This window comes from Bos mutus, chromosome 14 (assembly GCF_027580195.1).
Source record: "Bos mutus isolate GX-2022 chromosome 14, NWIPB_WYAK_1.1, whole genome shotgun sequence".
NCBI lineage: Eukaryota > Metazoa > Chordata > Mammalia > Artiodactyla > Bovidae > Bos > Bos mutus.
In genome coordinates, this window is record NC_091630.1 from 18,480,185 (window position 1) to 18,615,803 (window position 135,619).

General features: G+C 43.5%; 1 pseudogene; it reads left to right on the forward strand.

Moving 5' to 3' along the window:
- Positions 1–9,051: 9,051 nt before the first annotated feature.
- Positions 9,052–93,976, forward strand: LOC102286227 (cytochrome b-c1 complex subunit 7 pseudogene; annotated as a pseudogene).
- Positions 93,977–135,619: the final 41,643 nt, after the last annotated feature.

Genomic DNA, 135,619 nt, shown 5'->3' on the forward strand with positions numbered 1-135,619 from the left:
GTTTCATTTTGCACTGGTTATCTTTTCTATACCTATAACCTGGCCCAAATGGGACTGCTCTAAAGTAAAACCAGACCCTCCTCATCTCTGCCTCTTTCTTTCACTTGTGGCCAGTATAGTTGCTTTCTCTTTAAGTTCCTGTTTTAGACGTCAGTGATACTGAGAAAAATGCCCCTTCTCTCAACTCCTAGATTGAAGGCTAAAGAACTGAAAGGTACATTTAGGGTATTTATAAGCTCTGAATTTTCTGGAGTCAGTCTCAAAGGGAAGTTGGATCAGGAGGCTGTAATACAGAAATGCTTATTTTTCAGGCCCAACTAGTGAGTGAGATTCTCCAAATCGGCAAGCTTTTACCCTAAAAGTAACTTTTAATTTTACTTCCTTAAAAAACACAGAAAATATATCAAAGACATTACATCCCTGTCTTTCTCAGAAATGGCCTCACTGGTTTGATGCTACCACAGGAACAATACCAAGAATGTAGAGGTTTGTTCACTAAGCTGTGAATGGTACCATGAGCCTCCCAGGAACTACCGTAGAATGTTGGGCAAAATGTCTCCATTGTAGACTTCTCTGGTGGCCCAGTGGTTAAGAATCCACCTGTCAGTGTAGGACACGGGCTTGATCCCTGCTCCAGGAAGATTCCACATACACCACGGGGCAACTAAGCCCAGGAGCCACAACTACTGAGCCCACGTGCTGCAACTACTGAAGCCCACATGCCCTAGAGAGCAAGAGAAGCCACTGCAACGAAAGCCCACGCACCACACACAACCAGAGAAAACCGTAGAGCAGCAACGAAGACCCAAGAGAGCCAAGAAATTCTCCACTGTGCCTCTTCTAGAACTTTCTGAACATTTTATACATGTATATATAAAATCCTGTTTTACACTTGTGGGTTTGTTAAGTGCCATCCCTGACTCTTGTAATGAGCCTGCCTTTGAAAATACATGTTTTCCTTCAAGTTATTCCTTCTCTGTGTTTATGGGCTAGAAAACCAAAGAATGAGTTTTCTTTGGATTGTGTATAAAATAAGAGCTAATCAACTCTGAATGAGGCCTCAAAGACTTCTGATGAATAAAGTACGTTAAATAAGGTGACAACACTTTTGTCATCTAACTGGATTATGTAGAGTCATTTTATATACTTTTAGATTCTTGGGTAGTTGAGTTCTATGGAAAAGCAATTTCTGGATAAAATGTTGCAATTTAAAAATAATTTAGAAGTGGTTTGAAAATTAAATTGGGGGGGAACTTTTCTTAGAAAATTTCAGATATATTTCTTAAAAATTTTAATGGCAGTTCAAGTTTTGTAGCCTATTTAAGTGAACTCTACAATGATTCTTTTCCTAAAGCACAGGAGACTTAAAAAACACGTGCTTGCTTTTCCTATGGTAACTTGTTTACAGAAGATCATGTTGGGTTTTTGTTTCTAAGTGTGCAGTTCAGTTAAGCCTAGAAAGATGAGAGGACTTGCATTTCCAAGAATAAGGCAGGATGAGGATCAGACCAGTCTCCTACTAGAAACAACCAAAAACACTCACTAAAAAAAAAATAAAATTTATAACTTCTTAAAAGCATCAAAGATCAGACAAGATAGTAAGAGGTTAAAGCCCCAGATCAAAGGAAAGCACGGTATCTGAAAGTTAAGTGGTACCCTAAAGCTGTTTTTGAACTAAGGACATTTGCCAATTAGGCCAGTTTGGTTCTTAGGGCTTCTTAGGACAAGGAGCACAGAGTCAAAACCTAGGGCCTGCTCTTCTCCTTACTAAAACAGGAAAAACCCTCAGAGCAACGGGGAAACAAAAGTAAATGTGCCGCCTCCCTCAGGTCCTTACACTGGGCAGAGCAGGACAGATGGGAAAGGTAGGGAACTGCCCTACAAGATACAACTGCAGGTTAGCACTCTCACAGCTTGAAAGCCACATTCATTTGATGACGAAAAATAAATAAATGAAAACAAAGAGAAAAGGAAACCATAAAACCATAAAACTCTCTCAAACTAAAGTGAATTTAGTTTAAAGTGACTTAAAATGTTCCTGTGTGCCTCCTTCTTTTTCAGACACTAAGTTGTGTCTGACTCTGTGACCCCATCAACTGCAGCACGCCAGGCTTCCCTGTCCGTCACTATCTCCTGGAGTTTGCTCAAATTCATGTCCATTGACTCAGTGATGCTATCTAACTATCTCACTCTCTGTCGCTCCCTTCTCCTCCTGCCCTCAATCTTTCCCAGCACCAGGGTCTTTTCCAGTGAGTTGGCTCTTCGCATGAGGTGGCCAAAGTATCGAGCTTCAACTTCAGCATCAGCTCTTCCAATGAATATTCAAGGACCAATTTCCTATAGGATTGACTGGTTTGATCTCCTTGCAGTTCAAGGGACTCTCAAGAGTCTTCTTCAGCACTACAATTTGAAAGCATCAGTTCTGTGCTCAGCCTTCTTTATGGTCCAACTTTCCCATCCATACATGAATACTGGAAAAACCATAGCTTTGACCATCTGGACCTTTGTCAGCAAAGTGTGCCTGTGTGCCTAGCAAAGGCAAATGAAAGCTCTTTCTGAAGGAAATTAGTGTCATCTTAGTCTTTAAAGACTAGATTCTTTACCATCTGAGTCATATTTGCAAAGCTATGTTTTTTCCAGTTGTGTTTCTATATTATACTCTGGATAATTTCTCCTGATCTATATTTTGTTTTCTAATTTTCTCTTCAGTGTGTTTAAATTGCTTAAGCATTTCTGTTGAGTTTTTAACTTGGTTTATTGTATTTTTTACGTTGAGACATTCTATTTGGTTCTTTTTTAAATTGGCTAAATCACTTTATATCATCTCCTGTTTTGCATATATTTTCTACTTTTTTCTCTGAATTTAGTAAGCATAGTTGCTTGTATATATTGTGCAGTAATTTCAAAATTTCTTTGGAGGTCTCTTTCTTCTAGTTTTCATTCTTGTTAGCATATGTCCTTGTAGGCATTTTTGACCGTACACTGTTTATTGTCCTAGAGAACTTGGAATACATACCTGTATCTCTCTCTCTCTAGCCTATCAATGTGGCAAAACAACTAATAAAAGCAATGAAATGATTATCACAGAAGTCAGGATGGTGATGTCTCCAGTGCTCAGGAAGAAAGACAAGAGGAGAAGGGTCTGAGGCCCTGGCAATTCTATTTCTTGGCATGAGTGGAGGTCACTGTTATTTAATCACTCAGTCATGTCTGACCCCATGGACTGCAGCCCGCCAGGCTCCTCTGTCCGTGGAATTCTCCAGGCAAGAATACTGGTGTGGGTTGCCATTTCCTTCTCCACTGGATCCTCCTGACCCAAGGACCAAACCTGCATCTCCTGCATTGGAGGCAGACTCTTTACCACTGAGCCTCCAGGAAAGCCCAGGGTGGAGGTGACACACACTAATTACTTTTAAACCATACATATATTTCATGTCCCTTTCCGTAATATCAAATGCTGCATAATAATAGAAAATGTCAAAAGTGGAACTTTCTTGGTGATTCAGGGTTAGGATTCCATGCTTCCATGCTAGGACCTAGGTTCCATCTCTGGTCTGGGAACTAAGTTCCCATAAGCCATGAAGCATAGCCAAAAAAAAAAGTAAAAATCAAGATCAAGAAGCCTGGAATTTAAGTGGTATTCACAGAATATTTACTTAATGAGTAATGAGTTTTTAACAACTGAGAAACAGATTTTCCAATCTGTAGAATATCCTGCCCCCTTACAGCCTGCTGACATTTGACCTCTTCTCTGCTCATCAATGGACTTCCCAGGTAGCACTAATGGTAAAGCATCTGCTTGTCAATGCAGGAGATGTCTTGTGGTTTGATGCCGGTTCAATTTCTGGGTTGGGAAGATACCCTGGAAAAGGAGGTGGCAACCTACTCCAGTATTCTTGCCACATCATTCCACCATGATAATGATGATGGTGGATATTAATACCATTAATCAAGTTCGAAGAGGCCAACAGAGCAGGTTGTGGGGTGAAGGGAACAGGCACTGCATTTTTTAAAAAATTGAAGTATAGTTTATTTACAATGTTGTATTTATTCCACTTTATTTTACATTTACTGAGTTTGAGGTATCTGTGGGAGAAGGCAATGGCACCCCACTCCAGTATTCTTGCCTGGAGGATCCCATGGATGGGGGAGCCTGGTGGGCTACAGTCCATGTGGTCGCTAGGAGTCAGACACGACTGAGTGACTTCACTTTCACTTTTCACTTTCATGCATTGGAGAAGGAAATGGCAACCCACTCCAGTGTTCTTGCCTGGAGAATCCCAGGGATGGGGGAGCCTGGTGGGCTGCCGTCTATGGGGTCGCAGAGTCGGACACGACTGACGTGACTTAGCAGCAGCAGCAGCAGCAGTCGGACATTTAGGTGGTGATTTATATTAGGGAGTTAGAAATTTGGTTTGAAACTGAGGAGAAAAATGAAATGTGAACATGGAAATTTGGGCGCCATAAACATTTATAAAATGAGTTTAAAACCAGAAGAGTATACGGGATAGTCCAGTGGGATAGTCAATATGTTTGTTGAATCTACTTGAAAAGTATGCTCACCTAAGTCTAAGTGCTTTTTCCTTAGCATGTATTTTAGATCTTGAGTAAGAACATCTTCATAAAATATCTTCCTTTATCCAAGATCATACTGGTCTCTCCTTAGAGTAACTACTAATGGCTCAAGTTCAGGATACAGCTTTAATTTAGAATGCTGAAGTTTACTAGGCTTCCTGGTGGTTCCGTGGTTAAGAATCCACCTTGCAATGCAGGGAACTCTAGTTCGATCCCTGGTCCAAGAAGGTTCCAGATTCCAAGGAGAAGCTAAGCCCTGTGCCACAACTACTGAAGCCCATGTGCCTAGAGCCCATGCTCCGCAAGGGAAACCACCACAGCAAGGAGCCTACACACGGCAACCAGAGAGCAGCCCTCACTCACCACAGCCAGAGAAAAGCCCACACACAGCAACGAAGACCCAGTGCGGCCTAAAATAAAAATACATAATTTTTTAAAAAAGAATGTTGGAATTTAATAAAGTCATTTAAGAATGATAGACATGGGGACTTCCCTGGCTAAGACTCTGAGTTCCCAATGCAGGGGACCCAGGTTCAATCCCTGGTCAGGGAACTAGATCCCAAGTGCAACAACAAAGTTCAAAGATCTGAAGATCCTGAGTGCTGAAACGAAGACCTGGCACAACCAAATAAATAAATATTAAAAAAAAAAAAGAATGATAGACTGGAAAATTCTATTAAGAGTATTCTAACAGGTGAATCTTGTACCTGAATACTAATTATGTAAAAAGTTTTCACAAAGTATTTAATGTAGTAACAAGAGTTCTGAGGAGGTCAAGATGTACTCTTCTAATTGATGCTTTTGAACTGTGGCATTGGAGAAGACTCTTGAGAGTCACTTGGACAGCAAGGAGATCTAACCAGTCCATCCTAAAGGAGATCAGTCCTGAATATTCATTGGAAGGACTGATGCTGAAGCTGAAACTCCAATACTTTGGCCACCTGATGAGAAGAACTGACTCATATGAAAAGACCCTGATGCTGGGAAAGACTGAAGGTGGGAGGAGAAGGGGACGACAGAAGATGAGATGGCTGGATGGCATCACCAACTCAATGGACATGAGTTTGAGTAAACTCCAGGGAGTTGGTGATGGACAGGGAGGCCTGCTGTGGTCTATGGGGTCGCAAAGAGTCTGACATGACTGAGCGACTGAACTGAACTGAACAGATAGAAAATTGGTAAGCAACTTTAAAAAATTCAGCATAAAAAATTCCTGATGTTTAAACTTTTTAAATCTAATACTGTGACTTTCAGTTACATATGTCTTAAGTTTTGGCTTCCCTGATAGCTCAGTTGGTAAAGAATCCACCTGCAATGCAGGAGACCTGGTTCTATTCCTGGTTTGGGAAGATCCCCTGGAAAAGGGAAAGGCTACCCACTTCAGTATTCTGGCCTGGAGAATTCCATGGACTGTATAGTCTGTGGGGTCCCAAAGAGTTGGACACGACTGAGCGACTTTCACAGCCACAGCCAGCCATGTCATAAGTTTCAGACTTTTTTAAGCCAGAACCATAGAATTATTAGCCCTGGAATGGATCTTAGAATTTATTTAATTGACTCCTTTAAGTTCTCAAACAGAGACTAAAGAGAGAGTGCTATGCCGTGAGCACGCCACATCATGGCCGCTTGGCCTGGGATGAGCGGCCAGGTTCCTCCATCCCTAGATCATTCTTTCCTCTTTACACCATCCTTCCTCTCAGTGGAATCCAATGTTGCTAAAGTTTTAGGATAGAAATGAATCAAACTTCAAATGAGAGGTTTTAATTTATTTATGAATTTAATGCGTATCTGTGACACTCGGAGCTAGATAAGAACAAAAAGCCAAGAGTGATTAAGATTCTTCCTTTGCCTCATTCTGTCTCAGGCTTCTTGGCGGAATGAATTATCGGAGTCCCACAAGGACAGACCCAGAGGACAGGACAATGACAAGAGTCTGATCTTGAGTAGGATTGCCAGATTTAGCAAATAAAAATAAGAGGCTGCCCATTTGCATTTCCCTGGGTTGGGAAGATCCCCTGGAGAAGGAAATGGCTCCCCACTCCAGTCTTCTTGCCTGGAGAATACCGTGGACAGAGGAGCCTGGAGGGCTATAGTCCATGGGGTCACAAAGAGTCAGACACAACTGAAAGTGACTTGGCACAGCCCAGTTACATCTGAATTTCAGACAAATTATGAATACTGTTTTTTAGTGTATGTCCCAGGTGTTGCATGGGACATACTTACACTGAAAAAATGTTTTCACTGTTTATCTGCAATTGGAATTTAACTGGGAGTTGTGTGTTTTATCTGGAAACCCAAATCTGGAAGTCAAGGACACAGACTTTCAAGCTCTGAGACAGGAGGGAAGCAGATCAAGTTGGCCCCACTAGAGGTAGCTGATGTTTTACAAAATTGCCAACTTCACAACGAGGATCTGCTACTCTCTGTGCAACAGTGGAGTTGTCCTGCTGTGGCACTGCCACCCGCCACATTGTAGTATAACGTGGGCCTGATCTTTCAGGAGGTTAGCAAGGATGGTGGCGGAGGCAGTGGGTCATACGGACACGGTCTCCATCTCCGTGTGTTCTAAAGCAGCTGTGTCTTTAACAGTGCAGACCAATTTTGCCAGCAGAGAACCAGAACTCATTATATAATCAGTGATTACAAAACCAAAGCTAAAATGTGGAACAATACAGTGTTCCCTTACAGAAAAACATAAAAAAGAAATATTCTGCAAGACAGTGTCTCATCCTGGCATTCAAGGTCCGGACCCTGCACACAATCCTCATTGAACAGAAGGCTGAGCGTGAAGTCTCAGGAGACAGCAGGGAGCCTTGTCACAAAACCGGGGCTGAGATATGGGAGGTGAAACGCCAGCCGTGTGGCAGCATCTTGGCAGTGTGTGACCACACACTCAGCAGCAGCAAGATGCCGTACAACACTAACAGTGACTTTCAAGTTCAGCTACAGTGGTCCTAGCAATGCCAACCCTAGACTGTGAGCCTAGGTGTGAAATGATCACCGTGGGCGGCTCAGGGTCCTCAGCTGGAGGCGGTGGGAGTGATGGTAGCAGTGGCAGTGCTGGTGGGAAGAACGTGAGGAGTGACTGGGTAAGCCTGGGGAGGAACACTAATTCATCAACAGTGTTGGGCTATATGGGCTTCCCTGGTGGCACAGACAGTAAAGAGTCCACCTACAATGCAGGAGGCCGGGTTTGATCCCTGGGTCAGGAAGATGCCCGGGAGAAGGGAATAGCTACCTACTCCAGTATTCTGGCCTAGAGAATCCCTGGCAGGTTACTATCCATTGGGTTGCAAAGAGTTGGACACGACTGAGCCACAAACATTTTGAGTTTTCGCTTTTAAAGGAGAAACACTTGGAGACTATGCAAATACTGTTTCTCCTCAAACTTTTGCCTGCTAATTTTAGCAGGATCTTGCCTGCCGCAGTTATTCCTGTGGTTTCTAACGGTGAATTTCTATTTTCTTCATTCTTTCTACATTTATTAAGTGGAATTCTTTTGTAAGGAAGAGCTGTCCTTTCTCCTACATTTATGTATTGACTTACTTTTAAAATATTTATTTTTATTTATTTTATTATTTATTCGCTGCACCCGGTCTTAGTTGCGGCATTCAAGATCTTTGATCTTTGCTGTGGCATGCAAACTCTGAGTTGCGACCTGTGGGATCTAGTTCCCCCGTAAGGGAACGAACCCAGATTCCCTGCACTGTGAGCACGGAGTCTTAGCCACTGGAAAACCAGGGATGTCCCCATCTATTTATTTATTCAGCTATTTATTTATACCAGGATTGGCCCATGGATATTTCTTTTATACTTTGATGCTTTAAGAAATTAATCAAATGTCAGATTATTTCTTAAAAAAGTTCCCTCTTCTCACTCTCATGTTCAATTGTCTATGCCTTTCTCTGGTGTTCCAGCTCTGTTGGTACTGTCAACTACAAATTGGCACTTGCCAAGGGCATTTGCCAGCAACTGAGCAACAGCAACACGGGCTTTTGCCACGTGCCCGTGCTACTGCAGCTGCTGGCCTTCGACACTCCCTGAAGGGGTTTCAGGGTGGAGAGTGAGGCACTCTGTGCTCCAGGGAAACTGGTGAAACAGGTCTTTAGATATTGATATTTTCAGGAACTGCTTTCATGATCCCAGTCCTTGCATTTCCTCCCTGATATCTAGAAAAGCACTAAATCCTTTCATGGTGACATGGCTCCTCATGACTAGCAGAAAGCCTTTTGTAAAACAAGTTCTTGATTGCCCTGAACTCCCCCTTCACCAAAATCTTATATATTGACCTTCCCCTACTGCCTCTTTGGAGCAGTCTCTCAGAGCTCTCTGAGGTGCTGTCTCCCAGGCTGCAGTCCTCATCTGGCCCCAAATAAAATGTAACTCGCAATGCTCATGTTGTGCATCTTTTTAGTTGACAGGACCCTAACCCTGAGATTGGTCTGGCTGTTGAGCCGCTGCTCTGAACAAACGGGAATGAGTGCACGGGGAGCCACCGTTCAAAGGAAGCCTCTTCATGCCGGGCTTGGCGGCAGGTACTGCGAAGGTGTGTAATGCTGCCCTGACTCTCCCGGAATGAGGGGGCTGAAGCCCTGAGGTTCAGGAGGGCGGGAAAGAGGGGGATCCTCACCTCCAGCCATGATGGGCAGGAAAGAGGAAAGGAGTGCTGAGGAAAGCCCGGAGGTTACGAATGTCTTAACAGCTGGCATGTCTCAAGTCGTGTGGCTCAGGTCTGGAGAGAACATGATTACTCAGGTCAAAGTCTCTGTAGAAAACCAGGCATTGGCTGGGGTTAATCTCAAGGCCGCCTCTATAATGGGTATCTGTTTATTCTCTGTGTTGGCCCTGATCTGGACATGCGAGGACAAGGTGATTATTTGGGTGAAAGGTCTCCTTCATGAAACGATCCACTTTGAATGGCAGAAAACAACCCTCTTTTCTTCCAAGTACCCTTGACAATTGTTCCTTTTATAAGGGGTCACACTGGGACTTGGTCATCCAGCCAAAATTGGATTCAAGGGGTGAATAAGTCTGATTGACCATCCGTGTGTCCACAGATCACCTTTACAGTTTAGAACTTGACCTTGTGCATGACTGTCCTTCTGAGTCAGAAGTCCCCCAAGGAGCACCGGTGACTGTCTCGTCAAAAGAGAAGAACCGCTCACTACAGGCTTAGAGTTCCTCATAGATGGAATGCCCCCTCCGTGTGGCCTCTTAGTTTCACTTTTGCAGGAAACATAAGGCTTTTCCTCTGGAGAGGAATTCAGGGCAAGGCAGAATTATACTCTGTAGAAACTTTGGTTTTCTTAGCACCCAGTATAATGGTGTCTGTGTGTTTTCGCCTGTTCCTTGCTGAATCTCATCTATGTACCAGGCCCCCATGAAGAATGCTTTTCCATCACAGTGAAGCTTTCAGAAGTACTGTTAGCCCACTTTCCACATGAAGAAACTGAGATCCAGCAGTTCCCATCACGAGGGAGGGCAGGACGAGGAATGAGATCTCTCTGATCTCCTGTCCTTGTAATCCTCAAATGTTGTGCATTTGGAATTTCTTTCTTGGCTTTAGGTCTTGGGTCTCAACTCCACAGTGCCTGCAGGAATGTACACACGGCCTTCCAGGGAGGTTTTTTCCTCAAAAAGTCCAGACTCTTCAGTGATACAGTTGGTGGATGGGGAGTCAGAACCTCAGAGTTCAATGTTTCCCCTGGGTGAACTCCAGAGTAACAGGATCGGGGCAGAGCACTCCCAATCTGCATTATAATAATAAATTCTAGTTTGTATTTCTTGAGCAGTTACAAACTGCCAGGCATTGGTGTGGGCTTTCCTGGTGGCTCAGTGGTAAAGAATCTGCCTGCCAATGCAGGAGATGCAGGTTTGAGCCTGGGGTCAGTAAGATCCCCTGGAGCAGAAAATCGTAATCCACTCCAGTATCCTTGCCTGGAGAATCCCATGGACAGAGGAGCTTGGTGGGCTACAGTCTTTGGGGTTGCAAAGATTCAAACACAACTTAGTGACTAAGTATCAGCAGCAACAAGGCATTGTTAGAATCACCTGATACACGTTATTTTCCCTTAGTACTTCCTACAACCCCAAAGAACAGGTCCCCAGTCTCTTATTCAGATTCCACACAGGCCCCTGGTATGCTTCAGAATTCAAAATGGTTCATATTTGTGAGCGACAAATCAGTGCATATACTGGATTATTGATAACAGCCCCATAATACCCATCTGTTATCAAACACACTGATGTTCCTGCACCACACTTGCAGATAATCATGTTTAATGGGATAAACGAAAACTAAGTCTTACATTAGTAGTTCAGATCAGGTTTTGCCATCAAATGAATTTTGTACAAGTTTACAAAAAAATCTGTTTTTTTGGAGCCCTTTGGATTTCAGAATTGCTACAAAGGGATTGTGGATCTGGAATGTTATAATTCATACTATACAGGTGAGAAAATGGAGGTTTAGCTCTATGAAAAGCCTATCCAATGTCACACCGAGAGTGACAGGGCCAGCGTTTGGACTCAGTCTGCTTCTGCTTAGCCCATTGCATGTGATCACCTCAGCTTGACAGCAAACCTTCATGTGGCAGGAAATAAAGTACTCAAACCTGCCCTACTTCCCTGCCACTCGAGAAACTAGTCATGGGTGACATTCACATTCCTTTTTAATGGGAGTGATGAATACATGTTCTTGTAAATCGGTAGGCCGGAGCACATAGGGGAACACCTCCTCAAAGAGATGAGTGAAACCAAACTCCACGCGTGTTTGGGGAGAGGAGAAGGGTGAGTGGCTTTCTCATTCTTGCTAAGGAAATATGCTGTGCTTTCTGTTTTTCCAGCTTTGGGTGCGTTCTTCTTTGGCTCCCCTTCTGCTCTGGTGAATGGGCTCCCTGACCTTGGCTTTCTGTTCTCACAGGCTCCAGGAGCGCTTGGCATTTCCGCTGCTGCTTCCCCTGCCGCTTGCTCATTCGGGCCTCTTCCTCTTTCCTGAGGTCGGGTCTCTCTTGACCATGTTATTGGCTCCACTGGTCAAGGGCCTCCCCAATCCTCTCATCTGCTGGTGCGAACCCAGGCACACAGCCACCTCTAACTGAACAGCAGAGAAATAGTGTAATTTCCCAGGTAGTGGTAGAGTCCACTTGCCAATGCAGGAGATGCAAGAGATGAGGGTTTGATACCTGGGTTGGAAAGATTGCCTGGAGGAGGACATGGCGACCCATTCCAGTATACTTGCCTGGAAAATTCCATGGATAGCGGAGCCTGGCAGGCTACATGGGGTCACAGAGAGTTGGACACGACTGAACAACCGAGCACACACAGAGAATAATTTCACATAAACACCCTCAGTCTCATTCTAGAACTGAAGGTTTGACATTCTTACTGTTTGAGGGGACTATAGAGGACAAGAAGTGAGGTGTCTCGGTGTGTGTTACTGCTGCTTTGCCAAGGCTCCCGCCTCCTCCAAGTCACCAAGAATGCGAATACTTAGCCAGCTGCTTAGCAAGACATCAGCTTCCAGGGAGCAGAGGAGAAAAGCAGAGACACACTGACTTTTTGGCACTTGAATCTCTGCATTTTGGATTAACTTGGCCTTAACTAAATTATCATCATGGGCCATCCCCTCTGGATAATGAGGAGAGGTTGTGGTGAATTTACACGCACTTGGTTAACTTAATCTTTATATTTTTTCAAAAAAGCATATTGTCCTTCTTTGGAGATGTTGGAAGCATGTCCAAATTTTGGTGGGGCACAGCAATTGCTAGTATTTATTCAGGTTACTTTGCAGAAGGGAAAGGCTACCCATTCCAGTATTCTGGCCTGTAGAATTCCATGGACGGTACAGTCCATGCAGTTGCAAAGTGTCAGACATGACTGAACAACTTTCACATTCAGGTTGTTTGGTGGAGTCTGACATGGGCAGTATGCAGGTCAGGAGGCAACAGTTAGAACTGGACATGGAACAACAGACTGGTTCCAAATAGGGTAAGGAGTACGTCAAGGCTATATACTGTCACCCTGCTTATTTAACTTACATGCAGAGTATATCATGAGAAACACCAGGCTGGATGAAGCACGAGCTAGAATCAAGATTGCTGAGAGAAATATCAATAACCTCAGATATGCAGATGACACCACCTTTATGGCAGAAAGCGAAGAAGAACTAAAGAGCCTCCTGATGAAATTGAAAGAGGAGAGTAAAAAAGCCGGCTTAAAACTCAGCATTCAAAAAATGAAGATCATGGTATCTGATCTCATCATTTTATGACAAATAGATGGGGAAACCATGGAAATAGTGACAGACTTTATTTTTGCAGGCTCCAAAATCACTGCAGATGGTAACTACAGCCATGAAATTAAAAGATGCTTGCTCCCTGGAAGAAAAGCTATGACCAAACCTAGACAGCACATTAAAAAGCAGAGACATTACTTTGCCAACAAAGGTCCACCTAAGGTCCATCTAGTCAAGGCTGTGGTTTTTCCAGTGGTCATGTATGGACGTGAGAGTTGGACTGTAAAGAAAGCTGAGCATCGAAGAATTGATGCTTTTGAAATGTGGTGTTAGAGAAGACTTTTTGAGAGTCCCTTGGACTGCAAGGAGATCCAACCAGTGCATCCTAAAGGAAATCAGTCCTGAATATTCATTGGAAGGACTCATGCTGAAGTTGAAACTCCAATACTTTGGCCACCTGATGTGAAGAACTGACTCATTTGAAAAGACCCTGATGCTGGGAAAGATTGAAGGTGGGAGGAGAAGGGAATAACAGAGGATGAGATGGCTGGATGGCATCACCAATTCAATGGACAAGAGTTTGAGTAAACTCCAGGAGTTGGTGATGGACAGGGAGGCCTGACGTGCTGCAGTCAATGGGGTCACAAGGAGTTGGACACGACTGAGTGACTGAACTAAACTGAACTGACATGGGCAAAGGAAAACTAAATTAAAAATGGATCAGCCCTGTTTAAAAATTTTTATTATTCCACAGTGATCTCTCTCCTTGTGACATCCTATTTTACCCTTGATGATATTATGAAAGATACTCTTTTGTTCTTCAACTTATGAGAAAACAAACCATGGAAAGTAACAGGAATACCACTGATTTTCATTAGGGCTGATGAATACTTGGGTCAAATCTATTAATTATAGAGATCAAAGGAGAATCATACATTTTTACTCTAAGTTCTTTTTTTTTTTTCCCTCAGAAGAATAGAACCCAGTGAAACCAAGTATTTCCTAACCCAGTAAAGAAATCTGTGACAATCTGTCCTACGAGCTAATTTACTTAGAGTTTTGTGTTTAAATTACACATGGTCTGGTGGGTCTTGCCCTCCCTAGACTTTTTTTTTTTTTTTACCAATTCAAGCCAGTGAAGTCAATACCAGCAAATATTTTCATGGGAACAGTTTCTTCTGACCATGAAGCTCATTTCTTTGTTTACTTTCTGTGGTCACTACACATTCCCAGATTCACTGGTTCCCATCAAAGCCTCTCTTCTCCCACCTTTGATTCCAGTTCATGTTTTCTGCCCTCAACATGGCAAACTTTTGGTGACTCATGGTTTTATATTCAGCTTCCTTGTTTTCTTACTCTGTACACCATCCCTCTGTGATTATCCAACGCTAAGACTTGATTGGTCACCTAGGAGTTAGAGAATCCAATGTGTATCCATCCCTGTTAAGCTCTAGAGCTCAGAACTCAAGAGCCTCCTCTTGGATTCTGTTAGGATGTTCCACAAGCATCTCAAACTCAATATGCCCCAAAGTGTACTTGTCATTCACAGCTGCCCTTCTCTCCATCACTGCCAACACCCTCCTCCTCCTCAAACCTGTTCTTCTTAAACTTCAAGGTCAATGGAAGGTCTCATCATTTTTCCATCTCCTAAACCAGAGTCATCTTCAGGTCATCCTTCATGACTTTGTCATCCTTCATATTCAACCAAATCTTCTTTCCAGCCATGCTCTTCAGTCCCTCTACTTCCCAACTAGCTTTGGGAGCCAATCCCTTCTCTTTTCCACTGACATTGTCTTGGTGTAGACCCTCCTCCCTCACTGTACTCCGAGACCACGAGGCACTAATTCCTACAGCCCTGGGTTAGCCTCACTGCCATCCATCCTAACCCTCACCTCAAAGTAGCCTTCACACATGCTTTCCACTGGAGCTAATTTTCTCAAACACAAATCTGTCTTTTTCTTTTTCACTTCCTTAAAGCTCTTCAAGTATCCTTCTTCATTTACAAAATACAGTCTTATCTCCCTAGCACCATATTCCAGGCCTCCCATGTTCTGGCCCCATCGTCTCCCTCTTCTCTTGCCATATCTTGCCTTGTATGTTTAGATAATCTGACACTTCTCACTGATCCTTGAACATAGCAAGTGGCTTTAAATCTTTGGGTCTCTGGGAACTTCCCTGGCAGTCCAGTGGTTAAGACTCCACACTTTCAATGCAGGGGCTGCAGGTTTGATCCCTTCTTGGGGAACTAAGATCCCACATGCCATATGACAAGGCAATAAAATAAATAAAAATAATACAAATAGAAACAAATGCTTATTAAAAAAAAAAAAAAAAACAACAACTCTTTGGGTCTCAGTACATGAGATTCACTCTCCTAGAATTCTCTTTCCCCTCCTCCACTAGAAGACACCTACAAGGTCATTCAATAAACACCAACAGGGGTCTGTTATGTACCTTAAGACTGTCCCAGACAGTGAAGACAAAAATGTGAAGGCATGGTTCTTTTCCTAACCATCCAGTTGAAATATCACTTCTTGAAACTTCCTTTAAATATCCCCTCAGCAGCCCCACCACCTGTGCATAGTAGATCACTTCTTCTTTCTGTATACGTTTTTCACAGCGCGTATGTGATATCATTTTTGTTTGTCTGCCTGGGCTCAGAACCAACGCCCATGGCTTCAGAGAGAGGAAGCGAGTAGTTTAAAGACTACGTAGGCACTGACATCTGTGCAGTAGGCAGAATTCTAAAATGGTCTCTCAAGATTCCTGACCCTTGACAAATTCTATGATGCTGATGAATCTTAGATAATTTTCTGGAAACACAAAGTTGCAAAAATATTAGTATTTTTAGAGAGTTCTCCAAAAGAGTTGTTTGTTAGTAAGGTATTCTCCTCTCCTGATCACTCTCCTGAGCTAGTCACTGTCTCTCACCATAATGAAGTGTTAATATACAGATGTCTGTGTTTCGGGTTGATAGTATTAGTCCAGATCATAGTTACGGCATGAGGATTCTCTAGTTGAGGTGCACAGGCTCAGTTGCTCTGCGGCATGTGGAATCCTAGTTCCTCAACCAGGGATGAAACTCACGTCCCCTCCACTGCAAGGTGGATTCTTAACCACTGGAGCACAAGGGAACTCTCTGCAAAATATTTTTTGACTGAATGATAAAGATAAATTGGAAATTCTTGCTTTAGTTATTTAATCAACCATATTAGAATTTCTCATAATAGGAGGGATATTATGACCTATAAGTAAAAATAAAGAAAGTACATACATGTAACGTGATGAGATTTTGTTTTATTTATGTTTTGCTCTGAAATTGTATGGGAGGCTCAGTTACTAATAGTTGGCAGAGGGAGATTAAAAAGAATCCTGCTGTAACTGTTGCTGCTATAGTTTGTACTTACATAATGTATTTAATTATAAATATGATCATCAATCAGAGAAGGCAATGGCAACCCACTCCAGTACTCTTGCCTGGAAAATCCCATGGGGGGAAGAGCCTGGTAGGCTGCAGTCCACGGGGTGGCTAAGAGTCAGACATGACTGAGCGACTTCACTTTCACTTTTCACTTTCATGCATTGGAGAAAGAAATGGCAACCCACTCCAGTGTTCTTGCCTGGAGAATCCCAGGGATGGGGGAACCTGGTGGGCTGCCATCTATGGGGTCACACAGACTCAGACATGACTGAAGCGACTTAGCAGCAGCAGCAGCATGATCATCAATATTGACTTGTCACTGGGACATTTGGCAACTGTCTTTAGACAAAGGTTCCAGAGGGATCTTTGGTTAGTATCCAGGGATCTAATAGAATGTTAATTCTCCGAGCTACGTTTCAACCTCAAGAGATGTCCCTGGCTGATCTTGCCTTTTAACAAGAGAAAATAGGAGAAAACTTACTTTCAGGAACAAACCTCCAGTGGAAAGTGATAAGGAATTCCATATGATACACAGCACTAGCTCTATTCTGAGTCATAAGTCTTACATTAAACTTTTTTCTTCAAGTTTTATTGAGATATAATTGACCGATAGCTCTGTATAACTTTAAGGCATATAGCATAATGACTTGGCTTATGCATCATGAAATGATTACCACAGTAAGTTTAGTGAACATTCATCATCTCATATAGATACAAAATTAAAGTAATAAAAAATATATATAGTTTTCCTTGCGATGAGGACTCAGGATTTACTTGCAACAATTTTTATATTAAATATATAGCAGCATTAATTATATGTATCATGTTGTATTGGTATTTATTTATCTTATAATGGGAAGTCTGTGACTGCCTTCATCCAGTTCTCTTACCCACACCTCCTGCCCCCAATAACCATAAATATGATCTCTTTTTCTGTAAGTTTGTTCCTTTGTTTTTGAACTATAATGGATGTATAACATTATGTTACTTCTTGGGACACAACATAGTGATTTGATATTTCTATGCACTTTAAAATAATCACCATGATAAATCTAGGTATGATATGTTTCCAAAGATACCACATAATTATCGACTGTGTTCCCACATTGTACATTTCATATCCACGATTCATTTATTTTGCAACCGAAGTCTGTAGTTCTTAGTTTCCCTCATTTAATTCTCTCCTCCCCCTTCTCCTTTCCTCTCTGGCAACCACCTGTTTGTTCTCTGCATCTGTAACTCTGTACTGTTATGTTGGTTCATTTGCTTTATTTTTGAGATTTCACATATAAGTGAAACCATACAGGATTTGTCTTTCTTTGATTTCTTTTACTTAGAATAACTCCCTCTAGGTCTGTCCATGTTGTTACAAGTGACAAGACATAATTCTTTTTTATGGCTGAGTAGTATTTCATTTTATGTGTATGTATCTGTGTATGTGTATATATATGTGTGTGTGTGTGTATGTATATATGTATATCATATCTTCTTTATCCATTCCTCTCTGGATAGGCACTTAGATTGCTTCTACATCTTGGCTATTATACATAATGCTGTTATAAACCTAAGGGTACATGTATTTTTTCTAAATAGAGATTTCATTTTCTTCAGATAAATATCCAGGAGTGGACTGCTGGATTATGTGATATTTTCTTTTAAAATTTTTTTGAGGAATCTCTATTCTCTTTTCCATAATGGCTGTACCAATGTATATTCCCATCTACAGTGTACAAGGGTTCTGTTTTCTCCATATCCTCACCAACAGATGCTATTTTTTTGTCTTTTTGATAATATCCATTTTGACAGATTTGAAATATCTCATTGTGGTTTTGATTTGCACTTCTCTAACGATTAGTAATGTTGAGCATCTTTTAATGTGCCTGCTGGCCATCTGTATGTCCTCTTTGGAAAAATGTCTATTCAGATCTTTTGCACATTTTTAATCACACTGTATAGCTTTTTTTTTTTGAAGTTGAGTTGTATGAGTTCTTTGTATATTTTGAACATTAGTCCTGTCAGATCTATCATTTGCAAATATCTTACCCCATTTAGTAGATGGTGTTTTTGTTTTGTTGAGCGTTTCCTCCACCATGTGAAATTTTTAGTTCGATGTAGTCCTGTTTGTTTACTTTTCTTTTCCTTGCCTAAGGAGACATATACAAAAAATATTACTAAGACTGATGTCAAAGAGTATAATGCTTACGTTTTCTTCCAAGTCTAATGGTTTCAAGTCTTACATTTAAGTTTTTAACTCATTTTTATTTTGGTATAAGAGAATAGTCTAGATTGATTCCTTTGCACATAGCTGTCCAATTTTCCCAACACCATTTACTAAAGAGGCTGTCTTTTTCCACTTATATATTCTTGCCTACTCTGTGGTATGTTAACTGCCCACACAAAAGTGAGTTTACTTCTGGTCTCTCTGTTCTGTTCCATTGATCTGTGTGTCTGCTTTTGTGCCAGTATCACATTGTTTTTATTACTGTAGCTTTGCAGTATACTTTGAAGTCAGGGTGGGTGTTTCCACCAGTTTTATTCTTTCTTAAGATTGTTTTGGCTATTTCGAGTCTTTTGTGTTTCCATACAATTATTAGAATTACTTTTTCTAGTTCTGTGAAAATGGAGAAGGCAATGGCAACCCACTCTGGTACTCTTGCCTGGAAAATCCCATGGATGGAGGAGTCTTGTGGGCTGCAGTCCATGCGGTCGCTAAGAGTCAGACATGACTGAGTGACTTTCCTTTTTTCACTTTCGTGCATTGGAGAAGGAAATGGCAACCCACTCCAGTGTTCTTGCCTGAAGAATCCCAGGGACGGGGGAGCCTGATGGGCTGCCGTCTCTGGGGTCGCACTGAGTTGGACACGACTGAAGCGACTTAGCAGCAGCAGCAGCAGCAGTTCTGTGAAAAATGTCATTGGTATTTTGATAGAATGCATTGAATCTTCAGATTGCTTTGAATAGTATGGTCACTAGAATAAAATTAATTCTTCCAATCCATGATATATCTCCCATCTGTTTGTGTCATCTTCAATTTTTCTTATCAGTGTCTTACAGTTTTTTGAAAACACTCTTCTACTTCATTCATTAGATTTATTCCTAAATGTTTCATTCTTTTTGATGCAATTTTAAATGAGATTGTTTTCTTAATTTCTTCATTATCTACGTTTATTTATTTATTTTATTTTTGGCTGTGATGGGTCTTCATTGCTGTGCTGGCTTTTCTCTAGTGGCAAGCGAGGGCTACTTTCTTGTTGCAGCATGTGTGTTTCTCACTGTGGTGGCTTCTCTTGTTGCAGAGCACGGGCTCTTGGTCATGGAGGCATCAGCAGTTGTGGCACGCAGGCTCAGTAGTTGTGGTTCCGAGGCTCAAGAGCTCAGGCTCAATAGCTGTGGTGCGTGGGCATAGTTGCTCCACGGCATGTGGGGTCATCCTGGATCAGGGGTCAGACTCATTGTCTCCTTCATTGGCAGGCAGATTCTTTACCACTGAGCCACCAGCAAAGTCCCTTAATTTCTTCTTCTGATAGTTTGTTGTTAATATATAGAAATGCAACATATTCTGTATATTAATTTTGTATCCTGAAACTCTCAAATACATTGATGAGTTCTAGTAAGCTTTTGGTAACATCTTTAGGATTTTCTATGAATATATATAAATTAATATTAAAATCACCCCAAAAAGATGTCCTTTTCATTATAGGGGACTGGAATGCAAAAGTAGGAAGTCAAGAAACACCTGGAGTAACAGGCAAATTTGGCCTTGGAATATGGAATGAAGCAGGGCAAAGACTAATAGAGTTTTGCCAAGAAAATGCACTGGTCATAACAAACACCCTCTTCCAACAACACAAGAGAAGACTCTACACATGGACATCACCAGATGGTCAACTCTGAAATCAGATTGATTATATTCTTTGCAGCCAACGATGGAGAAGCTCTATACAGTTAACAAAAACAAGACCAGGAGCTGACTGTGGCTCAGATCATGAACTCCTTACTGACAAATTCAGACTGAAATTGAAGAAAGTAGGGAAAACCACTAGACTATTCAGGTATGACCTAAATCAAATCCCTTATGATTATACAGTGGAAGTGAGAAATAGATTTAAGGGCCTAGATCTGATAGATAGAGTGCCTGATGAACTATGGAATGAGCTTAGTGACATTGTACAGGAGACAGGGATCAAGACCATCCCCATGGAAAAGAAATGCAAAAAAGCAAAATGGCTGTCTGGGGAGGCCTTACAAATAGCTGTGAAAAGAAGAGAAGCAAAAAGCAAAGGAGAAAAGGAAAGATATAAGCATCTGAATGCAGAGTCCCAAAGAATAGCAAGAAGAGATAAGAAAGCCTTCTTCAGTGATCATTGCAAAGAAATAGAGGAAAACAGCAGAATGGGAAAGACTAGAGATCTCTTCAGAAAAATTAGAGATACCAAGGAACATTTCATACAAAGATGGGCTCGATAAAGGACAGAAATGGTATGGACCTAACAGAAGCAGAAGATATTAAGAAGAGGTGGCAAGAATACACAGAAGAACTATACAAAAAAGATCTTCATCACCCAGATGATCACGATGGTGTGATCACTGACCTAGAGCCAGACATCCTGGAATGTGAAGTCAAGTGGGCCTTAGAAAGTATCATTACTAGCAAAGCTAGTGGAGGTGATGGAATTCCAGTTGAGCTCTTTCAACTGGAAAGAGCTGTGAAAGTGCTGCCCTCAATATGCCAGCAAATTTGGAAAACTCAGCAGTGGCCACAGGACTGGAAAAGGTCAGTTTTCATTCCAATCCCAAAGAAAGGCAATGCCAAAGAATGCCCAAACTACTGCACAATTGCACTCATCTCACACGCTACTAAAGTAATGTTCAAAATTCTCCAAGCCAGGCTTCAGCAATATGTGAACCATGAACTTCCTGATGTTCAAGCTGGGTTTAGAAAAGGCAGAGGAACCAGAGATCAAATTGCCAACATCCACTGGATCATGGAAAAAGCAAGAGAGTTCCAGAAAAACATCTATTTCTGCTTTATTGACTATGCCAAAGCCTTTGACTGTGTGGATCACGATAAACTGTGGAAAATTTTGAAAGAGATGGGAATACCAGACCACCTGACCTGCCTCTTGAGAAATCTGTATGCAGGTCAGGAAGCAACAGTTAGAACTGGACATGGAACAACAGACTGGTTCCAAATAGGAAAAGGAGTACGTCAAGGCTGTATATTGTCACCCTGCTTATTTAACTTCTATGCAGAGTACATCATGAGAAACGCTGGACTGGAAGAAACACAAGCTGGAATCAAGATTGCCGGGAGAAATATCAATAACCTCAGATATGCAGATGACACCACCCTTATGGCAGAAAGTGAAGAGGAACTCAAAAGCCTCTTGATGAAAGTGAAAGTGGAGAGTGAAAAAGTGGGCTTAAAGCTCAACATTCAGAAAATGAAGATCATGGCATCCGGTCCCATCACTTCATGGGAAATAGATGGGGAAAAAGTGCAAACAGTGTCAGACTTTATTTTGGGGGGCTCCAAAATCACTGCAGATGGTAACTTCAGCCATGAAATTAAAAGAAGTTTACTCCTTGGAAGGAAAGTTATGACCAACCTAGATAGCATATTCAAAAGCAGAGACATTACTTTGCCAACAAAGGTCCATCTAGTCAAGGCAATGGTTTTTCCTGTGGTCATGTATGGATGTGAGAGTCGGACTGTGAAGAAGACTGAGTGCCAAAGAAGTGATGCTTTTGAACTGTGGTGTTGGAAAAGACTCTTGAGAGTCCCTTGGACTGCAAGGAGATCCAACCAGTCCATTCTGAAGGAGATCAGCTCTGGGATTTCTTTGGAAGGAATGATCCTAAAGCTGAAACTCCAGTACTTTGGCCACCTCATGCGAAGAGTTGACTCATTAGAAAAGACTCTGATGCTGGAAGGGATTGGGAACAGGAGGAGAAGGGGACGACAGAGGATGAGATGGCTGGATGGCATCACTGACTCGATGGACGTGAGTCTGGGTGAACTCCAGGAGTTGGTGATGGACAGGTAGGCCTGGAGTGCTGCAATTCATGGGGTCGCAAAGAGTCGGACACAACTGAGTGACTGAACTGACTGAACTGACTGACTGATTCTTGAATAAAAGTGGAAATATCCTCATCTTGTTCCTGATCTTAGAGGAAATGCTTCCAGTTTTTCACCATTGTGTGTGATGTTAGCTTTGGGCTTATCATATGTAGCTTTTATGATGTTGAGAGTTTTTATCATAAATGGATGTTGAATTTTGTCAAAAGCTTTTTCTTTATCTATTCAGATGATCATATGATTTTTATTTTTCAGTTTGTTAGCATAGTGTATCACACTGATTGATTTATGTGTGTTGAAACATCCTTGCATCCCTGGGATAAATTCCACTCAATCATGGTGTATGATCTTTTGAAAGCGAAAGTGTTAGTCACTCAGTTGTATCCAACTCTTTTCAACTCCATGGACTATAGCCAGTCAGACTCATGAAATCCTCCAGGCAAGAATACTGGTGTGGGTAGCCTTTTCTTTCTCCACAGGATCTCCCTGACCTGGAGAAGATCTCCTTTTATATACTGTTAAATTCTGTTTGGTAATATTTTGATCTATTTCTGCTTTATTGACTATGCCAAAGCTTTTGACTGTGTGGATCACAATAAACTGTGGAAAATTTTGAAAGAGATGGAAATACCAGACCACCTGACCTGCCTCTTGAGAAATGTGTATGCAGGTCAGGAAGCAACAGTTAGAACTGGACATGGAACAACAGACTGGTTCCAAATAGGAAAAGGAGTACGTCAAGGCTGTATATTTTCACCCTGCTTATTTAACTTCTATGCAGGTATATCATGAGAAATGCTGGACTGGAAGAAACACAAGCTGGAATCAAGATTGCCGGGAGAAATACCAATAACCTCAGATATGCAGATGACACCACCCTTATGGCAGAAAGTGAAGAGGAACTCAAAAGCCTCTTGATGAAAGTGAAAGTGGAGAGTGAAAAAGTGGGCTTAAAGCTCAACATTCAGAAAATGAAGATCATGGCATCCGGTCCCATCACTTCATGGGAAATAGATGGGGAAAAAGTGCAAACAGTGTCAGACTTTATTTTTGGGGCTCCAAAATCACTGCAGATGGTGCCTGCAGCCATGAAATTAAAAGACACTTACTCCTTGGAAGGAAAGTTATGACCAACCTAGATAGCATATTCAAAAGCAGAGACATTACTTTGCCAACAAAGGTCCATCTAGTCAAGGCTATGGTTTTTCCTGTGGTCAAGTATGGATGTGAGAGTTGGACTGTGAAGAAGGCTGAGAGCCAAAGAATTGATGCTTTTGAACTGTGGTGTTGGAGAAGACTCTTCAAAGTCCCTTGGACTGCAAGGAGATCCAACCAGTCTGAATTCTGAAGGAGATCAGCCCTGGGATTGCTTTGGAGGGAATGATACTAAGGCTGAAACTCTAGTACTTTGGCCACCTCATGTGAAGAGTTGACTCATTGGAAAAGACTCTGATGCTGGGAGGAATTGGGGGCAGGAGGAGAAGGGGATGACAGAGGATGAAATGGCTGGATGGCATCACTGACTCGATGGACGTGAGTCTGGGTGAACTCCAGGAGTTGGTGATGGACAGGGAGGCCTGGCGTGCTGCGATTCATGGGGTCACAAAGAGTCAGACATGACTGAGCAGCTGAACTGAACTGAACTGAATATATTGATAAGGATTTTTGTGTCTATCATCAGTGATATGGGTCAGTAATTTTCCTTTTTTGTGTTATCTTTGTCTAGTTTTGGTGTCAGGTGATGCTGGCCTTGTATTAATAGAATGAGTTTGGAAGAATTTCTTCCTCTGCTATTTTTTGGTATAATTTGAGAAGGATAGGTATCGATTCTTCTCTGAATGTTTGCTGGATTCTACCTATGAAACCATCTGATTCTGGATTTTTTTGTTTGGGGAATTTTTCTTTTTTATAACTAAATTTCATTACTAGTAATTGCTCTGTTTTGTTTTGTTTTGTTTTCTTCTTGATTTAGTCCTAGAGGGTTATATATTTCTAGGCATTTCTTCTAAGTTGTCCATTTTATTGGCATACAATCATTCATAGGGGTATCATGACATCCTTTGAATTTCGGTTGTGTTGACTGTGAAGTTTGCATTTCTGACTTTATCTTTTTTCCTTGATAAAAAGAAAACCTTCTGGTAAAGGTTTGTCCATTTTGTTTACCCATTCAAAGAATCAGCTTAGCTTCATTGGTCTTTTTTTTTTTTTTTTTGGTCTCTATCTCATTTATTCCTGCTCTGATCTTTATGATTTCTTTTCTTCTGCAGATTTTGGTTGTTCATTCTTTCTCTGGTTCCTCTAAGTGTAAGGTTAGGGGTTTTTTTTTTGGATTTTTTTTTTTTTTTTTTTTTTCCTTTCTAATTTTATTTTATTTTTAAACTTTACATAATTGTATTAGTTTTGCCAAATATCAAAATGAATCCGACACAGGTATACATGTGTTCCCCATCCCGAACCCTCCTCCCTCCTCCCTCCCCATACCATCCCTCTGGGTCATCCCAGTGCACTAGCCCCAAGCATCCAGTATCATGCATCGAACCCGGACTGGCAACTCGTTTCTTACATGATATTTTACATGTTTCAATGCCATTCTCCCAAATCTTCCCACCCTCTCCCTCTCCCACAGAGTCCATAAGACTGTTCTATACATCAGTGTCTCTTTTGCTGTCTCGTACACAGGGTTATTGTTACCATCTTTCTAAATTCCATATATATGCGTTAGTATACTGTATTTATGGGCATACACACTGAGGAAACCAGACGGGAAAGAGACACGTGTACCCCAATGTTCATCGCAGCACTGTTTATAATAGCCAGGACATGGAAGCAACCTAGATGTCCATCAGCAGATGAATGGATAAGAAAGCTGTGGTACATATACACAATGGAGTATTACTCAGCCATTAAAAAGAATACATTTGAATCAGTTCTAATGAGGTGGATGAAACTGGAGCCTATTATACAGAGTGAAGTAAGCCAGAAGGAAAAACATAAGGTTAGGTTTTTAATTTGAGATTCTTCTTATTTCCTGAGGTAGGCTTGTATCACTATAAACTTCACTCTTAGAACTGCTTTTGCTGTGTCCCCAGAGTTTGGATCATTGCATTTCATTTTCACTGGTCTCTAGGTATTTTGTTTGTTTGTTTGATTTCTTCAGTGTTCCACTGGTTATTTAGTAGCATACTGTTTAGCCTCCATGTGTTCCTGTTCTGCAGTTTTTCCCCTCTGTGGTTGAATTCTAGTCTCAAAGCATTGTGGTCAAAAAAGTTGTTAAATATGACTTCAGTTTCTTAAATTTACTGAGAATTGTTCTGTGGCCAAGCATGTGCTCTATCCTAAAGAATCTGCCATGTACATTTGAGAACAATGTGTATTCTGCTGCTTTGGGATGGAATGTTTTATATTTATGAAGCTATTCTGGCTTTCTTTTCACTTCCATTTACATGGAATGCCTTTGTCCATCCCCTCACTTTCTACCTGTGTGTCTTTAGATTTAAAGTGAGTCTTTTGTGGGTAGTTTATTTGTGGGTCGTTCTTTTGTATCTATTCAGCCACTCTAGGTTTCTTATTGGAATATTTAGCCCGTTTACTTTAAGAGTTAACTACTGATGGGAAATGTACTTATTGCTATTTTGGTAATAGATTTGAGGTTGTTTTTGTAGTGCTTTCTTGTTCCTTTCTTCTTTTGCTCTCTTCTCTCATGATTTGATGACAATCTTTATGTTACATTTGGATTCTTCACTCTTTTTCCTGTGTGTATGTATTACAGAATTTTGGTTTGTGATTAGCATGAAGTCTATATATAGCTATATATATACATACATACATATATATAATGTGTATAATGTATGTATATAATTATAAATTGCTGATCTCTTAATGTTTAATGTATTTTCACGACCTTGAATTTTTACTCTTTCCCTCCCCTTTTACTGTTCTTAACATCATATTTTACATCTTTTTGTTTTGTATCTCTTTTAACTACCTATTGTGGATATAGATGACTTTACTACTTTAGTCTTTTAACGTTCCTACTAGGTTTATACCTGGTTGATTTACCTTCTTTACTGTATATTTGCCTTTACCAGCAAGATTTTTCCTTTCATAATTTTTATATTTCTCATTTCTTTTCTGCTCAGAGCAGTTCCTTTAACATTTCTTATATAGCTGGTTTGGTGGTGCTGAACTCTCTTAGCTTTTCCTTTTCTGTAAAGCTCTCTCTCTCCATCATTTCTGAATGAAAGCCTTGCTGGGTAGAGTATTCTTGCTTGTAGTTTTTTCCCTTTTATCACTTTAAACATACTGGGCCACTCCCTTCTGGCCTGCAGAGTTTCTACTGAAAAAATCAGCTGATAGCTTTATGGACATTCCCTTGTACATAACTTGTTGCTTTTTCCTGTGCTGCTTTTAAGATTCTCTCTTTATATTTAATTTTTGTTATTTTTATTACAATGTGTTTTGGTGTGGCCCTCTTTGGATTGATACTGTTTGGGGTTTTCCAAAGTCTCCTGTGTTGCAGGCAGATTCTTTACTACTGAGCCATCTGTTTGGGATTTTCTATGCTTCTTGGACCTGGATGTCTGTTCCCTTTCCTAAGTTAAGAAACTTTTCAGTTATTATGTCTGCAAATGTGTTCTCTGCCCCTTTCTCTCTCTCTTCTCCTTCTGAGACTCCTATGATATGAATGTTAGTACACTTGATGTTGTGGGTCCTGGGGTCCCTGAAGGCAGGGCCTAGGGTCTGGGAGCTGGTGTTGGTCTTCTGTTGAGTGGGGCCAAGTCCTGGGTCCTTTGGTGGATGGCACTGTGTCCCAGGGCAGCTGGTTTGCTGGTGAGTGGGGCTGTATCCCCACCTAACTAGCTGCTTGACCTGAAGTGTTCCAGTACTGGTGTTGACAACCTGGTGGGTGGGGCCATGACCTAGCGCTAAGTTAGAGAGGGGATTCCAAAATAGTGCTTGGAAGCTCCAGAGTCCTCTTGGTAGAATAAGTTTCTCCAAGTGACTGCTGCCCATGTCTGTGTCCCCAGGGTGAGCTCCAATTGCCTCTGTTTCTCTGGGAAGCTCTCCAAGATCAGAAGGTGTGTCTGATCCAAAATTCTTTCAACTTAGAGCTTCTTCTCTGAGTATCAGAGTGTGTGAGATTTTGTGTGTGCTCTTTAAGAGTAGAGTTTCTATTTCTCACAGTTCTCTGGCTCTTCTGAAAGTAAGCCCCACTGGTCTTCAAGGCCAAACATTCTGGGGGTTTGTCTTCCTGGTATAGAGCCACAAGGCTGGGGAGCCTGCTGTGGGGCTTGTACCCTTTGATTCTTAGGAGAACCTATGCAATTGTAATTATCCTCCCATTTGTAGACCACCTACCTGGGGATGTGGGTCTTGATTATACCATGTCTCCAGACCTATTACTTATCTTGTTGTGGTTTCTTCTTTATATCTTTAGTTGTAGGAAATCTCTTCCACTAGGCTTCAGGTCTTTGTTCTCAATAATTTTGCTGTAAATACTTGTGATTTTGATGTGACTGTGGGAGGAGGTGAGCTCAGGGTCTTCATACTCCACCATCTTGGCCTCTCTGTCTAAGTTAAGCTTTTCAGTTCAGAGCAGAACACTGTTCCCCAAGCAGTCTCTGATAACCATACTCTTTTAGCAACAGTTTGTGAAGAATGAAGTGCAAGAAGAGTGACTAGTTAACTTGTGTGTGTGTGTGCTGTGTTGTGTTGTGTAGTTTCTGTGCTTCTGGGTGGATAGGAATGTAGATTAAGGGGTTAAACAATCCTACTCACCCACACCTGCTCCCAGAAGACACTGGCTGTCCCAGGGTGGAGTAGCAACAACAGAGGGTCTTGGCATGATTATTAGTGTCCTGAGGGAGAAAAAAGCCCCATATCACTTACAATGGTTCAGCCTTACCTTCTACAGGAGGAGAGAAACTAGTAGGCTTATGCAGGGAGTAGAGAGGTGTCAGTGATCACCAAGGGAGAGAAAGGAGAGGCTAAATTTTCTAGGTTTCTAAAGATGTAAGGACCTCAGATCGGAGAAGGCAATGGCACCCCACTCCAGTACTCTTGCCTGGAAAATCCCATGGATGGAGGAGCCTGGTAGGCTGCAGTCCATGAGGTCGCTGAGTCGGACACGACTGAGCGACTTCACTTTCACTTTTCACTTTCATGCATTGGAGAAGGAAATGGCAACCCACTCCAGTGTTCTTGCCTGGAGAATCCCAGGGATGGGGGAGCCTGGTGGGCTGCCGTCTATGGGGTCGCACAGAGTCGGACATGACTGAAGTGACTTAGCAGTAGCAGCAGCAAGGACCTCAGATAGGCCTCGAACCCCACTCCTCCACAGGGATGACCACAGCCAGAAGCTATAGCTTCTGAGAAGCTAAGCTCCTTCACTGCCTACTCTTCCAGATGCTGGGGTCAGAAACCAGACACGGGCAAAATACCAGGTCCTGGGAAATCCTTGCTTCGTGAAAGGTGTTCCCGTCCCCTTATGAATAGGTGCAGGGTAGAGTAGAAATAACCTCTGTCCTGGGCTCTGGGAACTGAGTCACTTGTAGACTGCATCCCAGTTACAAAGAACCTTCCTCTGCCCAGTCTCACTGAGTTATCATAATAGCCCCAAGAGATAGAAATTGTTATTCTTAATCTGATTATTATGCAATAGAGAAGGAAACAGAGTCTTGGTGAAGATAATGATCTTTCCCAGGATGACACGGCCAGCCTGGCTCCAGGTCTCTGTAGCTGGACCTTCTTTTAATCCTGTGCTCCATCCATCTGATGCCCAAGGGTCGGAAAGAGAAGCCAGAGCAAGGATCATGTCCATTCCCAAGCAGGGACCTCAAGACCCTCCTTTCCTCAAGACCCTGACTTTCCTGGGCCACACTGCATGTCTTTCAGGCAGCAGCACTTGGGCTTGTCCTCTGTCTGATTCTCCAGCTTAGCTGATTCTGTGAGGTCATGAACTGCAGTCTAGGGGAAGCTTTAAACATCTTCAGTTCTGCACCCTTAGAGAAGGCATCTGGAGGAGGTAAGGGCCTATCCTGTGCAAGGGATGTGAGGCGCTTAGTGGGAGCATCAGCAACGGTGCCTGCCTAGAGAGGCGGGTGTGTGGAGGAAGCCCCTCCCCTACTCCTCTCAGGAAGGACAGTCCGGGTGTAGAGCATGAACTGCACAGGCCTAGCCCAAGCCCCACCTCTACACTTGTTAGTTATTTGATCTTGCACAAAGTTATTTTTTTCTATGTCTCTGGTTCCTCAACAATAAAAACAGAGAAAAAAATTGCCCCTCCCTTATGTTGTTATGAAGATTACATGAAATAAAGAATGCAAAGTACTTAGCACAGTGCCAGGCCCACTGAGAGAATGCTTTAATGACGTACAACACACTGGATGGAATGCTCATTCATTCATTTATTCATTTGGCAAGAATGTATTAAATGCCCAGTCTATGTCTGCCTTCCCAAGTGGTGCTAGTGGTAAAGAACCTGTTTGCAATGCAGGAGACATAAGGGATACAGGTTCGATCTCTGGGTTGGGAAGATCCCCTGGAGGGGGACATGGCAACCCACTCCAGTATTCCTGCCTAGAGAATCCCATGGACAGAGGAGCCTGGTGAGCTATGGTCCATGGGGTCACAAAGAGTTGGACACGACTGAAACAACTTAGCACTATGTCTAAGGAGCAGTATGCTAAAAACTCAGTCCCTGGGACTTTACCAACACTCATCTCTGTAGAATCTAATCACACAAAAGCTCTTTTCTTCATAAATGTTACAGTATGAACTGCTTTTATAATCATGGGAAATGATTTTTGTTGCTTACTTCTGCCCTTTATTCCTCCTTTATTTCCTACATAAGAACATAGTTGGAATCAGATGAGATCTGGAGTGAAGCAGACCATGTACTTGTCGTGAACATTTGAGCAAGTGCCTTTCTCCTGTAACTCTCAGCTTCTCATCTGCAAAATGGGGAGAGTCACATCTTCCACAGAGGACTATTAAAAGGAAAAAATGAAATAGTGGATCAGGTAAAGCACCTGATTTAGGGCAGGTGCTCAATACATATCAGTAGGGCAGGTGCTCAATACATATCAGCTGTCCTTCTACTTTTCAAAACATATGGATAGAACTTCTGGTTTCTGGCCTGGCATTGTAAGAAGTTTGAGAGTCACCACTCCATCCTAGCAACAAGTAAAAGGCTGAACACACTGCAAAGTTAGCAACTCTTTTTAGATCCATATGGAAGTGAGGTCACAGGACAAATCACTGTCCCCTAAACTGGAAAGAGTGACAGGCGAATACAGAGAATCACAACTTACCAAGGAAGAACCCTTCATGGGGACCAGCACCACGTTAGGGAAACCTGAACTTAACCGATGAATTACTGGAGGCTCAGTGCGGGCAAGTCAAAAATTCCAGAGGGATCCAGTCATCAGGACACCTGAAACTTTTGTGAGTTTTACTTCCTGGAGCTCTACTGGATTCTTACAGTGAATACTGGAGAAAAATTCCCCCATGCTTCTGGTAAGGGGAGGGGAAGAGGAACCATTTTGAAACTTCTGAGCATTCTGTTCTTAACAAGATCCACTCTAAAGAGAAACTATTTAACCAGAGCCTCACATGCTGGAGCTTTATCAGATCCAAACTGACTTCAGCTGGCTGTGGCCTTCCACATAGGAGAAAGGAAGTCCCCAACTCCAGCTCCCTCCAGCCATCCTGCCCACCTAAAGAGAGGGGAGTGCTGAGAAGTACCTGTGAAGTTCACAGTTCAGAGCCATAGCCTCACTAAAAGACTGAGCCCTAATCTTAGGACTATAAAATGCTTCCCCTTGCCCTGCAATTCCCACATCACCAAAGGAACAGCAGTTCCTCTTAGCCAATTCATTATATCTGGCTATCAAGAAAAAAAAGTTTTTTAATTTAAAATTAAAAACACACTTTGAAGGGTCAGAGCAAGCAAGCATCAGAACCAGACTCAGTTATGGCAGAGATGTTAGAATGATCAGACTGGGAATTTGAAGCCACTTATAATTGATATGCTAAGGGCACTAATGGACAGAGAAGTCAGCATGCAAGAATAGATGCAAAGGTAAGCAGAGAGGCGCTTCCCTAGCGGCTCAGCAGTGAGCAATCTGCCAGTAATGTAGGAGCACAAGACACATAGGTTCAGTCCCTGGGTCTGGAAGATCCCCTGGAGAACATGGCAACCCATTCCAGTATTCCTGCCTGGAGAATCCCATGAACAGAAAAGCCTGGTGGGCTACAGTCCATAGGGTCACAAAGAATCAGACACAACTGAAATAACTTAGTATGAACATATACACGCATGGAAGCAGAAAGATGGAATTCTAAGAAAGAATAAAGAAATGCTAGAGATCTACAACACTATATCAGGAAACAAAACAGAAGCACAGGAGAAATTACCAATGCCTTTGATGGACTTATTAATAGACGTGGCTGAGGAATTTGAAACAATGATGATTGAGAAGTTAATGTTAGACACCAAAACACAGATCCAAGAAGCTCAGACAACACCAAGCAGAATAACAGCAGAAAAAAAAAAAAAAACCCTACATCTAAACTTATAATTTTCAAGCTAGAGAAAATAGAAGATTAAAAAAAATCCTGAAAAAGGTCAGAGGGGAAAAATCTTACCAATAGAGAGGAGCAAAGATAAGAATTATATCTGACTTCTCCTCAGAACCCAGGCAAGCAAGAAGAGAATGTAGTGAAACATTTAAAATGATGAGAGAAAAAAAACAACAGTTCTGTTTGTGAAATTAACCCTCAATAGTAAACGAGGAATAATTAGACAAACAAAAATTGATTGAGGGAATTTTTTTGCCGATGGATCTGCATTGCAAGAAATGTTAAGTTCTTTAGAGAGAAGGAACATGATGTAGGTTAGAAACTTGGAGCTACATAAAAGAGGCACATAGAAGGAATAAGTGAAGGTAAAACCAAACCTTTCTTTTTTTTTTTTCATTCTTAATTGATATAATAGATAATAATTTTTTCATAATTGTATTAGCAACAATTATTTGAAAGTGAGTGAACGGATCAATAAACTGTGGTACATTCAGACAAGGGAATATGATTCAGTGCTAAAAAGAAATGAACTATCAAGATAAGAAAGACACAGAGGAACCATAAATGTGTATTACTAAGAATGAGCACCAAAGAATTGATGCTTTCAAACTGTAGTGATGGAAAGACTCTTGAGAGTCTCTTGGACAACAAGGAGATCAAACCAGTCAATCCTAAAGGAAACCAACCCTGAATATTCATTGGACAGACTGATGCTGAAGCTTCATTACTTTGGCCACCTGATGCAAAGAGCTGACTCATTGTAAAAGACCCTGATGCTGGGAAAGGTTCAAGGCAAGAGGAGAAGGGGGTGACAGAGGATGAGATGGTTGGATGGCATCACCGACTCAGTGGACAGGAGTCTGAGCAAGCTCTGGGAGATAGCGGAGGACAGAGGAGACTGTCATGCTACAGACCATGGAGTTGCAGAGACTCAGACATGACTTAGTGACTGAACATCAGCAAGTGAAAAAAAATGATGTGAAAAGTTATATAATGTCTAATTCCAATTATATGACATTCTGTGGAAAAAGCAAAACTATGGAGACAGTAAAAGGTCAGTGGTTGCCAAGGGCTAGGCATAGAGGGATGGTGAACAGAAAGCACCTTTCAGGGCCATGAAACTACTCTGTGTGATGTTATAATGGTGGATACATGTTACTATACATTTGTCCAAACCATAGATTGTACAAGGCCAAGAAAGAAGCCTGTGGACTTTAGGTGATTATGATGTGTCAATGTAGATTCATCAATTGTAACAAAAGTACTGTTACCCAAAAAACTGTGTTTGCCTCTTGGTGGGTGTTGATCCAAAAGACACAACCAAGCCAAAGACTGGGAGAAGGAAGAACTTATTACTTTCAACAAGTAAGGAAAACACCGAGGATCTTTCCCTGAACAGTAAAATCGGGAAAGTTTTAATCTAAGCGTACATGTATATTAATGAAAGGGCTTTGGCAGAGAATTCAGCATAGAACTGGGGCAAAGGTCAACAGAGTCCGAGCTTTAGTTGAAGTCACAAAGGCCAGAAATAAACAATATCATGGTTGTCTTCAGGCTAATCTTTACTACTAGAAATCTTTACTTCCCTGGGAGAAATATCAATAACCTCAGATATACAGATGACACCATCCTTATGGCAGAAAGCGAAGAAGAACTAAAAGAGCCTCTTGATGAGAGTGAAAGAGGAGAATGAAAAAGCTGGCTTAAAATTCAACATTCAAAAGACGAAGATTATGGCATCTAGTATCATCACTTCATGTGAAATAGATGGGGAAACAAGGAAACTGTGAGAAACTTTGTTTTTTTGGGCTCCAAATTCACTGCAGATGGTGACTGCAGCCATGAAATTAAAAGATGCTTGCTCCTTGAAAGAAAAGCTATGACCAACCTAGACAGCATATTAAAAAGCAGAGACATTACTTTGCCAACAAAGGTCCATCTAGTCAAGGCTATGGTTTTTCCAGTAGTCATGTATGGATGTGAGAGTTGGACCATAAAAAAAGCTGAGTGCTGAAGAGTTGATGCTTTTGAACTGTGGTGTTGTAGAAGGCTCTTGAGAGAGTCCCTTGGACTGCAAGGAGATCAAACCAGTCACTCCTAAAGGAAATAAGTCTTGAATATTCATTGGAAGGATTGATGCTGAAGCTGAAACTCCAATACTTTGGCCATCTGATGTGAAGAATTGATTCCTTAGAAAAGACCCTGACACTGAGATTGAAGACAGGAAGAGAAGGGGATGACAGAGGATGAGAGGGTTGGATGGCATCACCAACTCTATGGACATGAGTTTGAGCAAGCTCCGGGAGTTGGTGATGGACAGGGAGGCCTGGCGTGCTGCAGTCCTTGGGGTCACAAAGAGTTGGACACGACTGAGTGACTGAACTGAACTGAGGAATCTTTACAACTGATACATTATTTTTACTATTGTTACTTGTCTTGCCTAATAGCAGTTATTTGTTCCTGTATTCTTTTGTTCTCTTAAGATCAGTAATCACTGAGACCCATTTAGGCCCATGTATTGATGAAAGTGAAAGTGGAGAGTGAAAAAGTTGGCTTAAAGCTCAACATTCAGAAAACGAAGATCATGGCATCTGGTCCCACCACTTCATGGGAAATAGATGGGGAAACAGCGGAAACAGTGACAGACTTTATTTTTCTGGGCTCCAAAATCACTACAGATGGTGACTGCAGCCATGAAATTAAAAGACGCTTACACCTTGGAAGGAAAGTTATGACCAACCTAGATAGCATATTGAAAAGCAGAGACATTACTTTGCCAACAAAGGTCCATCTAGTCAAGGCTATGGTCTTTCCTGTGGTCATGTATGGATGTGAGAGTTGGACTGTGAAGAAGGCTGAGCGCCAAAGAATTGATGCTTTTGAACTGTGGTGTTGGAAAAGACTCTTGAGAGTCCTTGGACTGCAAGGAGATCCAACCAGTCCATTCTGAAGGAGATCAGCTCTGGGATTTCTTTGGAAGGAATGATGCTAAAGCTGAAACTCCAGTACTTTGGCCACCTTATGTGAAGAGTTGACTCATTAGAAAAGACTCTGATGCTGGGAGGGATTGGGGGCAGGAGGAGAAGGGGACGACAGAGGATGAGATGGCTGGATGGCATCACTCACTCTATGGACATGAGTCTGAGTGAACTCAGGGAGTTGGTGATGGAAGGGAGGCCTGGCGTGCTGCGATTCATGGGGTCGCAAAGAGTCAGACACGACTGAATGACTGATCTGATCTGATTTTGGCCAGGCTTAGATCACAAAATGGCTTAGACCAAAATGGCTTCTCCTATGTCAAGAAAGTCATGCCTGGTTCTCTTTCCCTGTGGACCCTCTTTCCTGGTTCTCTTTCCTATGGACCCCCTATCATATCTACTCAGAGCACCATTCTGGTGGAGGATGTTGATCATGTGTGTACAGGATCCTGTTTTGATGAGATTAAGATTCGTTGTTGTTGTTGTTGTTGTTATTGCTGCTGCTGCTGCTAAGTCCCTTCAGTCGTGTCCAACTCTGTGCAACACCATAGACGGCAGCCTACCAGGCTCCTCTGTCCCTGGGATTCTCCAGGCAAGAACGCTGGAGTGGGTTGCCATTTCCTTCTCCGATGCATGAAAGTGAAAAGTGAATAAGATGTGTTAGCCTATGGTTATTCTTCAGTCCACCAATAAGAACTCCAGCCAGGTTCTGCTTAGTTCCCCATCTTCCCTGAGGCCTTGCCAAAGCCAATGTGGCTTCCCTGATGGAGATTTCAGAGAGGAAGTAGAAAGAAGTGTGATAAGAGGCTGAGGCCCCAGAAGCCTGTTAGAGATACTGGATTGTTTTGGGACGAGAACCATGAGCCACTCAAGAGCAGGGGTGCAGGTGGGGACATTGGCCACCTATCCCTCTTTCACGGCATTTGAGAAATCTGGGTACAGATGAGCTTTTTTATAAAACAGAAACAGACTCACAGACATAGACAACAAACTTACTGTTATCAAAGGGGAAAGGAGTAGGGGAGGAATAAATTAGGAGATTGGGGTCAGCGGATACAAGCTACTGTATATGAAATAGATACACAAGGACTTACTGTATCACAAAGTATATTCAGTATCTTGTAATAACCTATAATGGAAAAGAATCTGGAAAAGAGTATAAATAACTGAATCACTTGGCAGTACGCCTTAAACTAGCACAACACTATAAATCAACTGCACTTCAATTAAAAAGAAAGAAAAGGATCTGAAAAATTTTGAAATTACCTTCATTTGCATGGTCTGTTTTCTCATTTTTGTTTCTGGCTATTACCTGATCCCAGAAGCAGTTCAGAGCATAGCATTCTGGGTCATGGCTGCACATCCATTTATACCTACCTTCCCCTGGGTCTGGTGGGAAATATGAAGACAGGTTTCTGCTTTTCCTGTTGCTAGATATCAGTGAGGAACACAATGAACAGCCATCTGGAAATGCAGGCTTCAGGTTCTCTGGGTTCTCCTTGCACAAGTAGCGTCCAGACCTGTCGGCTAACCTTGGACACACCCTTTCCTTTTTTCACTCCCTCTCCACCTCCTACCAGATCCTGACAGTGGCCTTCAATGCATCTTCTCGCCTCCACTCTCTTTGTTGCCAGCCCATCCTACACACAGCTCCTGGACTGGTTTTCCTAGAGCACAGCTGGTAAACTTTCTCCAAAAAGCTCGATGATGATAAATATGGCTTTGAGGGCTATTTGGTTCATGTTATGATGGCTCAGGGGCTTCCCTGGTGGCTCAGACAGTAAAGAATCTGCCTGCAATGCCAGAGACCCGGTTTTGATCCCTGGGTTAGGAAGATCCCCTGGAGAAGGGAGGGCTTCCCAGGTGATTCAGCAGGTAAAGAATCTGTCTGCAGTGCAGAACCACAGAATACTTGGGTTCTAACTCTGGGATGGGAAGATCCCCTGGAGAAGGACATGGCAACCCATCCCAGTATTCCTGCCTGGAAAATCCCGTGGACAGAGGAGCCTGGCGGACTACAGTCCATGGGGTCACAAGAGTCTGAGCACAACACTTGTATGTATGATGGCCCTGTCCTTCCCTGGCAGAGCAAATGTAGCTATATTTGGGGATAACCTGTGATGTAGCAATACTGACCAGAACCATTTTTATCGAGGTTCTCGAGAAAGAAGTCTTAGCCTGGTTGATTTTGTTCTACAGGTTACTAGCCAGTCTACTGCCTGCATTTGGGTCCAGTGCCTACCCCAACGCCCTCACCTATGTCTTTGTATCCTGGTCCCGAAAAACAGACCTGGGGGCTTAGAGGAGGCTCTGGATAGGAGGCTGAGTAAACACATGAGGCCCGTGCCCCTTAACTGCCTCCAACCCCTTTCCAAACCATTTTCCTTGACACTCGAAGCCAAGCACGGCTTCTGCTGCTTTCTCCACTCTGTGGAGTCTCCTCCTCTGCCTTCTACCCTAAATGTTCTCATCCCCACTCCTACCTCCAACCATGTCCAAAAGCTGCCCAGCTGTCAAGGCCCAGCTGAAAATTCTTTTCCTCTCCTGGAAGCCACTGTGTTCTTTCTTCTTTTTTATTTTTTGGCCACCCCAAACATCTTAGTTTTTGGATCTTAGTTTCCTGACCAGGGATCAAACCTGCACCCCCTGCACTGGGAGTGTGGAATCTTAACCACTGGACCACCAGCAGAGTCCCCACTGTGTTCTCTCCTCTGAGTGTTCATATCACACTTTATTCCTATCTCTTTTAAGACACTTTCTGTTTCTTACACTTTGGTCACTCCTAGTATAAGTTGTCTGAAAGCAGGACTCAGGTCAGATTCAGATTCATACATGTATCCTACAGTTTGTGCCTAACACCTGACTTAACAAACCATAGATCCTCAGGAATGGTTACTGAAAGAATGGGTGGTTGAATCAATGTACCTGTGATGGAGGCTCAGAAGCATGGGTAGGAGACCATTTGGCAGGAATCATGGAATACAATAATCTAACCATTGTAGAATACTTACTATGTTCCAGGCATTGCACTAAGAGGCTTTACATGGATTTTCTTCCCTAGTTCTCACAACAGCTTGACAAGTTTGGCTGGCCTGCATCCCACAGGCCTGCAGGCCCTGTATCTGCCCAGCCTCAAGCTGGAAGAAAGAGCCCAGCATCACTGACCAGGACCTCAGTGGCTTAGTGGACAGAGGATCTTACATGTCTGAAGCAAGATCCTTGGGTGATAGTCCACTGTGGGCAGCAGATGGCAGGCAGACCATGGAAGCAGTCTTTACTCTGGGGGAAGGTGGAGGATACCAGGATGTCAGTTGGCTCACTGGTTACCAGGGAAACCAGGAGAAGAGCATGCCCTTCACAGCCCCTTTGATAAGCTATGGTAATAGAGACTTTCTGATCTAAAGATTAAAACAATCGCTAGCTGGGGCTGGGAGCTCTATGATTAAGAGGGAAGATCAGCCATGTGAGTAGGTGTAGGTGAAGAAAGGGCTGATTGGACTTCCCTGGTGGCATAGTGGATAAGGATCCACCTGCCAAGGCAGGCGACACGGGTTTGATCTCTGGTCCAGGAAGATTCCACATCCCATGGAGCAACTAAGCCCATGTGCCACAACTACTGAGCCAGTGCTCTAGAGTCTGGGAGGACAACTATCGAGCCTGTGTGCTACAGCCACTGAAGCCCATGTGCCTAGAGCCTGTGGTCAGAAACAAGAGGAGCCATAGCAATGAAAAGCCCGTGTACTGCAATGAAGAGTAGACCCCACTCACCGCAACTAGAGAAAGTCCATGCAAAGCAATGAAGACCCAGTGCAGCAAAAAATAAATAAAAGTAAAAAAAAAAAAAAAAAGAAGGGTCTGATTGAGTAGGGGACATAAGAGAGCAGAAGAACAGGCATCTTGGGTGGCCTGATCATACAGGTCCGTGCAATAATTAAACCCATTTACAAGAACACGCAGCTAGTGGTAGAGCTGGGATGCAAACCCAAGCTCCAAACCACCTCACTCGGCTGTCTGGGAAGCTCACTTGGGATTTACCAGGGACGTGGGGATATATCATCAGGCTGTCCTTCCTACGTGACACTGAGTCTTCCGTTGTTGCCCTGTTATTCCAGGCAGGCATGGAATGACTTGGGAAATTTAGCTTTGGCCCTTCCAGGGCATCAGAGTCAGGATAATTCCCAGTTGTGTAGTACCAACATCCATTTTCCAAGAGGTTAGAGGCTCCAGGCAGGTGAGGCAGGCAAAATGAAAGAGGAGAGACAGAAAGCCAGGCAGGAAGGGAGTCTCTGCTCTGTAGAACCTCTCCCTGCTGCCTTCCATCTGCTGATCAGTCATGGACTTAACCCTCACTAGGCTGCTTCACTGTCTATTTCTGAAAAGTTTAAATGCTATTTTTCATTCAATCACTGAATATCAGTTGGACAGCTACTCTGTACCAGGCATCTAAAACATCAATTTAATCACCTAAGTCAACAAAAATGTGAGGAAATAAGAGGTTTGAGGGAGTGGGGGAGGGCGAGAGCAAGTTCTGATATGTTTCTTATGCTCATGCCCATAATTAAATCTCTCTTAAGAAGTGCCTTCCTTAGTTCTGCACTCCAGACGAAAATAGAATAGAAACCTTACCATTTTACTTGGCTAAAGCTGAACATTTGGCTTCCCCGTGCACCAATAAGTTCCACATACGTCTATCAAAGTGTCCTGTGATAACAGACAATGGGGTCACACACCCCATTTTGGTGTTTATTCCTGAACCTGCCTCTCTGCCATGCCCCAGTCATCTCTTATGGGTTAGGAGGATATTAACATTACTGAAATGCTGCCCCAGCCAACATTTTTGCTCCTGCTTCTTCCCAACTAAAGGGATTCCTTGACCCATCCTTTCAGAATATGCCACAGTTTCTGTGCTCAATGCTTCCCATTTCAGTCTAGTAGAGCTAAAGGCTGGCCACCACCAAGTTTATAACACAGAGACACGCATCATCCTAGAACTGACTTAGTGGGGTCGTCTAGGCTACATGTTTACACTTACTTAAAAACTTTTTTTTTATTAATTAATTCAGCTGCATTGGGTCTTAGTTGTGGCACGCGGGATCTTCACTGAGTCGCGAGGGATACTTCATTGTGGTGCACAGACTCTCTAGTTGTGGTGTGGAGGTTTAGTTCCTCTACAGCATGTGGGATCTTAGTTCCCTGACCAGGGATCGAACCTGCATCCCCTGCATTGCAAGGTGGATCCTTAACAACTGGACCACCAGGGAAGTCCCCTTATTTTTATATTTTTAAAGGTACATTCAGATTTGGCAAGAAGATGCCTGGATGTGCACACACGTGCATACTTGCCTGCACATCACTTCAGTATAAACTGGATTTTGGACCAGCCTCCTAGATCAACCAGAACCCACCTTCCTCTAGAGCTGCCTTGGGCTGGTCACACTGAGAAGCAGGGCTCTTGGAGGAAGGAAAATCTTTGCTGAAAGCCCATGCACAGGGGCTATTTGGTCCTGGGGAGGACTGAGTCTCAGCTTTCCTGAATGTATGTCCTATCAAAGAATTCTGCTAAGCTTCCCGTAGATCGTTATATGGCCCCATTTATATTGTTGTAAACAAACCTATGACATTGTGACCGTATTCCAGACCCTGTTTATAGCAACCTCACACTGGATAGCTAAGGGTTAATTTTACTATCTTGCCCTTTTGAAGAACCTTTCAGCAAAAGATTTCAGAGAATTTTACCAAACTATCCCACACCCTTCCCCTCCCATTTGACAGGCAGAGGAGCTGAGGCACAAGGAAGCCAGAAAAGCATAGTCCAAATGTAAGTCAGAGATGGGGCCGGCTGGGCTGGTTACACCTCCTTGCTCACCTATGCTTACGCTGTTGTCACAGACTTCCTGGAAAGGGGTAGCTTCTTCTTGGCTTATCTGGTGAGTAAGCATTGCTGTGGGCTTTCAGTGTTTCCCCAGGTCGGAGGAAGCTGTGTCCCTGAGAAGGAAATGAGAAGGAGAGGGCCCCCTTGGTCAACACGTTTCCCTGTGCGGGTTTATCTGCAGTCCTCAGAATCCCGCCTCCTCCTATTGTGATGTGTTGCAATACCTTTCAGCAATTCCTTAACAAATTATCTCTTAGAAGTCCTCGGGGTCACATTGCTTTCCCTGCCCCAAATCCTACCCCAGTGTGTAGGAACAAAACTCTTTGGGATGGTAGGGTCATCTGTTTCACGTGCTGTTATATGGTCCCATTTCCATGAAGGTGAGCTTTGCTAAACTTTCTGCCCCTCCACTGTCTACGTTGCCACCAGCTCCACGTCTGGTCTCTTTCCCAGGGAAGCTCTTCACTCTGTGAAGGGAGAATTCAGAGCAATGGCATTTCTGCCTCTACCACAAATGAGACTTATACCTTATAATGAGACTTACACCTATCAAGATCTCACAGAATTTAGGGTTGATTGAGTTAGGAGCGGAGAAAAAATGCTCCCAAGGATTAAAAAAAAACCAGAGTGAACTCTGATTCCATCAAAACAACCATGACACTAGATTCCAAAACAAACCTCCTCTGTTGCCAACTGGCAATCATTCTTTTCCCTTTTCATAATAAGAAAATGTGTGAATGTGTTTTTGAAAGGTAGGTGTTAGTGAAAGCAGGTTCGGTTCCATTTTTTCCTTGGATAGATAATAAGCTATGAATGCCTTCTTTAAGAATATTTGTAAATGTGCCCAGAGGTTAGTGAAAAATAAGAACATTCGATATAGCAAATAATGCCAGCTTTGTGTGCTCTCCCGGAAGTTCTCTAAGCTTGGATCCTAAGCTAGAATCATTTTCTCCAATATCTTAAGACTACATGAAATAAAACTTGGTATAACCCAGGAAAGTAATGTTTACAAACAAATCAAAGAATTTCTCAATTTTCTGTAGATAAGTGTAACTTTAGAGGGGGAAAAATCACATTCAGGGGAAAAAAAAAAAAACAAAACCAACTTTGACAGTTAAAATAGCTGTGACAAAGCCCAAGCACTTACTAAGAGGGAGACCCCCTCCATCCTTCTTCAGGGCTTCTAACTATCTCTTAGTTTGCACACATTCCTACAGGGTATAGTGTCTGACTTGCATGGACCATTTGAAAAAGAGCCATTGAGGCAAGCAGGGCTCACATAACAGGAGTGACAGCTAGGAGTGACAGCTAGAGAAGAGACAAAAGCTATTTGTTGAAGCTTAATTTAAGAATTACTGATCCTAATTCTAAGAATCATCAGCATGATTCATTAAGAAAAAGTTAGATCATGTTCATCATCCTCCTACGTAATCCCTTTTAGGTTATTGGTCAAAAAAGTGGTTACAAGGGTGAGCTGCAAGCATGTGAAACATTCCTTAGGTGGACAGTGACCTCGCTCTACAAGGAAGGCTTCCCGGGCTTCCGCCTCCTGCGGGTGGAGTTGGCTTCCTGCCTGACTCACCGGCTGTTTATAGGCAGCTGCTGGCTTCTCAGGCCGCTTTGCCTCCAGTAAAAAGGGGGAAGAAGCTCACGAGTACTTGGTAGGGAGCCCCGGAGACCTTTGATGGCAAGTTCTAAAGGAAGGCCGGGCTTCACAATAGGGCAATTACGCTTTAGGCTAATTGGCGCCGAGACGCTGTAAAAGCACTTATTTGGAACGCCGCACAGAATAGCACGAGGGTGCTGGCGTTTGGCAGTAATGCTGTTAACACCTCGAGACACAGGGGAAGCCCACTAGAAGCCTGGAGATGCGCCTGCCACTCTGCACGGCCAGCCCTCCATACCACCTGGGCCAGGACCAAGTGGAACCACGGAGGGGGCGGCCTCCACTTGACTCTTTGTGAGCTTTCGGTGGGGATTGGTACCTCCCTTCCAACTCCCCAGCACGGCCCAAGCAGCCTGCCAGACACCCCAAGGGAAGAGGTAGTCAGGGATCCAAGACAGGCGGGCATGGCCAATTCCTTCCGCCCCTGCCACCCATCCCCCACTTCCTTCCCCTTCAGTTGGATGCACCATGTATACTGGAGATGCCACCGTGAGGGTCGGAGGGGACATCTTAAAATACCGATGGAGGTTTTTTCTCCCCATTTTTTCCTTGCTCCAAACTGCGAAGCCACCTACCACGTGTGGTCACTGAACACCTGAAATGTGGTTCAGAAAGAGAAAGACAAATACTCTATATTAATGCATATATATGGAATTGAGAAAGACGGTACCTACGATCCTACATGCAGGGCAGCAAAGGAGACACAGACGGGTAAAGAACAAGACTTCTGAGAACAGCACTGAAACATGTACATTACCATATGTAAAACAGAAGATCTGTGCAAGTTGGATGCATGAAGCAGGGTACACAAAGCAGGTGCTCTGGGACAACCTCGAGGGATAAGGTGCGGAGGGAGTTGGAGGGGGGTCCAGGATGGGGCAGGACACATGTATACCTGTGGCCAGTTCATGTTGATGTATGGTAGAAACCATCACAATATTGTAAAGTAATTATCCTCCAATGAAAATAAATAAAATTTTAAAAAAGAAAAAGGTCCTTGGGGAAAGGGAATCCTCTTCACCAATGTCCTCTTCAAGAATAAAATGTATTATCTGGAATCCTCTCAGGGATTACATATAGATGTAACACTTTAAAATGCTTGTTGGTGTTCACTTGTGAAAATTCATCAGGTTGTATACATTAGATTTGTGCACTTTTCTATTCGTGTTGTATTTCAATAAGAGTTTACAGAAAATATTCTTTAGAAATAAAAAGAAATGTGGTTAGTGCAAACCTACGGTAGTGCTGTGAGCATAAAATATACATGGAAATTCAAAGACAGGACAATAAAAGAGAAATTATCTCATTAATAACTCTCATACTGATTGCATAGTGACATGATAATGTTTTGGATATATTAAGTAAAATAGGGTAGTAGTAATAAAATTAGTTTTCATGTTTTTAATATTTTTTAATAAGACTACTAGAAAATCAAAAATTACATAGATATATGACTTGCATCAGTGGCTTGATGAACTTTTTTTACTGGTTGGCGCTGCTGCAGGTGACTCTGGTCTCTTAGCCTGGCGGTCCTTGGCTCACTGCCTTAGGAAGGGAGGGGCTCAGAGGCAAAGGCTTTCATCAATTCAATAATTTGGGCCTATGGGGCAGAGGAAGCACTCTGGCAAAGCCAGATCTGGAAGAATCGTGGAAAATGATATGGGGCAAGGCTCCCCAGCCCCGCTCTAACACATCTCAGATCTAGTGAGGACTCCTCTGCTTGGAGAGTAGAGGGTGAGAAAGTCGGCAGGGAAGTGAGCAGAACTGAGGTTCCGATGTGTCCTAAAGAAAGGGGAAGGGATCAGCCCACCACAAATCTATGTTGAGCATCTGGCCTGTGTACCTAAGGTGCTGGGTCTCTACAGTGAGAAGCAGACAGAGTCCATCCCTATGTGCACAGTGTTATGAGACAGAGAATAAACATGGGAACAAATGAAGAAGAAAACTGCAGGTATTGCTAAGTGCTACAAAGACTCCAACGGATTTGTGGGCCTGGAGAACACGTATTCTTGAGTCCTCATCTCCTGCCCTTTCGGCCAAATGAGTTTTCTAAGAATGCCTGGTCCTAATCATTTTAGTTCTTTACATTCCTTTTTAAAAACAGTTTTGTTTGTTTCCTTTGTTTAAGCCACTTTAGGTTTACAGAAACCATGAGAGGAAGGTACAGAGATGTCCCATATACCTCCTCCCCCATCCCATGCCTAGCCTCCCCCATTGCCAACATCCGCCACCAGAGTGGGACATTTGTGGCAACTGATGAACCTATAGTGACACATAAGTATTACCCAAAGTCCATGGTTTACCTTAGGGCTCATTCTTGACGCTGAGCATTCTATGAGCTTAGACAAATGTATGAAGACACGTGTCCACCACTATCGTTTCCAGAAATCCCCCCTCCCTCTCTTTTTTCTAAATCTTTTGGCTATGCTGTGGGATCTTAGTTCCCTGACCAGGGATTGAACCTAAGCCCTCCGCACTGGCAGAGCAGAGTGTTAACCATTGGACCGCCAGGGGATTCCCCCCAAATCCTCTGTTTTTAATTTTAATGAAATCCAGCTTGTCAATTATTTATTTCATGAATTGTGCCTTTGGTGTTATATCTACAAGAGACATCACTATATCCCAAATCATCTAGGTTTCCTCTTATATTACCTTCTAGGAGTTTTACAGTTTTGCACCTTACGATGAGGTCCATGATCCTACTTTTGTGAAGGGTGTTAAGGTCTGTGTCTAGACTCACCTTTCTACACATGGATGTCCAGTTGTTCCAGCACCATTTGTTGAAAAGAACATGTATTTTTTAAAGTTCACTTGTTTCATTGATTTGTAAGTTTGCTTCATTTATTTATATTTTCAGCTTGTGCCTCTGAAAATAATTTCTCCTTGGAGGTTTTTGCCACTGTGCCCATCCCAGGGAGTCATACTCCCTGAGCTTTAACCAACGTTTACATTGGCTTGTTGCAATTTAAGTTAAATGTGTGTTGCTTAATTTGCCCTGCAGAGAAGCAGGAGCCCTGCTGGAAATCTTAAAATATTTTGTAATAATCTAGTTAGCTTGATATTAGAATGTTCCCTTGTGTTTATGATTTAAATTTTCCCCTGAATTTTATTTCATTATGTCTGATTGTATCTGCTATAACAGTGCTACTTAATTTCTCACTCTTTCTTTATGTTTTGAACTAATACATGTTTAACTACTACACTGTTATTACTCATCCCTCCAACTGATACTAAACTGCCCTGGCATCTCCAGGCCTCCTACATCTGAGCTGGCAGGCATACCTGTGGGCTAAGCTTTGTTCTCTCTCTGTGTGAGTAACAACAGGCCTTTAGGGCTTCCTCCGTGGCAAGTGGGGCCTGTCTCTCACCAACATGCACACAGCAGGCATGTCTCTAAGTACAGGAAGAGGTTAAAAGGCGTGGCCCCCTGGGTCTTTTTTTTTTTAATCGTTTTATTTATCGATTTATTTTTGGCTGTGCAAAGCCTTTGTTGCTGCACGGGCTTTTGTCTAGTTGTGGTACTGGTGGCTGTGCTCTCGTTGCAGTGCGCAGGCTTCTCATTGCGGCGGCTTCTTTTGTTTTGGAGCATGGGTTCTAGGCCTGCGGGCTTCAGTAGCTGCGGCTGCCAGGCTCTAGAGCACAAGCTCAGTAGTTGTGGCGCACGAGCTTGGTTGCTCCGAGGTATGTGGGACCTTCATGGACCGGAGATCAAACCCGTATCTCTTACACTGGCAGGCAGATTCGTCATCCAGTGGTAAAGAATCTGCCTTGCAATGCTGGGGATTCGGGTTTGATCCCCAGTCAGGGAAGTAAGATCCCTTATGCTTTAGGGCAACTAAGCCTGTGCTGTAACTACTGAGCTCTCTGGAGTCCGTGTGCCCCAGCTAGATAGCCCATGTGCCGCAACTAAAGATATACCCTATCATGCAACTAAGACCAGGAACAGCCAAATAAATAAGTAAATAAGTAAATATTTTTAAAAAATGCTCGACCCTTGGTCCCTCAGCTGCCAAAGCTTGCCTGTCCCCTATAGGTAGGCAAGCCTTGAAGAGATATGACTTAGTGCCTTTATGACAGGAGAGTAAGGGACAGATATGTGACCTGTGGGCTTTCTCTTCCAACTCCGGCTTCTCTTTCTGGGAAAGTAGACAGTGTGCCATCGGAAGTGTGTAACTAGTTTGTTTCTGTTGGTTTTGAGTAGCCTGCTTCCATTGACTGACTTTTGGTTGTGCTGGGTCTTCCTTGCCATGCAAGGTCTTTTCTCTAGTCTCTTCGGGGGGGTGGGGGGTAGGCTTCTCATGGTGGTGGCTTCCCTTGTCGCTGAGCACAGGCTCCAGGCATGTGGACTGCAGCAGCTGCAGCTCTCAGATTCATTAGTTGTGGCTTGTGGGTTCTGTAGCTCAGCCTGCCAGTTGTGACGCACGGTCTTAGTTGCCTGAGGCATGTGGGGTCTTCCTGGACCAGGGATTGAACCTGTGTCCCCTACACTCACAGGTGGATTCCTATCTATCCTAGCACCAGGGAAGTGCAGTTTGTTTGTTTGTTTTAATTTTTATTGGAGAATAGTTGGCATGAAAGCATGAAAGAAACAATACTTGCCTAAAATATACTGCTTTCCAGTTATGCTTATGAGTCACTATATAGGATCCATCCCTTCCAATACAAAGAGGAAAGATTTAATAGTCATGTCTCTGCAATAATCACTAAATAATGCTGTCTGGAAAAAGACAGAGTCACAAACATTCAGCAACAGAGAGCAGAGAAGAAACCCAGATAATTAACTGAAGATAAATTCTTATCACTGCACTGATCACAAAATGATGTTCAAAGGTGGTAAAAATATTAATCAAACCTTCATAGTTTCCAGAAAATAAATCCAGATTCTCTAGCCTGGCATTCAAGAGTCTTCAAAATTAAGGTTCTATTCTCACAGAACATAGATGCTAAAATACTAAACAAAAAAATTTTAAGTAATGCACTATGACCAAGGCAGTTCAATTCTAGGGCTGCGAAAGTGCTTCAACATCAGGAATTCTATTAATGTAATTCATTATGTTAATAGATTGAAGGAGGAAAAATCAATTGAATATCTCAGAGATATCGAAAAACTTTTCATTAAATTCAATACCTATTGCTACTAAAACTCTCAGTAGGTGGAACAGAGGGCTTTCCAGATGGCTCAGTGGTAAAAAAAAAAAAAAATCCACCTGCCATATAGGAGATGTGGGTTTGATCCCTGGGTCAGGAAGATTCCCTGGAGAAGGAAATGGCAACCCACTCCAGTATTCTTGCCTGAGAACTCTATCGATATTCTGTAATAACCTATAATGGAAAAGAATCTGATAAAGCATATATATATATATATTTATATATGTATGTATAAATGAGTCACTGTGCTGTACACCTGAAACTAACATGATCTTATGGATAGAGGAGCCTGGGGGGCTACAGTCCACGGGGTTGCAAAAGAGTTGGACATGACTCAGCAACTAAACAACAACAAGACAGACTAGATGAAAACTTAGCTACTAGGACCACACGATAAACACGATACCTACGGGTGCAAGTATAGTATTTCCACTAAACCAGGGAAATGACAGTATTACTTTCTACATCTACTACTATTTACTGGAATCTACCAAAAGTCTTGCTACATCAATAAAATACATACAAGAAAAGCAGTATAAGGAAATTTCCTGGCCATCCAGCAGTTAAGACTTCTGGGTTAACACCCCTGGTTGGGGAACTAATATTCCAGAAGCCTCACGGTGTAGCAAAAAAAATAAATAAAATGAAAAGTAAAAATACTTTTTTCAAAGTAGTATAAAGATTGAAAGGAAATTATCATACTAAGTGAAGAAAGCCAGAGAAAGACAAATATCATACGATATCACCTTATATGTGGAATCTTAAAAAAAAAGGTACAAATGAACTTGTTTCCAAAACAGAAGAGACTCACAGACATGAAAAACAAACTCATAGTTACCAAAGGGGAAAGGTGGGTGGGAGGAGGAATAAGTTAGGAGGTTAGGATTAACATATACACCCTCAGTTCAGTTCAGTCACTCAGTCGTGTCCGACTCTTTGCGACCCCATGAATAGCAGCACGCCAGGCCTCCCTGTCCATCACCAACTCCCGGAGTTCACTCAGACTCACATCCATCGAGTCAGTGATGCCATCCAGCCATCTCATTCTCTGTCGTCCCCTTCTCCTCCTGCCCCCAATCCCTCCCAGCATCAGAGTCTTTTCCTATGAGTCAACTCTTCGCATGAGGTGGCCAAAGTACTGGAGTTTCAGCTTTAGCATCAGTCCTTCCAAAGAACACCCAGGACTGATCTCCTTTAGAATGGACTGGTTGGATCTCCTTGCAGTCCAAGGGACTCTCAAGAGTCTTCTCCAACACCACAGTTCAAAAGCATCAATTCTTCAGTGCTCAGCCTTCTTCACAGTCCAACTCTCACATCCATACATGACTACTGGAAAAACTATAGCCTTGACTAGATGGACCTTTGTTGGCAAAGTAATGTCTCTGCTTTTAAATATGCTGTCTAGGTTGGTCATAACTTTCCTTCCAAGGAGTAAGCATCTTTTAATTTCATGGCTGCAGTCACCATCTGCAGTGATTTTGGAGCCCAGAAAAATAAAGTCTGACACTGTTTCCACTGTTTTCCCATCTATTTCCCACGAAGTGATGGGACCAGATGCCATGATCTTCGTTTTCTGAATGTTGAGCTTTAAGCCAACTTTTTCACTCTTCACTTTCACTTTCATCAAGAGGCTCTTTAGTTCTTCTTCACTTTCTGCCATAAGGGTGGTGTCAGCTGCATATCTGAGGTTATTGATATTTCTCCTGGCAATCTTGATTCCAGCTTGTGCTTCATCCAGCCCGGCATTTCTCATGATGTACTCTGCATATAAGTTAAATAAACAGGGTGACAATATACAGCCTTGACATACTCCTTTTCCTATTTGGAACCAGTCTGTTGTTCCATGTCCAGTTCTAACTCTTGCTTCCTGACCTGCATATAGGTTTCTCAAGAGGCAGGTCAGGTGCTCTGGTATTTCCATCTCTTTCAAAATTTTCCACAGTTTATTGTGATCCACACAGTCAAAGGCTTTGGCATAGTCAATAAAGCAGAAATAGATGTTTTTCTGGAACTCTCTTGCTTTTTCTATGATCCAGCAGATGTTGGCAATTTGATCTCTGGTTCCTCTGCCTTATCTAAAACCAGCTTGAACATCTGGACGTTCACAGTTCACGTATTGCTGAAGCCTGGCTTGGAGAATTTTGAGCATTACTTTACTAGCATATGAGATGAGTGCAATTGTGTGGTAGTTTGAGCATCCTTTGGCATTGCCTTTCTTTGGGATTGGAATGAAAACTGACCTTTTCCAGTCCTGTGGCCACTGCTGAGTTTTCCAAATTTGCTGGCATATTGAGTGCATATACACCCTACTATATATAAAATAGATAACCATCAAGGACATACTATATAGCACAGGGAACTTTACTCAATATTTTGTAAAAACCTCTAAGGGAAAAGAATCTGAAAAAGCATATATATATTTTTCATATATGTACGTATAAATGAATCAGTGTGCTGCACACCTGAAACTAACATGATATTACAAATCAACTATACTTCGACTTAAAAAAAAAAAAAGGAGGGGGGACTTCCCTGGTAGTCCAGTGGTTAAGAATCTGCCTGCCAATGTAGGAGACATGGGTTTGATCCCTGGTCTGGGAAGATCCCACATGCCATGAGCACTGCAACAAACAGTAGCCCCCACTTGCTTTAATGAGAGGAAGCCCTCGAGCAGCAAGGAAGACCCAGAACAGCCAAAAATAAACAAATAAATACGTTTTTAAAAATTAAAGAGAGAATTCAATTGTCACTATTTGTCAATGATATCATTGTCTAGTCAGAAAATGCAAGATAGTCAAATGAGATAATAGGAGACTAATAAGAAGGATACAAAAGCAACACACCAGGATTCTATTTATTGTTGCCATACACACAAAAATACTAAAATACTGAGGCAAAACTATGGTCAGAAATATGCAAGATATTGGGGCTTCCCTGGTAGTGCAGTGATTAAGAATCTGCCTTCCAGTGCAGGGGATGCAGGTTTGAGCCCTGATCAGGGAACTAGGACCCCACGTGCTGCAGGGCAAGCAAGCCTGAGCACTGCAGTTACTGAGCCTGCACGCTCTAGAGTCTGTGCTCCGCAAGCCACAACTAGAGAAAGCCCATGTGTTGCAACGAAGACCCAGCACAGCCGAAAAAAGAAATATGCAACATAGGAATAAAATCATAAGTTTACTGAAGGACATTAAAAAGAGACCAAAAGAGTAGAACAGCATTCTAGCTGCTGAATGAAATTTGTTATTGTATAGATGTCAATTTTCCCTCAAATAAATCTATAAAGGCAATTCAGTTCTAATGGAATTGAATCATTGCCTTCCCATATTCTTCACTTTTCCTTCTCTGTGTCTCTAGGAATGGATGAATAGCAGAAAACAGGTATCTTTGCACCTCTCTTGATGTTTCTCCTGGTGTCTGATGGAGTTCACTGCGTACCTTTGCTTTCCATCTCGATGCCAAGTGCCAGCTTCCCCAGAGTCTACCTCCCACTTCCTCAGCCCTAGTCCCCCACACACAAGGGACCCATCAGACCTGGGCCTCCTTCCTGCCTCTCCTCAGAGGAGGGCATGAACTCAAAAAGGCTCTCTGGCCGTATGGATCCCAGAGCCCAAGGAACTCTGTGCACTGAAGGATTTCCACTGTCCTCTGTGGATCTGAAAGGTGCAGACTATACTCAATTTACAGTGGAGTAGCAGGTAACCAGGGTTTCCCTGGTGGCTCTGATGGTAAAGAATCTGCCTGCAATGCAGGAGATTGGGCTTTGATCCCTGGGTCAGTAAGATTCTCTGGAGAAGAGAAAGGCTACCCACTGCAGTATTCTTGCCTGGGTAATCCCATGGACAGAGGAGCCTAGAGGGCTACAGTCCATGGGATGGGAGTCAGACACGACTGAGCAACTGACACTTTCACTCCCTTCAGGAGCAACAAAATGAGTTAAAAAATAATTGCCCTGGGGTCTTTCCTTCCACTAACTGGCATTCTCCACTCTGAGCAGGGAGCTGAACTAAACCCAAAGTAGGAAAGTGATATTTTAATTTGAATTGAAACTGAACTCAAATAACAATATTGTTCTCTCTTTGAAGTTTGAACTGGATCTGACCTGGACAAAATCCAAAAACTTTCTTACCCTATTTCTTCTCTCCAAAAACAACCCACAAGACTAGACTAGATCTTTCTCAGTTCTGAACCTGCTTCATGTTTTGCTGTATTTTTCCAACTGAGTAGAGTACTATGTTAAATAATTTTTTAAAAAACTATTTTATTATCATAATAGAGGCATGACCTTTTAAACAAAGCTTCAAAAGCAAAGATATGCTTTTGAAAGAACAGCAAAATGAGTTGGTAAGCTTCAAGAGTTTCTTTTTTAATTAGAAAAATTTTGAAAACTGATATAAAATTTGATTTGAAGTTCCATACTGTATTTGCCATTTTTGTGCTTCTTTTTTCAAATGATGGTTTAAGCAGCTATGTATGTGCTTAGTCACTCAGTCATGTCCGACTGTTGTGACCCCATGGACTGTAGCCTACCAGGCTCCTCTGGCCATAGAGATTCTCCAGGCCAGAGTACCGGAGTAGGTTGCCATGCCTTCCTCCAGGGGATCTTCCTGATCCAGGGATTGAACCCAGGTCTCCCGCATTGCAGGCGGATTCTTTTCCATCTGAGCCACCAGGGAAGCCTAAGAATACTGGAGTGGGTAGCTTATCCCTTCTCCAGAGGATCTTCCTGACCCAGGAATTGAACTGGGGTCTCCTGCATTGCGGCAGATTCTTTACCAGTTGGGCTACCAGGGAAATCCTCAAGAAGATACATAGAAATGAAATTGTAAAGCTTGGTGACTATTATATTGCCCTATTTAAAATTTTTTTAATTAATTAATTTATTTTTGGTTGCATGGGGTCTTAGTTGCAACACTCAGGATCTTCGCTTTGGTTCTGTGGGCTTCTCTCTAGTCATAGCTCGTGTGCTCAGTAGCTGTGGTGCATGGACTTAGTTCCCCTGCAGCATGTGGGATCTTAGTTCCCTAACTAGGGATTGAACCCATGTCCCTTGCATTGCAAGGCAGAGTCTTAACTGCTAGACATCAGGGAATTCCCTATATTGCCCTATTTTTGTCACTAGGTCTTTAAAGAAGAATTTCAGTAGGAGAGGGTAAGGTGGTAGTAAATGTAGATCCCTTACAGATGGTGACTGCAGCCATGAAATTAAAAGACGCTTACTCCTTGGAAGGAAACTTATGACCAACCTAGATAGCATATTCAAAAGCAGAGACATTACTTTGCCAACAAAGGTCCATCTAGTCAAGGCTATGGTTTTTCCTGTGGTCATGTATGGATGTGAGAGTTGGACTGTGAAGAAGGCTGAGCGCCGAAGAATTGATGCTTTTGAACTGTGGTGTTGGAGAAGACTCTTGAGAGTCCCTTGGACTGCAAGGAGATCCAACCAGTCCATTCTGAAGGAGATCAGCCCTGGGATTGCTTTGGAAGGAATGATGCTAAAGCTGAAACTCCAGTACTTTGGCCACCTCATGCCAAGAGTTGACTCATTGGAAAAGACTCTGATGCTGGGAGGGATTGAGGGCAGGAGGAGAAGGGGACGACAGAGGATGAGATGGCTGGATGGCATCACTGACTCGATGGACGTGGGTCTGAGTGAACTCCAGGCATTGGTGATGGACAGGGAGGCCTGGCGTGCTGCGATTCATGGGGTCGCAAAGAGTTGGACACGACTGAGTGACTGAACTGAACTGAGTCAGTGGTGGTATCTTTTCAAGGCATGGCACAGCACCTCAAACAAAGCTCAGTATCTATCTGTTGAGTAAATGAAGCAAGAGAGAGGCCACTCAGCCTTCTTCTATTCAAGGACATGCTTGTTTCTGTTGCTTAGCAGGCCTTTGGTCCTGACTTCAAGTGTTCTCTAAGCGTAGTCCTTTTATAGTCTTCTAGGCTTATCTGTGTCTCTGGACCAGGGATCGAACCCATGTCCCCTCTGCACTGGCAAGCAGATTCTTAACCCCTGGACCACTAGGGAAGTCCAGGAGGGACTATGTTGACTGAAGACATTTACTTATTTTGTCTTTAGACACCCAAACATAGGCTAGCCCTTATGCTTTGGTTCAAAGTTTGTGAATTTTTTTCCTTTTCTTTCTTCCATATTTGTCTCCTATCTGTGGTTAACACTAGAGCCTTCCCACAGGCACAGCTAATGGGGCGCTTTCCCCAAACTGTACATGGCAGCTCTGAAGAGAGGGGAAGGAAGAGAAGTGTCCCACCTCTCTTCACATACATCCCTGAATGGTGCTCTTTTCTGAGATCACCTCCCATTTCTTTCCTGCTGTAGTACTTTCCCTGTTGCTGTTTCTCTTATTTCCAACCTCAATTCTAACCAGCAGGGCTGCTTTAAAATTCACTCCGACGAGAGCCTGCCTGCTTGTCTCCAGGGAAAGCCCAGGTGAGTGAATACACAGGGGCACACTCCTTGCGCGGCCCTTGTGTCTCCATCTGTGTCCCATCCAGACACTGCCCCATGCAGAGCACGCAGGCCTAGTGGGGCTGTCCCGCAAGGTGCCCCACTCCCAACCAGACATGAGCACATGTTCCAAACCAAGCAAACGGGACTCTGGTCCTGTAAAAATTAGACCCTGGGCCTCGGAACACAAGGATCCCAAATGGCAAAACAGGTTCATCCCCAAGGACAGGGTTGCCCATCACTTCCGCTTCCTGAATCTCTGAGCTGCCCTAGTTTCTGCCCCTATTGAGGCCTTTTCTCAGTTCTCTGGGCTGCCCAAATTCTTCTGTTTGAATGAAATAATGCCATTTGCAGCAACATGGCTGAATCTAGAGATTGTCATATGGAGAGAAGTCAGACAGAGAAAGATAAACACCGTATGACATCCTTTATTTGTGGAATCTAAAAAGAAATGATTCACGACCCAGATAATCATGATGGTGTGATCACTCACCTAGAGCCAGACATCCTGGAATGTGAAGTCAAGTGGGCCTTAGAAAGCATCACTACGAACAAAGCTAGTGGAGGTGATGGAATTCCAGGTGAGCTATTCCAAATCCTGAAAGATGATGCTGTGAAAGTGCTGCACTCAATATGCCAGCAAATTTGGAAAGCTCAGCAGTGGCCACAGGACTGGAAAAGGTCAGTTTTCATTCCAATCCCAAAGAAAGGCAATGCCAAAGGATGCTCAAACTACCACACAATTGAACTCATCTCACACACTAGTAAAGTAATGATCAAAATTCTCCAAGCCAGGCTTCAGCAATACGTGAACCGTGAACTTCCTGATGTTCAAGCTGGTTTTGGAAAAGGCAGAGGAACCAGAGGTCAAATTGTCAACATCCACTGGATCATGGAAAAAGCAAGAGAGTTCCAGAAAAACATCTATTTCTGCTTTATTGACTATGTCAAAGCCTTTGACTGTGTCGATCACAATAAACTGTGGAAAATTCTGAAAGAGATGGAAATACCAGACCACCTGATCTGCCTCTTGAGAAATGTGTATGCAGGTCAGGAAGCAAGAGTTAGAACTGGACATGGAACAACAGACTGGTTCCAAATAGGAAAAGGAGTATGTCAAGGCTGTATATTGTCACCCTGTTTATTTAACTTATATGCAGAGTACATCATGAGAAATGCTGGACTGGAAGAAACACAAGCTGGAATCAAGATTGCCAGGAGAAATATCAATAACCTCAGATATGCAGATGACACCACCCTTATGGCAGAAAGTGAAGAGGAATTCAAAAGCCTCTTGATGGGATTAAAGATCTAAATGTAAGACCAGAAACTATAAAACTCCTAGAGGAGAACATAGGCAAAACACTCTCTGACATACATCACAGCAGGATCCTCTATGACCCACCTCCCAGAATACTGGAAATAAAAGCAAAAATAAACAAATGGGGCCTAATTAACCTTAAAAGCTTCTGCACATCAAAGGAAACTATTAGCAAGGTGAAAAGGCAGCCTTCAGAATGGGAGAAAATAATAGCAAATGAAGCAACTGACAAACAACTAATCTCAAAAATATACAAGCAACTCCTACAGCTCAACTCCAGAAAAATAAATGACCCAATCAAAAAATGGGCCAAAGAACTAAATAGACATTTCTCCAAAGAAGACATACAGATGGCTAACAAATACATGAAAAGATGCTCAACATCACTCATTATCAGAGAAATGCAAATCAAAACCACAATGAGGTACCATCTCACATCAGTCAGAATGGCTGCAATCCAAAAGTCTACAAGCAATAAATGCTGGAGAGGGTGTGGAGAAAAGGGAACCCTCTTACACTGTTGGTGGGAATGCAAACTAGTACAGCCACTATGGAGAACAGTGTGTAGATTCCTTAAAAAACTGGAAATAGAACTGCCTTATGATCCAGCAATCCCACTCACTGCTGGGCATACACACTGAGGAAACCAGAAGGGAAAGAGACACGTGTACCCCAATGTTCATCGCAGCACTGTTTATAATAGCCAGGACATGGAAGCAACCTAAATGTCCATCAGCAGATGAATGGATAAGAAAGCTATGGTACATATACACAATGGAGTATTACTCAGCCATTAAAAAGAATACATTTGAATCAGTTTTAATGAGGTGGATGAAACTGGAGCCTATTATACAGAGTGAAGTAAGCCAGAAAGAAAAACACCAATACAGTATACTAACGCATATATATGGAATTTAGAAAGATGGTAACAATAACCCTGTGTACGAGACAGCAAAAGAGACACTGATGTATAGAACAGTCTTATGGACTCTGTGGGAGAGGGAGAGGGTGGGAAGATTTGGGAGAATGGCATTGAAACATGTAAAATACCATGTATGAAACGAGTTGCCAGTCCGGGTTCAATGCATGATACTGGATGCTTGGGGCTGGTGCACTGGGACGACCCAGAGGGATTGTATGGGGAGGGAGGAGGGAGGAGGGTTCAGGATGGGGAACACATGTATACCTGTGGCGGATTCATTTTGATATTTGGCAAAACTAATACAATTATGTAAAGTTTAAAAGTAAAATAAATAAAAAAAAAAAAAAGAAAAGCCTCTTGATGAAAGTGAAAGAGGAGAGTGAAAAAGTTGGCTTAAAGCTCAACATTCAGAAAACAAAGATCATGGCATCCGGTCCCATCACTTCATGGGAAATAGATGGGGAAACAGTGGAAACAGTGTCAGACTTTATTTTTCTGGGCTCCAAAATCACTGCAGATGGTGACTGCAGCCATGAAATTAAAAGACGCTTACTCCTTGGAAGGAAAGTTATGACCAACCTAGACAGCATATTCAAAAGCAGAGACATTACTTTGCCAACAAAGGTTCGTCTAGTCAAGGCTATGTATGGATGTGAGAGTTGGACTGTGAAGAAGGCTGAGTGCCAAAGAATTGATGCTTTTGAACTGTAGTGTTGGAGAAGACTCTTGAGAGTCCCTTGGACTGCAAGGAGATCCAACCAGTCCATTCTGAAGGAGACCAGTCCTGGGATGTCTTTGGAAGGAATGATGCTAAAGCTGAAACTCCAGTACTTTGGCCACCTCATGCAAAGAGTTGACTCATTGAAAAAGACTCTGATGCTGGGAGGGATTGGGGGCAGGAGGAGAAGGGGACGACAGAGGATGAGATGGCTGGATGGCATCACTGACTCGATGGACGTGAGTCTCAGTGAACTCCAGGAGTTGGTGATGGACAGGGAGGCCTGGCATGCTGCGATTCATGGGGTCACAAAGAGTCAGACACGACTGAGCGACTGATCTGATCTGAAAAAGAAATTATGCAAATTGCCTTATTTACAAAACAGAAACAGACTCACAGACTTAGAGAACAAGCTTGTCACCAGGGGAGAGGGATCGTTAAGGAGTTTGGAATCCACATGTATATACTGTTATATTTAAAGTGGATAGCCAACAAGGACCTAGTGTATAGCACATGGAACTCTGTTCAATGCTGTGTGGCAGCCTGGACGGGAAGGGAGTCTGGGGGAGAATGGATACATGTGTATGTGTGGCCGAGTCCCTTAGCTGTCTGTCTGAAACCACCACAACATTGTTAATTGTCTATACTCCAATACAAAATAAAAAGTTTTAAAGAAATATTCTTTTTGCCTTCAGTTTTCCAGAGTTTACTTCTGTTGTTTGCAACCCAAGTGCCCTGAGTAATACAACTGTTTGCAATTATTTGAGAACTTTTTCTGTCTTTTTCTCGTGGTTCACCCAAGACTCTCTTCTGCTGCCACAGGCACCAGTGTGGACCTTCAACCCTGGCAACCAGATAGTTGTTCTCTGAAGGCTGCCTTCTCCAAGCTTCTCTAGGTGACTGGGCATCCACCTTTGCTTCCTTGGTCACCGTTGCCTTCAGAAAATGCAGAACAATCCTGTTCATATTAAAATCAGCTATCACTCTGGGGTGACGGTACAGTTCACTGCCATTTGGGAACCAGTTGGAACTCCACCCTATTAATTTACTTAAACAAAACCAGCTACCTAGGATTATCATACTAAGTAAAGTACTTCAGGAAAAGACAGACAATATCACTTCTATGTGGAATCTAAAAGAATGGTACAAATGGACTTTTTAACAAAACAGAAATAGACTCACAGACATAGAAAATAATGTATGGTTAGCAAAAGGGGAAGGGGAGGGGGATAAATTAGGAATTTTGGATTAACAGATGCACACTACTATATGTAAAATAAACAGCAAGGACCTACTGTGGAGCCCAGGGAACTATATTCAGTATCTTGTAATAACTTACAATGGAAAAGAATTAAAAAAATACAGATTTATACATATAATGTACAAGTGAATCACTTTGTTGTATACCTGAAACCTTGTAAATCATGTCAACTACAAATTGACACTTGCCAAGAGCATTTGCCGGTGACTGATCAGCAACAAGAAGGGCATTTGCCATCCGCCTTGGGCTTCCCAGGTGGCTCTAGTGGTAAAGAATCCACTTGCCAATGCACATAGACATAAGAGACACAGGTTTAATCCCCTGGTGGGGACGATCCCCTGGAGGAGGGCATGGCAATCCACTCCAGTAATATTGCCTGGAGAATCCCACGGACAGAGGAGCCTGGCGGGCTACAGTCCATGGGGTCGCACAGAGTCAGACACGACTGAAGCGACTAGCCCACACGCGTGCTGCTGCAGCTTCTGACCTTCAGCACTCCCTGATAGGAATTCAGGGTGGAGAGGGAAGGACTCTGCTCCAGGGAAACTGGTAGAACAGGTCTTTGGATAGTGAGATATTTTCAGGAACTGATTTCATAATCCTCGCATCCTTGCATCTCATCGTATCTAGAAAAGCACTAAGTCCCTTCGTGGTGACATCAGCTCCTTGTGACTAGCAGAAAACTTGTTGTAAAGTAAGCGCTTGATTGCACTGGACTCCCCCTTCACCAAAATCTTATATATTGACCTTCCCCCTGCCTCTTTGGAGCGTCTCTCAGAGCTCTCTGAGGTGCTGCCTCCCAGGCTGCAGTCCTCATTTGGCCCCAAATGAAGCTTAGCTCGTGCTCTCACGTTGTGCACCTTTTTAGTAAACAACCAACCATACTTCAATTAAACAACAAAAACAGAAATCCTAAAAATCAGAATGAAACCAGCCTACTGGACCCTTTCTCGTCTTACTTTCTACCTGGGCTCCCTCTGACAATAGGTGACCTTTGGGTGAAGTTGGTACAAAATGGCAGGAGACAGGATTCCCTGCTGGGTGACATTTTCAGCACAGAGCAAGTCTTTGTGAGGCAGCATCCTGGACCGCGTTCCTTGAGAACATCCGGCGTCTTGTCTGACTAGCCCTCTGCCACCTCTCCCCCTCCCTCTTGCTGTCTTCCCTCTTCCAGTCTCTGTTTCTGCCTCTGAACCTTCAGCTGACTGAGGCTCCCTGTGCAGAGCAATGTCTCTGGGGAAGACTCAGGGACTCCTCAAAGACCTCATGTCAGAGTCAACCAGCCCTTCTCCTCGGCTCTTCATGGGCCTAACTAATAGGCATTGTGGCCTTAGGCAACAAAGATGATGGTTTTTGTTTTGAATAGTAGGACAGCTTCTGCCCTGGCAGTCCTGAAGGAGCCTGTGGAGCCTCCAGGGTATGAAAGTTTCCAGTGTTTCTTGCTTGTGGGGAAAAGGCTTCAGCCTCTTAGACCTTTGTTTCAGTATGTTTGGCCTCACTGTGCTCTGAACACATGGACTCATGTTAGGCAAAAGTGAAAACAGGAGGGAAGAGGTCAGGGCACAACCTTTGAAGCAATGACATAGCCCAAGGACACCAACATACACTGGTTAGAATCAAATGGGCCCAAGATGGTAGACAAGTAAGTCAACTTTGACTAGACCTTGATCCTCAGCGTATGCTCATTGTAACACATCAGCAAGCCAAATGACATCCACAGGCACCATGACAGTTCTAAGGCTAATCATAAAAGACCAAAAAGTGGGTTCTAAGTCACTTCAGTCATGTCTGACTCTTTGCAAGCCTACGGACTGTAGCCCACCAGGCTCCTCTCTCCATGGGATTCTCCAGGCAAGAATACTGGAGTGGGTTGCCATGCTCTTCTCCAGGTAATCTTCCTGACCCAGAGATCGAACCTGTGTCTCTTACGTCTCCTGCAGTGGCAGGCGGGTTCTTTACCACTAGGGCCACCTGGGAAGCACCCTCCCCAAAAAAAGGGGATCGTGGCCCAATTCCTGGAAATCTCCATCCCCTCCCCAAATTAGGTAGAATAATCCTCCCACTCAGCCTATGAAATGACCCTGCCCATAAAAGCTAACCATACCACATTTCAAGGCCACCCTCACCTTCTGAGATGTTCCACACTCTGTCTATGGAGGGTGTTTCTCTCTAAATAAGTCCACTTCTTGCCTATCACTTTGTCACTTACTGAATTCTTTCTGTGATGAGACATCAAGAATTTGAGCTTCATCAGGTCCTGAAACCAGGTGTGTGATCTTATTTTGGAGACTGTGGAGTTTGACTGGGTTTGAGTCTTGGCCATGTGGGTTCAAGTCCCAAGCAGGGTTTTGGCCTGGTTTGAGTTCCAGCACATGGGTTCAAGTTCCAATCTGAGATGAATGGTTTCAAAGGAAGCATTTGGAACAAACTGCTTGGCAGAGCTTGGTGTGAGCCTCTAGAGGGCAGGGTCTGGTTCTCTTCTTTACCCTGGCTTATAGAATAAACAGTTGACTGCACTATAGCAGAGCACACACAGCTACCTAATTTTAGTCCTCAACCAGCACCAGGACACAAGAGTCACTGCAGCAAAGTGGAGAGTAGGGAGGGCTCCAGAGCCTTCCAGGGGAGGAAGGGTTTTATTGTGAGTAGCTAAGTGCATGGACCCTGGGCTCAAATGGATTTGGGGGTAACATCCAGTTCTGCTAATTAGCTGTTAATTGAGGCAAATTATTTTTGTCCTCTGAGCCTGTCTATAAAGTAGAAATAATATCAATACTTATCTCATAGGATTCTTGTGACAATTAAATGAGATAAAGTCTTAAAAGCCTCCAGTATGGAGACTGTCCCATTGGAAGAGTGCAATTAACATTCACTATTATCAAGCATCAGTAACTAGCTCCCAAGAGAGGAACAATCTATGTGCCTTGGCTACCATGGGGACCTTTCTGGAAACAAAGTCTGTGGAAGGGACTCCCTAATGAGACAGGACTAGAAACCATAGTGGTGACTCCTCACATCCCCTCCCCAAGTCTATTCTCTCACATCATAAAGGAGGTCAGCATATGCATGCTAAGTCACTCAGTTGCATCCAACTCTGCAACCCCATGGCTCACCAGGCTCTTCTGTCCATGGAATTCTCCAGGCAAGAATAACGGAGTGGGTAGCCTCTCCCTTCTCCAGGGGATCTTCCTGACTCAGAGATGGAACCCATGTCTCCTATGTCTCTTGCACTGCAGGTGGGCTCTTTACACAGTAAAGCCTCCAGGCTTGCCCCCAAGCAGAGAGTGCAGTCCTCCCTAAGAATGAAAGGAGAGGGGAGAGGCTGAGCCATTGGGGAAGCCAATCTTCCCCAATGATATGATTCTCTCACATCATAAAGCAGGCCAGCATAGGCCAGACTAAAATCAAGCGTTAGCCCTTCCACACCAATATCAGGCTATTGCATAAACCGTGAGATTTAGCACTAATCCTAGGGAGAAGGAAGGTGGGGGCATGAATTGTGTAGTTACATAAGTTTGTGAGTGGAATACATTCATTCTTGTTTCACTTGTAAAGGTCTGTCCTGATGAACTATGACTGGGATGCAGAACAATTTGGCATAAGGAGTGAAGCAAGCCATCTCCCATGTGTCACCAAATCCTCGCCACCACTCTCTTCCTCAAGAAAAGAATGAAAGTCTGGTTAGAGGAATGGCGGGACACTGCTGGAAAGCTTCACTGGTGTTCCCCATCCAGGGATTGAACCTGGGGCCATGGCAGTGAAAGCATCAAGTCCTAGTCATTGGACTACCAGGGAATTCCCCGGAAAGGCTTTGAATGAATGTTTTGAAGCAGTTTGCCTAGAGATGATAGTTGACAATGTGAGAATAGGAGAGCTCTTGTTGGAAGGAGAAATGAAAAGTTCAGAGAGCTGAGATCTGAACTTTGGGAGCATGTGTACAGCTGATCCTATAGGTCTGCCTTTGTAATTTTGCCTACTTGCTAAACTTCACTTGTAACCCCCAAATCAATACATGATGCAGATCAGTAAAAGTTTGAGCTGCCTGATGTATCTGTTCCCAGCTGAGACCATACAAGGCAAGTCTTTCTTGTCTCAGCTTTTATACTGTAAACTTTGTGCAGTCCATTTGCTGCCACTTTTTTTTTTTTTACATCTTTATGCCTTTTATCACACATCATACCTTTATGCCTTTTATTGGTAATTTAACTGTTGAAATGGCCCCTAAGTGGGTTGTGATCCTACCCTAAGTACAGAAAGATTGTGATGTGCCTTATGGAGAAAATACTTGTGTTAGATGAGCTTTATTCAGGTATGAGTTATACTACTATTGGCCATGAGTTCAAGGTTAATTAATATATCAGATATATCAAATCAGTATATAAAAATAACATAATATATAAAGTAAATCAATATATTAAGTGGTAGTAGTAGTTTGAACTCTAAATCTAGCTCCTCTGTCCATGGGATTCTCCAGACAAGAATACTGGAGTGGCTTGCCATTTCCTTCTCCAGGGGATCTTTGCAACCCAGGAATCAAATCCGGGTCTCCTGCATTGTAGGCAGAGTCTTTACCCACTGCGCTACAAGAGGTAAGTAAGGTGTCTTTAAACAGAAATATACATGAAACAAGATTAGATGTTGGTCAATGGTTGGCAATGTTGAAGGCTTATGGAAACCTAAACCTGTGTTTTCATAGGTGCAATGGTTGATTATTTGTGGCAACTCTATGGGACATAACAACCATGAATAATGAGAATCTCTTGTCCTTGGAGGGGAAATGAAAACAGTAAAGGAACAGAGGGACTAGGTGAGGCCATTCCCAGCGAGCAAAGTATCCAAAGGGAGTTACTGATCAACTTGTCAGATACAGCAGTGGAAGGAAAGGAAACATTTAGCCCTTCTTGTCTCCACCACCACCATCCCCTCCTGCCTGGACAGGTCCCTCCCAGCCTGCTGCCTGCCTCCTCAACTCAGTAAAGCCTCCAGGCTTGCCCTCAAGCAGAGTGTGCAATCCTCCCTAAGAATGTAAGGAGAGGGGAGAGGCTCTTCCACCATAACAAGAGGGGAAAGGGAAATAGAAAGTGTCAGATGACAAGGATACACTGATTGAAAAAAAGAGGGTTCTGAGGCTTTTACACTAAGTACAGGAACTCTTGACTTTCTCAGAAGTGAACAGAAGGGTGAAATCTTTCAGCAAGAGGGCTGTACATTACAATCTAGACATTTTCAGACAGGAATTGCCAGAAAGGCAAACATCTTTTGATGAACTCCATGTTGAATATGACTGAAAGGAAAAGAAGTCCTAGCTCGCCCTAGGTTTAAGGCAATTTGAGGCAAGGTGAACTCAGCTTCTTGGGCCACCAATTAGATTCCATGGACATGGCCCACTTCCACCACCTGGTGACCACACATTTAAATTGCAAGGCCTGCTTTTAGGAGCCAGGGGACATCCTTTGGCTGAATGGAGAAAACCAAAGAAATGCACTTAACAACCAAAAAACAAAAACAAAAAACTGATACTTTTTTTAAAACTAGAAATAATGATTGATCATTCTAGATCAACTTATAGTGATCATTCCTTTTTCTGGTTTAATATATCTTTTTTTGATGTATTTTTTGACCAATACCTGGTAGATATCAAACGGCTCTTAACAATGGGCATTGAATAAGTCAACTAACTGTTCAACAGCAGGGAAGACTGGGTCCTTGAAGACTTTTAAACCAGGCCCCAGAAGAAGCTGGAACTCAGCTAGCTTCCTTCAAAGACCGAGTTTTGTTCTTCTCCCTCGGTGTGATCTGAAAAGCCAAGGAAGACCCTCCTCTGAAGTGTGAAGGGCCCTAAAATACCTTCATTGGTAACCAGATCTATTTCCGTTCTGACCATTCTCTTTGAAATGGTAGACACCCATTGTGAGCAGGGAGCTATTAATTCATTAACACTGCAGTGTGAAAAACTGCCTTAGCCAGGCCTTTTGAGGGTCCTGGGAGGGATGAAGATGAGGGCCCAAAATGGAGAGGAGGGGGCTTAGATAAGGTCTCTCTGATTATCCGGAGCCAACAGGGTCATGGAGGACCCCTGGTGAGAGCACTGCACAGGAGAGGACTACTAATTACCATTCCTTTCAGCCCTGGAGGAGGGCATGGCAACCCCCTCCCGTATTCTTGCCTGGAGAATCCCCATGGACAGAGCAGCCTGGGGCTACAGTCCATGGGATTGAAAAGAGTTGGACAGGACTGAGCAACTAAGCACATCAACCCAGCAGCAGGTCATACTCAGAAGTTCAGCTTCAACACTAGCTGACAGGAGTGAAAGCTTTCTGACTAGATTGTCTTCACAGGCGACAGTCCCCACCAGGCCCACCTGACTCATTTGCCTTCCTGGGCTGTGTCTGAAACCATCTGAATTGTGACTGTGTCTAATTGCTGTGGTTAGGACTTCCAATACTATATTGAATAAACGTATGAGAGTGGGCATCCTTATGTTGTTCCTAATCTTAGAAAAAATGCTTTCAACGTTTTACCGTTAAGTATATTTTAGCTGTGGGTTTGTTGTACATAGCCTTTATTATATTGAGATATGGTCCCCATATACTCACTTTGTTGAGAGTTTTTATCATGAATGGATGCTGAATTTTGTCAAAAGCTTTTTTCTGCATTTATTGAGATTATATGATTTTTATTCTTCAATTTGTTATTGTGGTATATCATTTTGATTGATTTGCAAATATTGAAACATCCTTGCATGCCTGGGATATATCCCACTTGAGCATGGTGTATGACCTTTTTAATGTATTGTTGAATTTGGTTTGCCAATGTTTTGTTGAGGATTTTTGTATCTTTGTTCATGAGTGATATTGGTCTTTTTTTTTTTCATATCTTTGCCTACTTTTAGTATCTGGGTGATGCTAACCTCACAGATTGAGTTTGGAAGCATTATTTTCTCTGCAATTTTTTGGAATGGTTCAAGAAGAATAGGTGTTGCTGCTGCTGCTGCTGCTAAGTCACTTCAGTCATGTCCCACGCTGTGCGACCCCATAGACAGCAGCCCACTAGGCTCCTCTGTCCCTGGGATTCTCCAGGCAAGAATACTGGAGTGGGTGTTAACTCTTCTTTAAAAGCTGGAATTCACTGTGAAGCCATCTGGTCCTGGACTTCTCTTTGTTGGGAATTTTGTTGTTGTTGTTACTGATTGGATTTTACTCCTGACAACTGGTCTGTTCATATTTTGTATTTCTTCCTGATTATGTCTTGGGAGATTGTACATTTCTAAGAATTTGTCCATTTACTCTAGGTTATCCATTTTATTGGCATATAGTTGTTTATAGTGATCTCTATGATTTCTGTTTTTTCTGTGGTGCCAGCTGCTAACTTCTTTTTCATTTCTGATTTTATTTGGGCCCTCTTTTTTTAGTGAATCTGCCTAAAGATTTATCAATTTTATCTTTTCAAGGAAACAGCTCTTAGTTTCACTGATATTTTCTATTGTTTTTAAACCTCTATTTCATTTATTTCTTCTCTGACCTTTACAATTTCTTTCCTTCTACTGACTTTGTTCTTTTTTCTAGTTCCTTTAGCTGTAAAGTTAGGTTGTTTGAGATTTTCCTTAGTTCCTGAGGTAGGCTTGCATCTCTATGAACTTCTCTCTTTGAACTGCTTTTGCTGAATTCCATAGGTTTTTTTTTTTTTTTTGGTCCCCACACTGCATAGCTTGTAGGATCTTAGTTCCCTGAGCAGGGATTAAACCCAGGCCCACAGCAGTGAGAGCGCGGAGTCCTAACCACTGGACCATTGGGAAACTCTCTGTACATTGTTTTGTTTTCCCATAGATTTTGGATCATTATATTTTTGCTATTTGTTTTTAGGTGTTTTTGTAATTTCCCCTTTGGTTTCTTCAATAAATCATTGGTTTTTTAGTAGCATGTTGTTTAGCCCTCATGTGTTTATGTTTCTGTAGTTTTTTTTTCTTACAGTTGATTTCAAGTCCCATAGGGTTGTGGCAGAAAAGATGCTTGATATTATTCCAATCTTAAATTTACTGAGACTCGTTCTCTGCACTAGCAGATCTATCCTGGATAATGTTCAATGCGCACTTGAGAAGAATGTGTGTTCTGCTGCTTTTGGATGAAATATTCTACATATGTATCTATTAAGTCGTCTATTCTCATGTGTCATTTAAGATCAGTGTTTCCCAGTGGATTTTCTTTCTAGATGATCTGTTCATTGATGTAAATGGGGTGTTAATGTCCATTACTAATATCACATTATTGCCAATTTCTTCCTTTCTGTGTATTAATATTTTCTTTGTGTATTTAGGTGTATACATTTACAATTGTTGTATCTCTGCCTTGGATTGATCCCTTTATCGTTACATCATGTCCTTCTTTGTTTCTTCCAACAGTCTTTATTTTTTTTTAATTTTATTCTATTTTTTAACTTTACAATATTGTATTGGTTTTGCCATATATCAAAGTGAATCCGCCACAGGTATACATGTGTTCCCCATCCTGAACCCTCCTCCCTCCTCCCTCCTCATACCATCCCTCTGGGTCGTCCCAGTGCACCAGCCCCAAGCATCCAGTATTATGCATCAAACCTGGACTGGCAACTTGTTTCATATATGATATTATACATGTTTCAATGCCATTCCCCCAAATCATCCCACCCTCTCCCTCTCCCACAGAGTCCAAAAGACTGTTCTATACATCAGTGTCTCTTTTGCTCTCTCGTATACAGGGTTATTGTTGCCATCTTTCTAAATTCCATATATATGCGTTAGTATACTGTATTGGTGTTTTTCTTTCTGGCTTACTTCACTCTGTATAATAGGCTCCAGTTTCATCCACCTCATTAGAACTGATTCAAATGTATTCTTTTTAATGGCTGAGTAATATTCCATTGTGTATATGTACCACAGCTTTCTTATCCATTCATCTGCTGATGGACATTTAGGTTGCTTCCATGTCCTGGCTATTATAAACAGTGCTGCGATGAACATTGGGGTACACGTGTCTCTTTCCCTTCTGGTTTCCTCAGTGTGTATGCCCAGCAGTGGGATTGCTGGATCATAAGGCAGTTCTATTTCCAGTTTTTTAAGGAATCTCCACACTGTTCTCCATAGTGGCTGTACTAGTTTGCATTCCCACCAACAGTGTAAGAGGGTTCCCTTTTCTCCACACCCTCTCCAGAATTTATTATTTGTAGACTTTTGGATTGCAGCCATTCTAACTGGTGTGAAATGGTACCTCATAGTGGTTTTGATTTGCATTTCTCTGATAATGAGTGATGTTGAGCACCTTTTCATGTGTTTGTTAGCCATCTGTATGTCTTCTTTGGAGAAATGTCTATTTAGTTCTTTGGCCCATTTTTTGATTGGGTCATTTATTTTTCTGGAATTGAGCTGTAGGAGTTGCTTGTATATTTTTGAGATTAGTTGTTTGTCAGTTGCTTCATTTGCTATTATTTTCTCCCATTCTGAAGGCTGTCTTTTCACCTTGCTTATAATTTCCTTTGTTGTGCAGAAGCTTTTAAATTTAATTAGGCCCCATTTGTTTATTTTTGCTTTTATTTCCAATATTCTGGGAGATGGGTCATAGAGGATCCTGCTGTGATGTGTGTTGGAGAGAGTTTTGCCTATGTTCTCCTCTAGGAGTTTTATAGTTTCTGGTCTTACGTTTAGATCTTTAATCCATTTTGAGTTTATTTTTGTGTATGGTGTTAGAAAGTGTTCTAGTTTCATTCTTTTACAAGTGGTTGACCAGTTTTCCCAGCACCACTTGTTATAATCCATTGTATATTCTTGCCTCCTTTGTCAAAGATAAGGTGTCCATATGTACGTGGATTTATCTCTGGGCTTTCTATTTTGTTCCATTGATCTATATTTCTGTCTTTATGCCAGTACCATACTGTCTTGATAACTGTGGCTTTGTAGTAGAGCCTGAATTCAGGCAGGTTGATTCCTCCAGTTCCATTCTTCTTTCTCAAGATTGCTTTGGCTATTCGAGGTTTTTTGTATTTCCATACAAATTGTGAAATGTTTGTTCTAGCTCTGTGAAGAATACCGTTGGTAGCTTGATAGGGATTGCACTGAATCTATAAATTGCTTTGGGTAGTATACTCATTTTCACTATATTGATTCTTCCAATCCATGAACATGGTATATTTCTCCATCTATTAGTGTCCTCTTTGATTTCTTTCACCAGTGTTTTATAGTTTTCTGTATATAGGTCTTTAGTTTCTTTAGGTAGATATATTCCTAAGTATTTTATTCTTTTCATTGCAATGGTGAATGGAATTATTTCCTTAATTTCTCTTTCTATTTTCTCATTATTAGTGTATAGGAATGCAAGGGATTTCTAACAGTCTTTATTTTAAAGTCTGTTTTGTCTGACGTAAATATTGCTATCCTAGCTTTCTTTTTTAAATACAATTTTATTTATTTATGGCTGTGCTAGGTCTTTGTTGCTGCACTGGCTTTTCTCTAGTTGCAGTGAGTGGGGGCTACTCTCTAGTTGTGGTGCACAGGCTTCTCATTTCAGTGGCTTCTCTTATTGTGCAACACAGGCTCTAGGGCGTGTGGGCTTCAGCAGTTGTGCACATGGGCTCAGTACTTGCAGCTCCTGGGCTCTAGAGCACAGGCTCAGTAGTTGAGACACACAGGCTTAGTTGCTGTATGACATGTGGGATCTTCCCATACCAGGTATCAAACCTGTGTCTCCTGCATTGGCAGGTAGACTCTTTACCACTAAATCAACAGGGAAGCTCCCTGGCTTTCTTTTGATTTCCATTTGCATAGAATACCTTTTTCCATCTTCTTACCTTCAGTCTGTGTGTCTTTAGATGCTGAATTGAGTCTTTTGTAAGAAGTATATATTTTATGGGTCTTGCTTTTGTATCTATTTATCCACTATATATCTTTTGACTAGAGCACTTAATCATTTACATTTAAAATAATTTTTGGTATGTACTTATTGCCATTTTGTGAATTGTTCTTGGGTTGATTTTGGAGTCCTTTTTTGTTTCTTTTTCTTTTGCTCTCTTCCTTTGTGACTTGATGATTATCTTCAGTGTTACATTTGGATTTCTTTCTCTTTTTCTGTGTGTGATTCTCTTTTTAGATTTTTGTTTTGTAGTTACCATGAGGCTTATATATAGTAATCTCTCTACATATGTAATTATTTTAAGTTTGAATACCTTTAAACAATCCTACATTTTTACTTCCCCACCCCACATTTAATGTTTTTGACATCATATTTTACATCTTGTTGTTATGTGCCTCTCTTAACCACTTATTATGGATATAGATGATTTTACTACTTTTTGTCTCTTAACTTTCCTACAAGCTTTATAAGTGATTGATCTACTATCTTTACTATTAGTTTGATCATGTATTGTGTGTTTGATGGAAAAAAAAAAAGAACACCAAGCTATCTCAGTGACATATCTTTTGAATCACACAAACTTTGTTACTGTCTTTCCCTCCTTCTCTTTTTTGTTTGTTTCAACCCCAATGATTTTCTTTTAATCACTTAAAATCTTATCAAAGTTGTCTATGATCATAAAGATTCAAATGTAAGTCTTGTTACAAAAAGAGCAGATACCTCACACTCTATTTCCTATTATTACCCCTTTCAAATATCCAAATGTCAGTCTTATACTATATTCTATAAATTTTCAGTTTTAGATTTTACTTATCAATTTCTTACTGTGGAAGATAAAGATTAAAAAAATTTTTTTTAAATTTATGTTTGGCTGTGCTGGGTCTCCATTGCTGCATGGGTTTTTCTCTAGTTGCAGTGTATGGGCTTCTCATTGCAGTGGCTTCTCTTGCTGCAAAGCATGGGCTCTAGGGCATGTGGGCTCAGTAGTTATGGCTCTTGGACTCTAGAGCACAGGCTCAATAGGTGTGATGCATGGACTCAGTTGGCTCCATGGCATGTAGGATATTCCTGGATCAGGGATCGCGACCGAACCTGTGCCCTCTGCATTGTCAGGTGGATTGTCTACCACTGAGCCACCAGGAAGCCCAAAAGATAAAGATTTAACTACCTTATCTCTCTCTTTGTCTCTCTCTCTCTTTCTCTCTGTCTCTGACTCTCTCACACACACACACACTCATGCTTTCCACCTCCCCATCTTCTCAAAATAGTTAAATCAATTTTGGTTAGTTTTCAGTGTTGAATTAATCAAGGTCCAATCAGGAGACAGAAACCACACAGAAATTTGTAAAGGGAAAGTTTAGTATAACAACTATTCACAGCAATATGGGACTATCTTATTGGAGAAACCTAACTCTGAACAATAACCCTAGAAGCAAGTAAGCCTACTCAAGGAAGAAACATTCCTTCCTGAGGCTGAGTTGGCAGAAAAGTATACTGAATTGCTCTAGGTCAAAGCTAGTCAACAGTCACTGGACGAGGAGAAAACACCAGGGTCCAGGTGGGTAGAAAACCATGGCCAAGACTGGAAAGCAGAAGGAGCTTTTCAGGAAGCCTGACAGGTCAAGATTGAAAAGCCAACCACTGGGGTGCTGGCATGACTCAGTGGAAACCTACTCATTGGAATGCCATGAAAATTCATTAGGAAGCTCTCCATGAGGTGCTATTGAAACTTAATATAGGTGAATGCCACTGATGTCTCTCCCAACCTATTCACTACTGGCAACCAAACAGTAGGAACAAGAAGAAGGAAAACAGAAAACACTGAGACTGGGAAGAGAAGCCCCTTCCTCCTCCAGTGTCCCTCCAGTGCCCTCTACTGACATAGTTTTTAACACCATGTCGGCTGCAAAGGAGAAATGGAGGATCTAGATCAATTTTTGTCCGGAAATGAAGTTTGAATATGGGGCCAGAGGCAACAAATTGCTAACTGGTACAAGTTATCTTTTATAATTGTATAAAAATCTTACTGACAGCTGAGCCATGTAGTAGACTATGCAGCTGCTAAGTCGCTTCAGTGGTGTCCGACTCTGTGCCATCCCATAGACGGCAGCCCACCAGGCTCCGCCGTCCCTGGGATTCTCCAGGCAAGAACACTGGAGTGGGTTGCCATTTCCTTCTCCAGTGCATGAAAGTGAAAAGTGAAAGTGAAGTTGCTCAGTCATGTCCAACTCCTAGCAACCCCATGGACTGCAGCCTATCAGGCTCCTCCGTCCATGGATTTTCCAGGCAAGAGTACTGGAGTGGGGTGCCATTGCCTTCTTTGGTAGTATACTATAGTCACTTCTTTTTCCTTACTTGGTTTTTTATTTTCTCCTGAATTAATAATTAACTTTGTTGTTTTTGTTTCTTTAATTATCATCAATCCCCAAATTCTTCCCCAAATTATGTAAATCTCCCCTCCCTTAGGGAAGCAATAGTCTTAGTCCTAATTCTGGCAATGTTCAATACCAGGTTAGGTGAGGAAGTCATGGCAGCAGAGACCATCATTATTATTTGAGGAAGCTTATGCATCTTTAGCAGGATTCCCCCAAAATGGCCTTAGGGCCAATTCACAGAAGACCCTGACTCTTCTCCACCATCCTTTTCTCCACCTTTCCCTTTCCCTGCCAAGGGATCTCACAATGCTGTGCCCTCTCCTTCATTAACTCACTGCTCTTCTGGCTTCTCAGCATCCTGTTTATTAATTATAATAGAGCAGTGAATATGACTGATAAGCAAGAACAGTAGGGCAAGACACTGTATTAAAAACAAGAAGAGCAATTGTGACATAATTTAGACCCATGCCACCAACCTCTAACCCTTAGAAAGATCCCAAAGCTTTCTGAAATGTCCACAAAAAGCATTCACTTAGCTTTCAACTTCCTTAAGGATTATCGTTCTAGATAAATAAAACATGTCTTACTAAGTGGTATTGCTTTTTTTGTCTTTTAATCAGTAGTATCATACCTGAAGGAGAAGGCAATGGCACCCCACTCCAGTACTCTTGCCTGGAAAATCCCATGGATGGAGGAGCCTGGTGGGCTGCAGTCCATGGGGTCGCTAAGAGTCGGACACAACTGAGCAACTTCACTTTCACTTTTCACTTTCATGCATTGGAGAAGCAAATGGCAATCCACTCCAGTGTTCTTGCCTGGAGAATCCCAGGGATGGGGGAGCCTGGTGGGCTGCCGTCTATGGGGTCGCACAGAGTCGGACACGACTGAAGCGACTTAGCAGCAGCAGCATCATACCTGAAAAGTATTCCTTGTAATAAATGTATATTATTTCAACTACCTCTCATAGAAAATGCATAGAATTTCAACCAAATAAAAAACCTATAGCTAGGTTGGCTCTCAATGGTAAACAATCCACCTTCAATGCAAGAGACCCAGGTTTGATCCCTGCATTGGGAAGATCCCCTAGAGAAGGAAATGGTTACCCAATCCAGTACTCTTGCCTAGAGAATTCCATGAACAGAGGAGCCTAGTGGGCTACAGTCCATGGTGTCACAAACAGCTGGACACAACTGAGCAACTAAGCTCGCACACACCCACAGGCTGGCTCTCACCACCACTTAGAATCTTATCTTTATAGTCACATAATTTCTGAGTTATGAACAACTGATTTAGAAACTAATTTTTCAAATTCAACACATTTGTGGATTAGAAACTATTCATTTTCAAGATCTGACTATGAAGTAGAAAAATTGCTCTTGTTGTTACTTAAAATGTACCATGTAATATGACACCATATCACATGCAATATCACACCATATTTACATGTAAATTTATATACATTAATATATTTTATATAACAAATTTGTATTTGTTGTTTGTATCTCAAAATTATTTGCGTCACAAATGTTTGTTTTGTTGTCATGCATTTTTTTAGTCCCTGGAAACACAGGGCCAAGACCACATACAGGAGCTTAGGAAAGGCATTGGAGTAAATGGGAATTTTAATACAACTGAATATTTAATCATTGAGGTCATTTTATACTTGTATTATTTACTGTGTTATATTATTTTAGAATTACAATTATTAATGTATAATATGCAATTATTGCATGTGGCTACAAGTTATTCAGTCAGTTTCATAAGATTTAGAACTCACTTCTCTGCAGCTTGAAGCTTTACCCCAATCATTGATTCCCAGGCACAAACGTTTCATGCTGGCTTGTAGAGTGCGGAACACTGAATGGCCCCAACAGATACAGCCCAAGTTTTTTAAACTTCAAATATCTAAATAATTTTCTTCCATGGATAGGTTTTTCCATTGGTTTTGAAAATCAAATAACTTTAGAATTCAAAGGAATGTGAAAACTGTAAGTACACATTCAGATGAGTTGATGGTAAATTGTTCTACATGGAATACTGTTCAAGCCTGAAATATTAAGGAAACTCATTGTTTCCTTTTAAAATAAAAGTTGGCTTCAGCTGTTAGTCTTTTACTGAATGAATGGATTTTCCAGAAAGACAGAAAATAGTGTTCTACAACTAGCTGAGAAAGCAAAGGAAAAAAAACTGGTTTTAAAAGGCCAGTATACAGATGATTGCAAATCCAGGACTCCTGTCTGGTTAAAGGCTCACGTCCTTAGAAACTATTTTGAAACTGTATTTGAAGAATACAATGGTAAACAAAGGTGGCAAAACACAGAGTAAGACCTTACCCCAAATTATATTACAGAATGGCTAAAATTTGAATGTTAAATAAGGCAAATATATAAAAGTTGAAGAAGAAAGTGTATGTACATGTTTACAAATCTCTGGTAAAAGCGGCCTTGCTAAGCTATCATTGAAGCCAAAATTATCAAAAGTATGATAGATGGATCTGACCACACAAAGATCCAAATTCTTCCTGTTACGGACTGAATGTCTGTGTCCCTATAAAAGTCATATGTCAAAGTCCTAACCCTCAATATGAGGGTATTTGGAGATGATGCCTTTGGAAGGTAGTTAGGGTTAGATGAAGTCAAGAAGGTGGGGTCCTGATGATGGGATTAGTTATCTCATAAGAAGAGACACCACAGAGCTTGTTCTCTCCCTGCCATGTGAGGACACAGCAAGAAGGCAGACTTTGGTGAGCTTGAAAGAAAACTCTCTCTAGAAATCGACCATGCTGGCAACTTGATCTTGGACTTCTAACCTCCAGAACTGTGAGAAAATACACTACAGTCTATTTTGTTATGGCAACCCAAAGCAACCCAAGCAGACAAATACACAACCTAAAGAGAGTTCAGAAACCAGAAATGTGAAGGAAAAGATTTGCAATATATGTAATAGGCAACACAGTTATAATTCCAAAATATATGTATATATATTTAAAACAAATCAACCAGGAAAATACAAATATCTTAATAGCAAAATTAGCAATGGTCACAGAGAAATAATTTATCAAAGAACTACAGATTGTCAATTAATAAAAGAAAACAAGCTCTATATCACCACTGTGACAGATAGGACAATGGCTCCCCAGAGATGTCATGTTGTAATCCCCAGAACCTGTGAATATGTTAACCTCATGTAACAAAAGAGATTTTGAAAAAGTGATTTAAGGATTTTGAGATTATTCTGAAATATTATTATAATATTTATAATATTATTATATTATTCTGGATTATCTGAATGGTCCCAAAGGAGGGAAGAAGGAGGGTCAGAGTCAGAAAAGGAGACATAAGGAAAGAAGCAGAGATTGGAATAATGATGGAGGAAAGGGCCACAGGCCAAGGAATGCAGGGCTTCTAGAGGCTGGAAAAGGCAAGGAAACAGGTTCTCCATTAGAGCTTCTAGAAAGAAACGCAGCCCTGCTGGCACACTGGTGTTAGTCCTGTAAGACCTGTGCCAGATTTCTAACTTCCAGGTCTATAACATAATACATTTATGCTGTTTTAAGCTGACAAGTTTGTAGTAATGTGTTATAGCAGCAATAAAAAAGTAATATAATGACTAATCAAAGAAATATAAATTTAATTCATATAAATTTATTTATATTAATATAAGTTAAAAGAATATCTTTAGATCTGTATAAATAAAAGGTATTAGTGTGGGAAACACAGGCACACATATGCTTTTGGTAGGCATGTAAATCAGTTATCCTTTCAGGAGTCATCTGGCAGTACATATCAGATCTTTAAACATGCCTACTCTCTGACATAACAATTTTATTTTTCCTTGACTATGTTCTAAAGCACTGGATTTCCAGCTGCAGTTAGGGATGAACTCTTTCTTCTCACCAAGTAAAGCAGAGAGGTGAACCTATGACTGGTAAGGTAACCTATGAAGGAAGGTGAGGGCTGGAGCCCGGCAGCCTTCACCTCACCCCTGCAAGAGCCTCTGAGGCATTCCCATGGGCTCCATGAAATGTATTTCGAGACCCACTGTCCTGGGGGAAGAACTGGATAAGCAACGAAAGACCTCAGCACACAAGGATGTGTATCACAACATTGCTTATAATTGCAAAACATCAGAAACTACCTAAATGACCCTCAAAAAAGTGACTTATGGTTTATGAATAGCATACGATACTATGCTTGTATACTACTGATGACACGTAACTACACTGACATTGAAAGAGCTATGCAATTTATTGAGAATATGCTATAAAACATCTCTTGTTGGTAAGATTCATTTCTTAAATATATATCCAGATATGCATAGAGATACAGATCAAAGCATTGACAGTGGTCATTTCTGTGTAGTGGAATTAAGATGAGTTTTACTTTCTTTACATCTTTATATATATATATGAATACATATTAATTTTTTTACATTAACAATATAGCTATTCAATTAGCTTTTTTTCTTTCCTTTTCTTTTTAATTTTATTTTTAAACTGTACATAATTGTATTAGTTTTGCCAAATATCAAAATGAATCCGCCACAGGTATACATGTGTTCCCCATCCTGAACCCTCCTCCCTCCTCCCTCCCCATACCATCCCTCTGGGTCGTCCCAGTGCACTAGCCCCAAGCATCCAGTATCGTGCATCGAACCTGGACTGGCATCTCATTTCATATTAATTTTTTAAAAATATTTATTTCATTTGGCTCCACCGGGTCTTAGTTGCAGCATGTGGGTTCTAGTTCCCCCACTAGGAATTGAACCCAGGTCCCTGCATTGGGGGCATGGAGTCTTAGCCACTGGACCACCAGGGATGTCTTCATATTACCTTTGCAATCAGAAAAAAATCTGGTTGTACCATGAATAACAAAGGCTACAATGAGTATATAGCAGACACGTAGCATACATTTTAGATCACAAATACAAGTACTAAAGAAATAATACTTTCATCATTTTCTATGGTGGTTTAGTCACTAGTTCAGTTCAGTTCAGTCGCTCAGTCGTGTCCGACTCTTTGCGACCCCATGAATCGCAGCACACCAGGCCTCCCTGTCCATCACCAACTCCTGGAGTCCACCCAAACCCATGTCCATCGAGTCGGTGATGCCATCCAAACATCTCATACTCTGTCATCCCCTTCTCCTCCTGCCCTCAATCTTTCCCAGCATCAGGGTCTTTACAAATGAGTCAGCTCTTTGCATTAGGTGGCCAAAGTATTGGAGTTTCAGCTTCAAAATCAGTCCTACCAATGAACACCCAGGACTGATCTCTTTTAGAATGGACTGGTTGGATCTCCTTGCAGTCCAAGGGACTCTCAAGTCTTCTCCAACACCACAGTTCAAAAGCATCAGTTCTTTGGCACTTGGCTTTCTTTATAGTCCAACTCTCACATCCATACATGACCACTGGAAAAACCATAGCCTTGACTAGACATACCTTTGTGGACAAAGTAATGTCTCTGCTTATGAATATGCTATCTAGGTTGGTCATAACTTTCCTTCCAAGGAGTAAGCGTCTGTTAATTTCATGGCTGCAGTCACCATCTGCAGTGATTTTGGAGCCCAGAAAAATAAAGTCAGCCACTGTTTCCACTGTTACCCCATCTATTTTCCATGAAGTGATGGGACTGGATGCCATGATCTTCGTTTTCTGAATGTTGAGCTTTAAGCCAACTTTTTCACTCTTCACTTTAACTTTCATCAAGAGGCTCTTTAGTTCTTCTTCACTTTCCACCATAAGGGTGGTATCATCTGCATATCTGAGGTTATTGATATTTCTCCTGGCAATCTTGATTCCAGCTTGTGCTTCCTCCAGCCCAGCGTTTCTCATGATGTACTCTGCATATAAGTTAAATAAGCAGGGTGACAATATACAGCCTTGACATACTCCTTTTTCTATTTGGAACCAGTCTGTTGTTCCATGTCCAGTTCTGACTGTTGCTTCCTGACCTGCATACAGGCATGTCCAACTCTTTGTATGACCCCATGGACTGTAGCCACCAGGCTCTTCCGTCCATGGGATTTTCCAGGCAAGAATACTGGAATGGGTTGCCATTTCTTCCTCCAAGGGATTTCCCACACCCAGGGATCAAACCTGGGTCTCCTGCATTGCAGGCAGATTTTTTACCAACTGAGCCATCCATTTAATTTCTGTTTTTGAAAATGAAGGAGTGGCTAGAATATGCATGGGTGGCAGTAGCTGAGGCAATGAGAGGGAGTGGTAGAGTGAGACAGAAGTAGATATTTAAGGTGCTGAAGTTTGAACAAAGCTATCAGGGCTGTATTTCTTCCACTTGCCCACTAACTCCTCTTTTCCTTTCTTCTGTGTGTGTGAGGAGGCTGACCCATGTGTATGCCATGGATGACTTCCTTGCCTCTTGGCTTCCAGTTGGGATTTCCAATGGAAAGGCACTAACAGAGACATGAGACCAGCACTTATTTCTCAAGCTCCTTCCCTATGTCACAGGCTGCATCCTTCTAGCAAAGTCCCCGGCTCCTGTCTGGAGGCTCTGTCCATGTCCAGCAATCCCCTCTGGGCCCCCTCCTCTGTCTAGTGGAGGTAACCTTTCCTGCTTTCCTTACCCCAGGGTACTGCATGACGTCTTGTTAGTTTCTGGGAATTCTACCCGTGACTTTGTAAATTACCCATTTTGGGTGTGCCATCTTTTTCCAGCTAAGATCCTAATACCCAAGTTGTGTGTGTGTGTGTATTGTGTGTATGTGTGTGCAATATGAAGAGGGGTAATTTTCTTCAGAATTTCTTGTATATAGTCTTTCAAAAAGTCCCACTTTGTTCTGTGTGTATATAGCAGATACGTAGCATATATCTCAGACCACAAATATAGGTACTAAAGAAATAATACTTTCATCATTTTCTATAGCTCCATTTAATTTCTATTTTGCATCTCCATTTCATTGCGGTGGCAACATTTAGGGTCACTTGGTTTGGGACTTAATGCCTCCACCTACTTTTCCCTGGTTTTGTGCCTTAGATGGGGCACTCTCCTGGTGTCGAGGCATTGGCAAGTGGGATGTCATTGGATGTTCCCCCTCAGACACCCCATTGCTCTTTTGTCCTCAATGAACAATTCAAGAATTTCAGTGTTTTCTTCTCCTCTTTCTGTGCTGCCCACAGGCATGCAGGTATTGTTCTGCTATTCCTGTGATATTCTGGGGTATCGGAAACGGGGAGGCTGCCTGAGTCCCGCACATCACATCATAGCCACTGCTTCTCTAGGTCTGGCCAGTCCCTTAGGGCTCAGCCAGGGACATGTGACACATGTCCCACCACTGCTCTCACTCTGTCCTTCCACAGTGTAGCTTACTATCTTCCTGGGTCCCAGCCTGTGGTCCAGGCTACAGGGCCTCAGTCGCTGGGACCCACCAATCCCATCCCTAAATTTTTTCCCCTGCAGCTCTCTCTGTTTCTCCTCAATCAAGGAAACATATTTTCTAGTCTGACTGTGGGGAAGCTTTCTCATCATATATTCTCCTCAATATTTCATTTAGTAGTTACTCAATCTGTGTATGTTCACCTATAAGGCCAATTTGATAGTGATAATTATGAAGTTGGTGCAAAACCTAATCACATCAAAAAAAGTTCAGCATCATGACAGGTGAGTATGTAGAGGTGGTTAATAGAGTCGTATCTTATATTCTGATTTTTCTCTTTCACACACTGTTCAATTGTGTGCATTTAAAACTTTGGGAAGAACAGGCTTAAAGTAGACTTATGGTGTATATGCTCAGGCACTCAGTCATGTCTGACTCTTTGTGACCCCATGGACTGTGGACCTCCAGGCTCCTCTGTCCATGGAATTATCCAGGCAAGAGTACTGGAGTGGTTTGCCATTTGCTTCTCCAAGGGATCTTCCTGACCCAGGGATGGAACCCATGTCTCCTGTGTCTCCTACATTGGCAGGTGGATTCTTTACCACTAGCGCCACCTGGGAAGCCCCAGACTTATGGTACTTTTTGTTAAAGACAATACCATAATAAAGATGCTCAATACTACTAATTATCAGAGAAATTCAAATCAAAACTGCAATGAGTATCACCTCACACCTCAAGATGGCCATCATCAAAAAGTCTACAAATAATAAATGCTGGAAAGGATGTGAATACAAGTGCGATATGTGGAATCTAAGAAAATGATACAAATGAACTTGTTTACAAAACAGAAACAGATTCACAGACATAGAAAACAAACTTACAGTTATCAAAAGGGAAAGGCTGGGGAGGGATAAATTAGGAATTTGGGATTAAGGAATACATGTGGGGCTGCCCAGGGGGTGCTGTGGTAAAGAACCTGCCTGCCAATGCAGGAGACATAAGAAAGGCTAGTTCAATCCCTAAGTCAGAAAGATCCCCTGGAGAAGGGCATGGCAACCCACTGCAGTATTCCTGCCTGGAGAATCCCATAGAATGAAGAGCCTGGTGGGCTACAGTCCATATGGTTGCACAGAGTCAGACACAACTGAAGTGACTTAGCATGCCAACAGTACTATGTGTACAATAAATAATAAGTACCCATTGTATATCACAGAGAACCCTACTCATTATTTTGTAATAACTCATAATGGAAAAGTATCTGAATATAGTCTGAATCACCTTGATGTACACCTGAAACGTTGCAAATCAACTATATTTCAATTTTTTAAAAAAAGACCATACTGTACTCCTAACAAGTGGAAAACCAGTACATTTCTTCTCTTTGAAAGTAATTTAACCTAAAGTTTCCTAGTTTTGGTACAAATTAGAACTTTTTCAAGTCACTTATTTGGAGGTTTGCTAGGGCTGCAGATACAATTTTCTGCCACTAGATGTCTCTGAGTCTTAAAGTAGCATAGTCATGAGGTTTTTGTCTATTTATACATACGGATCACCTACCTCCCTGTTACAGAGTTTCATAATCCTCTTATGTAATGCAAGGTTGTCAGCTACAGTTAATCATCAGTTAGGAAACAGGCAGGTGGGGGCCTCAAGGGCTCCATGTCCCCAACACAAGGCCGGAAGTGTTGAGAGATGGGTCTGTTCCTCTGTGACCACACAGAACCCCACAACCCTGAAATGTGTCTCTGTGTTGGGCACTGACAGAGAAATTGGGCAGAGGAAATAAAGAGCAGCTGGGGCATGTGACCAGATGGATGACAAGACCAAATCCTCCTTTTTCCTACAGTTTGAAACCAGCAGAGGAGCTAGTGGGCTGAGTAGCATCTCAGCCCTGTGTGTCTCCCCTGCTTGTAGGCACCTCTTAAAACACTGACACCTGTCACAGCTGAGCCCCCACCCACCCACCCTGGCCCCCAACCAGGGAACCCAAGGGTCAGCAAAAGCCCCAGAATGCTCCCCAAATTCTCTAGGACCTTGTCAGGCCATCTCATCAGTCTACTTTCTGTGGTGTTTACATGGTCGCATCTGTCAGCCTAGACAAGTACCCCCAGCCAGTGAGGACCACTCTTCTTCAACTTTGCAGCCCCTACACCCTGTACCCAGCGCTTCTACACAGTAGGTGTACGCAGAGTATCTCTTGAAACCAAAGTGGGATCATGCAGGTGGGAGAAGACTGATGAAATTATTCTTTACTCATGAGATTTTGAATCTTAATAGCTCAAATCCTCCAAAAACAGAAATAGCCTTTAAAGAATGCACCACCCCGTCCCCACCCCAGAGTTATTGGGAGGCTGGTTTAAGCAGCTTTTTAAAGCCTAGAATTTCAGTGTGAGGGTTAAGAGTGTGAACTCTGGAGTAAGATTGGGGTAATCTCAGCTCCAGTATTTTTAGTTTTGGACCTTGTGGCCAGAGACAAGCAATCTCTAGCTCAGTTTGGGCTTCTGTAAAATGGGAATACTAGTAGCACTCATTTCACAGATTTACTGTAAAGACTCCAGAGGTTAATACTCATAGCACAGTTAGCACAGCTCCTGGTAAACAGCAGCTGCTCAGGGGAGGTTATTAGCTAAGGGCCAAAGCAAGAATGCCTTCAGTTCAAATATCTTCCAGTAACTCGAGCAGGTTACCTAAATTGTCTTAGGCCTTGGTTTCCTCATTTGTAAAGTGGTGATAATAACACTGCTTGCTCCTTAGGGTTGCTGCTGCTGCTGCTGCTAAGTCGCTTCAGTCATGTCCGACTCCTAGCGACCCCATGGACTGCAGCCTACCAGGCTCCTCCATCCATGGGATTTTCTAGGCAAGAGTACTGGAGTGGGGTACCATTGCCTTCTCCGCCCATAGGGTTCAGATCAGATCAGATCAGATCAGTAGCTCAGTTGTGTCCGACTCTTTGCGACCCCATGAATCGCAGCACGCCAGGCCTCCCTTCCATCACCAACTCCCGGAGTTCACTCAGACTCATGTCTATCGAGTCAGTGATGCCATCCAGCCATCTCATTCTCTGTCGTCCCCTTCTCCTCTTGCCCCCAATCCCTCCCAGCATCAGAGTCTTTTCTAATGAGTCAACTCTTCGCATGAGGTGGCCAAAGTACTGGAGTTTCAGCTTTAGCATCATTCCTTCCAAAGAAATCCCAGGGCTGATCTCCTTCACAATGGACTGGTTGGATCTCCTTGCAGTCTAAGGGACTCTCAAGAGTCTTCTCCAACACCACAGTTCAAAAGCAATTCTTCGGCGCTCAGCCTTCTTCACAGTCCAACTCTCACATGCATACATGACCACAGGAAAAACCACAGCCTTGACTAGACGGACCTTTGTTGGCAAAGAAATGTCTCTGCTTTTGAATATGCTATCCATGTTGGCCATAACTTTCCTTCCAAGGAGTAAGCGTCTTTTAATTTCATGGCTGCAGTCACCATCTGTAGTGATTTTGGAGCCCAGAAAAATAAAGTCTGACACTGTTTCCACTGTTTTCCCATCTATTTCCCATGAAGTGGTGGGACCGGATGCCATGATCTTCGTTTTCTGAATGTTGAGCTTTAAGCCCACTTTTTCACTCTCCACTTTCACTTTCATCAAGAGGCTTTTGAGTTCCTCTTCACTTTCTGCCATAAGGGTGGTGTCATCTGCATATCTGAGGTTATTGTTATTTCTCCCGGCAATCTTGATTCCAGCTTGTGTTTCTTCCAGTCCAGCGTTTCTCATGATGTACTCTGCATAGAAGTTAAACAAACAGGGTGACAATATACAGCCTTGATGTACTCCTTTTCCTATTTGGAACCATTCTGTTGTTCCATGTCCAGTTCTAACTCTTGCTTCCTGACCTGCATACAAATTTCTCAAGAGGCAGGTCAGGTGGTCTGGTATTCCCATCTCTTTCAGAATTTTCCACAGTTTATTGTGATCCACACAGTCAAAGGCTTTGGCATAGTCAATAAAGCAGAAATAGATGTTTTTCTGGAACTCTCTTGCTTTCTCCATGATCCAGCCAATGTTGGCCCATAGGGTTAGGGTGGGGAATAAGTGGAACAGGAAGCTACCAGCACACCTTAGCTGTGGTCATCAGTACCCTTCAGCACTTACAGCACTAAGTAAATACCCACGGATAGGTGGTCAGGAGACAGGGAATTGGTCATTGCACTAACACAATACTGGCAACTCCCTACCTTTTCCTCAACTCCTTACTTTTGAATAATTTTGTAAAGTATTTCTATACATATTATTTCATTCAGTTTATAAAAGCCCTTCAGTTCACTTTAACCCACAGTTGGGTGGTGATTCGTGAAACATGTGACTCCAGGCTAGTGCCTCATCAGGTCCACAGGGGAAAGCCAGGATTGGAGACATCTGGGCAGAGAGAAGGAGGGGAGGGGAGAGAAGTCGGAGTGGCTTGTGAGCTTTATCTAAGCCATTGGTTCCTGTCCTTTTCCAGCTGGTGATGTTGTTCATGGTGTTTTTAGTGACGCAACAAAAGCTATGAATACTCACCCCGAAAATTGGACAAGCTTACATTTCATAGATTTTATGCTACCAGAGCTGCTCTAGATCTTTGCTCAAAACCTATGACCCCACCTTTAGTAGGAATTAACATAAATCTTAAGTTAAAGGGTCCAGATATTATAAAGGAAGCTACAAACAAACAATAATGAGATGGAGACTTTCTTAGCAGTCCAGTGGTTAAGACTCTGTGCTTCCAAAACAGGGGATGCACAGGGTTCCCCAATACCTGGTTGCTGAACTAAGATCCTGAGTGCTACATGGTGTGGCAAAAAAAAAAAAAAAGAAACTAAATGGAACTAGCCAGGACCAAGATGGCAGGAATGTGACCTTCAACAGATGCTGAGTCTCATTATACACTTCATTCATTTTACTTCATTAGTAAATAAATGGCACACCTATTAGTGACCAGGACTGACAGTAAAGACCAAAAGGGATAAAAAGAGGATGGCATCCACTGCCTGGAAAGAAGCCTGGTCCCTTTCCCAGTAGACTAATGCACCTGCCTCCCCATCACTAGCCTCATTCCTCCTGCCTTTGTCTTTTTCCAGATGGGCAAGAAGTTGAGCTGTAAACTTAGTTTCTGCTTCTCCTTTCTTTGGCCACCGAATAAAGCTTGTACTGCCTCAATCTTGGTTATTAGCCTACTTAAACCTGAGGCAGAGAGCCTTGGTCAGCCTAGGGCCTGAGCCGGGGCCACAGGATTTAATTCAGAAACATCTACACAGAGTCATAGTGAGATCTGTGACAAGTTATAATTTTGCATCCCCTTCAAATCCATTTTTAACAAATATTTATTTAATATTTATTAGCAGTAGCAGAGAGAAACAAATTTTATATTAATAAACTTACTGCTCCTCTTTGTGCTTGAGTTTAGAATTTACTCGTATACATGCAGTTTTCTGAACTTCTTAAATTCCCTTGAAAGTTAGTGAAATAAATGACTTCTGATGGCCAGCACAACTCTGTGATTTATTCTACCTACTGCAAATGTCTGCTGATTGGTCACCATGCAAAAACACTCAACAGAAAGAACCCCAGTGAGGAATGTTCTGTTTTTTTCTCTGGAGTCTGAGACAAAGGGCGGTTGAAGTTTTTCCAGTCAGGCATCTTTCCGAACCCTCCAGTTCCACTTGACAACACGTGATAGATGAATAACACCTCAGTACCTGCTGACCTACTCACCTCGTTGTCCGTATTTGGGTTCAGGGCCCAGGTTAAGACATGTGGACCAGACAGCCTGTGTTTAAACACCAAGAAGGTCGTTAGTAGATCTTTGTAGGCACGAATACCTCGCCCATCACCTGAAGTTCATTGTGATGGGAAAATGAAGAGAGGTCAGGAGACTTGAGACTCTGAAAGCCAAAGAGCGAGAAACAATTAGGCGTCCACGGAAGCTCTGAGAGGGACACTTAAGTCAAGTGAGGCTCCCTGCGCCTCCATGATTGTCTGCAAAGCTGACATCCTTGACGGGTCTGAGTGGCTCCCACCTGCCAGCCCGGCCCCTGACTCTGGTTCTGAGTACTGGGTCCGGTCACAGGCCCTTTAAGGCCAAAGTGGGAGAGGCCAAGGGGATTGTGAAGTACAGTATTCTCACCTCAGCTCTATTGGGGTGGCAGTGTCAGGGGCACCGGAAGTAACTCTTAGACTTCCGGCCGGCCAGACTCCATTTCCGGCCTGCAGAGGCGGGCCCTGGGTGGGCCAGCTGGCAGAGCAGGGGGCTTTTCGCGTTAGTTTTCAGAGCCAGGAATCCACGGGTCTAATGTCATGAAGATTTGGTTCATCCCCAAAACACAGGGTGGTGCTTGTCAGCAAGTCTGCACCACAGAGGACGCTTTGTGTAGGCGACTGGCTCAACTGAGGGCCAGGGCCTCTCTGGCGGCTTTTGCTGATGCTGTGCAACTCCGTGCTGGGAGCCAGCGGGCAGGAAAGGCCGGCTTCCAGGCTGCTCCCCCGTCCCACCCCCGCTAACCCCGGGCTGGGTTGGCAGCAGCAGTTTAGCAGTGCGTACTGGAAGGGCATCATGCCTCAGAGGACAATGTGGTGTTCTGCAGAGGTGGTTCTCCAAGCGGGGTCCTCCTGGCAGAGGTAGCTGCAGCGACTGGGAACTTGTAAGAAATGCACAGTCACAGGCCTCGGTCGCTTTGGGGGCGGGGCTGGTGGCCTAAACCCTCCAGGGGATTGTGCTATGTACTCAAGTTTGAGGATCACTGCGTCACGCGCTAACCTGCCTTCTCACACCCACTGTGGGGGCTTGGGGGAGGGCGGGGTGCAGCTCCTGAGCAGACAAGGGTCCAGCCAACCATTCAGGCTTGGGTATCAGCACGGGGAAGCCAGGCCGGAGGCTTCTCTGTGACCTCCTGCACTGCCCACAGCAGCCGCAGGTAGGCCTCAGGAGTGAAGGTTTTGATCCCCGGGAGAGGTCTGGTCCCTGGCTCCTGAGCGGGGCTGAGGGGGCCAGGTGACCCCACACTCAGCCTTCGCCTTTGGGGGCACCAGGGTTCTGTACACATGAGTGAGGTGCTTCAGAGCAGGAGGCCAGGGTTATAAAATGTCGGAAACCAAGGTTGCTACCCCCATCCCTTCTAATGACCTACTTGGTGGTGGTGGTGGTGGTTTAGTCGCTAAGTTGTGTTCGATTCCTGCAACCCCATGGACTGTAGCCCGCCATGCTCTTCTGTCCTTAAGATTTCCCAGGCAAGAATACTGGAGTGGGTTGCCATTTCCTCCTCCAGGGGATCTTCCAACCCAGTGACCAAACCCTTCTCTCCTGTATTTCAGGACTTTTTACAGCTGAGCCACCAGGCAAAAGGCATGGGGAGGTATCTTGCCATTTTGTGTGGGATTCAGGTTCCTTGTTGAAGACCAGGCTGTGCCTAAACATAGAGGCAGCCCATGCTTTCTCCTCCGTGCCAGGGGAATAGCACCCGTGGCAAAGCGGGCTCTGTTAGCTCACGTTTCTACCTTGCAGAGAGAGGCTCAGCATGCAGAGGCATCTCTGGGGCTACCCCAGCCCAGGGATCTCAGTCCTGGGAGCCTGGAGCCTGCAGAGAGACAGGAGGGGCCTTGAAGTGGCCTCCTGAGAGCCCACCTCATCCTTCTGCTGGCATTGCCTGCACTTGAGAAGTGAGGGCACAGGAATCAAGAGAGGACAAAATGCAGATTCTTTGAGCAGTCTATTTCATTTTGACCCTCTATTACTGGAACACACATTCCTTAGTGTACAGAATTCAACAAATTTGTGGGAGAGTCCAAAATAAAAGCACAACCAATCAATACACAACTCCCCACATAAAGCTCTACAGCTCACCAATTTTCACTTTTAAATATCTACTTGGCCAGGGCACAATGCTGCCTTTGCACTGTGGCGTAGTGTGCAAACCCTGGAGTCAGACTTCCTGCGTTTATAGCCCAGCTCTCCCACTTACCTGCTGGCTGCCTTAAGCAGCTTACTTAGCCTTTCTATTTTCAGTTTCTCCCTCTGCAAAATGGGAATATTTATAACAATAGCTACTTGTAAGGAGCATTATAACAATTAAATGAGTTAATATACACACAATGTTTAGCACAGTAGTTGGCATATAGTTATATGTGTGCTATATGAATGTTAAGTAAGATTTCAAAGAAAGCTCTGGTGGCTTTGTGACTAAACTGCTTGGCTTGGCTGAACTACATTTCCCAGAATTCCCTTCCCTGTATATTTTGGTTGGGGTTGGCCAAAAGAGAGATAGGAGTGATTTGAAGGGTGGAAGTGAAGTGGCCACCAATTTGTAACTCAGTGTGTGCACTCATCTGATGAGTGGGATTCCCTGGTGCTCAGAGGGTAAAGCGTCTGCTTGCAATGTGGGAGACCTGAGTTCAATCCGTGGGTCGGGAAGATCCCCTGGAGAAGGAAATGGCAACCCACTCCAGTATTCTCGCCTGGAGAATCCCATGGATGAAGGAGCCTGGTGGGCTACAGTCCACGGGGTCACAAAGAATCGGACATGACTGAGCGGCTTAACTTTCACTTTCATCTAATCAGCAGCTCCCGCTCCACTTTTAGCCTCTCTAGCTCCTGGGGGCCAGGTGTGTGTTTGGCAGACACCCACATCACAGCAAAGGGTCAAGGTGACAAAAACAGGCACCGGTGTCACTCTGTCCTGCCTGTGGGGCTTAACTCGTGCTGTGGTTCCACCTTGTCCCTGCTCTTCCCGCTTCACCCCCATCTTCCCTTCCCAACTGCCTGCCCGCAGGACTTCAGGCTGATTCATGAGTTCCAGAAACAGTGAACATGGAAAATAAGAGTGGAAAGTCATCAAATAGCAGAAAATAATTTTCTCAAGCTGAAGGGCATAGATGTTCAGAGTAAAATATTTATAATATTAATATTTATTTGTATGTATGCAAATATACATATATATATATACAAATGTATAATAAATATTATATTTGTAATAAGAAATATTTAATGTATAATATACAAGCATATTTATAATATACAAGTAATATACAATTGAAAAGAAAGTACCAAAAATAAGAGAAAAGAAATAAAAGAAAAGAAAGGAAAAAAATAACAATTCAGAGAAAGCAGATCTCAATAGCAACAAACATCTGAAAAGATGCCCAAAACTCACCAGGGATATGCAGATTAAAGTAATTTTATATCCACCACACTTGAAAAAATGAAAATAGCTGGAACACCTTTGATGACAGTGATGCAGAAAAATTGGGCTTCCCTCATAGCTCAGTCAGTGAAGAATCTCCTTGAAATGCAGGAGACCCGGGTTCAATTCCTGGGTCAGGAAGATCCACTGGAAAAGGAAATGACAACCTACTCCAGTATTCTTCCCTGGAGAATCCCATGGACAGAGGAGGCTGGTGGGCTACTGTTCACGGGGTGACAAGAGTCAGACACGACTGGGTGACTGAACCATGCAGAGCAAAAGGAACTCTCTTGCATTGTTTGTGGAATGGCGAATGGTTATAGGCATTTTGGAAAGCAACCTGACAACATCCATTACAATTAAAAAAAAAAAAATCAAAGCTTTGACTCAGCAATTTCATTCCTGTGAATCTACCCTATAGAAGCTAAAGCACCCTAGGCTAATGTCCAAGGATGTTTATAGCCACATTATTTGTAATAGAAAAAACCTTGGGAGGCTTGGAGGTGAGAATGGATGAAGCAGAACAAATCCTGGGACATCACTGCTTCACAGGTCAGCCCCTGGGAGCTTGCACCTACCCTTCCTCTAGGCTGCACCCACATCTCTCCATTCCTCTATTCCGCCCCCACAGGACAGAGAGGCACAGGTAACTAACTTCTCCAGTTTGTCCCTGTGGCCAGAGGTGGAGGCCTCGCTGCTGCCCTGATCCCTTTCCTTTGTTGGTGTGACAGGAAGGAATGCATAATCTTGCATATGTCTCTCTGACCAGGGCAAGGCCGCTTTCCTTCTACTAAAGCACTTAACTTCTCTTAAGGCAAGACGTAGCCCCTTTTCCTCTTTGAGGTTTTCTCTCCACTGACTCCACATTCTCAGCCATGGTTCCCAATGGTGGTGCAGCAATACAGCCAGTAAGTATCCATGCAATAGGTCCACATGGTCCTCAGTATGCACCCAACCTATGTCTGTATCCACACACCCACCTGTCCGTCAGAGCTCCCTCAAGTTGGGCTAGGTTGCCTCAACCTGTATCTTTCAAGAACTTGGAAGCTCCGTGGAGGCCAGAACCCTGCCATGGGCACCATCTTGTCATCAGGGTCCAGGTTGGTGTCTGCTGGGGGAGATTTCGATGGATGCAAACCTTTAACACCTGTTCCTGCCCATCCCCTAACGGGGTAGCTTTTGTGATGCAGAACCAAGAGAGAGAGGACAAGCTGGAAGAAAAGGACACAGGTCTTAGCAGAGTGGCTGAGTCAATTTATAGAACAAAGAGATGCAAAGTAAGAAGCAGAAAAAGAAGAAAAAAGCCACCTGTGCTTGAGTCTTGTTTCAGATGCTGGAGATTCTGGAGGAAGTGTGGGACCATGAGAGCCAGGGAACAGAGGAGCTCAGAGACACATTTGTTATTGTTTTTAGTCACTAAATCATGTCCGACTCTTCTACAACCCCATGGACTGTAGCTTGCCAGGCTCCTCTGTCCATGGGGATTTTCCAAGCAAGATTACTAGAGTGGGTTGCCATGCCCTCCTCCAGGGGATCATCCCAACCCAGGATTGCTATGGATTATTCCCTGAGTGTTCCTGAGCCACCCAAGTAAGATCAGAATTTCTTTAAATTACTGTCACAGTCAGAGGATGCTTTTTTGAATGAAACTCCATGTAGGACCAAAACATAAACCTCAGGTGGAGTATTGGACTAACAAGGAGTCAGAAACAAGATTGCCTCCAGGGAGTTTAATGATGAAGCAAGATTGTAATGGCTGCCTACAAACTAGACAGAATCACCCTGAAGGAGAATGACTTGGTTTCAGCTGGGAAGCTAGGAACGAGCTGCCTGAAGGCATTCACACATCCAAGTGAAAAATGTGCAAAATCCGAGCAAGCCCAGTGATGTAAGTGTCTGCAGGTGGGTGCCTTGGCCCACACAGCGAGTTCCCCATCTGTCTGCAGGGGCTGCAGAGCCTGGGAACATCTGCAGTGAGGATCACTAGCTCTCTATCATCTCGGAGCCCATGTCTAGCAGGCAGCTTCCTGGTTTGTAATCTAATTTTCCATGTGCTTGCATCTTCAAGCCTCAAGGGAGAGAAGGTGCCAGCGAGTGCTCACCTGCACCTGATCTGCTTGATAGCTCTTCTTTTCACCCACTTACTTGTGTTTTTTGTGTGGCAGATACCTGGCATCCACTCAGCCTGGGGTAACTGACAATTGAATTTCTTAACCTGCACATCAGGGGCCAGACTTGGGATATGGGACCAGGCCATGGAGCTGCCACATGCCAGGGACCCATCTGAGGGCCAGTGGCCCTCCCAAGGTAAATCCTTCCTGCCCTAAAAAATCTTCCCACAAGGTCTTCTTTGTGTGCAGTCAAAATGAATACAAAGACAATTTGTATTCTAGTACAGCCCAGAGCTGGGTGTAAGTTCTAGATTGCTGGTTTCACGAGCTTCAGGAAGTTTTTAAATCTCCCAAGCCTTAGTTTCCTTTTCTGAAAAGAGGATAACAATAGTACCTATCAAACGTTACTGAGAAGAGCAAAGGAGATGATGGGCACAAGTAGCTTAGCATAGCACTTGACACATGGTTAGCACTCAGTATCAAGTGATTATTACTTAACCCATTGAGCCTGAGTCTGTATTGTTTAGAACAATAACAGAACAACTTAAACCTTCTATGAAAGATATTTGTTTCACATAGTATCACATCTAGAGGGAGGACAGCTCCAGGTTTGATGCAGTATGGCTTACCAGCATCATTAAGGACTCAGGTTCTGTTTGTCTTATCATCATCTTGTTGCCTCATGGTTACAAGATGGCTGCCATGGTGCTAACAACAGTGATACAGCAGGAAGAAAGGATATGAGCAAAAAGATATGAGCCTTTGCTTTTTTATTCAAGGAGAAATTTTATTCAAGGATAATCAGAACAGATCAAATGCTGGATGTAGCCCTGGAGCAAAGTCTTGGAAGCCCCTTCAATGCCAGAAGTAACCTTGTAGATGCTGGATTATGAAGAGACGCAAGGGAAGAGAAGACCAGGGGAACAGTATTTACCACCTGGTACAGAAGTATTTCACTAGTTTAATAACTAGTGCCACCATTCTGACATATCCTATTAAACATCTGTTCTGCTGTGTCTTATTGACCAGACTGGGCTGTACACCCACTCCTAGGCCAATCACTGCACAAGGAACCAAGCTGCCACACCTGATTTGAACTAATCATGATTCATTCCCAGGGATAAGAGAAATGTCCACCTGCTAACTGAGTACAGTTGCGTCTGTTAGAAGGCACTTATTCAGTTGTTCATCTGACAAACACTTACTGAGCCCTGCATGCTGGGCACAGCATGAAGGATGGTGGAGGTGTGGCACAGGGAACATGAATGGTGGGTAAGTACCTACCACAGTTTTGTTTTGTTTTTAATTTATTCTTGTTCAAAGGGTAGCTGGCATATCATATTTATAAGTTTCAGGCATACAATACAGTGATTGTAACCAACTTTTAAAGGTTATATTCCATTTATAATTATTATAAAATATTTTCTATTTCCCGGTATTGTATAATATGGTTTTGTGTTTTATTGTAGTTGATTTACAATGTTTCAGGTATACAGTGAAGTGACTCAGTTATGTTTATTTATTCTCTTTCAGATTCTTTCACATTATAGGTTCTTACAAAATATGAATAGTTCCCTGTGCTACAAGTAGGTCCTTATTGTTTATGTACAGTAGTGCATACCTGTTAATCCCAAATTTCCAATTTATCCCTCCCCTCGCTTGTTTTGTTTTTTCAATCAACCAAAATCCATAGTTCACATTGGAATTTATTCTTTGTGTTGTACATTCTGTGGGTTTTGACAAATGCATAATGATGTATATTCACCAGTATAACATCAGACAGAGTATATTAGCTCTATCCATTCATCCTTCACTCCTCCATAACCCCTGACTTGTTATCATCTCCAGAGTTTTGCCTTTTCCAGAATGTCCTATAGTTGGAATCATGCAGCACGTATGCAGTCTTTTCAGATTGGCTTTCACTTAGCAAAACGCATTTAAGTTCCATGTCTTTTTGTGGCTTGATAGCTCATTTCTTTTTACTATTAAGTCATCTGGCTACGTGATAGGTGATCCATTCACCTTTTGCAGGACATTGCCACAATTTTTTTAACCTGTAAAATGGTGACAATCATATTAATGTCTACCTCATGGAGTTATTATTCGGATTAAACAGGAGGATATTGGTGCTTAACAAACGGTTTCTCAAACAAGATATTCAGCTAAAGACACCATCATTTGCCCCACAGGCTTGCCCTTTGGTGGTTCCGTTACTTGCTTTTAGGCAGAATAACACTTAAATCATCTCAGGCCAGTGAGAATTCAGCCTAACACTCCTGGCTTCCCAGGCAGGAGACGCCACCACCTCCCCAACTAGCCCATTCTGTGTCTCCAGCCTCCACTGAGAACACAGGTTTTTATGTGGACAGTGTTGCTGGAAACGTGAACTGATTGCTTTTCTTTACTTTCCTGGGGAAACTTTATTTTTAAACAAATTGTTCCTTTCAGAACAAGGCTTGGATCTTACTGTTTAGTCATTTTATCCCAAGGTGGATACAACAGTTTACCTCAACTCGCCCCAGGATTTGTGGGTGCTCACCACAGCGCCTGCAGCCGGCCTGACTCATTAGCTGGCATTATTCATCCCTCCTTCTGGAACATTGTCAGTGGCACCAATGCCCAGTGACTGCACGGACCCTCTGCTCTGTAGGAAGAATAGGATTAAATAAGAACCCTTCTGTGAGCCATCCTTTAGTCATCTGGTCTCATCCAGACTTGCCTCTCTGTCACTGAGTCAAAATAGAGCATTTCTGATTCAATCCACTTCCCAGGGAGGGAGATTCTATTTGATCCCCAAATAAAACTCATGATTCTGTTAAAAGCCAGCTCTGCTTTGTGAATCATGTTTCTAGAAGCCCTGAGCTTGGTTGTAAGCATTGTTATCAGCCTGACTTGGGAAGACAGCCTGGGGTCCAGGCCCAAGTGTTCAAGACGTCCTGTGGGTGGTTTTTGTGTGTGACCAGATGCAGACTCCCCCTCCTCTTCCTAGGCTCCCCAAGTCTGGAGGAAGGGGAGGGGCTGGCCTGGAGCTGCTGTGGTTGCTCAGGCCCAGAAACATTCTTTGCATCCTGCCTACTCCGCCCTCTCCCACTGCCCTGATCCAGACCACTGGTCCAAGCTGCCTAGATAGTCTCCATGTCAAACGGGCTGTCCTACAATTACCCTAGACAAAGGGAGGCCCATGGGGGAGGGTCTGGTCATGGAACAGAGACCAAACTGCCAGTCAGCAGAGTCTGAGCCCCAGGCACAATTCTCTGTGGCTGAAAGGAGAATGCAGACAGATTCCTCTTCTCTGGTTCTGCACTGGACCAGAGAAGATTCCTTCTCTTCTCTGGTTCTGCACTGGCCTCTGGAAATTTCCCCTTTCGCCTATAGAGCATGTTCTTTAATCATGCCATGTGGATGTTGGAATTCATTCCAACCCCTGGTGCAGCACAGATTCAATAAACTGGGCTTAACGCTAGATGATACAATATATGAGGATGACGATGTAAAAGAAGCCATAAGAAGGCTTCCTGAGAACCTTTGTAACTACAGAGTGTTTCTCATTAAGAGAGCACTGGACCTGGGCATGAGGCAGCAGATCCTGCCTAAAGAGCGGTGGACAGAGTATGAGGAGGATAAATTCTACTTGAACTATATCTGAAAGAGGTTATTCAGGAAAGAAAAGAGAGAGAAGAATGGGCAAAGAAATAATTTAGTAGTCTAAATCTGTGGATACAGCTGTTCTCAAGTATTTTTATGAAGTTGGTTAAACCTGAAATGTACAATGTAGAACTATTTGGGCTGTAAATGTATTACTTTAAATAAATATTTTAATTATTGCTGGAAAAAAAGTGGGGCCCAAGGGGCCCACCTGGTTTGGCACTGTCTGAGCTTGGCAGAACAATACACAGGTTGTGCTCCAGGACAGGGACCGCAGCCCCTGCACTTTCCTTTTTTTTTTTTTTTTTTCAGAGACTCTGAGTGGGGTCAGAATAGCACCCAGTGAGCATGTGACAATGCAGGCTTCTGCAATCCTGAGAATGGTCTGGACGACAGAGAAAGGCTTCTTGGAAGTGCACACTGATGCTGATAGCAGCCAGGAACCCCTCAGTGGGGTGAGCACAGCCCTACTCCTAGAGGAGGGGGAGCCCCCGTTTCAGCCAGCTCAGCACCCAGCAACCTGGAGTTCGCACCTGGTCACTCAGCAGAAAACCCTGTCTCTTTTCACATAATGCTGTTACCCAGTGGGCTTGAAGGCAGGTCTTATTAACCTGACTTTCAGACTGGGTAGCTGAGGCACAGATGCTTAGTCACTTGGCAGGTATATGCATAAGGCTGGAATGTAAACCTAAAGTTACCTGACTATAGAGCCTTATGCCTCCCCATCCCCCTTTTTTCACCTGCTGAGCTGCTTTACAAAACCAGTGTGATTGGCTAACTATGAAGGATGATCAACAGCTCTTCAGGATTAAAAAAAAAGTCAAAAGTCAAAATGCATTCTCTTCAGAAGTCAAGAGGACAGGCCCTCTGATACAAGAAAATGAATGAGTGAGTGAATGAGTAAGTGAGTGGCTGAATGAGTGAATGTATTCCCTTTATTATAAATAGAACCATCTTCCACAGCCTCCTTGCATACTCTGTCCTCTCTCACACCCAGATACGCAGCTCAGGAGGAAGTTCTGGCAGTCCCCTTCCTGAGGTACGGGCCAGCCCCTCCCTTCCTTGGGCAGAACTGGGTGAGCCCTGAAGAGGGAGTTGGAAACCTGGGTTCTGATCCCAGGACAAGTTCCAGAGACTTTCAGAGCTTCCGGTGCCTCTGCTCTAAGATGGGACAGGAAGTACCCCCCCTACCCACACCCCCAGAGGTGATATGAGTCTGGGTTGAGGTGAAGTGCCTGAAAGCTGCTTGCCAAGCATGAGGTGTGGCCTCAGGGGAGTGGGGGGAGGACAGCTTTGAAACAATGGTGGTTCTACAGCTCTTCTCAGCCAGCGACCCTGCTCTGTGCCAGGGCTGGACACCCAGTCCTTATCCTCCAAGCATAGGGGCACTCTATAGTTTGACCCACGTGTACCTTTGTCTCACTTTCTCCCTCTCTTCCTATTCTGATCCTGCTAAATTACTCCTATGCAGTTAGGAATTTTATAGATCATTCAGAAATGCAAAAATGGAAGTTTTTTTCCTATAACTGAACTTAACTTTGCTTGTATCTTCATTTGGGGGCCCAGAGAGAAATTCATAACCTGAATGATTTCTTGCTTTCCCTCAGCTGGTACAGATTTGTCTTCTTTCTCAGAGATGGGAAAACTGCTCTCCCATCATCAAACTCCTCTTCCCCCATTTGCCTTACTCTGTGGTTGATGGCAGAGGCTGGCAAACTTTTTCATTTATTAAATGTTGTTGGTTCTGTGGAACATTCTGTCTCTGTGGTGACAACTCAACTCTGCCACTGCAGCAGGAAAACACCTGTTCAATATGTGGAGGAAAGGGTGTGGCTGTGCATGAATAAAGCTTTATTCACAAAAACGTGCGACAGGCCCTGTTTGCTGATCCTGGATTCATAGTATAAACTCTGTGATCTCAGTCTTGGCGACTTTAGCTTTTGATACTCAGAGCCAGGCTTTTAAAACCCACAAGAGCCTTTTCTCTCTGAGCCCTGGTTCTTGCATTAGGAAGTCACAGCTTTTAAGGTCATTACTTCTCTGCCTGCTATTTAGGAAAGTCTCCTGAAAGGTCAGAAGCCAGGAACTTGACAATCTGTTCTTTAAGGTTCTACCCTTTCTCCCCTGAAATCTGCTACCTGAGTGGTAGCAGGGGGGACCCTGGAATAATGCATAGGAGAAAGAAAATTCTTGTTATCTCAAACTTTATCTCATGATAGCATGCGTGTTTGTGCTAAGTCGCTTCAGTCATGTCCAACTCTATAACTCTATGGACTGTAGCCTGCTAGGCTCTTCTGTCCCTGGGATTCTCCAGGCAAGAACACTGGAGTGGGTTTCCATGCCCTCCTCCATGAGGATCTTCCTGACCCAGGGATTGAACCAGCATCTCTTACATCTCCTGCACTAGTAGGCGGATTCTTTCCCACTAGCGCCACCTGGGAAGTCCATCTCATGATAGCAGTGGTTTGCAAAGTGTGGTCCCAGGCCAGCAGCACCAGCATGGTTAGAATGGCAAATTCTTGCACCCTAACATACATCTATGGAATCAGAAACTGCGTGGGGCAGGTACTCCACGCTTTCCCAGCCCCTGCTGGTGGTACTGCTGCACGCCAAGGTTCAGGAGCCCTGCACTGCAGTGGTGCCTCCTGGACCTTGTTTTTTCATCATATTTTTGCTCCTATTTCCTCCTCCTGCATGCTGCTCATGGGTCTCTGCCACCCTCCTCTGAGCCATTCCACCTCTAAAATTTGTTTGAATGTGGTCTAGTTCCTTGTGACATGTCCCAAAGTAACTTCATTGTCGTTAACTTCTTTAACTTTTTGCATGTTAATGTGTTGCCTCTGTAAGGGACCAAAAAGCATTTTATAAATAAGAATTGGGTTTTAAATATCTTTTGGGCTTCCCAGGTGGCTCAGTGGTGAAGAATCTGCCTGCAGTGCAGGAGATCCGGGTTCAATCCCTGGGTCAGGAAGATCCCCTGGAGACAGGAATGGCAACCCACTCAAGTATTCTTGCCTGGGAAATCCCATGGACACAGGAACCTGATGGGCTACAGGACACAAGTTAGTGACTAAACATCTTTGCAGCTCTTCACATCCCCTAGAGAACTTCCTGTCGCTGGACAGTTTCCTGGAAGGGATTCTGAGAATGGAACTTAAAGTCTGTGGCATTTGGAGGCAGTGGCCTGAGGGGAGTCTTGTAAGCGATTAGGGGAAGCTGGGAGTAGAGAAGGGAAAATGCTGTTCAAGGCTGTGGCTCCCGTCTATGCAAGCCTTGATTTTGAGGACCGTGAACCACACCCGATTTGAGGCAAGGGGTTTGCATCCTGTACTCCCTGTCAGGCAGTCATGGGCTATGGGCGTGGTTTCCTGGATGGGGGTAGGGGGCACCTAATGGCCAAGACCACTTCAGAGATGGTGGCAGCTACGAGCCATCTGCAGCCACCGCGCGTGGCAGCTGAGGGGTGAGTGCCCTGACCCGGGCAAGGGGATGTGAGCAGGGATTGCACACTGTCCCTGTATACAGTGGTGATGAGTGTGGACTCTGGGGTGTGGAAGGGGGAAACAGACCATCTGGAACCACTGAGAAGCAGGAGGAAAAGTTGCCCCCAAGCACCACAACCTTCCTTGAATAAGTGCAATTTTTGTGTTTCATCTCACGGATGAGTCATCTCCCACTTTCGTCCCCTCAGCCTCCCCGAAGTCCAAGTCAACCCAAGGCGTCTCCAGATGGCTCACCCACGACGAGGTCCTCTTTGATTGTTCTGGGAGGATTAATTAGTCACCACCGCGAGTATGAAGACCCAATCCAGAGGCAACGTGGCAGAAAACCAGAGAGGGAGGGAGATCCTTGCCTGAGGATGAGGCGAGCACAGAAGGGCCCGAGAAGCACACAGATGGCGTGTCATTCAAGAGCTCTTCTGAGAAACGCCAGCGTAGGTTGGCCCAGGCGTGTTAAACAGAGCAGCTCAATGACTCACGGTCCTGGCTGCCCACCAGAAGCACCTGAGGGTCTTAAAATGCTGATACCCGGGCCCCGCCCTTGAGGTTTGGGTGTGAGTGGTGCCTCAGAGCCGGGGTTGGGGGGCAGGTCAGCATTTCTCTTTTTTAAAGCTCCCTGGATGATTCCAATGTACATTTAAGAGTTGAAGAGCACTGCTGTAAGGCTTGCAGTTTATTTGAATTTGCAGTCAAGGTTTATCACTTTCTCCCCAAGTATTTATCTAGCTGCCCAGTCCTGTGTTTGGCACCACAGAGAAACCAAAGAATTGTGAAACTGGAGGGGGCCATGGACCTGGGGCGGCAGAAGGTACGGGCTCCAGCTCCAACTCTGCCACTTCCCAGCTGGATGACTTTGGGGAAGGCACTTGGTCATTTGGTTCTCAGGTTCCTCACCTCTGGAAAACTGGGATAAGGGTTCAAAGACCTGAAAAGGAGAAAACCAAGGGTTAATGCCTTCTTCAGCTCCTAAACCAAAGCAGAATTCACAATAAGAACTGTTAACCCTTTCCAGAACTCACTGAATGAAACGTCACAGAATTCTCCTTCCTGTTGGAGCAGTAAGAATCTACCAGGTGACATGGGTTTCCAGAGCTTCTCCCGGCCCTCCAGTGATTCTGCCGCTGCTCACCGAGTCCACTCCAAGGAGCTCCATGGCCTTGACTCTGATTCCTTCCTATGCGCTCTGATCATGTTGTTAGGCTCTTCTCATATACCTTCCGCCTCCCCAACCCTTAAGCTTCAAGGCACATCCCTTCTCCTCTAAATCGTCTCTGGGAATTAATTCTCCTACTCTCCCACCTCTGAATCCCTTTCCATCAGCAGAGATAATGAGCACTTCATTGTTCCTTCATTCCCCCGGCCTTGTTTTCCCCACAACATTGGGACTCTGCAAGGGTCTGCAGAGCATGTGTCTAATCTTTCTATTACACTCTCCACCACTTACATGTGCCAGGCATGGCTAGGTCCAACTCTTTGTGACCCCATGAACTGTAGCCCACCAGGCTCCTCTGTCCACGGACTTTCCCAGGCAAGAATACTGGAGTGGGCTGCCATTCCCTTCTCCAGGGGTTTCTCCCGACCGAGGGATCAAACCCAGGTCTCCTGCATTGCAGGCAGATTTGTTACTGTTTGAGTGACCAGGGATCCCCTAGGTGCTTCACTTACATCATTTCTAATCTTCAGAGCAACCTGGAGAGTAAGTGCTGTTACTCAGATGAAGAACTGAGGCTCCAAAAGGCGGCATAACTTCTCTGAGGTCCTGGTGTAGGAGTCAGGGTTCAACCCTAGACTTGCTCAGCTCTCAGGCCTGTCTGTTGCCACCTCTCTACATTGTCTGTGTAGTAGAACGTTGGTCAAATGGTGGATTTAAATATCCATGAGTAAATCCAAGTAACACATGTATAAATGACACCTTAAGGGACAAGCGGGGAAATCCTTTTGGACTCATCTTCTCTGAACAGAAATTGACATATCTGCCCAATGCAGCCTGAACATCTGCTCGATGTGGTTAATGTGTGAATTCAGTTTGATGGACTACGTCCAAGCTGACATATAGATTATAAATTCTTCAGAGGAGTGGCATTATGAAACAGAAAGAGAGCAGGAAGGACTAAGGTCAAAGGTCCCAAGTTCTAATCCTATCACCTTCGCTGTTGATTTGCTGTGTGACCTTGAGCAATCACACAGCCTCTCTGGCCTTCCATTATTCTGTACATAACAGGAAAGAGTGAGATGCCCTTAGTGGTTTCCAGGCCTGGTTTTGAGAGGCAGAACCCTCGTGGTTCAAGTGTTTTGACTGCAGTGAAAAGACAAGACTCATCCTTAGGTACCCCCATGTCCCCTTCCAGAAAATGTCAGAGGTAATGCCTGGGGACTTGTTTGAAATGCACTGGGCTGGAAGATGTTCCCTCAGCACCCCTGCTCTAAGTCCTCTGGTCCTGTCTCTTGTTTATCCCAGACAAGCTCTCCAAGCAGTACTTTCTGCACTAGGGGCTTACTGAAGGCTTTTACATGATGAGTGGGAATTGTTCCTGGATCTTGTCCACCAGGCACATCTCCCTAAGTGCATTGCTACTTCCTCCTCCCTGACTTTCTTTGCATCTTATCATTGATTAGTTCTACTTGGCAAGTTTGTCCTAATTTCCAAACCTCTTTTCCCAGCTCTTCTTTCCTTATAGGATGAGCTGGACTTGAGGGCAATGAAGCACATGGCCACTGGGGATTCTAGAAAAGAGAGGACTTCCCAAAGTATGCATTTTTGTGATTTCCACAACTCTTCTCTACCAGAGCCCTTGGGCTGTCTCACTCAGCCCTGAGCTAGGAAAGTGATGTCTACTCCATCAGATAGGCTTGCTCCAGACTCCATTAAAGGAGGATGAGACAGAGTGTTTCCTAATCGATGATGCTTATTAAAATTTTATACCTAGCAAGTTGTTACTGGGCTTAGATCAAAATGAGGAGGTTATGGCTACAGGGAAAGAAGAGAGTTGTCTTCAACTCTTCCATGTTAGTTCAGGTCTTCTGAGACACAGATACCATAATGGGATTAGATGTGCCAGAGAGAGATTGAGAGATTGAGGTAAATACTGCAAAGGATAAAGTGGAGGAATCAGGAGTAGGCAGGGGGAGGCTTTGGTTCACAATTCAGGTCTGACACCTGTGCAAGGAGAGTGGGAAGGAGGAGCCCCAGAGAGGAATAACTTCTGACTGTGGTGCAGCTTGAGAAATCGTAGCTGGACAGTGCAGAGTCTCCAAGCAAAGGGTGCCCATTGGAAGATTCCCATGTTGGGCAGGAATGCCCAGCTCCAGAATCTCTGCAGTGCTCATGCATTAGCTGGAAGTAGCTCCAGGAAACACGGCCTTGGTGTGAATGCCATGGTGAAGACAAAGGCATACAGCTAGAAGTTGTCAGTTACCTCTGCTTCCTGCAGGTCCTCTTGAAAGGAGATGGGAAGGGGCCACCTCCTTGACTGCCACCTCCACCCTTGAACCAACTGATGTAGATTTTCCCCAAAGACCCCAAGGATTGCAGCACCGCCATCATGAGTGATACAGACTATGTTAGAAGGTAGCCCATTGGCTGGCTCTGGGTGTAGTCAGAGATGATAGTTGCTTAGGTGGCAGAATTTGAGGACCCTGGAAGTGCCCAATCTCCTCAAAATATCCCCACTTTCACTAGACTTACTCTTGGACATTTAAGCCTTTATGTTGGTTGAAGGCCCTATTGAAATGCAGATGTGATGATCGCAAGAGCACTTTTAGCCTAAATCCGCCAAAATATGACTAGACCATGTCAGCAGCACTGGAAGATCGTCTAGAAAAGTATCATTTTTTTCCCACTTACAGATGAGAAAATTGAGGTTCAGAGAGGCTGAAGTGACTGACCCAAACTCATAGTTAGTAAATGACAGAGGGATAAATTGAGAGCAAAGTCCTGACCCCCTTCATTCACTCAATAAAGATTTATTAGCATCTATTATATTTCACGGAGAAGGCAGTGGCACCCCACTCCAGTACTTTTGCCTAGAAAATCCCATGGACGGAGGAGCCTGGTAGCCTTCAGTCCATGGGGTCGCGAAGAGTCAGACACGACTGAGCGACTTCCCTTTCACTTTTCACTTTCATGCATTGGAGAAGGAAATGGCAACCCACTCCAGTGTTCTTGCCTGGAGAATCCCAGGGATGGGAAAGCCTGGTGGGCTGCCGTCTATAGGGTCCACAGAGTCGGACACGACTGAAGCGACTTAGCAGCAGCAGCAGCAGCATTATATTTCAAGCACTAAGAATATAGCTGTATCTTACTAACAGACAAAAATCTTTACCTTCAGGAAGCTTATACTGCTGCTGGGGGAGAGGGCCAATAAATATATAAACTGATTAATTTCAGATAGGTAAATTCTATCAGGAAAATAAAATCGACCACTAGGACAAAAAAGGGACTGGAAGAGGAGAGAAGTACCCCAGCAAGGAGGCTTGGGAAGGCGTCCCCGAGATGTGAGTTTCTTCTAAATCCTGAATGATAATGTGCAAATCAAGGGAAGATCTGAGGGGAGAGCACGGTGGATGGAGAAGACCACAGGCCCTGCCTTAGGACCAGGCTGAGCTGGGGATGGTAAATGGGGAGTGTGGAGACTGGGAGAGACAGGGACGGAAGCTGGACCAGAGAATTGGCAGGGACTTTGTAGGTCCTATAGCTTCCCTGGTGGCTCAGATGGTAAAGAATCTGTCTGCATGGTGGGAGACCCCAGTTTGATCCCTGGGTCAAGAAGATCCACTGGAGAAGGAAACGGCTACCCACTCCAGTATTCTTGCCTGGAGAATTCCATGGACGGAGGAGCCTGGTGGGCTACAGTCCATGGGATCACAAAGAGTTGGACATGACTGAGCGACTAACACTTTGTAGTTTCCTGGTGAATTTGGATTTTTATGCTAATTTCAATAAAAGCTGATCTATAAGAGATGCTAAAACAAAGGACAAATCCTGCCCACTGTCATATTTTTGTTAAGTTTCTGCACTGGGGTTAGGGACCCCTCCTCTAAAGGTGCCTCAAGATATAAGCTGATCGCTGATTGCTAACCAGCTTGATGGGGAGCGGGACACCTCACCCAGGCCATTTGTTCCTGGGGGCAGAGAGCAGAGGAAGAACGCTTCCCTTGTACCTCCTGGTTCTCCACCTCCCCCGGAAGAGAACTCAGGCTGTCTCAAAATGCGGTTCTTAACCTTGGCTCTTGTGGGAATCATTTGGAGAGTTTATTTTTAAAATATTTAAGCCCAAACCTCTGGATCCACCAACTCTGACTTAATTTGGTCTGGACTGAGAGACATGAATATACAAACTGACAATAGCCAAACCACATATGACAACAGAACTCTGACCCACCGTCTGCAGCAACCAGCTGAGGAAACCAAACTACAACCTCTTTAGCACTGGCACCAGACACACAGTTCTTAATCTACATCTGCCAGCTTCCCTAGTTTTGGCTCCTGCTTCCAACTTAGGAAGAACCAAGAAAAGTCAAATATGCACCCCTACCCAACTATATAGGAAACCCTTCTTCTCGTTTCCCCATGCCAGCAACCACAATCAGGGTACCCCTGGAGCCTTCCTTTTTTTACACCCTAAAGCTGTCCTACTCTTCTGCCTGCCTCTGAGTCTACCAAATGCTGGTGATGGTGGCTGTTTCTCTTGCTAGAACAAACGGTGAATAATTAGCTTTTGATTTGCTTTGGGTCTTTTTCATTTATTTCCACAGGGTGCAACTCAGGAATTGGGTGTTTAAAAAGTTCTAATGCACAACCTAGGTTGAGAACCATGGCTCTGAATCAGTGGTTCCCAAAGTGTAGTCCCTGGACCAACAGTGTTAGCATCATCTGGTAACTTGTTAGAAATGCAAATTCTATCAGTTCAGTTCAGTCACTCAGTTGTGTCCAACTCTTCGTGACCCCATGAACCCCAGCATGCCAGGCCTCCGGGTCCATCACCAACTCCTGGAGTTCACCCAAACCCATGTCCATTGAATCAGTGATGCCATCCAACCATCTCATCCTCTGTCATCCCCTTCTCCTCCCATCTTCAATCTTTCCCAGCATCAGGGTCTTTTCAAATGAGTCAGCTCTTCGCATCAGGTGGCCAAAGTATTGGAGTTTCAGCTTCAACATCAGTCCTTCCAATGAACACCCAGGACTGATCTCCTTTAGGATGGACTGGTTGGATCTCCTTGCAGTCCAAGGGACTCTCAAGAGTCTTCTTCAACACCACAAGTTAAAAAAAAAAAAAAAGAGCATCAATTCTTTGGCAATGCTATATCTTCTTTATTATTTTTAGGCAATTTCCTCATAGTCCTAGTTTGCTGAGAGTTTTTATCGTGAAAGGTTATTGAATTTTGTCATATGCCTCTTCAGTATCTGTTGAGATGGCACAGAAACAAACACAGAGTCAAGAAGGTAAGTTTAACAGTACAGAAAGGAAGCTCTGAGGCTACAAAGGAAGGACTAATGTAAAGCTTCAGAAAGGAAGTGGTACATGAATAGTGCCTTAAAGGGTTAGAGTCTCACCGAACCATGAGGTAGAGAAGAGGATTCCAGGCAGAAAGAACAGAATGACCCAGTATGCCAGCAAATTTGGAAAACTGAGCAGTGGCCACAGGACTGGAAAAGGTCAGTTTTCATTCCAATCCCAAAGAAAGGCAATGCCAAAGAGTGCTCAAACTACCACACAATTGCACTCATCTCACACGCTAGTAAAGTAATGCTCAAAATTCCCCAATCCAGGCTTCAGCAATACATGAACCGTGAACTTCCAGATGTTCAAGCTGGTTTTAGATAAGGCAGAGGAACCAGAGATCAAATTGAAAACATCCGCTGGATCATGGAAAAAGCAAGAGAGTTCCAGAAAAATATCTATTTCTGTTTTATTGACTATGCCAAAGCCTTTGACTGTGTGGATCACAATAAACTGTGGGAAATTCTGAAAGAGATGGGAATACCAGACCACCTGACCTGCCTCTTGAGAAACCTATATGCAGGTCAGGAAGCAACAGTTAGAACTGGACACAGAACAACAGACTAGTTCCAAATAGGAAAAGGCTGTATATTGTCACCCTGCTTATTTAACTTATATGCAGAGTACATCATGAGAAACACCGGGCTGGAAGAAGCAGAAGCTGGAATCAAGATTGCTGGGATAAATATCAATAACCTTAGACATGCAGATGACACCACCCTTATGGCAGAAAGTGAAGAAGAACTAGAGCCTCTTGATGAAAGTGAAAGAGGAGAGTGAAAAAGTTGGCTTAAAGCTCAACATTCAGAAAACGAAGATCATGGCATCTGGTCCCATCACTTCATGGGAAATAGATGGGGAAACAGTGTCAGACTTTATTTTTGGGGGCTCCAAAATCACTGTAAATGGTGATTGCAGCCCTGAAATTAAAAGATGCTCACTCCTTGGAAGGAAAGTTATGACCAACCTAGATAGCATATTCAAAAGCAGAGACATTACTTTGTCCACAAAGGTCCGTCTAGTCAAGGCTATGGTTTTTCCAGTTGTCCTGTATGGATGTGAGAGTTGGATGGTGAAGAAAGCTGAGTGCCGAAGAATTGATATTTTTGAACTGTGGTGTTGGAGAAGACTCTTGAGAGTCCCTTGGACTGCAAGGAGATCCAACCAGTCCATTCTAAAGGAGATCAGTCCTGTGTGTTCATTGGAAGGACTGATGCTGAAGCTGAAACTCCAGTAGTTTGGCCACCTCATGCGAAGAGTTGACTCATTGGAAAAGACCCTGATGCTGGGAGGGATTGCGGGCAGGAGGAGAAGGGGATGACAGAGAATGAGATGGCTGGATGGCATCACTGACTCGATGGCCATGAGTTTGAGTGAACTCCGGGAGTTGGCGATGGACAGGGAGGCCTGGTGTGCTGCAATTCATGGGGTCGCAAAGAGTCGGACATGACTGAGCAACTGAACTGAAGGCCTAGAGTGATGAGAGTGGAGGAGGTGGTAAGGAAGATGGTAAGGATGGTTTCATGGCTGACGTGAAAGATGAGCGCACAGGAAGAACAGAGGAAAGGTGAAAGAGTTAGTAGGAAACGTAAGGAAGAAAAGTGAAAGTGAAGTCGCTCAGTAGTGTCCAGCTCTTGCAACCTCATGGACTGTAACCCACCAGGCTCCTCCATCCATGGGATTCTCCAGGCAAGATTACTGGAGTGGGTTGCCATTTCCTTCTCCAGGGGATCTTCCTGACCCAGGGATTGAACCCAGGTCTCCCGCATTGCGGGCAGATGCTTTTAACCTCTGAGCCACCAGGGAAGCCCAAGGAAGAGAAGTAGGGGTCAAATTAGCCTGGACTTTGGTGGTTTGTGGGCTTTCCCAGTGGCTCAGCAGTAAAGAATCCACCTGTAATGTAAGAGCCACAGGAGACATGGGTTTGATCCCTGGGTTGGGACAATCCCTGGAGGAGGGCATGGCAACCCCACTCCGGTATTCTTGCCTGGAGATTCCCCATGAGGAACCTGGTAGGCTATAGTCCATAGGGTCACAAAGAGTCAGACACGACTGAAGTGACTTAGCATGCATGTATGGATGCTATGTAAAAACCCACCAAAGCTGACTAAGGTTGAAAAGATGGAATTGCTTAAGAAATAGGAGATTTCTCAGAACCCGAAGACAAGACCACATCACAGAGTCAAGAAGACTGAAACTTGGAGGTAGGTCATGGTGAGCCCAAGCAGTGTTCATGCTTCAATTTTTAACTCTTCTCTCTATAGACAGAAATGTTTCCTTCTTTCTCTTTTCAGACAGGAATTCTGGTCAATCCAGTCTCTGTGACACCTGTCCTGTTCATAGCACTAGAGTTTGCACGAAACAGACCCAGACACCCGGAGAAAACAGCTCTGTGGTCCCAGTGCCTGTTCTTGATGTGACATTTCTGGTTGGTACAGCTCCCATCATGGGACCGCCCCTGGTTCAGTCAACTATTGCTAAAGGCCAAGGTCACATTTTTGTGAATATGGTGCCTGGTAGCCCAACCCTGGATGGGAGAAGGAACGATTCCCAGAGAAAGGGGACCTGTGACTCATGGACTGGGTGGATACCCCAGAAATTCTCACCTGTGGCCCTGGAAGCCATAATAAGGGGTTTGGACTTTATCCTCTGGGCAACTGGAGAGACTGAGAGGAATGAAAAAGATCACGTTTGGCTTTAACAATGTTGTAGACTACATGGAAATGGATCATAAGGGGGAGAAACTCAGGGCTTGGGAAAGTGTTGAAATAATCAGGCCACAAAATGACAAGGTCCAAATTAAGAAAAAGTGATGAGACTGGAGAAGCATTTTAAGGATTGAAGCAATAGGCTTTGGTGACTGATCAGAAGTGGAGGCTGGGGGCAAAGGAGCTGAGAGGTTCCTTGCTTTCCTCCCAGTGGGATAAGGAAGAGAGTGAGCTAGCCAGTAGCACCGAGGCTACAGAAGGTGGAGGAATTGGGAAGGACATGCATAGAACAAGGAGTGTGGGGAAGTAAGGCTAGCCTTACACACACTGAATTTGAGAGGTGTGTGGACGAAGAAATCAATGGGTCACATCTGCTGGACCTTTTCCCAGACAGACCCGCTTGAAACAAGCTGCATTGCTAATAAAAGAGCATTGGGAGGCATCATGAAATTATTCTCATCTCACTGATTGGTAATTGTGAAAACAGGAGGAAGCCAAATCTAGAAGGGAGAATGTGGGCTTTGAAGTCAGTCCATGGGTATCCATCAGCAGTGTGACCTTGAGAAAAGCATTCAACCTTTCTGAGTCTCAATTTTGTCATCTGTGAAATGGTATATCAGGTTGATCTTATGGAATTATGATGAAAAATATTAATATCTGTAGAGTCCTTACAAAATAGAAGGCCCTCAGTAAGTGGTCACTGGGATCATTACTGTTTTTCACCATCATGTGATCTGGATTTTTGCATGCAGGCAGAAATGCTGTAGGGCTCCCCAGGTGGTGCAAGTGGTAAAGAATCCCTCTGCCAGTGCAGGAGACACAAGAGACAGAGGTTCAATCCCTGGGTTGGGACGATTCCCTGGAGAAGGAAATGGCAACCCACTACAGTATTTCTTGTCTGGAAAATTCCATGGACAGAGGAGCCTGGCAGGCTACAGTTCATAGGATCACAAAGATCTGACATAACTGAGCACTCACACACAGAAATGTTATATCCACAGTTTCAGGACTGAAGCTGGGTTTCCCAAAGAAGCAAGCCCATCCACTCCCTGCCATAAATGCTTCCTGAAATGATTCATCAAACCTATGGACCATTTAATGAAACTCTAACACAGCAACTGAAAGCAAAATAGATGCAAAATTTGGGTCTACACAAGCAATCAACTGACTCTAGCTGATAAATTTGACTATTGAGAGCATCGGGAGGCATCAGTACTCAAACTGATGGTGAAGATAAGAACAATAGCCATCTATGGGCTCTCTATTGCATGTTGAATACTGTTCTGAGGATTTAGAAACTACAAACTCGTTAAACCTTCACAAACAACCCTACAAAATCAGAGCTATTATTATCACCCCCATTTTACAGATAAGGAAATTGAGGCCCAGGGAAGTAAAGTAATCTTCCAAGACTGTACTGCTGGGATGCAGTAGAGCCAAGACTGGCTCCCAGGAAGTCTGCCCTGGAGCTCACAGGCTCATCAGGTCACAAATACTGCATAATTCAAACTCTTATTTTTCATTGTTCTTCCAAAGGACATCTCACTGTTTAGCTGAGCATTGATTCAACTGAGTGTGAGGAATGTTGGAAATAATTTCTTTGGGGCTAATTTCCTCTTTGAAATAAATTAGGGCATTTTGCTCCTCGTACACCCTCGCTTGCATTCAAATATTCCCTTGTGAGGAGGAAAGAGACTTCTACTGAAGGAGTAGTTAGTTATGGCACTTTCCAGCCAGGTAGTGTCCTGCTTCCAGCCACAATTTGGGGTAGAGGAGGAGGGAGGATGTTAAAATCTGAACTCACAATGGGAGGGCATCCTTCAGCTGTAGGGCTCCTACAGGGGTTGTCTTGGGAAGCCCAGTCTCAGAGATGTGGAAAGAGATCAAGAATCTTAACCTTTGAGGGTCAAGGGCCTCCCTGAGAATCTAAAGAAAACTGTAGACTCTTTCCTCATAAAAATGCACAAGCACAACCCTATACAAAAATAAATATTCTCTTTTTAAAAAGGGACTTCCTTGGTGGTCCAGTTGTTAAGAATCCACCTTCCAATGAAGGGGACATGGGTTCGATCCCTGGTCGGGGAACTAAGATCCCACGTGCTGCAGGACAACTAAACCCCCACACCACAACCACTGAACCCTCAAGCCACAAGTAGAGAGAAGCCCATGTGCCACAATGAAGAGCCCACGTGCCCAAAGCCCTGAGGCAGCCAAAAATAGATAAATAGTTTTGAAATGCACAAGCATGACTCTAAATAAAAATGTCATAAATCTGGGGGAACATGGATCCCCTGAAGTGCACCCCTGAACCTCAGGTTAAAAAGCTCTGCCACAGAAGATAGACCAGGCAGGCACTTTAATTCCCTCCAAATTCAGTCTCAGCTTATTAATTTGTAATGTAACTCCCTGGAAATCTCTCTGTAATATTGAAATTCATTATGCCCATTTATCATGCTCTGCCCTTGAGACACTTGTGAAATTAGCTGCGGAGACCAATTTGGATGGGCAGGCCCCATTTCTCACCTGACATGAAGTTATATAAGGAGTTATGTCCTGCCTAGCCAGTCTGGAGTACCGCATAAGGTTGCATCTCTTTGAAAATTCCAATAAAATGACTCAGCCCTCATCCTGATTATGATGGAAACTCTGTTCTTATTATAAGCACCTCCTTCCCTAAATAATGTCTGAGATGCTGAGGAATGGTTACCGAGTCTGTGATCAATCCTTCTGAAGCCCACTCACCACCCGGTGGGGCTGTTGCTGTGGTGGTTACAGTGCTCCACGCACCCGAGCAAGTCAGCAATAAGGAGTTTTCTTCAAATTCCTTAATTTGAGAAGTCACCGATGTCCCACCTGCGTGCCTGGCAGCAAGGCCAGCATCATTCTTCAACATATTTTATTTTTTTATTTCTATTTTTTGGGGCATGCATCACGTCATATGGGATCTTAGTTTCCCAACCAGGGATCAAAATAATTGTCAAGGACCCACAGCTGAGAGCCTGGGAAGATTAACAGAGGATTGGGAGGGGATCCCAAGCAAAGTTGGGAAGAGGTGTGGTTTAACAACTTTGAAATGACTTTTTATATATTCTAGGGTTATGGACATAAGTCAGTGTGTCATGGATAATAGGATCCAGGATTTTTTTTTTTTTTTTTTTATTTTATTCTTAGTTAAAAAAAATCACATGCTCCCCATCCTGAACCCTCCTCCCTCCCAACCTCCCCATACCATCCCCCTGGGCCTTCCCAGCGCACCAGCCCCAAGCATCCAGCATCGTGCACTGAACCTGGACTGGCATCTCGTTTCATACATGACATTTCACATGTTTCAATGACATTCTCCCAAATCTTCCCACCCTCTCCCACAGAGTCCATAAGACTGTTCTATACATCAGTGTCTCTTTTGCTGTCTCGTACACAGGGTTATCGTTACCATCTTTCTAAATTCCATATACATGCGTTAGTATACTGTATTTATGTTTTTCCTTCTGGCTTACTTCACTCTGTATAATAGTCTCCAGTTTCATCCACCTCATTAGAACTGATTCAAATGTATTCTTTTTAATGGCTGAGTAATACTCCATTGTGTATATGTACCACAGCTTTCTTATCCATTCATCTGCTGATGGACATCTAGGTTGCTTCCATGTCCTGGCTATTATAAACAGTGCTCACGATGAACATTGGGGTACACGTGTCTCTTTCCCTTCTGGTTTCCTCAGTGTGTATGCCCAGCAGTGGGATTGCTGGATCATAAGGCAGTTCTATTTCCAGTTTTTAAGGAATCTCCACACTGTTCTCCATAGTGGCTGTACTAATTTGCATTCCCACCAACAGTGTAAGAGGGTTCCCTTTTCTCCACACCCTCTCCAGCATTTATTATTTGTAGACTTTTGGATCGCAGCCATTCTGACTGGTGTGAAATGGTACCTCAAGGATCCAGGATTTTCATTGCTGGAAAATGAAGTTATAAATATAGAAAATGCAAGGATGAGAGGTATCTGCATGAGCTCATGATTTGAACTAATGGTTTTTAATATAATACAGATATATAAAGTGTGAAGATATATATATATATATATTTGTGTGTGTGCATGTGTATACGCATTTACGGGCTTCCTTAGTGGCTCAGATGGTAAAGAATCCACCTGCAAAGCAGGAGACCTGGGTTCGATCCCTGGGTCATGAAGATCCCTTGGAGAAGGGAATTGCTACCCTTTCCAGTATTCTTGCCTGGAGAATCCCATGGACAGAGAAACCTGGAAGGCTGCAGTCCACGGGGTCACAAAGAGTTGGACACAACTGAGCAACTTTCACTTTCACACACACACACACACACATATATATTTATATATTTCTTACTTCTTTCCACCAAGAAGGACAAAAATCAGTGACACTCTAGTAGCAGTGAGCATGCCTAGCACCCAGATCTTGGTTTCTAAATCTTTCCCGTTGAAAAGCAAGAGGGCTCCTTAGGAAAACAGTTGATTTTAAGGCTGGAGCAGGGATCAGACAAAGTGAGCCTGGAACATCTTATGCCAAAAAAGTTTAGAAGTACTCAAAGAATGATGGAAAATGTGAAAGGATATAGAAACAGTCGAAGAGCCCCCTAAAGGCCAAATCCTGGACAACTTAAGCATTGGAATAAATCATGACAGGAGCAAATTATAACCCACTAAACCAAATACAAATAAATTGGTAAAAACTTATAAAAATAAATAAATGGGACAGAAGAACTCTCTTACAATGTAATACATCAAACGCAGAGGAAATGATGAAGATAGATAATCATCATTTGGCAATCACAATGGTAATAACTGATTCATCAATTGACTCATCAATGGATACTAAAGCTAGTGGATTAAAGTGTCATGAGAAACAGGATATTCACATGGTCTTGAAGAATCTCTATGTAAGACACCTGTTAATAACAAAGAAAAAAACTGTAACTTTGAGAAAACTGTCAGAAACCATCACAACCAAGTTCAAATTCAACATCGCTGGTAATGAGGCAAATCAACAATGACTATCTCTTGATTGAAGCACTGAAAAAGAGACAACTTCTCTTCCAGAGTATTTCCTGTCAAAAATGTATAAGCTAAATCTAATCATGAGGAAACAGCAGAAACCCATACTGAAGGACAGCCTGCAAGCTAACTGGCCAGTATTCTTCAAAAGTGTCAGTACCATGGAAGGCAAAGAAAGCCAGAGGAACCGGTACAAGTTAAAGGAGATAATAGAAACATGACAAGTGAATACAATATGTGACCCAGGATTTTCTTTTACTGTAAATGACATTTTTTTACACCTCTGGCAAAATTTTAGCAAGGTCTGTAGATTACATGATCATATTATAAAATACAAAGTTCCAGTTTTAATAATTAAACTTGTTTATGAAAGAGGAATTTTCTTGTTTTCAGAGAGAGACACACTGAATTACACAGGGATAAGGAGTTACCATGGAGAAGGAAATGGCAACCCACTCCAGTATTCTTGCCTGGGGAATCCCCATGGATGAAGGGGCCTGGTGGGCTGCAGTCCATGCAGTCACAAAGAGTCAGACATGACTGAGCGACTAAGCATGAGCACAAGGAGTTACCATGTTTTACTTTCAAACAGTTGAGCATGGTGGAGGGTAGGGAGATGGACTGTTAACATTTGAGCAATTTGGGTGAATGGTATATGGGATTTTTTGATACGGTTTTCATATCTTATCTGTAGGTCAAAAAGAATTTTATAACAATGATTTTCTTGTTCTTCCTGTTTCTGTGGATTGCAGGGCTCAGCTGGTCGGTTTTTTTCTGGTCTTACTCAGGATCTCTTGCCTCTAGAGTCAGATGTTGGCTGGGGCAGGAATATTCAAGATGGTGCCACTCACATTTCTCTCTCTCATCCCGGGTTTCTGAGGGTGACCGAGAGGCTGGACTGGAGGGACGCTGAAATTGGGGGCTCCTCCCTCTCATACAGTCTCAGGGTTCTCCCTCTCCAGGCTGTCCCACGTAGTCTGTCCTGCAGGACTTACGTGGTGACTGAGGGGAGTCCTGCTGCTGCTAAGTCGCTCAGTCGTGTCCAACTCTGTGTGACCCCATAGACGGAAGCCCACCAGGCTCCCCCATCCCTGGGATTCTCCAGGCAAGAACACTGGAGTCGGGTGCCAGTCCTATGAGTGCCAAACTGAAAGTCTCCAGGCCTTCTTGAATCCTAGGGCCCTAAGAGATTATTTGTCACTTCCACTGTGGTCTCTGTTGATTTAAGAGAGCCACAGGGTCAGCCAGACTTCACAGAGTTCTCAGTGGCTAACTGGGGGTCAGGTCTGGAGACCAGCTACCTACCATAACCATAATAGAATTTGATCAGGGAAGCAGAACCCCTGCGGGTACAAAATAAGAGGTTTGTTATATGAATAAGACCTTACACAATCATGGAAGAAACGGAGAAAGGCGGGTTTAAAAGGAAGGGCTAGAAGATCAGCCAAAGCTGATCTGGCATGGACAGACAAGTCAGTGCTTTCAGGGAACATGGGGAGCCAGGTATGCGGTTGGAGGACCCACACATGGCTGGTTGAGAAGTCCACGGGAGGCAATTACCTCTGTGTCTGGGTTGAGCCTGCAGATGCTACTGGTCAGCAGGCAGGGTCAATGTCAGAAAAAAGAGCTGGTCACAGATGTAGGAAGAGTGAGGATAAGCTTGAAACTGCCAGCAATTATGCGTCGTAATTTCACTGCATTTAAAGCCTCAAGACTTTCACAGAGAAGGAGAAATATTGTATGACATCCTTTATGTGTGGAATCTAAAAAGAAAGGACACAAATGAACTTACAAAACAGAAAGAGACTCACAGAGAACGAGTTTATGATTGCCAGGCAGAGGGGAAGGATAGGGGAAGGGATAATTGGGGAGTTTGGGATGGACATTGCTATATTTAAAATGGATAAATATGTAGTGTACAGCACATGGAGCTCTGCTCAATGGTAGTGGCAGCTTGGATGGAAGGGGAGCTTGGGGGAGAAGGGATGCATGTGTGTGTGTGGCTGTGTCCCTTTGCTGTTCACCTGAAATCATCACAACATTGTTAACCAGCTGTATGCCAATACAAAATAAAAAGTTTAAAAAAACAGCATGACTTTCAGAAACTATTGGTTAGTTTAGGCTGAATTCTTTTAAAAAGAGCAAAGCATTGCAAACTCAGATCAGAGATTTACCCGAAACCATTTTCTAGCTTATGTGAACAATAATGATTATGATAGCCAACATTTTTATACTCACTGGTACTTCCCAGGCGCTATTCTAAGAGCTTCATGTGCCGAGCATCTTGCTAGCCTCTGGGGTTACCATGGTGAGCAAACCTAACCTAGATTTTGTCTCATGCAGTACTCAGACCAGTGGAGGTGGAAGCCATTATTCCAATGAGTTCAGAAATGAGAATATAATTGCAGGCTGGTGTAGGTTTTCTAAGGATGAGTCAACCATTAGTGATTCCATTATTTTCAGTACTGTTCACATACTAAGATAGGAAAGTATACATTTTCTGGAGAACTTTTTGCTAAAAGGGTCAGATTCCTTCTTCACATCTCTGCTCCCAGATGCTTCCATCTGGCCCCTCCCTCTGCGGACTGGGGCAGCTTTTAGCTCCCTGTGTTGACCCTGTCTCTCTGCCTCATTTTGACAGGCTAATTTTTTCTTCTCATCCTAATATTTCTTCCACCTGTTGGGCTTGTTTGGCTACCAGTCCTCCTCCTGCCTCTGGTATAAAAAGGTAATTACAGAGATTAAAGGGAAAATAAGTAGTTGGCTAATTGTTAAGTAGCCTTTCCTGAGAACACTGAAGACATTTTAAAATTGTACACAGCTATCTCCCCAGTATGTCATGCAGGCCTGGAAAATAATGAGTAGTTTAAAGCCTCTCCAAGTGGGGCACGAGTAGAAAACAGCCTCTCCAGGACCCTAAGAGCTTCATGTGATGGGACTCTGCCTTCATCCCAAGTGACATCCTTCCTGCTGCTGCTGCTGCTGCTGAGTTGCTTCAGTCATGTCCGACTCTGCGACCCCATGGACTGCAGCCTACCAGGCTCCTCCGTCCATGGGATTTGCCAGGTAAGAGTATTGGAGTGGGTTGCCATTGCCTTCTCTGGACATCCTTCCTAGGGAAAATCAAAGTCAGGTGACAATCAGTGCAAAGACCCTACACACTAGGAAAAAGCCTTGTATGAGTGACTATTAGTGTTACCCATTAGACAACAGTGTTTTTGGGGGGTTATTGTTTTGCTTTGGGGGTTGCAATTGGAAGGGGTGGGAGTCTGATAGACTTATGAGTTTTCTGAAGTCATTATGTTCACTCATTTCACACAGACAAAATTTTTGCACTCCCCAAAATTTTGATTTATGGGTCTTGACTCTTTAAGAATGAACATGTGTTATGGTCTGAATGTTTGTGTCCTCTCAGAATTCATATGTTGAAGTCCTAACCCCGGGGGTGATGGTATTAGGAGGTAGAGCCTTGAGAGGTCATTATGTAGTAAGGGTGGAGCCCTCACAAATGAGATTAGTGGCCTAGTAAGGAGAACTGTGGTGTTGGAGAAGACTCTTGAGAGTCCCATAAACTGCAAGGAGATACAACCAGTCCATTCTAAAGGAGATCAGCCCTGGGTGTTCTTTGGAAGGAATGATGCTAAAGCTGAAACTCCAGTACTTTGGCCACCTCATGCGAAGAGCTGACTCATTGGAAAAGACTCTGATGCTGGGAGGGATTGTTAGCAGGAGAAAAAGGGGATGACAGAGGATGAGATGGCTGGATGGCATCACGGACTCAATGGACGTGAGTTTGAGTGAACTCCGGGAGTTGGTGATGGACAGGGAGGCCTGGAGTGCTGCGATTCATGGGGTCACAAAGAGTCGGACATGATTGAGTGACTGAACTAACTAATTAAAGAGAACCCAGAGAGCTCCCTTGCCCCTAGTGGTGACAATCAGAAACGTCATAGTTGTGACCCTCTTCCTCACGGCCTCTAGAAAACGGAAGAATGCATCCCGTCTGTCCCTTCCACCACTGATGGTGACGCGCTCCAAGGTGTCTGGGGTGCATAAGACTGTCAATTGATGCATACCAGGCGACACAAGGTGTGCATATTGATTATAGAGATAACCGTGATTTTTCTCAAATTAATTTTAATTATATGTTCACACATAACATAGTTAGTGTGGGATGTTGAATTTTCCAAAGGTGGCCAGATTATTCCACATGCTCTTCTTTGATGAGAACTTGCTGTACTTGATCAGGTGGTGGAGTCTATTTCTCCTCTCCTTTTGCCTGGAAAGACTCCGTGCCTGTTTTGATCAAGGCCACACAGTGGAAATGACCTGGTGCCTGTTCTTCTTGTGGCCCTTAATTGGCTTGGCATGCTCTACATTCTGCCTCTTGGAAACTAGTCTCCCTGTAAGAAATGCTGCTTCCCTGAGACGCCCATGCTGTAAGGTCAAGCTGTGTGCACAGGACCTGGAAGATGAGACATTACATGGGGAGAGAGAGACCGAGGGGTACCGAATGGGCTGGACACAAGAGTGAAAAGCTCTCTCAGGCCTGGGTCCTCTAGCTGTCCCAGACAACATTGTGTAGAACAGAGATAGTGAACCCTCCCTCAAATTCCTGACCTACAAAATCATGAGCAAAATAAACATGGTTGCTTTAAGCCATTAAAGCTTGGGTCATTTTGTTTCCTAGTCTCAGATCACTCAAACACTGAATAATAAATATTTGAAAGTGACCAACAATTGTTTTTTTAAATCACCCTATATTTAGACTCTAAGTTGCATGTTGCAGGCTTTCACAGACTGTGAATTCCAAAGAGATCAGATTAACATCCATCTCCAAAATGCAGAGGCCCTGAGCTGCCAGCTGCCTGACTGAAAGCCCACAGGCCTTGCCCTGGCCGTCACTCTGCTTCACTCTCCTGGTTGCTTCTAGGAGCGCAGATGTGTGTGTGTGTGCTAGTTACTTAGTTGTGTCTGACTCTTTGCAACCCCGTGGACTGTAGCCTCCCAGGTTCTTCTGTCCACGGGGATTCTCCAGGCAAGGATACTGGAGTGGGCTGCCATTGCCTTCTCCACTAGGAGTCCACATGTGCCCTCAAGCCAGACTGTCTGCTGGCAGCAGTCGCCACGGACTGTGCAGTGTTACTCTTCTTAGGTTCCAAATCCCACTCAGTTTTGCTCATTGCCACTGAGCGCTGTCTCGCCATTGCCACTGCTGTCTGGCCTTGTCACCGACGCTGTCCCAGGGCTTGTCTCAGCCACTAATCTCTGGTGTGGAGGATCCCAGAACCTCACCGTCTCTGATGAAGCCAGTCGCTTCACTGCTTGTCCTCACCCCTTAACAAAGGCTCTGTCCTGCTCAAGGAGCCAGGCAGGAACCAGCTAGTCCTCAGCCGGTCCCTTTCTCCTGACTCTGCTTCTCTCCCCTGGCTGCTGCACAGCCCACTCACCTGACTTGCTCTTCTCCACCACTCCCCAAACCAGTGGCTCCCAGGCAATCAGCGGGTGCAAAGGAGCCATCAGAAGGAACCTCGTGGTCCTTTTTCCCAGCTTCCCTGCCAAGATGCCCTGTTTGAACAATTCACCAGGATCTTGGGTCGGGGGAAGAGCAACAAATGAGCAAACACTTATAAATGTTCCTACACTCAATCAAAAACCTTTTTAAGCGGGATGAAGAATTGGAAGAATTCTTAACTACATCTTTCCTCTTAGATTTTTGCATCCCTGCTTGTGTTGCGTGACCACATATAGACGTGGGAAACTGTTCAAAATCTGAAAGGTATCCACACCAGATGATGGGGAGCAGCCTCAGAGAAAGGAGCAGAAAAAGAAGATGAAAAGGGACGGCTGAGAGAGGAAGGGAGAAGGAGTCAGGGAGAAGGCATCCGGGCTGGAACTTAATAATGAATGGTGCTCGCTGGCTCCTCGGGGACACCCTGGAGCCTCCATCGCTGATATAATTGAATTATTGATGGGAAATATATGATGCTCTGGCTGGAGTTGACAGGTGGAAGACAAGCTGACAGCAATTTGAATTGATTCTGAATCTAACAAAGCGGAGACATCTCTGATTTTCAGAGATGCTCAAGGCCCCTGTGGGCAGAGATGGTGAAGAGATCCAGGTTTTCAAAGGGTCTAGGACTCTCCCTGACCAGGTCTGGAAGCAGCAGGAGAACTTATCTAGAATCATGAGCTTGCCCGCTGATTTTTTTTTTAATTGGAGAATATTTGATTTACAATATTGTGTTAGTTTCTGCAGTACAGTGAAGTGAATCAGTTATGCATATACATGTAGCCACTCTTTTAGCTTATTTTCCCATATTGGTCAATATAGAATATTAAGTAGAGTTCCCTGTGCTATACAGTAGGTCCTTATTAGTTATTTATTTTATATATAGTTGTGTGTACGGGTCAATCCCAATCTCCCAATTTATCCCTCCACCCCCTTCCCTCACAATGTTCTTTATGTGTGAACCACCAGGGGCTCCTCTAGGACTCTGGGTATTTCTCAAGCAGCATCCAGCCCCAACTCTAATCTGCTCCCTCTTGTCCACTTGCAGTTGGAGCCTGTACTAGGTTGCTAGGGCTGATGTAACAAATACAGTCGAGCCTCAGTTCCCAGAGATTGGTTCCAGGATCCAAATCCTATAGTCAGCCTCCTGTACATGCCATTTTGTATCCAAGGATCAACCAACTGGGATCGTTTCCTACTGTATTTGCTCTTCAAACAAATCCACATATAAGGGGTCCCACCCAGTTCAAACCTGTGTTGTTCAAGTGTCAGCTGTACCACAATCTGGGTGACTTAAACCACAGAGGTCTATTGCCTCAGTTCTCGAGGCTAGTAGTCTGTGATCGAGGTGTCAGGAAGGTGGCTCTGTCTGAGAATTCTGAGGGAGGCTCTGTTCCACGATGCTCTCCTTGCTGGGGGTGGTTTGCTGGCACTCTTTGGCATTTCCTGTGCCATCCCAATATCTACCTTTATTTCAGCTGGTATTCTCTGTGGGAGTGGGTCTGTCTCCACATCCATATTTCCCCTTTTTATAAGGACACCAGTCATATTGGGTGTCCTCTAATGACCACAACTTGATTATCCATTCGATGATTCTATTTCTAAATAATTGTCCAAATAAGGGTCGAAAATATCTGGTTACCTCAGTTTGAAATAGAGAAGTGCATCAGATCAACACGTGCACTCCTTGTTGTTGTCTGTTGTTCAGTCGCTCAGTCGTGTCCAACTCTCTGCAGCCCCATGGACTGCAGCACACCAGACTTCCCTGTCCATCACCATCTCTCAGACCTTGCTCAAACTCATGTCCACTGAATCAGTGATGCCATCTAGCCATCTCACCCTCTGTCATCTCCTTCTCCTCCTGCCTTCAATCTTTCCTAATATCAGGGTCTTTTCCAATGAATCAGCTCTTCACATCAGGTGGCCAAAGTATTGGAACTTCCGCTTCAGCATCAGTCCTTCCAATGAATATTCAGGACTGATTTCCTCTAGGATGAACTGGATGGATCTCCTTGCTGTCCAAGGGACTCTCAAAAGTCTTCTCCAGCACCACAGTTCAAAAGCATCAATTATTTGGCGCTCAGTCTTCTTTTTGGTCCAACTCTCACATCTGTACATGACTACTGGAAAAACCATAGCTTTGATTATATGGACCATTGTCAGCAAAGTGATGTCTCTGCTTTTTAGTATACTGTCTATGTTTGTCGTACACCTTAAATTTATGCAATGTTATATGTCAATTATATCTCAATAAAACTGGAAAAAAAGAAGCAGCCAAAAAAAAAGACTCTATTACCAAATAAGTCTGCATTCACAGGTGTGTCGGGGCTTATAACTTCAATACCTTCTTGAGGGGCACAATTCAACCTGTAACAGAGCCTTTTACACCAGATCTCTGCCCTGATTCCTGTCCTTCTTCAGATAGCAGACTCTGTATTCTGTCTGCTTCCTCGGCTCACCACAGGGGCATCCCAGCTCACTCCCAGAACTCTGTGCCTATCGGCACCCAACTGGCTCCAGAGTACTCGCAGGTTGACACCTCAACCCTGAAAGCCAGGGTTTTTGAACAATAGAGTGCCTGGGTCACTATTGCTAGTCTCATCAGCTTCTACACAGCCCAGACCCCTTCTGATCCTCTGGCGTGTGCAGGCACCAGCCCAGCTAAACTGCTGAATCGCACAGAGCATCAATTAGGGGGATAATCAACATAAAGAAAGTGTATTTGCTACAAAGCTCTTGTTATCTCAGATGTTAAGAGGAAAAAAAAGAAAACCCTCGATTTTCTCAGTCTCTAGGGTAGCCACCAGAGCAAGCACAGAACTAGCTCTCAAAGAATCCGTGTACCAGCCCAGCCCCCACCTACAATTGGAGTAGCTTTGACCAAATCACTTAGCTCTCTGGCACTTTCGTCTCTCACCTGGAATGGACATGCACTGAACTAAGTATTTACAAGTTCTTCATCTCTGTGATTCAAGGAGGACAGGCGAAGATCAGTACATGCGATACATGGTGATATCTGTTTTTCCTGGAAGCTACACAGGGCTGCTGGGCTGGAAGAAGCACAAGCTGGAATCAAGATTGCTGGGAGAAATATCAATAACCTCAGATATGCAGATGACACCACCCTTATGGCAGAAAGTGAAGAGGAACTCAAAAGCCTCTTGATGAAAGTGAAAGTGGAGAGTGAAAAAGTTGGCTTAAAGCTCAACATTCAGAAAACAAAGATCACAGCATCTGGTCCCATCACTTCATGGCAAATAGATGGGGAAACAGTGGAAACAGTGACAGACTTTATTTTTGGGGGCTCCAAAATCACTGCAGATGGTGACTGCAGCCATGAAATTAAAAGACGCTTACTCCTTGGAAGGAAAGTTATGACCAACCTAGATAGCATATTCAAAAGCAGAGACATTACTTTGCCAACAAAGGTCCGTCTAGTCAAGGCTATGGTTTTTCCAGTGGTCATTTATGGATGTGAGAGTTGGACTGTGAAGAAAGCTGAGTGCCGAAGAATTGATGCTTTTGAACTGTGGTGTTGGAGAAGACTCCTGAGAGTCCCTTGGACTAAAGGAGATCCAATCAGTCCATTCTAAAGGAGATCAGCCCTGGGTGTTCTTTGGAAGGACTGATGTTGAAGCTGAAACTCCAGTACTTTGGCCACGTCAAGCGAAGAGTTGACTCATTGAAAAAGACCCTGATGCTGGGAGGGATTGGGGGCAGGAGGAGAAGGGGACGACAGAGGATGAGATGGCTGAATGGCATCACGGACTCGATGGACATGAGTTTGAGTGAACTCCAGGAGTTGGTGATGGACAGGGAAGCCTGGCATACTGCGATTCATGGGGTCGCAAAGAGTCAGACACAACTGAGCGACTGCACTGAACTGACTGACACAGGGCAGATAAAGCCTCTGTGGTCTGTTGGTGAAACTTGAGGGCCCAGCATAGTCTCCCGCCTGGGTAAGGTGCTCAAACGCCTGCACAGTGTGCCTTTCAGAACTGTCTCATCTGGCCCGGGGCACCATGACCTGCTGCGTATCTGGAACACTGTCCGGGGAGCTGGACCGAGGGGCTGGGGTGAGGGTGCAGCTGCCTTGGGGCAGGTACTGCAGGCTAAAGGCCAGGTCAGGAAGATCTCAACCACAGCCCACTCCAGTATTCTTGCCTGGAAAACGCCATGAACAGAGGAGTCTGGCGGCTGCAGTCCCTGGGGTTGCAAGGAGTTGGGCATGACTGAGCGCACATGCACGCACCGGGGCTGAGTCTTGGAGATGCTCAGATGGGATGGCAAAGGCGACAGCAGAGGACCAGCAGACACCCCAGGGACCCACAGGAACCAGCTCTTAATTTTACGTGGGGGCATCGGGAGCCTTCACAGAGGACCTGAGATTTGGGTACTGAGATAGGCATTTTGTTGTGTTGTTAGTCATTCAGTCGTGTCTGCCTCTGTGACCCCATGGACTGTAGCCCACCAGACTCCTCTCTCCATGGGATTTTTTAGGCAATAATACTGAAGTGGGTTGCCATACCCTCATTTATTGACTCCTAACCCCTAAGGTGGTGGTATCAGGAGGCGGGGCTTTGGGAGGTGCTTAGGGTATGAGGCTGGAGCCCTCCTGAATGATACTGACCCAGAAAAGACCCCCCACAGCTCTGTGGCCTCTTCCGCCACGTGAGGACACAGGAGCCTGATCCTGGAAGAGGGGCCTCACCTGACATGCCTGCACCTGGTCTCAGTCCAGACCCTGATAAATAAATCCCTGTTGTTTATAAGCTACCCAGTCTCTGGTATTTTGTTTCTATAGCCTGAATGGACAAAGGCAGGAGCCAAGAAGAGAGTGAGCTTCAGAAGCACCATAGCGAGGCGGTGGGGCCAGGGGCTTGGTGCTTGGTGCTCCCTGGCCCTGGGACAGTCCCTTAACCTCTCAGGTCTCTTCTATGAAATGGCAGGGGATCTACAATCGAAGGTATTGTGATTCAATATATGAAGTGTCCAGAATTGGTAAACCTGTGGAGACAGAAAGCAGATTGGTGGTTGCCAGGGGCAGAAGGGAGCAGGTGTTCAATGGACATTCTATTTCCTTTTGGAGGGATGAAAATGGCTTGGAACTAGACAGGGGTGATACTTACACAACTTTCTGAACGTGCTAAGTGACACTGAATCGTTCACTCTGAAATGATTGACACTGTGTAACATGAATTCACATCAATTAATAAAAAATAAGAGCTGGTTGTTTTTGTGGAGCATAAAAAAGTGTTTCTCATAATTTGGGATTTTTTTCCCCCTTGTATAGAGCTTCAAAGAATATTTTTCATTTGTCAGAAATGACACATACTGGCCTGTCATGGAGGACAGTGTAGAATAAGTCATTTTCTTTGACAAACTCAATAGCGTTTCCAAAATGCTAAAGTGGTTTTAATTGCATTAGTTATTGGGATGTACACAGACTGCTGGTTTAGTATATATATTCCTAGTATCGTAAATGTCTTATATACAGGGGAAAAGCCACTAATTTGAAGCATCTAAAATTTGGAGATTCCACTCAAAATGCTGTAGAGAATTGTTCTTTTATCAAGCGCATATTGACTAAAGGGTAACATTTTGAGAACTAGACATCCCACGTGTTACTGCTGGGAGGTGGGGAGGAGTGGCTAATAGAAGCAAGGAAGGGTGAAGCTTGCTTCTGGAGCGTGGATGCTTCATCCAGCATTCTCAGTGGTACCAAGACGAGGGAATCATGGGGACTGCTTTGGTAATGAAATGGATGAGCTGAGGAGGGATTCTGGGGAATGGGGAGAGCGTGGAGCTCAGAGGCCTGGTTACTATGGTTTTGTGCAGGGTTATAGCTGGGGAGAGCAACCAGGGAGCCAAGTGCTGCTTTGAGAGGGCAGAGCCGCCCCAGTTCCTAGAGAGCTGATGATGTCCTTTTAAAGCCTTGCCCTAGATTTGCTAAGCAGGCAGTCCTCGGAGCAAGGTGAGAACGCTCAGAGGCGGGACTGAAAAAGCCTTCTTCAAGGATAGTCTTAGCATTTCAGGGTGATCATCACAGCCTAAATTCCATTAAGGTGGAGATAAATGCAAGGATTCAGATTACAAGTACAGGAAATATCCCGATTCGAGGTCAGAAGACCCATCTTCCAGTCTCAGTCATGTCACCAACTGTGTGACGTCAGGCAGGTCACTGAACTGCTCCATAGCCCACGTGAGAGGGCCTCAGAAGCCCTCTGCAGCAGTCAGCTCTAACTAAGTCTGTGTCATTCTAGAAGAACACAGTCAGGTTGACCAGGTCATCTATGAGCTAGAAGCCTGGGGATGAACGGGTTCTATAAGCTACAAAAGCCATGCAAAGGTAAGAATTTTTTACTGGAGATGGAAAACATTAAGATATGCTTAATTTTCTCAATCATCTATGGGGCAACAGATATTTAGTGAGCTCGGTGCTGGGTGCTGAGAATACAAAGAAACATAGGATAAGCCTCTGACTTGGAGGAGCCTCGGACCTAGAGAGGAAACAGCCAAGAACAGTGGAATTGGGAAGGGTGGTGGGCGGGTTGGGGTGGGGGAGCAGTCCTTGCATGAGGCGGCACTCAATCTGAGCCTCAAAGAATAATATCCTAGCCAAGGCTGATCTGACTTCAAGGAATAGAAATCTCTTCAAATGAGGGGCTGAGGGATCTCCTGGAACCTAAGCCAGGAAATGAGTTATGTAGCCCAGGGTCATCGATCTGAAATGGAACACTGGAAAGAACAGAGGAGACACATGGTCTCTCTCTTTTTGAAAAAAAAAAAAAAAAATTTTTTTTTAAAATTATTTTTGGCTGTGCTGGGTCTTCATTGCTGCGCAGGCCTTTTTCTCTAGTTGTGGCGAGTGGGGGCTACTCTGGCTGCCTGGCTCAGGCTCCTCCCTGCGGTGCCCTCTCTCGTTACACAGCACAGCTCCAGGGTGCATGGGCTCAGTAGTTGCAGCTCCCGGGCTCTAGAGCGCAGGCTCAGTAGATGCACGGGCTTCATTGCTCCACAGCATGTGGGATCTTCCCACATCAGGGATCAAACCCGTGTCTCCTGCATTGGCAGGAACCACCTGGAAACCATCCTCTGAACTACCAGAAGAGCCCGCCTCTTTTTCATTCTCTCTCTCCTACTCCTCCCTTCCCTCCCTTCCTCCATCCCTCACTCTCTCTCATTTCTGACTCCCTCTGTACATCTCTTCCTTTTTCTCTGTAGATCAGCTTCTCTGTGTGCTCATCAGCCTATAAATGAGCCCCCAGACTGCTGCCATAGGCTCCAAGCCCAGAATCCAGATAAACTTCTAGTACCGTTTCTGGTTTGCTTTGTTTTTATTTGCTTTGTCACTACCTGACCACAAGGTACAGAATTCGTTTGAATTCTAGAATGATTGATCTAGCTCAGTTGTCCAATCCAGGATACCCAACTCACTAGCCAATCACTGGTCAACTGTTTGGGGCTCAGCTGACCATCTCTGGTCCGATCAACAGAGTGCATAGTATTGGAAAGTCTCTCTTCCAAGGGCCAGGCAAGCTACAGGGAAGTAGCAGGCTTGTCTGTCGATGTTGAATCTAGTGGAGAAGAGAGGAGAAGAGAGATGGCAAGGAAGAGAGAGGGCAAGGAAGTAGTATGAGTGAAGGACCATAAGTTCCTTTTGGTATCATGAAGCATCTTGAGAGGTTCAATAAAGTGTGCCTCCATCTAGAGATACTATTTGAATAATAACATCTTAACTGGAAAGGCCTGGCTGCCAGCCTATTAGAACAGGCAGTGGCTGTCAACAGCTGGACTGGTGCTTGAACCTGATGCTTGAATCCAGCATTCAAGGCTGAATATCACACCTGTCTTTAACTATTATGAAAGCTTTTCAAGCATCTGCATTTTTACTGAAGGTTGTGGCCCCCTCTTATCAGGCTCCCCTGCCCTCACTTCTTCTTTTACCAAGTGAACGGTTCTCAGACTGAGGAATGAGTCAGCTCTGAGGGCTGGGTCCGAACTGGTTTTCACCTCCAGGCCACCTGTGGAGTGCACAGCACAGCTGTTCCTTCTGGCTGCTGCTTGGGTTTGAGGGGACTTCACTTGCCTGCAAGAGTTTTGAAGCTGCATTTCCCCTTTTCAGCCTTTCTAGGGATAAGAAGGAGGAAGCTAACGTGGTTGGATGGCATCACTGACTCAATGGACATGAGTTTGAGTAAACTCCGGGAGTTGGTGATGGGCAGGGAGGCCTGGCATGCTGCAGTCCATGGGGTCTCAAAGAGTCGGACACGACTGAGCAACTGAACTGAACTGAACGTGTTTGAGCCCCATGGAGGCTGCAGAGAATTCTGGGTGAGTGAGCACTAAAAACGGGGGAAGTTTCTGAAAAGCGTTTCTCAGCCAGCAGTACTTTAACCCTGGCTGGGGTGAGTCTCTACCAAGCTTTGTGTACCCGTGACTCATCTGAATGACTCCTTCCCTCGCCAGAGGGGCTACTGGTTCTTATGGGGCATCTCTTATGTGCTGGACACTGAGCTAAATATGACATGTATCATCATATTCAATCATCCATAGTCCACGCTCAGATTCACTGCACAAACTTTTCCATCCCAAACATCCTCAGAGCCCACCTATTTCATATGGAGCTCTGGGTACTCTCTATAAAAACCACCATGTGGAAATAAGGCAGAGAAGATGAAGATGGCACAACCTTTTCACATCATAGCAGGTCAAAGAGCACCCCAGAGTGTCTAGAATTGCTCTGCCCAATGCAATAGCCACTAGCCACTCTGCCTGTGAGCTTTTGAATGGTGGCCTCTGGATTGAGATGTGCTGTTAAGTGGAAACTCTACACTGGACTTCATAGACTCAGCATGGAAAAAAATTGCAACATAGCTTATTAAAATGTTTCCTGTTGATTCCATGTTGAAGTGATAATATTTCAGATATATTGGGTTAAATAAAATTTATTACTAAAGTTAACTTCAAAAAAAAAATCAAAAAAAAAAAGTTAACTTCAGCTCCTTTTTAAATATGGCTAATCAAAAGTTTTAAATTATGTCTGTGGTTTGAATTTTATTTCTATTGGGAGGACTGCTCTAGTGGAATGTACTTAGAACATCTCATTGTTTCCTATTGATTAAAAGTTCTAGATGTAATGAAGTTACTTGTTAGTTTATAAACTTTTTTCCAGTAGAGATGCAGATAATTTCTGTTGAGTGGAACAAATAACCCTTAAGATTTCACTGGTTTTATATCTAACCCAGCAATTGTGTCCTAACATTTCATTATTCAATCATTGTTAATTCCTAACATCTTGGCTTTTTATGTGTTCTTTGTACTGGTCATAACATCTTATTGGTTCCCTAATTAATGAGTTTTTAAAAATCCTTGACACATGTTCATTTTACATTTAAGAGTTTTTTCTTAACTTTTTGAAAAGTTTTTTTTAAAAAAATAAGTGATTTTTACTTTTTAGGCCATCATTAATAGCATGCAAACCACATATGTCATTTAAAATTTTCTTGTAGTCACATTAAAAAGTAAAAATTAATTTAAAAAATATATGCCTTTTAATTTTGTATGTGCCAAATATTATCATTTCTATAATCAACATAAAAACATTATCAAGTTTATTTTACATTCTTTTTTCATACTCACCCTCAGAAATCTGGCCCGTCTCAGCCTGGACCAGACACTTTCAAGTTCCTAAGAGTCACGCGTGGACGTGGATCTCGCATTGGACAGTGCAGGTTTTGACTCTAAATGTAGAAGTAAAGGAATATGACCAACAAATAAGTCAGCTCAAGACATCCAGGGTCCACATGTGAGCTGGAAGGCGGTTGTCTCTACTAAGGCAACCAGCGGCCCCAGGGCAGAGTAGAGCTGTACCTGATGAGAGTCTGCCCCAGTGCTCAGGAAATGCTCATCCCACCTTTGGGATGAGCATCCTGTCCACCCACCAGCTGGGTCCACCTGAAGAAAATCACCTGTCTTTTGGGTTTCTCTCATGCATGCGTGCTAAGTTGCCTTAGTCGTGTCCTACTCTTTGCAACCCTATGGACTGTAGCCCGCCAGGCTCCTCTGTCCATGGGATTCTCCAGGCAAGAATAGTGGAGTGGGTTGCCATTTCCTCCTCCAGGGGATCTTTCTGACCCTGGGATCGAACCTATGTCTCCTGTGTCTCCTGCACTGGCAGGTGGGTTCTTTGCCACTGGCGCCACCTGGGTTTCTGTTTCCTCGTTTGTAACATGGAGGGGTTGAAGTTCTCTGAAGTCCCTTTCGTCACTGATGTGCCATCATTCTCTGAACTCCTCCTTGGGAGCACCCTCTGGGGAAGTCAGCCACTCACTCTTGGAAGCATCTGAGTACTTCTGAGTCTTCCTCTTGTTCTTGTCATCTCTTGACAAGAGGCTGGGAGGCTGGGAAATGGATATGGAGCTGCCCACTCAACCCAGAAGAGGCTGCTCCCTTTAGGCCAGTGGGTAGGATCTCTTGCTTCATGAAGTTCTATAGTCAATCTTATGCAACAGAAGATGAAGGAAGTTAATTCCCTTCTGAGGATTCCAAGAGACTGTGAAGGAAATTAGGAGCCAGGATGTAACAAAGAAGAAAGAGAAACTCCAGGTTGATGGCTCACTTAGGAGCTGTTAACTAAATGTCGATGTCTGTAGGTGAAATTCTCTGGAGCCTTAAGACCAAGTCTTAAGTCTGTAGCTCTTAAGTCTGTAGATGTTTTTGCATAAATCAATGAGGGGAGGCCAAACGGATATGCCTTCCTCCAGTCCAACAAGATGCATATCCTGTGAGGATCCAACAACTAAATAACAGGGAGATGCCTCACCTGCTGGTGCCCAGAGAGAGGGCCTATGGGACAGAGGCTCAGGGAGGTCAGTTTCTGTCTGTAGGTATAGGGACTGTCTGAAGATGGGAACTTCCTGTGAATCAATGGACAGCATCCAAAGGCTGGGAGATACAGGCCTTTGAGGTTCCAGGCAAAGTCTACCAGGAGAAATGTTCCACGTGGAGGCTTAGGACCTGTCCAAGTGCTCCCCTGTTTAAATCACCTTATATTAATAACAGTTGTGCTTGAATTACGCCTTTTATTTCAGCTTCTCCAGTGACCGGCACATTATCTGGTCCACAGCAGCTACTCACTAGATGCTGAATTCATGCATGAATATATCAAACAGTTCACCAGTGGATAAAGCAATGAATAAATAAATACCTGATTCTTTCATCAGATGGTTGTTGGACTAGGTGTTTTTTCCAGGCTTGAGAATGGAGAGTTTAATGAGCTAGGAGAGATAGGAGAACCACCCCTTTCTCTGGCGCTGGACAGCCCTTTCTTCTGACATTTCCACAGAGCGGAATGGCCAGGAGCTTTTGAAGCAAAGGCTCCCTTTCCTCCTGGCCCATGACTTACTGAAGCCATCTCCGGACAGAAAGAGGAGGCGGGGAGGGAGAAGCAGGGGCAGAGATATTTTCTGTCACATTTGGACTTATCCATTCAGGCCAGTTACATGTGTCCCATCAAGTCACAGCAGGGTAGGCGCCTTACATACAAGGGCAGCATTATGATTCATGAGATGCTAGAGAGGGCACAAAAATAGCTCCTCCCCTGTTGCCTGAAATCCTACCACGAGGGATGCACTAATTATTTCTTTATGTCTTAAAGAATAATTCTGATTTTAGGAGTTCTCTACTACACTGCATAAAAACCTGGGTGAACAGACACCCTTAGTGCTTATCAGCTCATGTCTTAGGGTCCTGTAGGAAAAAAAGTCAGCACAAGATGCCTGAAATAAACTCTGCTGTCTTTGTTCCTTAATGCTGCAGAACACTGGGCCTTTTCCTCCCTGGAGCTTAAGGGTTTAACATCGGGCCAATTTCTGGTGAGGGAAGGCAGATATAACACTCTAACTGCAGGCTATTAAGAGCCAAACAGATCCTTGTGGAGGTCCTTGTGTGAACAAGAGCGGACCCCACCAATCCACAGGGCACAGGACAGACATCTATAATAAAGCCTACCTTGGACTAGAACCCTAGGAGCCAGGTACATCTTTAAAATACACCCTAAGCTTTCCAAATTTGCCAATAACTCAAAGTGATACTGCTATTATCATGGTCCCTTGAGGCTATTTTTTTATATTAAAAAATAGCTGTTAAATATAAAACAGACTTTATTCTGGAAATACGGTCTTGGGAGCAAATTACAAGTGAGATTCCTTCTTCTAACACAATATTTTTTGAACGCCTATTTCTAGTAAGTCATTGTTGCGTGCTATGTATGCGTACAAAATTGCTTCAGTAGGGTCCAACTTTTCTGCGACCCCATGGACCATAGACCACCAGGCTTCTGTCCATGGGATTCTCCAGCAAGAATACTGGCTTGGGTTGCCATACCCTGCTCCAGGAAATCTTCCAGACCAGGAACTGAACCCACATCTCCTGCACTGGCAGGTGAGTTCTTTACCACTGGCACCAACTGGGAAGTCAGGTAGGTGTTTGCAAAGTCAAAAAGGGAAAAATCTTTTTGTTTGTTAGTACAGATGCCAGAAAGAGGTTTACGGCTTATTTACAATCGTTTGCTAAGGATCTATTCTGCGCCACGTTCTATGCTGAGTGAAGAACAGAATGATCAATAGAACATCGTTTTTGCCCTCTAGCAGCTTAATTCACTGTCCCTGTTGGGTGTGACTTGGCTGGGGTGTCTCCAGAATGCTTGCCCTGAGTAGGGAGGGTACACTTTTCCTGGTGTCCTCTTGTATGTGCAGATTCTAGCTGGGGATGGTTTTATTCATTGTTGAATTCCTGCTAGAGGTCAGGATAATTTTGGGGTCTCCCGTCAGCAAGGAGAGTGTGGTATTTGGGCAATTTATTTATATAATTTTAAAACAATGAGAATGTTGAATAAATGATGTGCCCTCTACTTTCTTAAGAGAGATTTTTTTTCTTTCACAGCATCAGCAATGGGGTGGGGCTATCACATGCCTCCTGTCACGATACCCTGAGGACCCCAGCTCATTTCAGGGCAACTCTTTGAAAAAAGAGTACAACCTGAAACTAACGGGAAAACATCAGGGAAAAACAAAGCCCACAATCAAGAACAGAAACACAGATCATTGGCCTGTACTCTGAAAACATGCCATGAAGACGAGAAGCAAGAAACTGTGTCAGGTTAAAGGAAACTACAGAGACATAACTAAGATCCTGGGTTGGATCTTAGACCCAGAAAAGAAGTTCCTTTCTTCTGCCACAAAGGTCATTAGCAGAACAGGCAGATTTGAATAAGGTCTGTAGACTATAGAATCGCAGGTGTAAATTTTCTGGGTTTGATCATTATATAGTTTTATATAAGATTATCTTATTTTCTTTTGTTTTGGCTGTGTGGTGGCTTTCAGGATCTTGAGACTCCTGACCAGGGATTGAATCCAGGCGCCCCCTGCAGTGAAAGTGTCGAGTCCTAACCATTGGACTGCCAGGGAATTCCTGTGACTGTCTTTTCTCTTTTCAAATAAATAAACACTCCAGCATACACTGGTAAAGAGGCATCACCTCTCAAATTTACTCTCACATGATTCAGAAAAATTACTCAGGGAGAAAAATATGGCAATATATTGACATTTGGAAAGCTTGGATGAAAGGTACATAAAAATTCTTCATATTATTTTTACAACTTTTCTCTAAGTCTAAAATTTTACAAAAGACCGTTTCATGTTTGCTACTCTTGTTAAGAATATGCAATCAAAAAAGGTTTTTAACTCTAAATCACCTGAAGTTCCACAACATTGATCCTATTTCTTTGATGAGAGGACACTCTCAAATTTTGCTAAATGTTTTAAGATACACGGACTATATTAATATATAACAGTTTTTTCTTAATAAAAGACTGATTATAAGGCTTTCTTCCCAGGAAAAAGTGGTTGCTGTTTTGTGTCATAAGACAGATTTTATTTTCTGGAAAAAGTAAAATTCCTCACTGGTGTTTTTGCTTGTTCCTTGAAAGAAAAATTAATCAAGTAAGAACATGTTTTCTCAGTTTACTGAGCTGAGTTTTTTTAGATTACCTGCCAGATTATTCAATTATTATTCAATCACCTGTTCAGTTTTTTTCAGTGTCTTCTTTTTCATTTTGGTTTCTATTCTTTCACCTTCTTAGTCGTATCAAAAACCGTTTTATCCTGTTTCTTTCAGATGGCTCTTTCACTCAAGCTCTTAGAGTGTGAATCCTTCCGTTCTTTTGCAGTCTCACCCTTGTCATTTTTCACTGAGCTGAGATTGTTTTAAAAGTGGAGATGAAGACCTAATTGCACAGCCTGTTAATTTCCTTCCTTTGCGGTGCGCTGATGGAGGGATGGGTGGGCAGCTTCGTTCTCCATGTCCTCACCTGGCCCACTCCGCCTTCGGCGGCCAGCTGCACTGGCTCCAGCGGGGTTGCATTAGGTGGGGGCAGCTCTCACAGGACGAGAACCAAAGAAAATGAGCATTGCTCTCCTCTGACCATGACAGATGTTTTAAGCCAACTTTCCTAGCCATCTGTTGATTCTTTGGAGATCAGTCACAGATTAAATCTTGAGCTCTCTCACCATCAGCTGCTGCTGCTCTGCCCTTCAGGGGATCCCAGCCAGGCAACCCTTTTAGACCAAGTTCCTGGTCTTGATCCTGGCCTCCTGGAAGCATGTCCACATTCTTTTGTCTTCAGAAATCCTGAGAGCAGACCATTTCGAATGCCATCACTTTTCCCCATCTGCTATCAGTATCACCAGCTAGACACTGTCTCGACTCGAGAATTCCCAGTGAACCTGGCTTCACAGAGCATCACACAGTAGATTTCACAAGTTTATGAAATGCCCTCTCCTTTCTTCCCGCGCAGGCAGGTGGTGGTGGAGGGACATGCCCAGCACTTTAAAGCTTTCTCCAAACTGTCTCATTTTCAATTTTTCTGGCTCTTCAACTTTTATCCTTAAGACCAAGTGTGGACTAAAGTCTCCAAAAATGATTATCTGGATATCTATCTTGCAAACCTTGGGAAAGAAAACAAAGGACCAACAGCTGTATTTCTATTTGACCTAAGTACTTCTGTGTACGGATCATAAAAAAAGTAGATTTTGTACTTTTAACTCAAGTCAATAGACCTTCCCTACAGAAACCAATTAAGAACTCCTGAAGAATCCAAGAGATGAAAAAATATTGAAAAATTTAAGAATCGGTTGGTGATGGACAGGGAAGCCTGGCGTGCTGCGATTCATGGGGTCGCAAAGAGTCGGACTTGACTGAGCGACTGATCTGATCTGATCTGAAGGTGCAAAAGGAAATGCCTCAGTGATTTAGGACTGAGTGCAACATGTTTCCTCTAAATGTTAAGGAGTGAGGAACTTAGGGTGAATTCGCTGAAGTGGTTTGGCTGGTATGACAATTCTTCAGACCCCAAAATTCTTCAGGATAGACCCAGAATGTGCTGTCAAAAGTTCCTAAAGACTTTCCTCTTTCATGTTGAGACCCTTCATCCTCACTTGTTTCAGTGTTTCCTAACACACCTTACTGGCTCAGTCATTCTTCCGGCCAAAGCTCTGGTTCTTGCTTCCTACTCCTGCACAATTAAATGCAAAGGATGGTAGGAGTTTTAGGGTGTAATGCATGGGGTGGCGATTTTTAAGTATTGACGGCTTCACGAATCTTGCTATTTTCCGTTATTTTTAAAACTGCCAATCGTTTTACCATTCAAGCAAGCTTTTGACTGATTGGCCCTCTGTACTTTGTTTCCATTTAGTTCCTTTCCTTTCTTTGACTTTCAATACCCAGAACTGGGTTAATCAGAATCCTTGTTTCACCCCTCTTCTTGAATGGATCTCTGAGTATTTGTGAACCCACTGCCCTGCTCCCAAGCAGATAACCAGTAACGTATTTACCTTGTCTTCCCATCCTAGCCTATCCCTCTCCATAGTTCACCTCTGTTCTACATTTTGTACTTGTCATACGAGTCCTCGGTACAGAAAGTTTTATCACATTGTTTGCCTAAGCAAAAGATCTGCTCATTTTTGAACTTTATATTGTACTGTATTATGTAGTTTACTGAGGCTGTTTTCTTACTCAATGTTATTAAAATTCAACCATGTTATTGACAGGACCATAGTTGACTTACTTTCATGAATGAGGACTATCTCATGGGAAAAATATTTATCCATTTCCTTTCAATGAACGTTTGGATCGTCTCTAGGTTTTTTTCCCAATAGTTTAGCTCTGAAAACTCTATTTGTTTCTTGGGGGACACATGCAAGTATTTTTAAGAGATGTGTTCAAGAGAATTGCTTGGCTACTTTACAAGATAATGCCAAATTGTCCAAAGGGATGTAATTTAAACTCCAATCAACACCGTATGTGACATTTCCATCCACATGATCTCCAATGTCTGGTACGGCCAGACTTTCAAACTGTATCAAATGGAGTAAAACGATAGTTAATTTAAGTTGTGGTCTTGGTTTGCCATTTCTCTGTTAAGCCTCTTTTCATGTATTTAATGATCAGATATTTTCTTCTATAAAAATGCCTGTTCTGAATCTTTGTCCATTTTCCTATTTTTATTATAATTCTTTACATATTTATACTCGCTTTTTGTCCAATGTCTTTCCTCAGTTGTTTCCTTCCACTTCCAGGTATAAAAAAATTCCTATACAGTTGAATTTATATTAAGGTTCATATATTGACTGCTTTAATGTTTCTAGTTTTCTGAGTCCACCTTTACTAGACTTTTCCTTACAGACTTCAAGGTCAGCAAGTTACTCAAACATCTTACGACCATTCCAAAGTTTGCTTTTAAATCTTTCATTCTTCTGGTTTGATTTTTGTTTCCTGGCTCGCGCGACCTTAACCAACGAGCAGTGGAACCTGCAACCTCTGCAGTCAAAATGTGAAGTCCTGAGCACTGGACCACCAGGGTACTCCCTGATTTGATTTTTGTGCATGACAGGAGTTAAGAAAACCAGTAGAACTTGCGTTCATTAAAACAAAACATAAAATTATGTGTTACCTCTCTCCTCTTGACAGTTTTAACCTACCTGCTCCAAACTAATTCAGAATCAGTAAGGTGAAAAACCTGTTGTGACAGGTAAAACATTAATCTCTGCTTAGGAAACATGATCTGCTAAGCAGATCCAGACTTTTGTTTCGCAGACTGAAAGCTTTTTTTGGGGGGGCCGGCAGTTGTTGAGATGTTTTACACACCCTTGTTTTCTCAAATACCCAAACATTACATATTCCCTCTCCACCTAGACTTCAGCAAAGTGGACACTAAGTTATAGCTCATGAAGTAAACACATATCCCTGGGCTTTAACTTAAATTAGAATCCCTGAGACTGGGTGCTGGTAGTAAGCATTTTAGACAAGCTCCCCTAATGTGATCAAAAGCATTACAAGTGAAGAGCCACAGGTGTTAAGAAAGCAGAGCCCGTTTCTTCCTACACTCTCACAGGGCTCCTCACCTGAGTGCAGGGAAGTCGAAAGTTCTATCTTGATGCCTTTGTGCAGACTATAACCTCCATCAGGTCCCATCCATTTTCCAAGTCTGACTCTGACATAAAATCTCTAAAGTCCACCTTAAACACTCAGAACAGTGGCTGGCCCTAACCAATCTCTAATATTAAAAAATGTAAGTATCTACTGAAATATTGATAGGGTTTTAAAGTTCTTGAATTAGAAATAATTTTACTAATGACTTAATTTTTAGTAAGTCTGGGTTTTCAGAAATTTATTTACTTATGAGTATTTACATGAAATACTCAACTGAATCCCTGGCATCACCTAGGATTGATAATAGCTGTGCCTAAGTATATCCATTCAATATATCTTGGTTTCTGCATTCTTATATACTATGGGTACACAGGTCAGAAGCAGATGTCCTTGATATACTTGGGGGCTGACAGTCAAACACAGACTTCAAAGGACCAGGTGAGTAGTATAACCAGACTTGGATGTACACAAGCAACATTTTTAGTTTTCAGACTTTTAAAGTAGACCTACCACTGTGATGGGTTCTTAAATACCATTTTTTGATACCAAAAGTATCAGTTTCCTTAGAGACATGTTGTAGTTTCCAAAACAAAACAAAACAAAAAAAACAGAAGACCTATGAAGACCCAGTGAGCAGATCTTACGTTTAGGTCTCTTGTATTTTTAAAGGAGCTAAAATTAATCAAGATTGTGATTGGTCAGTCACATCAAGGTAACAGGAAAGTACTTTATAGATGCAATTTCACATTCAGCAAAGGATCCAAGTCCAGCCATTTCCCAGATGCCTAGTCTAAGCCACCATTTTAAGACTGCAGATATTTTGATTCCACCACTATAATTTCCTATATGGTATGTGACAAAATAAAGTGGCTTTCTTACTTCTTGACCTTTTTTCTACAGGAATGTGTATCTCTCTGAGCACATAGGGCCATTTAAAGTTCTCGCACACTTCAGGCTCTCCTCTTAGGGAATAGACTACAATGTTCCTGCATCCAAATAAAATGCCACCCTCCCCTACTGGCAGTATAAACCACTTAGACCACCACCACCACCACAGGAAGTCTCAAATTCTTAGACCTGCACTCAGTCAACTC